Source organism: Drosophila erecta, unplaced genomic scaffold (assembly GCF_003286155.1).
Source record: "Drosophila erecta strain 14021-0224.00,06,07 unplaced genomic scaffold, DereRS2 tig00000380-arrow-arrow-pilon, whole genome shotgun sequence".
Taxonomy (NCBI): Eukaryota; Metazoa; Arthropoda; class Insecta; order Diptera; family Drosophilidae; genus Drosophila; species Drosophila erecta.
In genome coordinates this window covers 4,831-149,009 of record NW_020825234.1, presented here as the reverse complement: position 1 = coordinate 149,009, position 144,179 = coordinate 4,831, and the positions used below count along the sequence as shown (strand labels likewise).

General features: G+C 39.3%; 1 protein-coding gene across 1 annotated transcript; it reads left to right on the top strand.

Moving 5' to 3' along the window:
• Positions 1–93,771: 93,771 nt before the first annotated feature.
• On the top strand, positions 93,772–141,514 carry LOC113564708 (dynein heavy chain 8, axonemal; the record flags this gene model as incomplete). Its single annotated transcript, XM_026983574.1, has 3 exons — positions 93,772–94,092; positions 94,148–94,326; positions 141,208–141,514. Coding segments are annotated over exons 1-3 (781 nt in total), but the record flags the coding sequence as incomplete, so codon positions are not given.
• Positions 141,515–144,179: the final 2,665 nt, after the last annotated feature.

Here is a 144,179-nt window from a genome sequence, read left to right as displayed (position 1 = left end):
ATGCTGATAAGATCATTTTTATCTTGGCAAGCTATGATCAGATCGTTAACATGTACAAGAATAAGCGCAAGATGGCGTCCACCTTTGTTCATGTATAGACATGGCTCGTTTGTACATGGATTAAACCCAATACTACGCAAAACTTCATCCAATTTACGGTTCCATTTTCTGCCAGACTGATTACGACCGTAAATTTCCTTCTTTAGCAAAAGCACGCGGTCCGCATGATCTTCGGCTCGAAGCTTAAGTAAGCCGGGCGGACATACAGGGTGCGTTATGAAAGTAATGCCCATGGTTTCATTGTCACGTAACTACCTGTCGTAGCACGCTCGGACCTGTCTGAAAATTTGGGGTGGAGTCTCTCCTTTCCAACGCGCTCGGTCTCAGTTCGCTCTGAGCAATAGAAGTGGTAGGACGTGTCGTAGAGCGAAGTCATTTTTTCTGTTGTGTCACGGTGCGATGGAGCGTTCGCTGGAACAGCGGTACGCCATAAAGTTTTGTGTGCGACTTGGCAAAAATGCATCGGAAACTTATCAAATGCTTCGAGAGGCCTTTAAGGAGGAGTGCATTTCGAGATCTCAGTGTGGAAGGTGGCACAAGGCCAACAATTCTTCACAGCGCAAAACTCGAACGTTTTTCTGCTCCTCCGACAACACCTTCTGCACAAGCTTCGCACAGACCTTTCGCATTTGCAAATCCTCCGTCACTATTCCATGTACCACAAGTGTTGACAAGTTTAGGATGTCACCGGATGCTTAACCGACGGTCTGAACTCAAAGTTTCTCGCACACGGCGAACGTTTTCATCAATTCGTGCTGTTGTTGGACGTCCGGAACGTGGATCGTCGGTGACCTCCTCTCGACCCTCCTTGAAGGCCTTGTGCCACCTTCCACACTGAGATCTCGAAATGCACTCCTCCTTAAAGGCCTCTCGAAGCATTTGATAAGTTTCCGATGCATTTTTGCCAAGTCGCACACAAAACTTTATGGCGTACCGCTGTTCCAGCGAACGCTCCATCGCACCGTGACACAACAGAAAAAATTACTTCGCTCTACGACACGTCCTACCACTTCTATTGCTCAGAGCGAACTGAGACCGTAAAGATTCCACCAGGCCAGATTGCATTAGCAAAGATCGGGGCATCTCAACTAACGTACGGTTAGTCCTCTCCGCTACTCCATTTTTTGTGGGCACTAAACGGGCCGCATACAAGTTAATGTTTTATTTTGCGAAAGATGACCTTTTATTCCGGATTCAAAATAAGAACTAAACATTGAATTTTAAAGTAAGTCCTGAGCTAGCTGTGGGTGTCTGGCAGCGGCGTCGGCAGAACGTTGGCGTCGAACGATGGCGTGATCGGCAGCTAGGCGAAGAATTGGAGTGGTTTGAACTTGGTTGAACTGGATCGAATTGCAATCTCTGCAATTTCGGCGTTGCGTGGGTTCGTCGCGGCGGATGCTTACAATATTGTTGTTTTCGGATTTTGAACTCTTGTATTCTTAGAATACTTTGTTGCACAATTCTTGCAAGCAAAGTACTAGTAATTTATTGTAATTTATTATCGGTCGAGGGGAGTAACAAGAGTTTCTGTTGTTATTCGATACTTTTAGTGACTGCTGAATAAGAACTAAACATTGAATTTTAAAGTAAGTCCTGAGCTAGCTGTGGGTGTCTGGCAGCGGCGTCGGCAGAACGTTGGCGTCGAACGATGGCGTGATCGGCAGCTAGGCGAAGAATTGGAGTGGTTTGAACTTGGTTGAACTGGATCGAATTGCAATCTCTGCAATTTCGGCGTTGCGTGGGTTCGTCGCGGCGGATGCTTACAATATTGTTGTTTTCGGATTTTGAACTCTTGTATTCTTAGAATACTTTGTTGCACAATTCTTGCAAGCAAAGTACTAGTAATTTATTGTAATTTATTATCGGTCGAGGGGAGTAACAAGAGTTTCTGTTGTTATTCGATACTTTTAGTGACTGCTGAATGTACTATCGATACATATTATGAGATTACAGTGCTATCTGATAGCTTCAACACCTACCACTTCAAAAATAACTCTTTTACTGCGTTTAATAATTCTCAGACCATTCATTTCCCGTTTTAGTTTCTCAACTAAATATTGAATTTGGGGCACATTTGGGAATTTGGGGTCGTTTGCTTTTTCTAATTGGTTCTCGAACATAAGCATTGTCCTTGTTATTTTACCCGTTACACGTAGAGTAAGAGGGTATACTAGGTTCGTTGAAAAGTATGTAACAGTCAGAAGGAAACGTTTCCGACCATATGAAGTGCATACCTTCTTGATCAGGATCAATAGCCCTGTCGATCTGACCATGCCGTCTGTCGGTATAAACGCAACGATCTCAGGAATTACAGAAACTAGAATGTTGAGATTAACCACGCAGCTTCCAGAGACGCAAGTTTTTTTCCAATTGTTGCCAGGCCTACTCTAACACCCACAAACCGCACAAAACTGTCACGGCCACACTTAAAAAATGTTGTGATGTTTTTTCAGTTTTTTATATATATTGTAAATTTCAATATATTTGCCAAAAAAACTTTTTGCTGCGCCCACTCCAACGCTCCAAACTTTTAAACCCACACTTTTGAAAAATGATTTGAAATTTTTTTATTTTATCTTGTAAATTTCTATAGATTTGCCAAAAAATGCTTTGGCACGCCACCACTCTACCGCCCACAATCCGCCCAAAACTGTTACAACCACACCAATTTCTTCTGATATTCCAGAGAATAAAGAAATTTCTCGTTCGCACTTCCACTAGCTGAGTAACATCTGATAGTCAGGGAACTTGACTATAGCATTCTATATTGTTTTTATACTTAAACAATGATATTCGTAGCTTATCGGAATTTCCATTTTTCCTATTTGGAATATAAGGTATCTATGCTTTGCGCTGAGCGGGTTTATTTATATATTACTATTATATATATATATATACTTTAGTATACTACCTTTACTATTACTACCTTTCCGCTTTCATCTCCTATGGTTTTCCTGTCATTTTGTCATAGACCTCTTTGCCTCTAACCAATCTAATAAATTCTAAAGATTCCGATAATATATCAGCATTCAAAAAATTAAAATTTTTAATTGTGTCCGAACCAAAAAAAAAAAAACATTCTCATTAACCACAGATGCAAGCAATGCCGCTCTAGGTGCTGTATTACCACAGGATCATAAACCTGTTTGTTACGCTAGCCGTACTCTCAATTAACATGAACTTAATTATTTATCAATAGAAAAAGAACTTTAAATAAAAAGAACTTTGTCTGGGCCACTAAATACTTAAAGTCCTATCTTTTTGGTCGTAAGTTTCAGATCCTTAGTGATCATTAACCTTTAGTTTGGCTTGATAATATCAAGGAACCACAGATGGAAAATCAGACTAAATGAGTTTGATTACCTTATAAAATATGTACTAGGAAATGAAAACCATATCGCCGCTGTAAAAATAGAAAACTTCTACGGTGAATCTCCCACTTCAGCTGCTACCGTACATAGCAGCCACGAAGATAACCAAAATTACATTTCCTTTACGAAATTACGAAAAAATTACGAAAAGACCAATAAACTACTATAATAGACAAATAGAATTTGTCAAAGACAACAATCAAAATACAGAAATTGGAAAATATTTTCATGATACAAAACATAAAATCCGTTATAAAGTAATGACAAAGAATTAAGAAAAGAATATTTGTGTACAAAATAATTTATTTTCATTATTAAATAGGATTCCTTACATTTCAAAACGCCTAAATAGAAATTGTCAGTCCGAACAACATAACTAAAGTTATGAGAGCAACCAGTAAATTAATAGATATTGAAACATATTCAGAATTTAAAGAAGTAATAATAAAAACCCACAGAGAACTCTTACAGAGAGAACTTATAGAGTCTATATATTGAATTACGAGTTAACTCCAAAAACTTTCAATCCTAGAGAAAAATATGTTATCGATTTTTATTTAATCGATAATAAAACATTCCTGTCATATATTGACGTTTATTCCAAATATGCCGCCTTAACTGAAGTAAGCTCTAGGGATTGGCTCTAAGCAAAAAGAGCTTCACTTAAAATTTTTAATGAAATGGCTGATAAAGATTCAGAATTTATGTGGCTTTATGGCTAAAGTCCGAAAATGTGAAAATTAACGTCACAATTAAAAATGTAATTTCTGACATTGTGAGATTTCATATAACTGTCATCGAAAACTTAAGAATGCTGAATAAATAAATAACAAAATTTGAAACCCTACTCTATGTTTAAAGCCATAAAATTAAACATAATACAACAGGTAAGACATCAGCAGATATATTTATATATGCAGGAACACCTGCATCTGACACCCAGCAAGAGAAAATTAATAAAATTTATAAATTAAATGAAAATAGATATAGTTATAAAGTAGATACTAGATATAGACAAGTACCATTAGTAAAAACTAAGACAACAAAACCATATAAAAAGACAGGAGATATTACCCAGATAGATGAAGAACATTACGATAATTCCAGCACAATCCAAAACGAGCAAGGCAATCCAACATAATTACACATTTTTGATAATCCTTTACTATTTTCTATTATGTTTTATCCAACATGTCCAAGAACAAAGTCTTTAAGTTAAGCCAATTCAAGCCAAAAATGACTACCTTATATTTAATACTGTATCAATAAGTTTACCAATCAATTACGAGTACCACTACTGCGAGTAAATATTACAAAAATAGAACAAACATATGATAACTTAATAAAACAATCAGAAGAATATGAAACTTTACCCAAAGTTCAATATTTAGTAGTGAAATTAAAAAGAGAAATTAATGGCAAAGCGCAGCAAACACGGCTTTAGGTAATTATGGGCACAATTTATAAATACCTTTTTGGAACATTAGATCAAGTAGATAAAGAAGATCTAGAATATAAAATTCATAATTTGTCCGAAAACAGCCTCCAAGCTAATAAACTCAACGAAGTTATAAAAACAGTAAATGAAGGCTTAAAATTAATAAATTTATTAAGTGCAATAAATGAAGGTGATCAAAGATAAAACATATTCTTATTTAATTTACAACAGTTTACTGAGTATGTAGAAGATATTGAACTTGGAATACAGTTAACAAGACTTAACATTTTTAATCCTAAATTACTAAATCATGGTTATCTAAAACATATAAAGTCAGAAAAACTTTTACACATTAAAACTTACACTTGGCTGAAAACAAAAACGAAACGAAATACAAACGAAATTTTAATATTTTCTCATATTCCAAATAAAATAATTAAAACCCCAATTTTTACAATAATCAAGATATTAATCAAAACATTTTAATAGAAAGCGTACAAAATAAATTTTTTGTTCAAAATAATCAAACTTATTTGGCATCTTCAAAAACTTTAATAATAAACAAATGTTTAATGGCATACTTAATGAATTTAATACAGAAAGTAGATATGTAAAAAGTCATAAGGAATTTGAAATCAGTTATGTCGAACCTAATATACCAAAAACCATATTTAACCAAAATTGCATGAATAGAGATATAACAATAGAAGGATACAACGTAATAAAAGCTTTTAGCTAAAGAAGATATATCAAATACTATATTAGATTACACACAAACGATTTATGTCAACAACAATATCTAAATTAGAAGCCCTTTTTTATATACAAGCTAAAGATTTTTTGAAATCCATAAATCCATTAGCAAAAAATAAATTTCAAATAATTACAATTACCATTCTAATAGTTTCACTTATTATATCTACAAATATAAGAATATAGCTAAGAAAATTCAAAAGACAAGTACCCACTCCCATTGAATTAAATATTGTAAACAATGATGTAACAGAAATAGAAAGTAATGTAAATCCTATTTGTATCCTAAATTACACTAATTAAACACAAACACACAGGAGGAGTGTGACGGAAATGTTTGAAGAAGGGTGCATCATGTTGGCGCTCTCGGAAAAAGGGGCTGCGGCCTATATCAGCAACACAGTTCAGAGCACTTACCCGTTGAGGACCGTCCGCTGGACGCTATCTCCAGAGCCATGAGATAGGTCAGGGTGAGATAATTATTCGGAGCTTTCTCTTCTGTTTTCTCTTTAGTCCCCCTTTCTTTTTGTGCAACGCGAGTGCAATGACACGCCAGCTGATCTAAGACAGCTGTTTACCAATGTGTCGGAAAAGGACAGCAGCAACCACTGTCCACAACCACAATCCACAATTAGTTGGAAATCCACCCGTGGAAAACTGCACTCCTCCATTTTGGAGGCCCCAAATCTCACTCTGAACCAACCTGGCGAGGTGGTGGCGAGCTTGGCCGCCTCGACAGTGAAAGCAACAAGCCAAATAGAGAATGAAATGAACATGGCGGGGCTTTCCAAAGTAGCAGGTAAATCTTGCGTTCGCCGATCTTGTCAAGGACACCTGCTCCACTACATACTGGCGGGTCCAACATTGCCGAGACGGTAGATGGGCAGGACACGGCAAAGCGGGCTTGAACCCCGAGCAGCCCCTCTGGCTCGCAAAACACCCCCAAAAAGGACGAAGGCCGATAGGCAGCTCCTGTATGACGATAAGCTTGCGGAAATTGGACTGGTCGTGGACCAATAGTGCCCTTGGCTCCGCAAGCTGCAGACGCGGCTTCAGCAGACGCATCAGAATTGATATTCAAACCGGATGATACCGCCAGTGATATGCCAACGGGAAAAGCCCCAGGGCTAGATGGAATCCCAGACATCGTCATTAAGCTAGGCATGATCGAGCACCCGGAAGCAAATGTTTTTAACCAGTGCCTCACGGAAGGCCTTTTCCCAAAGCGCTGGAAAAGACAGAAGCTGGTACTGCTTCCCAAGCCAAAAAAGCCTCCCGAGAGTCCATATTCATACAGGCCGATACAGGCCTGACCACTTGGGCAAAGCTTTCGAGCGATGCCTTAGCAATAGACTGCACGTATCCATCTCCGCTGCAGGGGACCTATCGCCATTGCAGTTTGGCTTCAGGAAGGCGAGGTCTACCGTGGACGTGATCGCTACGGTGAAGGTCGCCTCGACACTAGACATCCGAAATGCATCCAACTCGGGAAAATGGGACGTCACCATAGGAGCTTTACGGAACCTAGTCGTACCGGATGCATTGGTGGGCATTCTTCTTCTTCGTCCTACTTCAGAGACCGAGTACTAGTCTACGACACAGACAGAGGGACACGTGAGCACAGGGTAACCTGCGGAGTCCCACAAGGCTCAGTACTCGGGCCACTGCTGTGGAATGCAATGTACGGCGGGGTGCTGAGGCTACCACTGCCAGGAAGAACCAAGGTGATCGGCTTCGCGGACGATATTGTTCGAGAAGCCGAGGGCCTTGGTAATGCATTTTTTTGGAAGACCACAAAAAGGAGCGCCACCATCACATCAGCAAGAGCAATCAGGTACTTAGGAGTTATGCTAGGCAACAGGTTGTCGTTTAAAGAATACCTGGCGGTGACAAATCGGAAGGCGGCGACCGTCGCTAGGACTCTAGCACGAATAATGCTCAACTGTAGGGGCCCAAGGCAGGAACGCAGGCTACTGCTACAGTCTGTCTCCAGGGCGACAGCACTTTACGCAAGCGGCATATGGGCCGAAGCTACCAACAAGCAGTCATACACTAGGGGTCTGGAAGCGACGCACAGACTGTGTGCCCTGAGAGTGTGCTCCTGTTTTCGGACAATATCGGACGACGCAGCACAGGTTATAACTGGGACCATACCAAAAGACTTCTTGGCGATAGAGGCGAAAGAGATCTACGACGAGATAAAACAGATCGGAGGAGAGTGCAGCACTGCTCAGGAGAGCCATAATAGCGAAGGCCAGAGCTAATAGCTTGGAAAAGTGGCAGCGACGGTGGCAGCAGTCGACGAAGGGGCGATGGACCCACAGGATAATCCCGGATGTGACCAGATGGACCCTAAGTCGTCATGGCGAAGTAAACTTCTGACTGACCCAGATCCTAAGCGGTCATGGGTGTTTTAGGAGTTACCTAACCAGGTGTGGCCACGATGATGACCGCAACTGCCTAGAATGCGGCGTCGAGGAAACCGCCGAGCACATTATTTTTAATTTCCGGCGATTCGACCGCGACCGGTGTCATTCATAGAGAAACACCCGTCGATCCTAGGGGAGCGTATGATCTCGGACCAGTGTTTCTGGGGCCAGTTCAGCAATTTCGCTGCGGAGTCGATGAAGCGGTTGCGTGCGCACCCTGGCCCTGCGAAGCATAGCCTCGCGCTAGTACCGCAGGGACTCCAGGATCTTTTATATTCCCAAACTAATTGTCTCCGTTTCAGCAATTGTACATTTATTTGAATAAAGAATTTATACTTTTTTTTTCGAAATAAATTACCGTTATCCGTTATTGGCGCAGTCGGTGGTCCTAAACTTATAGTGAACAACAAAGTACCTTCGTGTGTGATTTCACTTCAACTTTCTTGCATATTAACCAAAGACAGTGTGTAGCCGGCAAAACAAAAAGCGTGACCGCTACGAGGAGTGAAAAATAAAATAAAATAAACAACACCAAGAGAAAAAAAAACAACAATGGCACTACCACAACAACAAGTGCAACTACTCTCCGAAAATCACCTGAACCAGGGTGAGATAATTATTCGGAGCTTTCTCTTCTGTTTTCTCTTTAGTCCCCCTTTCTTTTTGTGCAACGCGAGTGCAATGACACGCCAGCTGATCTAAGACAGCTGTTTACCAATATGTCGGAAAAGGACAGCAGCAACCACTGTCCACAACCACAATCCACAATTAGTTGGAAATCCACCCGTGGAAAACTGCACTCCTCCATTTTGGAGGCCCCAAATCTCACTCTGAACCAACCTGGCGAGGTGGTGGCGAGCTTGGCCGCCTCGACAGTGAAAGCAACAAGCCAAATAGAGAATGAAATGAACATGGCGGGGCTTTCCAAAGTAGCAGGAAAATCTTGCGTTCGCCGTTCTTGTCAAGGACACCTGCTCCACTACATACTGGCGGGTCCAACATTGCCGAGACGGTAGATGGGCAGGACACGGCAAAGCGGGCTTGAACCCCGAGCAGCCCCTCTGGCTCGCAAAACACCCCCAAAAAGGACGAAGGCCGATAGGCAGCTCCTGTATGACGATAAGCTTGCGGAAATTGGACTGGTCGTGGACCAATAGTGCCCTTGGCTCCGCAAGCTGCAGACGCGGCTTCAGCAGACGCATCAGAATTGATATTCAAACCGGATGATACCGCCAGTGATATGCCAACGGGAAAAGCCCCAGGGCTAGATGGAATCCCAGACATCGTCATTAAGCTAGGCATGATCGAGCACCCGGAAGCAAATGTTTTTAACCAGTGCCTCACGGAAGGCCTTTTCCCAAAGCGCTGGAAAAGACAGAAGCTGGTACTGCTTCCCAAGCCAAAAAAGCCTCCCGAGAGTCCATATTCATACAGGCCGATACAGGCCTGACCACTTGGGCAAAGCTTTCGAGCGATGCCTTAGCAATAGACTGCACGTATCCATCTCCGCTGCAGGGGACCTATCGCCATTGCAGTTTGGCTTCAGGAAGGCGAGGTCTACCGTGGACGTGATCGCTACGGTGAAGGTCGCCTCGACACTAGACATCCGAAATGCATGCAACTCGGGAAAATGGGACGTCACCATAGGAGCTTTACGGAACCTAGTCGTACCGGATGCATTGGTGGGCAATCTTAAGTCCTACTTCAGAGACCGAGTACTAGTCTACGACACAGACAGAGGGACACGTGAGCACAGGGTAACCTGCGGAGTCCCACAAGGCTCAGTACTCGGGCCACTGCTGTGGAATGCAATGTACGGCGGGGTGCTGAGGCTACCACTGCCAGGAAGAACCAAGGTGATCGGCTTCGCGGACGATATTGTTCGAGAAGCCGAGGGCCTTGGTAATGCATTTTTTTGGAAGACCACAAAAAGGAGCGCCACCATCACATCGGCAAGATCAATCAGGTACTTAGGAGTTATGCTAGGCAACAGGTTGTCGTTTAAAGAATACCTGGCGGTGACAAATCGGAAGGCGGCGACCGTCGCTAGGACTCTAGCACGAATAATGCTCAACTGTAGGGGCCCAAGGCAGGAACGCAGGCTACTGCTACAGTCTGTCTCCAGGGCGACAGCACTTTACGCAAGCGGCATATGGGCCGAAGCTACCAACAAGCAGTCATACACTAGGGGTCTGGAAGCGACGCACAGACTGTGTGCCCTGAGAGTGTGCTCCTGTTTTCGGACAATATCGGACGACGCAGCACAGGCTATAACTGGGACCATACCAAAAGACTTCTTGGCGATAGAGGCGAAAGAGATCTACGACGAGATAAAACAGATCGGAGGAGAGTGCAGCACTGCTCAGGAGAGCCATAATAGCGAAGGCCAGAGCTAATAGCTTGGAAAAGTGGCAGCGACGGTGGCAGCAGTCGACGAAGGGGCGATGGACCCACAGGATAATCCCGGATGTGACCAGATGGACCCTAAGTCGTCATGCCGAAGTAAACTTCTGACTGACCCAGATCCTAAGCGGTCATGGGTGTTTTAGGAGTTACCTAACCAGGTGTGGCCACGATGATGACCGCAACTGCCTAGAATGCGGCGTCGAGGAAACCGCCGAGCACATTATTTTTAATTTCCGGCGATTCGACCGCGACCGGTGTCATTCATAGAGAAACACCCGTCGATCCTAGGGGAGCGTATGATCTCGGACCAGTGTTTCTGGGGCCAGTTCAGCAATTTCGCTGCGGACTCGATGAAGCGGTTGCGTGCGCACCCTGGCCCTGCGAAGCATAGCCTCGCGCTAGTACCGCAGGGACTCCAGGATCTTTTATATTCCCAAACTAATTGTCTCCGTTTCAGCAATTGTACATTTATTTGAATAAAGAATTTATACTTTTTTTTTCTAAATAAATTACCGTTATTCGTTATTGGCGCAGTCGGTGGTCCTAAACTTATAGTGAACAACAAAGTACCTTCGTGTGTGATTTCACTTCAACTTTCTTGCATATTAACCAAAGACAGTGTGTAGCCGGCAAAACAAAAAGCGTGACCGCTACGAGGAGTGAAAAATAAAATAAAATAAACAACACCAAGAGAAAAAAAACAACAATGGCACTACCACAACAACAAGTGCAACTACTCTCCGAAAATCACCTGAACCAGGCTCTTGGTCAGATTCGACAGGTACCAACATTACCGGTACTACACTGGAACTGAGCTCGATCAGTACAGCCCAAACTATAACAACACTTCATATAATCAAAATAGAAATCAAAATTATAATCAAACATCAACTAGCCAAAAAAAAAAGCAATATATGAACAAAAATAATAACAGTCATGACCATCCTTTCGAATACCTATTCCAAGAATTTAAGAAAAAACTCGACCAAACACTGACACAAAATCCTTTAAATTATCAACAAAATTCTTCCAACTATCAACAAAATACAGTTTCTTCATCCGCTCTGGACGTGTCCGAAAATTTTCAACTACATGCCTTGGACGAAGAAGACGACACAATTCCTTCGTAAATATTGTTTTAAAAAATATACCGCTCCGATGTGTTATAGACACTGGGTCTACAATAAACATCATAAGAGAAACATTTTTAATTTCCCAGTTAAAACTACTAATTTACAAGTTCACACCATTAACGGTTCAATAACCATAAAAAAATTCATAATTCTCAAACCAAGTAAGCTTTGCCCCACTAAACAAGTTTTTTAAATTCATAATTTTTCTGAAAATGATGATATGATATTAGGTACAGGCTTCCTTGAAGACCGCAACGCCCAAATATATTTGGGCAAAAGAAGAGTAGATATCAACAACAACAGGTTCTTAATGGACAATGGACAACCTCGACTGTATGAATGATTTACAGTCATCATTACTGATGATGAAGGCACAAATTATGCAATAGGAAACGAAATAAGGGAATCAAATGAATTAAGGCTTAACCATCTAAATAAAAAAAGTCAAATGCTCTTACTAAAATTCTTCACGAATTTAGGGACATACAATGCAGAGAAGGTAAAAATTTGACCTTCACAAGTACTGTAAAGCTTGTCATCAAAACTAAAAATGAAGACCCAATCTATAGGAAACCTTAAAAATACCCCCAAGCCTACGACAACGAAGTCGAGGTACATATCAAAGAAATGATATCAAACTAAACGAAATTACTATTGATGATCAGTACCCTATTACTGTCATGGATGACAGAAGGTCTTAATCATTCACTACCATAGATTTAGCAAAAGGTTTTCATCAGATCCAAATGGATGAAAGCTCGATTCAAAAAACTGTATTACATTTGATGAAAAGGCAGCAATTAGTCTGTTTAGTTTCTTTATTTATGGAGTAGGGAAGGTCCCGTTCCGCTTAAAGTAAATTTGTTAATGTTCTTGGAGTTCTCCATACAAAGGTTTCTGAACCTAATTCGAGGAGCTAATTCTTAACCTAATATTGAATATTGGAAAATACATTGAGATTGACTACGCGGTAGCTTTTGCTAGTTGAAATTCGATGCAATTTGCACAACCGATGATCTTCACGGTGTCGAATTGACAGGATCTTCTGGATCCAGATTTCTTCAAACGAACCTCGACCAGAAAGTGTTTACTTTATTTTTTCTTTTGCAATCGAATTAAGCTAGGCTCATTTCGACTTGTGATGAAATTCGATTGCGTATGTAATTGGGGCTGCACTAATGCGCAGTAGAAGCGGAAGCTTATGTTTATGTTTATGTTCGCTGGTGGTCCAGCTGAAGGCATGGGCAACGACAAAAGTGAAAGCTGTGTGAATTGATTTGAAGGCTAAGGCAAAAGCCAATTGCTCGATACAAAGGCAACAAACGAACGGACTTGTTTTGGACGAAAGTGTTTATGCTTTAAATGCGGGTCACTGTATTAGGGGATATATAACTCTCCCTCTTCTAAAATATATCGTCCCGATTCATTCTGAATTATATGTAGGTGATCCCGTAACTCTGCTGAAAATTCTGTTTGATTCAAGCTGTTTTCGCGATCTGGCCGTGGTTTTTTGGTTACAAATATAATTTTTTTGTATTAGAAAATGATATATATGATTACAAAAATGATGTATAAAACGATTACAATTAATAATATAAGGGAAAGTGATATCTTGGTGTTATTAATTTGTATGAAAGGGTTTAGTATGTTTACATTGTCTAGAGAGATTTCCGAGTTATTTGTTTGGATCCGAGTTTGTAATTTGATATTTCATAACTTGTAAAATGGTTTGTTGTTATCTAAATGAGAATTTTACTTTCTGAATTGGTATATGAAATGTTGTTAGCTGTGGTTGTACTACAGGGGTTTTTCTAATTTATTATACTGTAATTGTTAAAGAGTTCGGTCTTAAATGTAGATATTTCATAATACGTATTGTCGCGTTTTGCGACTTGATTACTTATTATTAATTTTCCATCGCTTTGGGAAATGGCTTTAGCATTGTATATGTCGCACCTGTTATCAATTATAGGGTATTTTATATAAATTATTAGGAGTTCTTTGTGTAGTGCAATTTTGAATACTGATATATCCATTAGGTCTGCAATAATTACAGGTCGTTGTTCGTGGTTTGTATTTATTTTATGTCTTCAAATTTTAGTATTAAAGACATCAATTTTCTATTAATTTTTGCAAATCAAATGTTAAAAGTCTTAGGCGATGTTTTCGTAATGGTAAATCTTAATCGATAAAAACATGTTTAAATTCATCAGAAAAAGATTCTATTTCTTTAAACAATTTGGAGTTGATTATGTTTATTATTATTTTCTATTAGGTCATTGATTTTATTTTGTACTTTGATGGTCTGGAGTTCCAGCTAACCATTTCCACATAGTGCCTAACTCGTTAATTCCCCTTTTAGGTCTAGTTGATATTAACTTCCCATTGTGATCTTTTATTACTATCTTTCTTAATGTTTTGTGATTCAATATTTATTATGTCCTTATAAAAACTTAAATTGGTTACGTGGAATAAATCATTATAGGACTTATAAGTAAGGATATCCTTTTTGTCCTTGAACAAAAAGAACTCATGGTTTGAGTAATCAATCATTTCGGAACTGGCCAGTATAAAAATTCAAAAAAGGTATATATCACTTTGATATTTTTTGATATTCCTTTTCTTTACGATTTTTATTATGAAAGTTTAACATTTTTTCCTAAGCGTCCTGTAGTGTTTGTGGTACGTCCGCGCATGTTCGATTCGGTTATAGAGTATTTCAAATGGTTTTTGTTTAGTCGTGGAGTGAATTGTTTTGTTGTATGCCTGGGCGGCTCTAATTAGTATCTCTGAATGATATACTAATCTCAATTCTTCTTTTATACGAAAATTAAGGTTAATCCATATCTTTGTGCAAAGGATGTGAATTGCGCTGAAGTGAAGCTAGGTTCATTGTCTAGCACAATTATTTTGGAACTGCTGTAGCAATTTGATATTTAATTTGTTTTGAATTTCTCTTACTACCAGAAATTTCGAATACGCATCGATTTATGTCAAGAACGTTAATTTTTGAGCATAGTATATATCGATGTGTAGGTTTTCTCCTTCTTTGGTTGGGATTGGTACTTCCCCTATTGGGATCTGAATCAGATGTCTCTATATTTATTTTCGTTGCAAATTTGGCAATTTTTAATATATTCCTTTAACTTTAAAATTAAAAATTGTATAAATTTAAAATTATAAATTATAAATTTGGTCAATAATACAGTCTGGTTATTTGTTTGTAGTTTTCGTCAAGTCCCCTATGAGGTCTACAATGCGTTTCCTCTATTATTAAAGCCTTGTCTTCGTTTCGTTTTTTCGTTTCGTTTTTTCCAATATCCTGCAAAAATATTTTTGTATAAAGAAATTTGTTATTGAAGTTATTTTTTAGAAATTCCTGAATTTGATATAGGTGCTCTATAGTACAGTGTATTCCTACTGTTATAATAATAGGCTGAATGCTGGGTATTAATATCTAAGTCATCTACGTTTTCTTCGTCGCTTTCAGTGAGATTGTTTAGCTTTAGCCTGGATAATGGATCGGCTACAACGTTTGTTGTGCCTGGTTTATACACTATTTTAGGTGTAAATCCTTGTATGAACGAATACCATCGTTTCATTTCTATATTCGGATTTTTGTCTGATATTGAGGACGATAATGACTGATGGTCAGTCTGTATTTCAATACCAGTTACCCCATATAAATAATTCCTTAGATTTTTTAAGGCCCATACGATCGCTAATAATTCTTTTTTGTTTGTCGCATATAACTGCTCTGTTTTATTTAAGGTTTTGGATATAAAAGAGATTGGTTTATTGTCCTGTGATAAATCTGCGCCTATGGCTATGTCTGGTGCATCTGTGGTCAAAACAAAATTTTTGTTGTAGTCTTGTTGTGCCAGTTCTACTTGAGCTATCAGGCGTTTTGACTGTGTCTGTTATTAAATTCGTTAGTAATGGCTTGGTTCCGTCCATATGTCATAATGGTTTTATTGGTCAGCAAAGTTAGCTTCCTATAAACTTGGTTATAATATTCCATAATGGTCATTTTTCCCTGTGTCAAGATAATTAGTTCCTGCTCTATTATATGCATTGGTCTTCGGTCACTGAACACGAAATCTAGCCTTCCTAAAATGGCATCAAAGTGTAATACAGTGCCATGTATAGTCAATGCGTCGTTCGCTTTTCTGTTATTTCATTTTTGAGGATTGATAGCGCTGCGAAGTATCTTTTACTTTTGATAACATATTGCCCCATCGCGTTTTCCGCGGCCTCTCACCAACTAACGTACTGTTCTATTTGTCCCTTAAATTCTGGTACCGATTTGATTATCTCATATGATTCGTAACATACTAGGGTTCTATCTACTTCTGAGTTTTGTATTCTTCTAATTTTCATTTGCTTGTAATTGAAATTTCAATGATATTATCTGCTTTTTTAAGGAGTCTACTTCGGTCAAAAGGACTTGATGTTGTTATTGGTCATTTGCCTAAATGCTGCCTGATGGATTACTCGTATTCGCCATTTTTAATTGGTTAAATTGCTTTATTAAATCTTCCAGAGTGAATTTACTTCTTAAACCTAATTTCTCTTAATTGCTGATTGATTGCTTACACTTTTTTTTTTTCTTTTCCTTAAAAAAAAATTTTTTTAATTCGCCAAGGGTATTTATTTCTTAAAAATAATTTTATTAGAACTAGTATTTTTTATTTTTGCTCACAGCAGATTCTCCTCGTAATTGTTGATGATTCTCCGGGTGTTTGTTTATTGGTTTCGAGGGATGGCCCTTAGCTCTTCCCTCCTTCTTTTTTGTTTTTTATTTATTGAATGGTGTTTTGGCGAGGGATTACCCTCAGCATTTGCTTCCTGGTAGACGATTTCTTGATTTTTTGTTTTTCACCAATTTTTTGTTTCACTGGTTAAGATGTTTTTTTATCTCACTGTATAGCTTTGTGTTTATCGAAATTTATTCTTTTATAGAAATTGTCTGGTTATAGCACGTTGGGCGGCAATTACGAATTGTCTTACGAATTCATTTAAAAAAATATATTTTTTAGCTTTTGTATTTTTATATTGAATATTTGAAAATACTATTTGGAATTCCATGCAGTTTGCACAACCGTTGATCTTCACGGTGTCGAATTGACTGAATCTTCTGGAGCCAGATTTCTTCCAACGAACCTCGACCAGACTTTATTTACTTTATTTTTTCTTTTGCAATCAAATTGAGCTAGGCAATGAACCTGTGTATATAAAAAAATACCGTAGTCCGCATAGTCAAAGATCCGAAATACAGAAACAGATAGAAAAACTTATAAATGACCAAATAGTTGAGTATAGTTAATATAACAATTTGTAATGTGTTGTATGTATCAGTGTGATCTTTATTTATTTCTTTAGCATGTAGATATGATAATGGTTCTAATTTTGTTACATTGTTATTAATATAAACCGTTCGTGTGTAGTCTAGTGTTGTGCTTGTAATTAATATGTTTTCTATTTAAACATAACAATTAAAAGCTTTTATTATATTATCTCCTATTATAAGGTAAGGTACAATGTTAAAAAGTGCACTTTTTAAAATATCTCTAGTAATATGGGAAATAATAGGTATTTCATTGGCATCTGATTTTAACCACGTAGAAGTTTTTATATTTAACAATTTTACGGATTTTACATGTGATAATGGATCATGTTTTAATAATATGGGATTAAAAATACCAAGTTTTGTTAATTGCATACCAAGTTCTATATCTTCAATGTATTTAGTAAAATGTTGTAAATTAAATATTAAAAGTTCTAATCTTCTGTCACCTTCACTTATTGCGCCTAAATGGTTGACTACTTCAATGCCTCTATTGACTACTTCTATTACTTCATTCAATTCATTAATTTGTATACTATGTTGAGAAATATCGTTAGAGCATCGGCTACATTTTCTTTACCAGGGAGATATTTGATATGGTAATCAAATTCATTTAATTTGATTTTCCATCTCTGAAATTTCATGTTTGGCTCTTTAATTGAATCAAGGCAAACCAATGGCCTGTGATCACTATAGATATCGAATTTTCTACCAAATAAATTTAGTGAAAAGACTTTTTAAAGTCTGGGTGAATTTATATGGGATTGGACACTTTTAAGTTTTCAAAAGCTAGGTAATAGTCTGAGTCTTTGATATTTATTATTGAGCCTTTTTTTTAGTCGTAATGTATTGGTTTTTATATGATTCATATTTAAAATATTTTATATTTTTTATCTAATCTTTACCAGTTGTATTTAGTAATCGGACGAATGCATTTTTGGTTGTTGCAACTGTGTTTGCAACATAAATGCCCTTTGAACTTCCTGGTTAGCTATCTTGATTTGGGGATATTTGCATTGTTCGGACAACCTGGCAACTTGCTGGTATAATTATTGTGTTATTACTAGAACTCTGTCATTGGAAAATAAATTGGGAAATTCAAATTATTTGGTCTTATCTTAAGCATATCTTCTGTTTGATTTAAATCAAACAATTGAACTTTTATATAAAATCAATGCCTAATATTCCATCACAATTTTTGGTTGTTGCAACTGTGTTTGCAACATAAATGCCCTTTTGAACTTCCTGGTTAGCTATCTTGATTTGAGGATATTTGCATTGTTCGGACAACCTGGCAACTTGCTGGTATAATTATTGAGTTATTACTAGAACTGTATGTCATTGGAAAATAAATTGGGAAATTCAAATTATTTGGTCTTATCTTAAGCATATCTTCTGTTTGATTAAAATCAAACAATTGAACTTTTATATAAAATCAATTCCTAATATTCCATCACAATTTTTGGTTGTTGCACCTGTGTTTGCAAACAATTGAACTTTTATATAAAATCAATGCCTAATATTCCATCACATGGGATTAAGAAATATGGATCTACTATATGAAAATCGTGTGGAATTATGTAATCATCTGTCTGTATGTCAATTGAAATTAATCCTTTGGATTGAATCAATTCTTGTCCTATTCCTTGGATATTAATTTGATTATTTTCTTGAATATCATTGAATATATTAGAATTTTCTTTTAGAAGGGAAATGTCTGCACCTGTGTCTATTAGAAAGATAAGTTTTTATTTGTTTCTACATTGACAAAATTAACAAATATGTTTTGGCTTAGATTAATTGTGTGAGCCTTGAGGTTGTTTGGAGTTTCCCGAATTATTTTGGGCTACTCTTACATTTCCTTGATTGTTGCTAATTTGGCCTCTGTGGTATACGCACATAGCGAGCACACACTGTATACACTGTGACACTTTGTTGCAGTTGCTTCCATAACAAAGTCCAAGCACAAGCGGCTGGGCGTGGTACGATCGCTCACATAGCGTGTGAACTGTAAGTCCAGTGTCAGCATAATTATGCATAAACACATGTGCGCGTGTGACTCTCCCGCTTGGTCGCACGTCTCAACGATATGAAAATAAAAATATTAATATTAAAAAAAAAATATATATATACATTTATAAAAATTAAAACTTCAAGATTTAATAACAAAGCCTAAAATATAAAAAACAATTAATTAATATTACAAAAAATATATAATACAAAAAATAAATATATGTTTTTTTTTTAAATTATGCCTAATGAGGTAAAAAATTGTGAGAGAGGTGTGAGAGGCACCAACGCTGGAAAAGATGACAAATTTCTAAGTGTGAGAGGCAGACCGAAGTTTTAGAGGTGTGACCAAACGCTGGACCTCGCCCCCTCACAATAGCTGAGTACCGGGCTCGCCAGCAGCAGAAAATTCAGCCCCCTAAGAAGAAAAGGGGAGGACGACGAGGAAATAACGCCTGATCAAGGACCTTCTAAAAGCGGACAAAGACGAGGAACAAATGAAATACCAAAACCAGCTGTAGGAAATAAATCAAATGCTTCGCAATGGTTCTTAAATATAAGAAATACATAAAACATTCAAGCCGATACGTTTACGCTGCTTGGAGAATAGTAACTACCCCACAAAACCTATTTTTTATACTAAAAAACACGATGAGATCAGGCCACAATTTATGTAACAAGTTTTAATGTAAGGTTTCATCGTGTCCCCTTTTAAATTAAATTCTTTATGAGAGAGGAAACATTCCATTTTCCGTTTTACAAGAGAAAAAAATAAGTTAAAAAAAATAGAAGGAATATATGTAGAAAGTTAGGTACATAAAATATTTAAATACGCTATATGCTACGTATAAATACAAATTAAAATTTGTATATTTCTCAATCTGCTACCATAAAAACAAAACAAAAAATAATATAAAATGGGCTCCAAAGAGTAAAAAGTGGACAGATTGACAGCTAATGTAATAAATCAACTTAAAATAGTTGATCATAGGGAAGAATTAGGGAATATACAAATAATTTTGATAGTATTAGCCAGTAGCCAGTAGTCAGTACAATAAGTTTAATATTAAATCTATATAAAGAACACAATAAAAGAATTAAGAAAAGGTATCAAAATATAAAATGGGCTACAAAGAGTCAAAAGTGGACAGATCGACAGCTAATGTCATAAATCAACTTAAAATAGTTGATCATAGGGAAGAATTAGGGAATATACAAATAATTTTGATAGTATTAGCTTTGGTCAGTACAATAAGTTTAATATTAAATCTATATAAAGAGCGCAATAAAAGAATTATGAAAAGGTATCAGAGTAGAGCCGATGAGCTAGACAAAATATTAAAAGAAAAAAAATAAAAATGTATTAAAGAAAATAATCAAAAGAGAATTTTTTTTATGGATACGTCCATAGGTAGACAAAACCGTAAAGGAGGAGGTTCAAAAAATAAGGAATTCTTAGACAGGATGCCTTGGGCATAGTAGAGACTATTAAAGACCAACACGATGCACTTGCAGTATCCATAGTCAAAACAAAACTAAAAGGATCTGCAAGAAACCTAATAAGTTCTGAAGCATCTCTATACGAGGTATAGACTTAAAAAAGCGGTTAAAGGTGAATCTGTTGAGGTATTATCAGCAAAACTGATGAACATACAGCAGAAATTCCACTCGAATTGGCTACAAAATATTCAACACAGCAAGCCGTAAAGGCTATTACTATGAATTGCTCCCTTGAAAGAGTCAAAGTTATAATGGAAGCAGGTACATTTTAGTCAATGAATATCCAAATTCGTCAACAGCTGTACTGAAGCTAGAGGCGGGATGATATTATAATAGAAGAGGCCGAGGCACCTTTCAAAACAATGGTCAGTACCTAAATCAGAGTAGACAAGGCCAGAACCAGAACGGTGGCAGAAGCAACCATCATGGTGGTCAACGCAGATACATATAACAATGTCCGAGCTGCCCAAGGCAACTCGGAAAACTTACAGCAACCTTCAGATACCCAAAACTAGAAGCACATGTTCATGTCGTAAACTCCGGTCTCAGTAGATTTATTAATTTCAGTAACATAAGTTCAACAAAGAATCTTACATTTTTGTTGGATACAGGAGCGGGCATTTCGCTCATTAAGTCGAATTCTGACATTTTCGATGACATTGAGGAAAACAATGTTATCAATATACAGGGCATAGGAGAAGGAGTAATCAACTCCAAAGGCTTGGCCTTCATATAATTGCAAACTGGAGGATATATAATTCCGCACAGTTTTCACTTGGTTGATTCCAGTTTGCATTACAATGTGATGGAATTGTAGGTTATTTAATAAAAAAACGTAATTGCGTTCTTGACTACAAGCAAGAATAATAATAATAATCTAAAATTTCCGATTAAAATGTCCATTGAAAGCTGTTCGGGTAGTAATTCTATATTTCTAACAGCTAGATCCCAAGTTGTCCGAGAAATCACCTTAGATACTAAGGAAAACAATATTTTAATACCAAATCAGGAAATCCAATTTTCTTGCGAATACAGTTTCAACATCTAAAAACATGTTTGTCCGAGTCTTTAACACAACAAACACAGATAAAATAATATGCATTAAAAATTTATAGTTTGAATCATTGAATAGTTATGACATCACAAAGACAACTACAGAAAGTAGAGAAAAAATTCTACTTAGCCAACTGTCAAAGAATTTTCCACCACAACTCCGAAAGGAACTAAAAGAATTGTGCTTAAAGTGACATGTTCGGCCTAGACACCGAAGCAATAACAAAAAATAATTTCTACAAGCAAAAACTGAGGCTCAGAGACAATGAACCTGTGTATATAAAAAAATACCGTAGTCTGCATAGTCAGAGATCCGAAATACAGAAACAGGTAGGAAAACTTATAAATGACCAAATAGTTGAGTATAGTTATTATAACAATTTGTAATGTGGTGCATGTATCAGTGTGATCTTTATTTATTTCTTTAGTATGTAGATAATGGTTCTAATTTTGTTACATTGTTATTGATATAAACCGTTCCTGTGTAGTCAAATGTTGTGATTGTAATTATTGTGTTTTCTATTAGTTATACAGTTTTGATTTAATATAATATTTGATAATTTCCAAGTTAAAATTATGTTTGGTTTTACATAAGTTATTCCAATATTGCTATGTGTTTTTGAATATCCACATTCTGTTGATTTAATATTCCTGTAATACATTTGTTTATTATTGGTTTACTTGAGTTTTGTTTATAAGCTTGATTTTCTTGAATATAATATTTATCATTTACATTTTCTATAAGTATATTATTATCTTTGTTTGTTGGATTATTGTTATTATTGTTTGTTGGATTTTCACCTGCATCAGCCTGTTTTAACGCGCCTGATGCCACGGCCTATAGCTCTGCGTGTGCCAGTACGCTGCGCATCTGTAGACGCCAAGAATCATAATTCTTTTCTTCCAATTTGTCGATTTGGTATGACGCACTCATATTTTCTGATTAGCTATTCTACTCCGATTCCATCTGCTTGCACTCGTAATGCAAACGCCGGTACTTCTTTAACTTCTCGAAACGCGTGGCCTATACATGTATATGTATGTATATGTGCCCTGGGCCCATAACCTATTAAAGTTTATTCACACTTGAGTAAAAACATGTGCGCTTTTGATCAAAAAGAACTCTTTTACTGCGTTTAATAATTCTCAGACCATTAATTTCCCGTTTTAGTTTCTCAACTAAATATTAAATTTGGGGCACAAAATCGTTTGCTTTTTCTAATTGGGTCTCGAACATAAGCATTGTCCTTGTTATGTTACCCGTTACACGTAGAGTAAAAGGGTATACTAGATTCGTTGAAAAGTATGTAACAGTCAGAAGGAAAAGTTTCCGACCATATAAAGTGTATACCTTCTTGATCAGGATCAATAGCCCTGTCGATCTGACCATGCCGTCTGTCGGTATAAACGCAACGATCTCAGGAATTACAGAAACTAGAATGTTGAGATTAACCACGCAGCTTCGAGAGACGCAAGTTTGTTTCCAATTGTTGCCAGGTCCACTCTAACGCCCACAAATCGCACAAAACTGTCACGGCCACACTTAAAAAATGTTGTGATGTTTTTTCAGTTTTTTATATATATTGTTAATTTCAATAGATTTGCCAAAAAAAACTTTTTGCTGCGCCCACTCCGCCCCAAACTGTTACACCAACACTTTTGAAAAATGATGTGAAATTTTTTTATTTTATCTTGTAAATTTCTATTATAGATTTGCCAAAAAAATGCTTTGGCACGCCACCACTCTACCGCGCACAATCCGCCCAAAACTGTTACAACCATACCAGTTTCTACTGATATTCCAGAGAATAGAGAAATTTCTCGTTCGCACTTCCACTAGCTGAGTATATGACAATTCTCTCTTCTTATTAAGTCTGTTGATTTTGTAATGTTTATTCTGAGTCTGTGCTTCCTGGATGAAAAAAGATATCCGCCGGGGATCTTTTAGTAGTGTAGTGTTTAGTTTTGTGATTATAGACATATAGGATTGTTTCAAATCTTGTACATATATCTTCTCTATTTTGGTCACTACCGATGGTTCTTAATTTCTTGTTTACGGTCTTATGAAAACTCTCTATATCGGACAGACCGTATTTTCTTGTAGTGACTGATACTCCTTCAGATCTTAACCAATTCTCCGAAACTATGCACATGAAGGCTGACTACCTTTCCGCTTTCATCTCCTATGGTTTTCCTATGTCATTAAGTTTTTTGTTATAGACCTCTTTGCCTCTAACCAATCTAATAAACTCTAAAGATACCGATAATATATCAGCATTGAAAAAATTAAAATTTTTAATTGTGTCCGAACCAATAAAAAACATTCTCATTAACCACAGATGCAAGCAATGCCGCTCTAGGTGCTGTATTACCACAGGATCATAAACCTGTTTTTTACGCTAGCCGTACTCTCAATTAACATGAAAAAGAAAAAGAACTTTAAATAAAAAGAACTTTGTCTGGGCCACTATCTTTTTGGTCGTAAGTTTCAGATCCTTAGTGATCATCAACCTTTAGTTTGGCTTGATAATATCAAGGAACCACAGATGGAAAATCAGACTAAATGAGTTTGATTACCTTATAAAATATGTACTAGGAAAAGAAAACCATATCGACGCTGTAAAAATAGAAAACTTCTACGGTGAATCTCCCACTTCAGCTGCTACCGTACATAGCAGCCACGAAGATAATCAAAATTACATTTCCTTTACGGAGAGACCAATAAACTACTATAATAGACAACTAGAACTTGTGAAAGACAACAATAAAAATACAAAAATAGGAAAATATTTTCATGATACAAAACTTAAAATCCATTATAAAGAAATGACAAAGAATTAAGAAAAGAATATTTGTGTACAAAAAATAGCGTAATTTATTTTCATAATGAAATAGGTTTCCTTACATTTCAAAACGCCTAAATAGAAATTGTCAGTCCGAACAACATAACTAAAGCTATGAGAACAACCAGTAAATTAATAGATATTGAAACATATTCAGAATTTAAAGAAGTAATAATAAAAGCCCACAGAGAACTCTTACATCCAGGTATACGAAAACAAACTAAAATTTTTAAAGAAAAATATTACTATATTTGAAATCAGTTATGTCGAACCTAATATACCAAAAACCATATTTAACCAAAATTGCATGAATAGAGATATAACAATAGAAGGATACAACGTAATAAAAGCTTTTAACTGAAGAAGATATATCAAATACTATATTAGATTACACACAAACGATTTATGTCAACAACAATATCTAAATTAGAAGCCCTTTTTTATATACAAGCTAAAGATTTTTTGAAATCCATAAATCCATTAGCAAAAAATAAATTTCAAATAATTACAATTACCATTCTAATAGTTTCAGTTGTCATAATAGTATTTTATTATATCTACAAATATAAGAATATAGCTAAGAAAATTCAAAAGTACCCACTCCCATTATAATAATAAACAATGATGTAACAGAAATAGAAAATAATGTAAATCCTTTTTTGTATCCAAAATTACACTAATTCCACACACACACACAGGAGGAGTGTGGCGGAAATGTTTGAAGATGCATCATGTTGGCGCTCTCGGAAAAACTCGAAAATTTCCGCAAGGGGCTGCGCCCTATATCAGCAACACAATTCAGAGCACTTACCCGTTAAGGACAAGATCTCCGGAGTTCCATGGACCGTCCGACGGCCGCGATCTCGAGAGCCATGAGATAGGTCAGGGAGAGATAATTATTCGGAGCTTTCTCTTCTGTTTTCTCTTTAGTCGACCTTTCTTTTTAACCAGTGCCTCACGAAAGGCCTTTTCCCAAAGCGCTGGAAAAGACAGAAGCTGGTACTGCTTCCCAAGCCAAACAAGCCTCCCGAGAGTCCATCTTCATACAGGCCGATATGCCTGATTGACCACTTGGGCAAAGCTTTCGAGCGATTCCTTAGCAATAGACTGCACAGAGGACCTATCGCCAATGCAGTTTGGCTTCAGGAAGGCGAGATCTACCGTGGACGCGAGGAACACGTGAGCACAGGGTAACCTGCGGAGTCCCACAAGGCTCAGTACTCGGGCCACTGCTGTGGAATGCAATGTACAACGGGGTGCTGAGGTTACCACTGCCAGGAAGAACCAAGGTGATCGGCTTCGCGGACGATATTGTTCGAGAAGCCGAGGGCCTTGGTAATGCATCAATTTGCAGACCACAAAAAGGAGGCCGTGCTGATATCCAGCCGTAAGCAGGTTGAGACAGCCACCATCCAAGTCGGTGGCGCCACCATCACATCGGCAAGAGCAATCTTAGGAGTTATGCTAGGCAACAGATTGTCGTTTAAAGAATACCTGGCGGTGACAAATCGGAAGGCGGCGAGCGTCGCTAGGACTCTAGCACGAATAATGCTCAACTGTAGGGGCCCAAGGCAGGGACGCAGGCTACTGCTACAGTCTGTCTCCAGGGCGACAGCACTTTACTCAAGCGACATATGGGCCGAAGCTACCAACAAGCAGTCATACACTAGGGGTCTGGAAGCGACGCACAGACTGTGCGCCCTGAGAGTGTGCTCCTGTTTTCGGACAATATCGGACGACGCAGCACAGGTTATAACTGGGACCATCCCAATAGACTTGTTGGCGATAGAGGCGAAAGAGATCTACGACGAGATAAAACAGATCGGAGGAGAGTGCAGCACTGCTCAGGAGAGCCATAATAGCGAAGGCCAGAGCTAATAGCTTGGAAAAGTGGCAGCGACGGTGGCAGCAGTCGACGAAGGGGCGATGGACCCACAGGATAATCCCGGATGTGACCAGATGGACCCTAAGTTGTCATGGCGAAGTAAACTTCTGACTGACCCAGATCCTAAGCGGTCATGGGTGTTTTAGGAGTTACCTAACCAGGTGTGGCCACGATGATGACCGCAACTGCCTAGAATGCGGCGTCGAGGAAACCGCCGAGCACATTATTTTTAATTTCCGGCGATTCGACCGCGACCGGTGTCATTCATAGAGAAACACCCGTCGATCCTAGGGGAGCGTATGATCTCGGACCAGTGTTTCTGGGGCCAGTTCAGCAATTTCGCTGCGGAGTCGATGAAGCGGTTGCGTGCAGCTGAGAGGGAAAGAGCCGGAAGGATACGTCCAGCGGAGTAACACAGAGCGCACCCTGGCCCTGCGAAGCATACCTTAGCGGTAGTACCGCAGGGACTCCAGGATCTTTTTTATTCCCAAACCAACTTACCCCCTTATCCAATAATTTTTTTCAAATAAATTACCGTTTTCGTTATTGACGCAGTCGGTGGTCCTAAACTTATAGTGACCAACAAAGTACCTTCGTGTGTGATTTCACTTCAACTTTGTGGCCAATCGGTGCTGCAAGAAGTGACTATCCGCCACTCATATAGTGCTTAATAACCGCTACTAGAAAGGAAAAAATTGCATAAGTGCTGTAAAGACAAAACCACTAAACGGTAACGAAGCCTCAGGTTTTGCATATTAACCAAAGACAGTGTGTAGCCGGCAAAACAAAAAGCGTGACCGCTATGAGGAGTGAAAAATAAAATAAAATAAAATAAGCAACAAGAAAAAAAACACCACAACAACAAGTGCAACTACTCTTCGAAAATCACCTGAACCAACATTACCGGTACTACACTGGAACTGAGCTCGTTCATAAGAAGAATAAAGTGCATACTTCAACTTTATCCATCAACATTACGTCCGTCAGTTACACGTCCTCTTCAGTGCAATTGAAATGCAAATTGGAGGCGACGCCCAACGAGTATCCCAGCTCAGTGCACCTAATACATGGCCGGAATTAAAGGAAGTTCTAATCGCCGAGTTCAAGACCCAGATACCATTTAAAGCGCTTTTGAGACGACTATATAACACACAATTCAATGAATCAGTTCAGAGCTTGAAGTAAATTGCATTGAATTAACAAATAAGCTGGCTTTAGAAAATAATGATCTACATAATCATATTTATACAAATGCAAATGTATTCCTAATACAATCCAGTTTCTTCATCCGCTCTGGACATGTCCGCAAATTTTCAACTACATGCCTCGGACGAAGAAGACACAATTCCTTCGTAAATATTGTTTTAATTTTCCAGTTAAAACTACTAATTTACAAGTTCACACCATTAACGGTGGAATAACCCTAAAAAAATTCATAATTCTCAAACGAAGTAAGCTTTGCCCCACTAAACAAGTTTTTTATATTTAAAATTTTTCTGAAAATTATGATATGATATGATATCCTTGAAGACGCAACTCCCAAATAAATTTGGGCAAACAACAACAGTTTCTTAATGGACAATGGACAACCTCGACTGTTTGAATGATTTACAGCCATTATCCACTGATGATGAAGCCACAAATTATGCAATAGGAAACGAAATAAGGGAATCAAATGAATTAAGGCTTGACCATCTAAATAAAGAAGAGTCAAATGCTCTTAATAAAATTCTTCACGAATTTAGGAACATTCAATGCAGAGATGTTAAAAATTTGACCTTCACAAGTACTGTAAAGCTTGTCATCAAAACTAAACATGAAGACCCAATCTATAGGAAACCTTAAAAAGCTTACGACAACGAAGTCCAGGTACATATCAAATAAATTATTCAACAAGGCATTGTTCGAAAATCGAACTCACCCTACTGTTCACCTATCTGGACAATACTGAAAAAAAGCGATGCTTCCGGTAAAACATAGTTTAGGTTATTATTGTATTTAGTAATCAAAAACTTAAGCAAATATCGGAGACAAATTCACGTCTTACACAATTGAAGTATGAATAAAATCTAAATCTAATTTGCAGGGCGGACGTTTAGCAAACGCTTGGCTGAGCTTATTTACTTGACCCTTTAAGCTGTGTAAGCAGTTTTCACCTTTCTAGTGGAATAACAAATAAGACTGCGGATGTTTATGTTAAATTGCTTACATCGGCCGAATTTGTTATTGTCACCAAGAAGTTGGGATTCTTATGGAATTATATTATTATTATTATATTATCTCCTTCTATTATAATTTCTCTATTAGTTATACAGATTTGATTTAATACAATTTTTGATCATTTCCAAGTTAAAATTATGTTTGGTTCTACATAAGTTATTCCAATATTGCTATGTGTTTTTGAATATCCACATTCTGTTGATTTAATATTCCTCTACAACATTTGTTTATTATTGGTTTTCTTGAGTTTTGTTTATAAACTTGATTTTCTTGAATATAATATTTATCATTTACATTATTATATTATTATATTATATATATTTATATTATTATCTTTGTCAGGATAAGGTACAATGTTAAAAAGTGCAGCTTTTATAATGTCTCTAGGAATATGGGAAATAATAAGTATTTCATTTGCATCTGAATTTAAGACGTATAAGTTTTTATATTTAACAATTTTACGGATTTTCCATGTGATAATGGATCATGTGTTAATAATTTGGGATTAAAAATACCAAGTCTTGTTAATTGCATACCAAGTTCTATATCTTCAATATATTCAGGAAAATGTTGTTAATTAAATATTAAAAGTTCTAATCTTCTGTCACCTTCACTTATTGCGCTTAAATGGTTGAATACTTCATGCCTCTATTGACTACTTCTATTACTTCATTCAATTCATTAATTTAAATACTATGTTGAAAATATCGTTAGAGCATCGACTACATTTTCTTTACCAGGGAGATATTTGATATGGTAATAAAATTCATTTAATTTGATTTTCCATCTCTGAAATTTCATGTTTGGCTCTTTAATTGAATCAAGCCAAACCAATGGCCTGTGATATCGAATTTTCTACCAAATAAATAGGACCTGAAATATTTAGTGGCCCAAACAATATAGCAAGGTGTTCCTTTTCTATTGCGAAATAATTAACTTCATGTTCGTTCAGAGTTCTGCTCGCATAGCAAAATTGCTGGCATCAGTAGTTAGTGAAAAAGACTTTTTAAAGTCTGGGTGAATTTATATGGGATTGGACGTTATTAATGTATTGGTTTTTATATGATTCATATTTAAAATATTTTATATTTTTTATCTAATCTTTACCAGTTGTATTTAGTAATCGGACAAATGCTTTTTTGGTTGTTGCAACTGTGTTTTCAACAAAAATGCTCTTTTGAACTTCCTGGTTAGCTATCTTGATTTGAGGATATTTGCATTGTTCGGACAACCTGGCAACTTGCTGGTATAATTATTGTGTTATTACTAGAACTGTATGTCATTGGAAAATAAATTGGGAAATTCAAATTATTTGGTCTTATCTTAAGCATATCTTCTGTTTGATTAAAATCAAACAATTGAACTTGTATATAAAATCAATGCCTTATATTCCATCACATGGGATTAAGATATATGGATCTACTATATGAAAATAGTGTGGAATTATGTAATCATCTGTCTGTATGTCAATTGAAATTAATCCTTTGGATTGAATTAATTCTTGTCCTATTCCTTGGATATTAATTTGATTATTTTCTTGAATATCATTGAATATATTAGAATTTTCTTTTAGAAGGGAAATGTCTGCACCTGTGTCTATTAGAAAGATAAGTTTTTATTTGTTTCTACATTGACAAAATTAACAAATATGTTTTGGCTTAGATTAATTGTGTGAGCCTTGGGGTTGTTTGGAGTTTCCCGAATTATTTTGGGCTACTCTGTAGTGACCAACTTAACTTTACACTGCAATAACTCTTCAAGATACCCTCGCCCTAAATTATAGCAGCTTTTGTATAAAACAAAAAGCGAGAGAATTGTCTTAGACCAATCAGGACAGAATATGATCGTACGATTGTACAGTTAGGGAAAGAAAAGCTATAACAGCGACCACCAGCATGCAGCTTCCCAGAGCTTGATTCATTATCGAATTAAACTTCGTGGCGAACGCTCACAATTTTTGACGCTGCCCATTTAAAGTGCACATACACGTGGAAATAGAATTAGTTATATTTATATCCAATCTCATAAAACAAGAGTGGGATATTTCAATAAATTTCCGTGTTCGATTCGTGTGAAAGTGGCAACGAGATTCGACCCAAAGGCGTAAGGAAGGCCAGGCCTATATAGGAGCATTTGGTTGCTCTACAGCCGACTACCCCACCCGTCTCGTCGACCCCGCATCAGCTCATGGTTTAAACCCCGTCGCTCCAAGAAGAGGCCACGAGGCGACATAACTTTCAGCCAACAAGTTACGCAAATGGCCACCTGCCGAATAATAACTGGGCAAATATATTGGAAGGCTAGAGCTCATCCCGTTTATTCAGCTATGCAGAAGTTTAGACGACCGGAGCAGATTTAATTATATTTGGACATCATCATCGTCACGCAGTGAAGATCATCTCCTATGACCAACGGAGGTCTAACTTTGTGATTTCGTCTTATCGCAACGCAGCGTAGCAGCCAGCGGTTTCCTAAGGTCTTATCGCTGCAGTACTGCAGTTATATTTCGTGTTTTGTTTTGATTCTTGATTTTCTTTTGTATTGCGATTTGTAATGAATTAAATACTCGCAGATTGACGGAACTTTTGGCATTTGAATAGGAATTTAACTTAGAACCTTTAAAGTTTGACCTACTGCTCGACAATGTCAACGTGAACTTGGGCCCAACTTTACGCACATCATGGAGTGGATATTTAAGGTCGTGAGTACTACAAAACAACAATGATTAAAAAACATTATTATATACCTATATTAAATTATACCTATATTAAAATTCTACAAAATGCCACTCGAACGTCTAAATAAAATAGGATATGCATTTGACTAAAGATTATATAACTATATTTGCTAATTTTATATTCAATTACTTATGACTGTTTGCTTTATACTTTACTTTTATATACTTTATTTTACTCAATGAAGAAAATGAAGAGTTAGAGAATGACTAGGATAATTATGATAATTAAATTTGTTAGTTTGTAAAAGAGATTTAATGGAACCGTTTACTAAACTGAATTTATATAAATGGAATTATGATTGAAGATATATTGAAAAAGAATGAATTGTGAATAAATAGATTTAATGGTTTGTCGAGTACTTATGTTGAACACTTTCTTAAATATGTGGTAGAGTTATTTTGAACTTGGCCAAGGGACAATGTAAATATTTTAAGTAGCGTTGTCATGGTAGGGAGGGTAAAGACTTAGGGAATCATTAACATCCAAAATTCCCAATACTTATCAGAATCTGTAGCTTATCTTCACACGTGTCGGCGTGTATCATTAGCATCAATATTAAGCCATTTCTTTTTTTTTAATCGATAATCCAGTTTTGAATATTGTTTATGAGTAAGACGCACTTATTAAAATGTAGTAGCGTTTCGTACTATCCTAAGCTAAAAGAACCCCGACCTACGGCGAGCTAGACCCGAGCATAGCAAGAGTGCGCATTCCTAGCGAAGGAAGTACAAGGTCCTCTTTATTAGTAATTACCACCCACTATTAAAAGACCAACTAGTTAAAAATCTATCGAACTACGTACAACTACTACGAACATATACAAATACAACTCTTACATTTCCTTGATTGTTGCTATTTTGGCCTCTGTGGTATACGCACATAGCGAGCACACACTGTATACACTGTGACACTTTGTTGCAGTTGCTTGCATAAAAAAGTCCCAAGCATAAGCGGCTGGGCGTGATACGATCGCTCACATAGCGTGTGAACGGTCAAGTCCAGTGTCTAAACATGTGTTTAGACATGATAAGTAGACAATCTATAAATATGTTCTATTTAAGGGCTGCAATAAACATGTCACGGGACAGCATAAGTGGCAACTACAGATAAGTACGGTTGCAGTGGTCTATTGCCGAAGTGTCAAGAGATATGATCACGCGGGAGGTGACTAGCGCGGTCATAGGCTTCAAACATAGATTTGAGATAAACCTCAGCTGCATTGACCAACGCAGACTGCAGCGTCTTACAAGCGCTGCATTATATAATTAGATGATAAGAACCTATGTAAGAATGAATAACAGGCGATGCCCTCGCAGTAGCGAGTCAGTTAGATTGAAACACCCGCATTAGTTTATAGTGTGAACATTTTGGTCCTTCGAGAAATTCTGTTGTTTTCCCCCACCAGTGTTAAGAAACACAGAAGAAAAAAACCAGCGCTTCAAAGTAAAAAGAGCAAGGTTATTCGAGTGATTCTGTTGTTTCCCCCACCAGTGGTAAGAAACACAGAATAAAATACCACGCCTTAAAGTACTAGGACTATAAGGTGAAACATTGTGTTCTTGCTTTTCCTTGGCTGATCAATCAGCTGTGAGTCGAGGCACAGCTAGGTCAACTGGGCGACCAATCAAAAAATCCTCCAACGGATCACGCCAAAGAATACAAGCAGAAAGCACAAAAAAGTCACAGTGATTGTTTTCCCAATATGTCGGAAAGATCTGTGAAATTGATGCAAGACCAAGGAGAGCTGCAGAACAAAATACTGCAAGCAAAGGCATCTATACCAGCAATAGAAGCATTGGTAGTTCGATTTACTACTAACAACAATGCGCTGGTAAAATTGGGAGTTGGCGATCATCAATATTTTAATGATAAAATATTTATTAAAACTTTGGATGCTGTCAAGGCCTACAAGGAGTCGCAATTAAAGGTAGAAACACTTAAAGAAATAAATATACCAAGTGGATCAAAATTATCTGATAGCGCATCAGCTCGGAGCTCCAGTCCAGTTGATAATCTGGTTCAACTGGTGGACAGGGTGAGGCAACAGATGAGCCTAATCTACGAAACCCTGGATAGTTCAAGTGAGATTGAACTAGTCAAGCAGCTGGCAATGATGAAACGTCATGGGTCCAACGTGACGGACACACTGAAACTGCTTGAAAACAAGTATGACAGAACTGTCTTTGATCAAGATGAGGCAGACATTCTGCAAACTGAAGTTGCCGCACTAGAGATGGTACTTCAAATGAAGTTGGAACAGTTCAAAAGTTCCAACTGCGACGTGCCAGAACTCCCAAAAGTGGACCTTCCAACGTTCAATGGAAATGCGAAGGAATGGCCAACATTTTACGAGCTGTTCTCTGAACTAATAGACAGCAGGAAGGAGCTCAGCAACACAAGGAAGCTGGGATATTTAAGAGCCTGCTTAAAAGGAGAAGCTCAAATGGTGGTTAGCCATTTGATAACGGGATCAGCAGCCTTTTGCTCTAAGGATGGCCACGATATGATAAAGTGTCTCAAATTCAGAGCACAATCAATCGAAAAAAGAATTCGTTCAAAAGAACAACATGTGCTTTAGTACTTTGGAAAGCATAATGCTATCGACTGCAGAAAGGAAATTACATGCAATCGATGCTCCAAAAGACACAACAGCCTTCTGCATGAAGACACAAAACGCAGTATCAACAGCAATAGCCTTAAGCAAGGCCAATACACACTATTGGCTACAGCTGTTGTTTTAGTGAAAAACAAAGCTGGAGGTTACAACGAGTTGAGGGCGCTTATTGACGGTGGATCCCAGAAGACGCTGATTTCAGAGGAAGCAGCACAAATATTAAGGATTCCCAGAGTAAGGAGTACTATAGAGGTCGAAGGTATCTCCCAAACTACTCAACTATCAAAAAATAGAGTTTACCTAACGATCAAACCAAAAATTCCAAGCAGCTTCAAAGCATCAACGGAAGCATTGGTTTTACCAACACTCCATAGAGCCCTTCCCAGCAAAAAGTTTGATCAACAAAGAGTGGAAGGGCTACAGGCTAGCAAATCCACGATTCAACGAACCAAGCAGAATTGACATAGTGATAGGTGTGGATCTATTTCCCCTGATTATGATGGAGAAAATAAAAACCGTAAATGGAATCTTGGGACAAAAAACCAAATTTGGATGGATTGTGTCCGGAAATATAACTCGAGCAGCAAAGCAAAAAATTATAAGTGCCACTACAACAATAAATCTAAAGGACCTGGAACGCTTTTGGGAATTGGAAGATGAAACCGATGAGACGATTACAGACAATGCAGAATTCGAAAGAAAATTCCAAAAAACAACTGTCATCAACGAGGAAGGAAGATTTGTGGTTTCAATTCCATTCCACCAAGAGGCAAAGCTTGGGGACTCTCGCAAACAGGCAATGGCAAGGCTTATGCAAATGGAAAAGAAGTTTCAAAGACACCCAAAGAACTGGGCTGCATACAACGAATTCATGAAAGAATACCTTAAGATGGGACATATGGAATCTGTAAAGACAACGGGTCAAGGTAAATACTATTTACCCCATCAAGCAATCATCAGGCCTGGAAGCTTAACTACGAAGTTACGAGTAGTTTTTGACGCATCCGCAAAGACGACAAATGGACTAAGCCTAAATGACGTTATTATAGCTGGCCCTAAGATTCAAAAGGATATATTCGATATTCTAATTAAATGGCGCAAGTGGCAATATGTTATGGTAGCTGACATTGAAAAAATGTATCGCCAAATAAAGGTTGCTGAGAAAGACCAAGAATACCAATATATCCTATGGAGAGATGATCCAAAATTGCCGATCAGTGAGTTTAAGTTAACAACCGTAACATATAGCACCTCGGCAGCACCTTTCTTAGCAGTCCGATGTCTACGAGAGTTGGCAGATCGCTTTTGCCAAGAGGATAGCGTCTTAGCAGAAACAATAAGAGACGACTTTTATATGGATGACCTCATAACTGGTGGAGACACAGTCAACGAGTGCTATGAACTTCAAAGGAAATTGAGACAAGTAATGGAGAAGGCCGGCATGCATCTGCGAAAATGGGTTGCAAATGACGAACTTATTCTAGCCGACATTCAGGACGACGGTGCTACGGAGAAAATCTGCATTGAGGAAAATGAATCGATCAAAACCTTAGGACTCCAATAAGATCCGAAGAAGGATACATTTACGTTTTCGGCAGAAAAACCAATGCTAACACGCATAACAAAGCGGTTAGTGTTATCACAGTTGTCCAGAATTTTCGACCCACTAGGATGGTTGGCACCTGTAACGATTCAAGGCAAAAGTTTCATTCAAGAACTGTGGAAGTTACCGATGACTTGGGACGTTGAATTGGAATCCAACTTAGCAAACTGGTGGATGGAATATGCTAAAGGCCTATCAGATTTAGAAGAAATTAGCATTTCACGCTGGATGCTAGAAAGGTATTATGGAGCTACATGGAATCTGCGATGCATCAGAGAAAGCATATGCAGCGGCTGTGTATACAAAAGTAGGCGGCAGAGTCACCTTACTAGCAGCAAAAAGCAAAGTTAATCCTATAAAAAACAGGAAAACAATTCCAAAGTTGGAATTATGTGCTGCGCATTTACTAGCTAAGTTATTAGCGAAAGTGCAGACTATATGGAGCAACAAGATTACAACGCATGCATGGAGTGATTCGCAAATTACTATTGCTTGGATACAGAACAAGCGCAGCAAAGATAAGTTCGTCAGAACTAGAGTGGAAGAAATCTATAAACTAATTCCCAATGTCAAATGGAATTACGTTAAGTCGGAAGAAAATCCAGCAGACGTGGCTTCAAGAGGGATATCACCGCAAGCTCTTAAAATCTGTGAAATTTGGTGGAGAGGGCCGAATTGGCTATCTATAGATGCACAACACTGGCCCACTCAAAAAGAATCGGAAATTGTTGTGGTATCCATATTGATAAAATCCGAATATCTGCAAAACCATCTTTTATCGAAGTATTCATCGATCGACAAACTTCTTAGCGTAATGGTGTATGTATTACGCTTCATAACAAAGCTGAGAGGAAAATTAAAGAGAGAGGAATTAAAGCTAGCGAAGATTGCTGTGGTAAAGATACAACAACAGCTAGATTTTGGACACGAAGTCAGACTACTCAAGAACAAAAGACCATTAGACCCAAAGAGTAAGTTACAGGCGCTAAATCCTTTTTTGGATAGTGATGGCGTACTTCGAGTTGGTGGACGACTACAAAACGCAATGATACCGTATAATGTAAAACATCCAATTATACTGGATAAGTCACATTTGACTCATAAAGAAACTCTGCATGGCGGAATTAACATTATGAGAACTTATATTCAGAGGGAGTTCTGGATATTTGGCATACAAAAGCAAGAGATGTCCAGTCAACTGATGGGAAATTTACCAGTTTATCGAGTAACGGCTGATTACTCGTTTCAAAATACTGGAATCAACTACGCCGGACCGTTCCAGATTCGCTGCTCAAAGGGAAGAGGTCAAAAAACTTATAAAGGATACATTTGTGTATTTGTTTGTATGGCAACAAAAGCGATACATCTGGAAGCTGTTAGCGACCTTTCATCAGACAAATTCCTGGAGGCTCTTCGACGGTTCTTTACAAGACGAGGCAAGAGTGAGAACATATACTCAGATAATGGAACAAACTTCGTAGGAGCTGCCATTAAAAACAATAATGAGTTAGCACCTACACTAGAAAAAGAAGGCATCAAGTGGCACTTTATTCCCCCGGGAAGCCCCCACATGGGAGGTTTATGGGAAGCCGGTGTAAAATCAGTGAAGCATCACCTTAAACGAGTTATTGGTGAAAACAGCTTTACATATGAAGAATTTGCATCGCTGCTGTGTCAAATCGAAGCAGTGCTAAACTCGCGGCCATTAGTCACTGTAAGGATCGAAAACGATGGTGAGGACATATTAACGCCGGGTCATTTTCTGGTGGGAAGACCTCTAATTGGAGCTCCTGAACATTTTGACGAAAGTAAGACAATCAGCTCTTTGGATAGATGGAAGCTTATTCAACGCATCAGAGGTGATTTTTGGAAGAAATGGAAAGAGGAGTATCTGGTGTCATTGCAACAGCGAACCAAATGGCGGCAAGTAAAGCCAAATCTGAAGGAGGGACAGCTGGTTCTTATAAAACATGAGACTACTCACCCTGCAACGCCATCTATAACGGAGTCAATGCAGCTACGCAAGGACAATAAGCTTAGGCAGCGAGTTCCAAAAGACAAAAGGAATGGCACTGGAAGCATAGCTACTGTGCTATGCTGTTTTTTGATATTGCAAGCTACAACTGCGACAGAAAAATCGGAACCTCAAAAACAGGCCAAAGAACTTGGGAAAATTTACGACATCGACGCAAAAGCTGCAATTATGGTGAACAAAATTGGTAAAATTGAAGTCGCTACATCCAGTTGGCAATTATTGTTTTATTATGACATGCAAGCCTATTTTGATGTCATAAAACAATCAGGACTTCCTGGAAAAATCCCGCTTGGTTTGCAAAAAAATGGGAGACTTCAAGGACTACTGCGATTTCTTCGGCACGACAATACGGACAAAAATTGACAACATAAAAGAAAAAGACAAAATACTTCGGCACCGTACCAACCGAAAGAAAAGGTTTATACTGTTCTTTGATATCGGAAATGCAAATAGAATACAGGAAAATATGCAAACGATCATAAGAAACGAAAAACATCTAATGGAATATGTTGACAATCAGACCTCGGTCATCAATGCCACGGAAGAATTAGTAAGAGCAACTACGATAGAAGCAAACCGGAATTTGGGAAAACTGACCCAACAAGTCAATATTATTGCAGAAACCATGAAGGAGCACTTTATGGTATATAAGGAGTCAATTAAATTCCTTATGTTATCAAATCAAGTGCGTAACTGGATTGAAGAGGCAGAAAGCCTACAAGCAACAGCGATCTCAATGATAACGGACATTAGTGAAGGAAGAATTCATCCTACACTAATTGCGCCTAACAAAATGCTGGAGGAGCTCGAAAAAGTTAAGAAAAAATTAGGACGAAAACAAATGCTACCGGGTGGAAATTCAGTTATACAATCACCACTGATCTATAAACTGATGAAGGCACAAGCTATGTTGAAGGATAATGTCCTATTCATTGAAGCAAAATTGCCGATATACAACAATCAGGAAACGGATCTCTTTGAAGTAATCCAAATACCACTGTGGACAAACGGAAATTTTTTTTTCCGAAATTGAATTCTAAATATTTTGCGTTCAATACAGACATAAACGCATATCACCTAATGTCTGAAATGGAAATTAACCAATGCAGACAAGAGGATTCGACAACATGGCTTTGCGAAAGTAATTGGGCGTGGAAAAACGCGGAAGATCACTCTTGCGAAATATCTCCATTGAAACCAAGCAAGGCACACTCATGCGAAATGATGGAATTCCAAGGCAATTCGTTCATCAAAGAGATAAGTGGATCCAACCGTTGGCTATTTAAACTGTTTCGGAATACAACAGCTAATATAAGATGCAACAAACAGCATCAAGTTATAAGACTGCCCAATCAAGGCATTATACAACTACTTGCAGGATGCACAGCAATATTAGGGGATACAACAATAATTACTCCTCAAAAAGTAATTTCGACAGCGTCTGAAATGTCTATCTTCCCCAGTTTACGAATTATAGATGACAAGGACACATGGAACGTGGTCCCGCTGAAGCACTTGATTGTCAACAACACTAATGAACTGCAAAATCTTCAAATGCGCATCAAGACTCTGAAAAATAACAAAGTACACATTGATGACTTGATTTTCCACACGGCAAGCGGACACTCGGCCCTAGCGTTGACAACGATTATTATAATTATAATGGTCATTTATATCCGGAGGCAACACATAAATGAGAGACAACTACTGGCCGTACATTTTTCACCCCGGAGAATGTCTAAACATGTGTTTAGACATGATAAGTCGACAATCTATAAATATTTTCTATTTAAGGGCTGCAATAAACATGTCACGGGACAGCATAAGTGGCAACTACAGATAAGTACGGTTGCAGTGGTCTATTGCCGAAGTGTCAAGAGATATGATCACGCGGGAGGTGACTAGCGCGGTCATAGGCTTCAAACATAGATTTGAGATAAACCTCAGCTGCATTGACCAACGCAGACTGCAGCGTCTTACAAGCGCTGCATTATATAATTAGATGATAAGAACCTATGTAAGAATGAATAAAAGGCGATGCCCTCGCAGTAGCGAGTCAGTTAGATTCAAACACCCGAATTGAACTCATTAAGTGTACGCATTAGTTTATAGTGTGAACATCCAGTGTCAGCATAATTATGCATAAGCACATGTGCGCGTGTGACTCTCCCGCTTGGTCGCACCTCTCAACGATATAAAAATAAAAATATTAATATTCAAAAAAAAAAAATTTATATACATGTCGCAGTTTCGTTATTATTAGCCATAATGTTAGCGCAGTGAGTTCCGATCGCACTGAAGTCTTACGCACAACTGCCTTGTGTCGCACTCTTCTTCTCCGTGCTTACCATCGAACCACACTCGGCGTCAGCGACAACACGCTGGCGCCGCGCTAAAACGGTTCTTCCCAAAACTACAAAACTACAAGCAACCAATAACTGCGAAAAAAGAGGCTGATGCAATATTTCCATTATGATGAAATACACTACCAGAATACCAATACACTAACACATGCAAAATTATGCTCCGACACGGCCATCCTGACCATTACGCGACCTCGTGAAATATTATCATAATGCTTCCTCTTTAAGACAACAAAACCATTTTCAAATTACACTTACATTAACAAATTAAATTTCACACCTCAATATCATTCCTAGAGCAATACAAAACTTTTTAACATAATTCATTCATCATTTCATTACAATATCTAATGCGCCACACGCCATGATCAAAACAATTGTTTTGCACTTGTGCTTACATTATTATTATAAATTTCATTAGAAGCCCTTCAGGCCTCCGCAGTGTCACTTGCTAAAGCTTATAATCATTTCATTACTGTCTCTTTCAACAGCTTCATTTCATTACTGTCTCTTTCAACAGCTTCATTTTCCATCTCTTCATCACTGTCTCTTTCAACAGTTTCATTTTCCATTTCTTCATTACTGTCTCTTTCAACAGCTTCATTTTCCATTTCTTCATTACTGTCTCTTTCAACAGCTTCATTTTCCATTTCTTCATTACTGTCTCTTTCAACAGCTTCATTTTCCATTTCTTCATTACTGTCTCTTTCAACAGCTTCATTACAATCTTACACTCCAATAGCTCCTTAATTTTTTCACGCACCAACTCTCTTTCATTTGGACTAAGCCTATATGGTCTTCTTTGAACAATTTTATTTGGGTCTACCAATTTAATTTTCATTTCCCCTGAGCTAACCCCAGACAAAGGAATTCCGTTAATAAAAGATTTTGAGTATTTTCCCATTAGACTCTTTAACCTCCTCATATCTTCACCAACGAGATCAGTATTCAACTCGCAAAGTTGTTTATCATTTGAACAATAATTTACAGTTTTTGATCTGATAATTTCAAATTGACCAGGTGATACTATTACATTAAATCCTGAGAACAACACTTCTCGACCAATAATGGTATCATTTCTTAAATGCACATCGTCCAAAACATGAAACAATATCTCAATACAATAGTTGTTAATTTTCACGTTACTAAGTATTTGCAATGTGCTACAAATACTACCATTGCCAATACCTTTCAACAGCACTACATTGTTAATTCTTTTACCAACAAATTTGTTACTTAGCTTTTGTTTAATTAAAGAACATTCCGAACCAGAGTCAAAAGTTATTGGATATGTCTCGCACTAATTAACCATCTCGCCCTTGGGTTCAACAACTTCACAAAGTTCCGCCCTTTTTTTCCTGAAGCGTGCCTTTTTCTTTCTTCGGTTTACTGAAATATGTTGAAATATGGCCACGTTCTCCACAGTTAAAACAGGTTACACCCGATTTTTGATGGTGACCAACTGCGCTTCTATCGTTGCTGTTCTTAGCACGAGATGAAAGATTTTGCTGCTGTTTAATTCTGCATTCGATCATCTTGTGGCCTAGTTTTCCACAGAAATGACATCTTATTTCAGACGGAGGCGCTTCTTCTTGCAGAGTTTTCTTCCTTTTGTTGAAGGTAAATGCTTTAAGCTCCGTTTGCAATTCACTTCTGGTCCGTACATTTGAAGTAAATGTCAATCGCTGCAATCTGCTATCCACATGTGCCATCTTAGCAAGCGTTACTGAAGCTGCAATTTCCTCCACATTAATATCACGCCATTTCGTAATAAGTGACGTCATCATGCGACTAGCATAATTGGAAAGGCATTCACCGTCAGTTGGGCATTGCCAAAAACATAGCCGCTGGAGTTTCCGCACTGGCAAAACGTTGAACGAAAAGTTCTTTCGGCCCAAGTTATGCCAGGATAACAAATTTGAGCAAGCCACTGCGAAGCACTACCTTCCATCGCTGCACTCAAAGCCATCACCAACGCGCTGCCTTTTATGGTGTTTTCTGCGAAAATTATGTCCACTGTAGAGCACCACGCCGTTGCATCGACGCCAGCACCGTCTGCGTTGAATTTGGGTAGCACTACCTAATTTTTATTTGTTGTTTCGGATGTCGTTGTTTGCAGTGTTTTAACAAGTTCAATAAAGTTTCTATTTTGCATTTCCATTAAAATCCGCCATGGTTCACTAGACATATCAGGTAGCGAGCCCGATCCCACTTCTGATGTCGCAGTTTCGTTATTATTAGCCATAATGTTAGCGCAGTGAGTTCCGATCGCACTGAAGTCTTACGCACAACTGCCTTGTGTCGCACTCTTCTTCTCCGTGCTTACCATCGAACCACACTCGGCAACCACACTACAAGCAACCAATAACTGCGAAAAAAGAGGCTGATGCAATATTTCCATTACGATGAAACACACTACCAGAATACCAATACACTAACACATGCAAAATTATGCTCCGACATACATATATAAAAATTTAAACTTCAAGATTTAAAAACAAAGTCTAAAATATAAAAAAACAATTAAGAAATATTACAAAAAAAAAATATAATAAAAAAAATAAATATATGTTTTTTTTTAAATTATGCCTAATAAGGTATTTCTAAGTGTGAGAGGTAGAACACCGCTTGCACCAACGTTGGAAAAGACGAAAAATGTTTAAGTGTGAGAGGCAGACCGCCGCTTGCACCAACGCTGGAAAAGATGACAAATTTCTAAGTGTGAGAGGCAGACCGCCGCTTGCACCGACGCTGTACCTCGCCCCCTCACAATAGCTGAGTACCGGGCTCGCCAGCAGCAGAAAATTCAGCCCCCTAAGAAGAAAAGGGGAGGACGACGAGGAAATGACGCCTGATCAAGGACCTTCTAAAAGCGGCCAAAGAAGACGAGGAACAAATGGAATACCAAAACCAGCTGGAGGAAATAAATCAAATGCTTCGCAATGGTTCTTAAATATAAGAAATACATAAAACATTCAAGCCGATGCGTTTACGCTGCTTGGAGAATAGTAACTACCCCCTTGACTAAGGATTATGTAACTATATTTGCTAATTTTATATTCAATTACTTATGACTATTTGCATTGTACCTTACTTTTATATACTTTATTTTACCACTGAATATTAACAAAAATGAAGAGTTAGAGAATGACTAGGATAATTATGCGTAGATTAAAAATTGTTAGTTTGTAAAAGAGATTTAATGGAACCGTTTATTAAACTGAATTTATATAAATGGAATTATGATTGAAGATATATTGAAAAATAATGAATTGTTAATAAATAGATTTAATGGTTTGTCGAGTACTTATGTTGAACACTTTCTTAAATATGTGGTAGAGTTATTTTGAACTTGGCCAAGGGACAATGTAAATATTTTAAGTAGCATTGTCATGGTAGGGAGGGTAAAGACTTAGGGGAATTATTAACATCCAAAATTCCCAATACTTATCAGAATCTGTAGTTTATCTTCACACGTGTCGGCGTGTATCATTAGTATCAATATAAGGCCATTTCTTTTATTAATCGGTAGTCCAGTTTTGAATATTGTTTATGAGTAAGACGCACTTATTAAAATGTAGTAGCGTTTCGTACTATCCTAAGCTAAAAGAATAATTGTGAACAAAAAAAAGCATAACTGCAGTTATGAGAGCAAACAAACTATCAAAAGTTAATACAGAACATTATCAATGAATGTGAAGTATGTAACATGTACAAAACAGAACATAGAGACATTAAATTAAATTACGAGTTAAAGCCAGAAACTTTTAATCCTAGAGAAAAATATGTTATCGATTTTTATTTAATCGATAATAAAACATTCCTGTCATGTATTGACGTTTATTCCAAATATGCCGCCTTAATTGATGTCAGCTCTAGGGATTGGCTCGAAGCAAATAGAGCTTTACCTAAAATTTTGTATGAAATGGGAAACCGTCCGAAATAAAAGCCGATAAAGATACATTTATGTGTGCTGCATTACATTGATGGCTAAAGTCCGAAAATGTGTACATTAACGTCACAACAAGTAAAAATGAATGAAATGAAATTTCTGACATTGAAAGATTTCATAAAACTGTCGACGAGAATAAATATTGTGTCCGACCCAGAGAATAAAATAACTAAATTTGAAACCCTTCTCTATGTTTATAACCATAAAATTAAACATAATGAAACAGGTAAAATACCAGCAGGGTAATACCAGTTAGGGTATATATGCAGGAACACCTGCATATGATACCCAGCAAGAGAAAATTAATAAATTAAATGAAAATAGACATAGTTATTAAGTAGACACTAGATATAGCCAAGCACCACAAGCGCCGCGATCGGTGTAAGCCGACCAAGGAACCTGCGCATCGGCTCAATCTTTGTTCTTTGTGATTGGTGACCTGTGCCTGTACAGCTGTTACCTGTTACACCACGCCTAACCCTTCAGGAGTTTTCAGCGATCCTAGATGATATGGCTAACGACGCAAGAGGAGAGCGGAACGTGGTCATCGCTGGGGACTTTAACGCCTGGGCTCAGTCCACACGAATGCAAGAGGACGAACCCTCTAGGAAGCTTTCGCGTCGCTGGAAGTAGCTCTCTCAAATACGGGATCGGAGCACACCTTCAGCAGAGCTGGAGCCAGGTCGGTAGTGGACCTCACTTTTGCAGTCACTTTTTCGCTCTTCCAGCGCGCACAATGGTCCCTCAGCGATGTATACCCGGCTAGTGACCACACGGCGATAATCTGCGACATTATCAGCAGAGGACGATCCGCAGCCTCACCAACGCAAAGGCACTTCAACACAAGGACGCTCCAGCGGGACACGAGCAGTTGTGACGGTATGTAGAACCAGCATGAAGATGTCGAGGACAACAACGAGTTCCGGAGCCAAAAATATGCGGAAAACCGACATGCTCTAAAAAGACTCATCAAGCAGTCAAAAAGGAGATGCTTCCTGTAACTATGCGATTCAGCCGAGCAGGACCCATGGGGATCAGCATACAAAATAATCATAAAAAAGATTAGTCAAGCGAAACCCATGAAAGCCGGAGACGCCGCCCACATGACGGCGATCGTGGAACATCTGTTCCCGGTAGTGCCTTTGGCTACGCAAACTGCGGCAAGAGCAATCAGGTACCTAGGAGCTATTCTAGGCAACAGGTTGTCGTTTAAAGAACACCTGGCGGAGACAAATCGGAAGGCAGCGAGCGTCGCTAGGGCTCTAGCATGAATAATGCTCAACTGTAGGGGCCCAAGGCAGGGACGCAGGCTACTGCTACAATCTGTCTGCTGGGCGACAGCACTTTACGCAGCCCCCATATGGGCCGAAGCTACCAACAAGCAGTCTGGAAACGACGCACAGACTGTGTTCCCTGAGAGTGTGCTCCGGTTTTCGGACAATATCGGACGACGCAGCACAGGTTATAGCTGGGACCATCCCAATAGACTTGCTAGCGTTAGAGGCGAAAGAGATCGAGATAAAACAGACCGGAGGAAAGTGCAGCACTGCTCAAAGGGCCAAAGAGCCATAAAAGCCAAGGCCAGAGCTATTAGCTTGGAAAGGTGGCAGCAGTCGACGAAGGGGCTAATCCCGGATGTGACCAGGTGGACCCTAAGACGTCATGGCGAAGTAAACTTCTGGCTGAACCAGATCCTAAGCGGTCGTGGGTGTTTTAGGAGTTACCTAACCACAGGTGTGGCCACGATGATGACCGCAACTGCCCTGTACCTAAAAGACTCATCAAGCAGTCAAAAAGGAGATGCTTCCTGGAACTATTCAGTCGAGCAGGACCCATGGGGTTCAGCATACAAAATAATCATAAAAAAGATTAGTCAAGCGAAACCCCTGAAAGCCGGAGACGCCGCCCACATGACGGCGATCGTGGAACACCTGTTCCCAGTAGTGCCCTTTGCTCAGCAAGCTGCAGACGAGGCTCCTGCGGACGCATCTGAGCTGACATTCACACCGGATGAAATTCGCAAGGTAGCCAGTGTTATGCCTTCGGGAAAAGCACCAGGGCCAGATGACATCCCGGACATCGTCATTAAGCTAGGCATGAACGAGCAGCCGGAAGCATTCGCAAATGTTTTTAACCAGTGCCTCACGGAAGGCCTTTTCCCAAAGCGCTGGAAAAGACAGAAGCTGGTACTGCTTCCCAAGCCAAACAAGCCTCCCGAGAGTCCATCTTCATACAGGCCAATATGCCTGATTGACCACTTGGGCAAAGATTTCGAGCGATGCCTTAGCAATAGACTGCACGTAGCCATCTCCGCTGCAGAGGACCTATCGCCAATGCAGTTTCGCTTCAGGAAGGCGAGATCTACCGTGGACGTGAGGAACACAGGGTAACCTGCGGAGTCCCACAAGGCTCAGTACTCGGGCCACTGCTGTGGAATGCAATGTACAACGGGGTGCTGAGGTTACCACTGCCAGGAAGAACCAAGGTGATCGGCTTCGCGGACGATATTGTTCGAGAAGCCGAGGGCCTTGGTAATGCATCTTTTTGCAGACCACAAAAAGGAGGCCGTGCTGATATCCAGCCGTAAGCAGGTTGAGACAGCCACCATCCAATTCGGTAGCGCCACCATCACATCGGCAAGAGCAATCAGGTACTTAGGAGTTATGCTAGGCAACAGGTTGTCGTTTAAAGAATACCTGGCGGTGACAAATCGGAAGGCGGCGAGCGTCGCTAGGACTCTAGCCCCCATATGGGCCGAAGCTACCAACAAGCAGTCATACACTAGGGGTCTGGAAACGACGCACAGACTGTGTTCCCTGAGAGTGTGCTCCGGTTTTCGGACAATATCGGACGACGCAGCACAGGTTATAGCTGGGACCATCCCAATAGACTTGCTAGCGATAGAGGCGAAAGAGATCGAGATAAAACAGACCGGAGGAAAGTGCAGCACTGCTCAGGAGAGCCATAATAGCGAAGGCCAGAGCTAATAGCTTGGAAAAGTGGCAGCGACGGTGGCAGCAGTCGACGAAGGGGCGATGGACCCACAGGATAATCCCGGATGTGACCAGATGGACCCTAAGTCGTCATGGCGAAGTAAACTTCTGACTGACCCAGATCCTAAGCGGTCATGGGTGTTTTAGGAGTTACCTAACCAGGTGTGGCCACGATGATGACCGCAACTGCCTAGAATGTGGCGTCGAGGAAACCGCCGAGCACATTATTTTTAATTTCCGGCGATTCGACCGCGACCGGTGTCATTCATAGAGAAACACCCGTCGATCCTAGGGGAGAGTATGATCTCGGACCAGTGTTTCTGGGGCCAGTTTAGCAATTTCGCTGCGGAGTCGATGAAGCGGTTGCGTGCAGCTGAGAGGGAAAGAGCCGGAAGGATACGTCCAGCGGAGTAACACAGAGCGCACCCTGGCCCTGCGAAGCATACCTTAGCGGTAGTACCGCAGGGACTCCAGGATCTTTTTTATTCCCAAACCAACTTACCCCCTTATCCAATAATTTTTTTCAAATAAATTACCGTTTTCGTTATTGGCGCAGTCGGTCGTCCTAAACTTATAGTGACCAACAAAGTACCTTCGTGTGTGATTTCACTTCAACTTTGTGGCCAATCGGTGCTGCAAGAAGTGACTATCCGCCACTCATATAGTGCTTAATAACCGCTACTAGAAAGGAAAAAATTGCATAAGTGCTGTAAAGACAAAACCGCTAAACGGTAACGAAGCCTCAGGTTTTGCATATTAACCAAAGACAGTGTGTAGCCGGCAAAACAAAAAGCGTGACCGCTATGAGGAGTGAAAAATAAAATAAAATAAAATAAGCAACAAGAAAAAAAACACCACAACAACAAGTGCAACTACTCTTCGAAAATCACCTGAACCAACATTACCGGTACTACACTGGAACTGAGCTCGTTCATAAGAAGAATAAAGTGCATACTTCAACTTTATCCATCAACATTACGTCCGTCAGTTACACGTCCTCTTCAGTGCAATTGAAATGCAAATTGGAGGCGACGCCCAACGAGTATCCCAGCTCAGTGCACCTAATACATGGCCGGAATTAAAGGAAGTTCTAATCGCCGAGTTCAAGACCCAGATACCATTTAAAGCGCTTTTGAGACGACTATATAACACACAATTCAATGAATCAGTTCAGAGCTTGAAGTAAATTGCATTGAATTAACAAATAAGCTGGCTTTAGAAAATAATGATCTACATAATCATATTTATACAAATGCAAATGTATTCCTAATACAATCCAGTTTCTTCATCCGCTCTGGACATGTCCGCAAATTTTCAACTACATGCCTCGGACGAAGAAGACACAATTCCTTCGTAAATATTGTTTTAATTTTCCAGTTAAAACTACTAATTTACAAGTTCACACCATTAACGGTGGAATAACCCTAAAAAAAATTCATAATTCTCAAACCAAGTAAGCTTTGCCCCACTAAACAAGTTTTTTATATTTAAAATTTTTCTGAAAATTATGATATGATATGATATCCTTGAAGACGCAACTCCCAAATAAATTTGGGCAAACAACAACAGTTTCTTAATGGACAATGGACAACCTCGACTGTTTGAATGATTTACAGCCATTATCCACTGATGATGAAGCCAAAAATTATGCAATAGGAAACGAAATAAGGGAATCAAATGAATTAAGGCTTGACCATCTAAATAAAGAAGAGTTAAATGCTCTTAATAAAATTCTTCACGAATTTAGGAACATTCAATGCAGAGAAGTTAAAAATTTGACCTACACAAGTACTGTAAAGCTTGTCATCAAAACTAAACATGAAGACCCAATCTATAGGAAACCTTAAAAATACCCCCAAGCTTACGACAACGAAGTCCAGGTACATATCAAATAAATTATTCAACAAGGCATTGTTCGAAAATCGAACTCACCCTACTGTTCACCTATCTGGATAATACTGAAAAAAAGCGATGCTTCCGATAAAACATAGTTTAGGTTATTAATCGGTTATTGTATTTAGTAATCAAAAACTTAAGCAAATATCGGAGACAAATTCACGTCTTACACAATTGAAGTATGAATAAAATCTAAATCTAATTTGCAAGGCGGACGCTTAGCAAACGCTTGGCTGAGCTTATTTACTTGACCCTTTAAGCTGTGTAAGCAGTTTCACCCTTCTAGTGGAATAACAAATAAGACTGCGGATGTTTATGTTAAATTGCTTACATCGGCCGAATTTGTTATTGTCACCAAGAAGTTGGGATTCTTGTGGAATTATATTATTATTATTATATTATCTCCTTCTATTATAATTTCTCTATTAGTTATACAGATTTGATTTAATACAATTTTTTATCATTTCCAAGTTAAAATTATGTTTGGTTCTACATAAGTTATATCAATATTGCTATGTGTTTTTGAATATCCACATTTTGTTGATTTAATATTCCTCTAATACATTTGTTTATTATTGGTTTTCTTGAGTTTTGTTTATAAACTTGATTTTCTTGAATATAATATTTATCATTTACATTTTCTATAAGTATATTATTATCTTTGTCTGGATAAGGTACAATGTTAGAAAGTGCAGTATAATGTCTCTAGGAATATGGGAAATAATAAGTATTTCATTTGCATCTGAATTTAAGACGTATAAGTTTTTATATTTAACAATTTTACGGATTTTCCATGTGATAATGGATCATGTGTTAATAATTTGGGATTAAAAATACCAAGTCTTGTTAATTGCATACCAAGTTCTATATCTTCAATATATTCAGGAACATGTTGTAAATTAAATATTAAAAGTTCTAATCTTCTGTCACCTTCACTTATTGCGCTTAAATGGTTGAATACTTCATGCCTCTATTGACTACTTCTATTACTTCATTCAATTCATTAATTTAAATACTATGTTGAGAAATATCGTTAGAGCATCGGCTACATTTTCTTTACCAGGGAGATATTTGATATGGTAATAAAATTCATTTAATTTGATTTTCCATCTCTGAAATTTCATGTTTGGCTCTTTAATTGAATCAAGCCAAACCAATGGCCTGTGATATCGAATTTTCTACCAAATAAATAGGACCTGAAATATTTAGTGGCCCAAACAATATAGCAAGGTGTTCCTTTTCTATTGCGAAATAATTAACTTCATGTTCGTTCAGAGTTCTGCTCGCATAGCAAAATTGCTGGCATCAGTAGTTAGTGAAAAAGACTTTTTAAAGTCTGGGTGAATTTATATGGGATTGGACGTTATTAATGTATTGGTTTTTTTTTTATTCATATTTAAAATCTTTTATATTTTCTATCTGATCTTTACCAGTTGTATTTAGTAATCGGACAAATGCATTTTTGGTTGTTGCAACTGTGTTTGCAACATAAATGCTCTTTTGAACTTCCTGGTTAGCTATCTTGATTTGAGGATATTTGCATTGTTCGGACAACCTGGCAACTTGCTGGTATAATTATTGAGTTATTACTAGAACTGTATGTTATTGGAAAATAAATTGGGAAATTCAAATTATTTGGTCTTATCTTAAGCATATCTTCTGTTTGATTAAAATCAAACAATTGAACTTTTATATAAAATCAATGCCTAATATTCCATCACATGGGATTAAGAAATATGGATCTACTACATGAAAATAGTGTGGAATTATGTAATCATCTGTCTGTATGTCAATTGAAATTTATCCTTTGGATTGAATTAATTCTTGTCCTATTCCTTGGATATTAATTTGATTATCCTAATTCTTGAATATCATTGAAGATATTAGAATTTTCTTTTAGAAGGGAAATGTCTGCACCTGTGTCTATTAGAAAGATAAGTTTTTATTTGTTTCTACATTGACAAAATTAACAAATATGTTTTAGCTAAGATTAATTGTGTGAACCTTGTAATTTATTTATGAGGTTGTTTGGAGTTTCCCAAATTAATTTGGGCTACTCTTACATTTCCTTGATTGTTGCTGTTTTGGCCTCTGTGGTATACGCACATAGCGAGCACACACTGTATACACTGTGACACTTTGTTGCAGTTGTTTGCATAACAAAGTCCCAAGCATAAGCGGCTGAGCGTAATACGATCGCTCACATAGCGTGTGAACGGTACATGTGCAGTGTCAGCATAATTATGCATAAACACATGTGCGCGTGTTACTCTCCCGCTTGGTCGCACCTCTCAACGATATAAAAGTATTAATATTCAAAACAAAATATATATATACATTTATAAAAATTAAAACTTCAAGAATTAGTAACAAAGCCTAAAATATAAAAAAAAAACAATTAATTAATATTACAAAAAAAATATAATACAAAAATAAATATATGTTTTTTTTTTTAATTATGCCTAATAAGGTATTTCTAAGTGTGAGAGGTAGAACACCGCTTGCACCAACGTTGGAAAAGACGAAAAATGTTTAAGTGTGAGAGGCAGACTTCCGCTTGCACCAACGCTGGAAAATATGACAAATTTCTAAGTGTGAGAGGCGGAGCGCCGCTTGCACCGACGCTGGACCGAGATGAAAAATTAAATTATTAACAAATGAACTGGGAAGCCTCTGCTCCTATCGAGCAAAGGGACGCACCAAAACCGGAAGAAGTTTTAGAGGTGTGACCAAACGGTGGACCTCGCCCCCTCACAATAGCTGAGTACCGGGCTCGCCAGCAGCAGAAAATTCAGCCCCCTAAGAAGAAAAGGGGAGGACGACGAGGAAATGACGCCTGATCATGGACCTTCTAAAAGCGGCCAAAGAAGACGAAGACCAAATGAAATACCAAAACCAGCTGGAGGAAATAAATCATGCTTCGCAATGGTTCTTAAATATAAGAAATACATAAAACATTCAAGCCGATGCGTTTACGCTGCTTGGAGAATAGTAACTACCCCACAAAACCTATTTTTTATACTAAAAAACACGATGAGATCAGGCCACAATTTATGTAACAAGTTTTAATGTAAGGTTTCATTGTGTCCCCTTTTAAATTAAATTCTTCATGAGAGAGGAAACATTCCTTTTTTCCGTTTTACAAGAGAAAAAAATAAGTTAAAAAAAATAGAAGGAATATATGTAGAAAGTTAGGTACATGAAATATTTAAATACGCTAAATACGCTTAAATTAAAATTTGTATATTTCTCAATCTGCTACCATAAAAACAAAACAAAAAATAATATAAAATGGGCTCCAAAGAGTAAAAAGTGGACAGATCGACAGCTAATGTCATAAATCAACTTAAAATAGTTGATCATAGGGAAGAATTAGGGAATATACAAATAATTTTGATAGTATTAGCTTTGGTCAGTACAATAAGTTTAATATTAAATCTATATAAAGAGCACAATAAAAGAATTAAGAAAAGGTATCAGAGTAGAGCCGATGGGCTAGACAAAATATAAAAAGAAAAAAAATAAAAATGTATTAAAGAAAATAATCAAAAGAGAATTTTTTTTATGGATACGTCCATAGGTAGACAAAACCGTAAAGGAGGAGGTTCAAAAGAAAAGGAATTTTTAGACAGGATGCCTTGGGCATAGTAGAGACTATTAAAGACCAACACGATGCACTTGCAGTATCCATAGTCAAAACAAAACTAAAAGGATCTGCAAGAAACCTAATACGAGTGTCTATACGAGTGTCGGGAGCAGAACTAGCGATCTATTTAATTTCTCTAAAACATTTATACTTTTGCCAATTTAAACTTTAACGTAAATCACATTTTCAAATAATCTTTCTTGCCCACTGTAATCGGTCACTTCTTGCACATATTAGCTTTCAATTATCTCACTATTTTATTATCGCTTTCTTCTTTAACGAGCTTTTGCGCATGCTCAGCTTCTTACGCTTTCGCTTTGGACTCTTCAAGTCAGTCGTAAGTCGTTCTTCGGTTGTTCTAATCTGTCTCTCGCGACACTTACATTCTAAGCGCACTTAACTAATGCTGTATGTATAATAAACAAAATCGTTAATAAATTAAATAAGAATTATACAATATCGTTTGTACTAATTTGATATTAATTATTAAAAAGGGCTGTCAAACCAGTCAGTCCTCGTAACATTGGTGACCCCGACGTGATCCACCACTAATTTTCGGTTCGGTTAATTATTCAAATATCGTTTTTAATAATTATTAAAAAACGCTTTGTACATATTCGAAAAAAAAAAACTCAAACATTTTTAAAAAATTCTTTTGTACACGTGTTTCAAAAGTTAAATACAAAATTTTGAGAAGTGCATAGTGGATCACGTATGCTTGGTTTACATACCATACAGCTAGTTTCAAGTGCCGCGCTTTCGGTATATATATAACATACATACATACATATATATACATACATATATATACATACAAACACATACATTTTCGTTCTTTTCTATCGCGTGATATTTCGAAGTGACCAAATAACTGTTTCAAAGGTTCACTAACCTTTAAGAGTATATACATTCGGACCTTATATACATTTTGTACAGTTTTTAGACTTTTCGAAAAATTATAAAAATGAATTCGGAGATTACGGGATCTCCTAACCCTACTGTGGCATCAAGGGACATTGATTTTTATAAGGCTAAATCGTCTGCAATATTTCGGGAGATCGCGGCTTTAAACAACTTTTTAACTCAAGAAGAGCTAAATAATTTTGATGAGTCGGATCTTGAGGTGCGCATTGAAATTTCTGCTCGAATGCAATCAGACTTTGACGCATCTCAGACCACTCTAGAGAAGCTCGACTTATTGGAGTTGACTTCTGACGCGCGAACCGAATTTAACCAAGTCTATTGCAGTGTCAGATCAAAATTAAATCGTGAACTCAATCGCTTACAAAAATCCTTAATTGCTAATTCCACGGTAATTCGAAATGTGATCGAGGATCAAAGTACTTTTCGGTGTTCAGCTAGCAGCTCTCGACTCCCTGAATTCAAATTTCCGCGTTTCTCCGGTTCTTACATGGATTGGCCAGATTTTTACTCCATGTTCAAGAACGCAGTTGGAAAACTCGAGGATCTGAGCAAAGTGGAGAAATTTCAGCATCTAAGATCTTGCTTAGATGGCGCTGCGTTGGACACAATACGATCCCTGGAGCTGACAAGTGAAAATTATGATATCGCATTGGATTTATTATTGAAACGTTTTGATAACAAATTATTACACTTTCAGGCACACGTACGGTAAATTTTTGGGTTCAAAGGTGTTGAGAGAGGTTCTGCAAGCAGTCTACGTGAATTGAGCGACAAAATTAATTCACATTTACGGGCCTTGAGCTCAATAGCATCATCGCAGGAAATTGCTGATGGAATGCTGATTCATCTCATCGCTTCAAAATTGGATCCAGCTACACGCGAGAAATGGGAAGAGTCTTTCCCAACGTACAAGCTTCCGAAATGGACCGAGATGTCGACGTTTTTAGAGAAGAGATGCCGAATGATGGAAAATTTGGAAAACGCTGTGGTAACCCAAACATCCAGCGCTCATGTGGGAAAATTAAAACCGTATCGAAATGTCCTCATCTCTTCGTCTGGCCCCTCTTGCCCATTGTGCAACGCCAAAGACCATAATTTGTTTAAGTGCTCTAAATTCTTGAATTTGATTCCAACGATGCGTTACAAGGAGGCAAAGCGTCTTCATCTTTGCCTAAACTGCCTTCATAAAGGCACAGCTTACAACAGTGCAAGTCTGGGCATTGCAAGCATTGCCAATCCAAACACCACTCAATGCTTCACATGGATTTGAGCACCAGCACTGTCGTTAGGCAATCTCCTCTTGATTCTCAGCCCAATTCATCTTCTATTCTTGTATCTAAATCTACATCGATTGCATCACCTAAGCCCAAAAATGAAAATCAGACCGAATACGTGATGCTAGCCACAGCTGTAGTTTATCTCAAAAATCGCTCTGGAGTTTTTGTTCCTTGTCGAGCTTTATTAGATAATGCAGCTCAACTAAATTTAATCACCACTCGCCTCGCCAACCAACTTCGGCTGAAATCCCATCGAACTGGCATACGGATTTCGGGAGTTGGAGAAACTTCTCTCTCATCAAATAGTTTAATCGACGTTGAGCTCAAATCTCGTGATTCATCGTATCACACATCGCTTACTGCTGCCGTACAAAACACAATCACCGGCTATCATCCGCATTTTGACATTAAATCTTCTGATTGGAATATTCCTCTGAACATTCATCTTGCGGATCCACTTTTTAATAAAAGCCAACGAATAGACCTTTTAATTGGAGGTGGTCTATATTATGGATTACTTTGCGCGGGCCAGATTAAAATTGCAGAAAATTTGCCCTATCTTCAAAAGACACGACTCGGTTGGATCGTAGGTGGAATTGTTGCTCCCTCATCAAGAAGCCTTTCAGCATTGGCTGTATCAAACTTAGAAGCATCCCATTCTCCAGAAGTTGAAGATTTACCTAACATTTTGAAAAGATTTTGGGAGATAGATCATTGCGTTGGATCTGCATCTTCCATATCGGACGATGATTTGCTGTGTGAGCAGCTATTTCAAAAGGGATATTCTCGACTCAGCTCTGGACAATATTCAGTTCGTTTGCCAGCTGAATTTCCTTTGAACTCTCTTGGAGACTCTTATGAGCGTGCATTACGCCGTCTTAAGTCTCTCGAAAACAAATTTGCTAAAGACTTGGATTTAAAGTTGCAATACTCAGCCTTTCTTAAGGAATACCTCGATTTGAAACACATGTCGCTTTCTAACAAGCAGTCTACTTTGCCTCAATTCTATTTGCCACATCACTGCGTTCGCAAAACGGATAGTACAACAACAAAATTGCGTGTTGTATTTGATGGGTCAGCAAAATCAACCACAAACCAATCATTGAATGATCTTCTTCTGGCTGGACCATCAATTCAACCCAAGCTATTCACCACGTTACTTCGATTCCGATTTTTCAGGATTGCCTTGTGTGGCGATATTTGCAAGATGTACCGTTGTGTCCGCATGACACATCCTGATCAATATCTGCAGTGCATTTTGTGGCGCGACAATCCTGATGACGAGGTCAAGGTATACACTTTGGATACGGTGACCTACGGAACTAAGCCGGCTGCTTTCTTAGCAATTCGAGCTATGCAGCTATTAGCTCAGGACGAGGAGGCTGATCTACCACTTGCAGCAAATATCATTCGCCGAGACTTTTATGTAGATGACTTAATTTCGGGAGGCGATTCTGTTGAAGAAGTAACGCAAATTCGGATGCAGGTCAAAGAGCTGTTACGACGTGGTCACTTCCCAATAAGAAAATGGTATTCTAATGAAGCTGCCGCTCTCGAAGGCGAATCTGAAGAGGATTTAGAAAAGCTGCTTCAGTTTCACGACGGAACTGACATTACAAAAACTCTTGGTCTTGTTTGGGACCCAAGTCGCGATCATTTGATCTTTAATTTCTCAACAGATGTCGCTGTCGAAAAAGCAACAAAAAGCAACCATCGCTAAATTGTATGATCCTCTTGGATTAATATCTCCCATAGTTACAAAATTCAAAATATTCATGCAGTTGTTGCATAAAGACAAGCTCGATTGGGATGAAAGCTTGCCTTTAAATCTTCATACATCATGGTTGGAGCATAAATCGCAATTCTCAACTGCCAGATATCTCAAATTTCCTCGTTTCGTCTTGCTTCCTTCTGCGTCTTTGGAAATACATGGATTCTGCGATGCCAGCATATCCGCTTATGGTGCCTGTATATATGTTCGTTCAGAAAGTCAAGGATCTATTACTTCGCATTTACTTTGTGCTAAATCAAGAGTTGCTCCTTTAAAAACACTCACAATCCTCAAATTGGAATTGGCTGCAGCACACCTACTTTCTGACCTCATATACAACGCAGATGAACCCAGCCGACATATTATCTCGTGGATGTTCGCCTCTTGAGCTAGTCACATCGAGCCAATGGTGTGAAGGGCCTGCCTTTCTACGCTCAGAGTCAAACAATTGGCCTGCAATCGTGCCACCTATAGCAGAGCTTCCCGAACGTCGTCGTCAAGTTTTAGTTGCAGCTCATCAACTTGATATATCGTTTAGCTGCAAATATCAAAACTCATTTGGCAAACTGCAGCGAGTCTTCGCTTACATTCATCGCTTTTTGGAACTTCGATTCAAAGATCGCCCTCGCTCAAAGGGTGAACTTAGGGTTCAAGACATTCGAAGTGGCACTTATTTACTCATCAAAGGCATACAATTGATTCATTTTGCTGACGAGTTTAAGGCTTTGCACTCGAAAAAGGCTTTGCACTCATCGCTTCAAAATTGGATCCAGCTACACGCGAGAAATGGGAAGAGTCTTTCCCAACGTACAAGCTTCCGAAATGGACCGAGATGTCGACGTTTTTAGAGAAGAGATGCCGAATGATGGAAAATTTGGAAAACGCTGTGGTAACCCAAACATCCAGCGCTCATGTGGGAAAATTAAAACCGTATCGAAATGTCCTCATCTCTTCGTCTGGCCCCTCTTGCCCATTGTGCAACGCCAAAGACCATAATTTGTTTAAGTGCTCTAAATTCTTGAATTTGATTCCAACGATGCGTTACAAGGAGGCAAAGCGTCTTCATCTTTGCCTAAACTGCCTTCATAAAGGCACAGCTTACAACAGTGCAAGTCTGGGCATTGCAAGCATTGCCAATCCAAACACCACTCAATGCTTCACATGGATTTGAGCACCAGCACTGTCGTTAGGCAATCTCCTCTTGATTCTCAGCCCAATTCATCTTCTATTCTTGTATCTAAATCTACATCGATTGCATCACCTAAGCCCAAAAATGAAAATCAGACCGAATACGTGATGCTAGCCACAGCTGTAGTTTATCTCAAAAATCGCTCTGGAGTTTTTGTTCCTTGTCGAGCTTTATTAGATAATGCAGCTCAACTAAATTTAATCACCACTCGCCTCGCCAACCAACTTCGGCTGAAATCCCATCGAACTGGCATACGGATTTCGGGAGTTGGAGAAACTTCTCTCTCATCAAATAGTTTAATCGACGTTGAGCTCAAATCTCGTGATTCATCGTATCACACATCGCTTACTGCTGCCGTACAAAACACAATCACCGGCTATCATCCGCATTTTGACATTAAATCTTCTGATTGGAATATTCCTCTGAACATTCATCTTGCGGATCCACTTTTTAATAAAAGCCAACGAATAGACCTTTTAATTGGAGGTGGTCTATATTATGGATTACTTTGCGCGGGCCAGATTAAAATTGCAGAAAATTTGCCCTATCTTCAAAAGACACGACTCGGTTGGATCGTAGGTGGAATTGTTGCTCCCTCATCAAGAAGCCTTTCAGCATTGGCTGTATCAAACTTAGAAGCATCCCATTCTCCAGAAGTTGAAGATTTACCTAACATTTTGAAAAGATTTTGGGAGATAGATCATTGCGTTGGATCTGCATCTTCCATATCGGACGATGATTTGCTGTGTGAGCAGCTATTTCAAAAGGGATATTCTCGACTCAGCTCTGGACAATATTCAGTTCGTTTGCCAGCTGAATTTCCTTTGAACTCTCTTGGAGACTCTTATGAGCGTGCATTACGCCGTCTTAAGTCTCTCGAAAACAAATTTGCTAAAGACTTGGATTTAAAGTTGCAATACTCAGCCTTTCTTAAGGAATACCTCGATTTGAAACACATGTCGCTTTCTAACAAGCAGTCTACTTTGCCTCAATTCTATTTGCCACATCACTGCGTTCGCAAAACGGATAGTACAACAACAAAATTGCGTGTTGTATTTGATGGGTCAGCAAAATCAACCACAAACCAATCATTGAATGATCTTCTTCTGGCTGGACCATCAATTCAACCCAAGCTATTCACCACGTTACTTCGATTCCGATTTTTCAGGATTGCCTTGTGTGGCGATATTTGCAAGATGTACCGTTGTGTCCGCATGACACATCCTGATCAATATCTGCAGTGCATTTTGTGGCGCGACAATCCTGATGACGAGGTCAAGGTATACACTTTGGATACGGTGACCTACGGAACTAAGCCGGCTGCTTTCTTAGCAATTCGAGCTATGCAGCTATTAGCTCAGGACGAGGAGGCTGATCTACCACTTGCAGCAAATATCATTCGCCGAGACTTTTATGTAGATGACTTAATTTCGGGAGGCGATTCTGTTGAAGAAGTAACGCAAATTCGGATGCAGGTCAAAGAGCTGTTACGACGTGGTCACTTCCCAATAAGAAAATGGTATTCTAATGAAGCTGCCGCTCTCGAAGGCGAATCTGAAGAGGATTTAGAAAAGCTGCTTCAGTTTCACGACGGAACTGACATTACAAAAACTCTTGGTCTTGTTTGGGACCCAAGTCGCGATCATTTGATCTTTAATTTCTCAACAGATGTCGCTGTCGAAAAAGCAACAAAAAGATCCATCCTGTCAACCATCGCTAAATTGTATGATCCTCTTGGATTAATATCTCCCATAGTTACAAAATTCAAAATATTCATGCAGTTGTTGCATAAAGACAAGCTCGATTGGGATGAAAGCTTGCCTTTAAATCTTCATACATCATGGTTGGAGCATAAATCGCAATTCTCAACTGCCAGATATCTCAAATTTCCTCGTTTCGTCTTGCTTCCTTCTGCGTCTTTGGAAATACATGGATTCTGCGATGCCAGCATATCCGCTTATGGTGCCTGTATATATGTTCGTTCAGAAAGTCAAGGATCTATTACTTCGCATTTACTTTGTGCTAAATCAAGAGTTGCTCCTTTAAAAACACTCACAATCCTCAAATTGGAATTGGCTGCAGCACACCTACTTTCTGACCTCATATACAACGCAGATGAACCCAGCCGACATATTATCTCGTGGATGTTCGCCTCTTGAGCTAGTCACATCGAGCCAATGGTGTGAAGGGCCTGCCTTTCTACGCTCAGAGTCAAACAATTGGCCTGCAATCGTGCCACCTATAGCAGAGCTTCCCGAACGTCGTCGTCAAGTTTTAGTTGCAGCTCATCAACTTGATATATCGTTTAGCTGCAAATATCAAAACTCATTTGGCAAACTGCAGCGAGTCTTCGCTTACATTCATCGCTTTTTGGAACTTCGATTCAAAGATCGCCCTCGCTCAAAGGGTGAACTTAGGGTTCAAGACATTCGAAGTGGCACTTATTTACTCATCAAAGGCATACAATTGATTCATTTTGCTGACGAGTTTAAGGCTTTGCACTCGAAAAAGGAACTCTCATCCAAAAGCGATCTACTTTCCTTGCATCCATTTATCGACGAGACTGGATTAATACGAGTTGGCGGTCGACTGCAAAATTCACTTTTGGACTTCAACGCGCGACATCCCATACTGCTTTCAAAACGACATGCCGTGACTTCATCAATGATTTTGTTCTACCATCACAAGTTCCTACACGCTGGACCACAGAGTCTTCTTGCTACGATTCGGCAAAGATTTTGGCCAATCGGTGGACGAAAAACAGTTGCAGCCATTGTCAGCAAGTGCGTACGATGTTTTCGTCTGAAGCCAAAGTTGTGCGAGCATATCATGGCTCCATTGCCAGCCGATCGTGTGCAGCCAAATCGCCCATTTCTCATCACAGGAGTCGATTTTTGTGGCCCATTTTATTGCAAATCTGAAGTGAGAAACAGGCCTGCATCCAAATGCTACATCTCAATTTTTGTTTGCTTCACCACTAAGGCAACACATTTGGAAGTGGTTGAAGACCTCTCTACGTCATCATTCATCGCTGCTCTTAAACGATTCGTTAGTATCAGAGGAAAACCAAATACAATTTGGTCAGACAACGCAACAAACTTTGTTGGTGCAAAGAATGAGCTCAAGGAACTTCGTCAACTCTTCCTCAGTGATCCGCAAACCAAGGATTTCAACAACGCCCTTTCCTCAATCGGTGTAAAATGGCATTTTATCCCACCTCGCTCTCCTCACTTTGGTGGATTATGGGAGGCGGCTGTAAAATCGGCCAAATTTCATTTTTATCGAGTTGTTGGAAAAACGATCCTGACCTTTCATGAACTGCGCACTCTTGTTTGTGAAATCTCTGCTATGCTAAACTCACGACGTCTCTGTCCAATTACAGAAAATCCTAGCGACTTAGATGTTTTGACTCCTGGTCACTTTTTGATTGGGTCAACCTTTGCTACCTTCGATGAGCCTGACGTCACGCATTTGGACCTTAATCGTCTTGGTCGATGGCAACGCAAAACTTCAGCAAAACTTTTGGCGAAAGTGGAGCTCCAATTACCTCTCTCTTCTTCAAGAGCGTGGCAAGTGGTGCAAGGCCGTTCGAAATCTGGAGCCAAACAACATTGTCGTCATCAAAGAAGACAACCTTCCTCCACTTCAATGGCGATTGGGAAGAATTGAAGAAACCATTCCTGGCGAAGATGGAAGCGTGCGTGTTGCCATAATACGCACTTCTACTGGACTAATCAAGAGAGCCGTCAACAAGATTGCTGTTCTGCCCGTCGATACCACTTCGGTTGAAAGGATGCCTCTTCCAACGGGGGGAGCATGTCGGGAGCAGAACTAGCGATCTATTTAATTTCTCTAAAACATTTATACTTTTGCCAATTTAAACTTTAACGTAAATCACATTTTCAAATAATCTTTCTTGCCCACTGTAATCGGTCACTTCTTGCACATATTAGCTTTCAATTATCTCACTATTTTATTATCGCTTTCTTCTTTAACGAGCTTTTGCGCATGCTCAGCTTCTTACGCTTTCGCTTTGGACTCTTCAAGTCGTTCTTCGGTTGTTCTAATCTGTCTCTCGCGACACTTACATTCTAAGCGCACTTAACTAATGCTGTATGTATAATAAACAAAATCGTTAATAAATTAAATAAGAATTATACAATATCGTTTGTACTAATTTGATATTAATTATAAAAAAGGGCTGCCAAACCAGTCAGTCCTCGTAACAACGAGGTATAGACTTAAAAAAACGGTTAAAGGTGAATCTGTTGAGGTATTATCAGCAAAACTGATGAACATACAGCAGAAAGGCAAAACAACCAATCACTGTGCATTAGAAATCGAAAAAAATTATGAAAAACCTAGACTGAGCCTATATAGAAGATGGACTTCCACTCGAATTGGCTACAAAATATTCAACACAGCAAGCCGTAAAGGCTATTACTAGGAATTCCTCCTTATAATGGAAGCAGGTACATTTTAGTCAATGAATATCCAAATTCGTCAACAGCTGTACCGAAGCTAGAGGCGGGATGATACAATTCTTCATTTTAGACACCAAGATAGGAACCTCCAACGTGGAGCATACAGAGGTAGTTTCCGAGGAGGAACTCATTACCAATTAGTAATTACCATGGTGCCTATTATAATAGAAGAGGCCGAGGCACCTTTCAAAACAATGGTCAGTACCTAAATCAGAGTAGACAAGGCCAGAACCAGAACGGTGGCAGAAGCAACCATCAGATACGCAGATACATATAACAATGTCCGAGCTGCCCAAGGCAACTCGGAAAACTTACAACAACCTTCAGATGCCCAAAACTAGAAGCACATGTTCATGTCGTAAGCTCCGGTCTCAGTAGATTTATTAATTTCACTAACATAAGTTCAACAAAGAATCTTACATTTTTGTTGGATACAAGAGCGGACATTTCGCTCATTAAGTCGAATTCTGACATTTTCGATGACATTGAGGAAAACAATGTTATCAATATACAGGGCATAGGAGAAGGAGTAATCAACTCCAAAGGCTTGGCCTTCATATAATTGCAAACTGGAGGATATATAATTGCGCACAGTTTTCACTTGGTTGATTCCAGTTTGCATTACAATGTGATGTACAATTCCATCACATTGTAATGCAAATTATTTAATAAAAAAACGTAATTGCGTTCTTGACTACAAGCAAGATAAAGATTAATTCATAATTAGACCAAATAATCTAAAATTTCCGATTAAAATGTCCATTGAAAGCTGTTTGGGTAGTAATTCTATATTTCTAACAGCTAGATCCCAAGTTGTCCGAGAAATCACCTTAGATACTAAGGAAAACAATATTTTAATACCAAATCAGGAAATCCAACCTGCAATTTTCTTTGCGAATACAGTTTCAACATCTAAAAACATGTTTGTCCGAGTCTTTAACACAACAAACACAGATAAAATAATATGCATTAAAAATTTATAGTTTGAATCATTGAATAGTTATGACATCACAAAGACAACTACAGAAAGTAGAGAAAAAATTCTACTTACCCAACTGTCAAAGAATTTTCCACCACAACTCCGAAAGGAACTAAAAGAATTGTGCTTAAAGTTTAGTGACATGTTCGGCCTAGACACCGAAGCAATAACAAAAAATAATTTCTGCAAGCAAAAACTGTATATAAAAAAATACCGTAGTCCGCATAGTCAGAGATCCGAAATACAGAAACAGGTAGGAAAACTTATAAATGACCAAATAGTTGAGTATAGTTAATATAACAATTTGTAATGTGTTGTATGTATGTGATCTTTATTTATTTCTTTAGCATGTAGATAATGGTTCTAATTTTTTACATTGTTATTGATATAAACCGTTTTTGTGTAGTCTAGTGTTGTGCTTGTAATTAATATGTTTTCTATTTGAACATAACAATTTAAAGCTTTTATTATATTATCTCCTATTATAATTTCTCTATTAGTTATACAGATTTGATGTAATACAATTTTTTATCATTTCCAAGTTAAAATTATGTTTGGTTCTACATAAGTTATTCCAATATTGCTATGTGTTTTTGAATATCCACATTTTGTTGATTTAATATTCCTCTAATACATTTGTTTATTATTGGTTTTCTTGAGTTTTGTTTATAAACTTGATTTTCTTGAATATAATATTTATCATTTACATTTTCTATAAGTATATTATTATCTTTGTCTGGATAAGGTACAATGTTAGAAAGTGCAGTATAATGTCTCTAGGAATATGGGAAATAATAAGTATTTCATTTGCATCTGAATTTAAGACGTATAAGTTTTTATATTTAACAATTTTACGGATTTTACTTGTGTTAATGGATCATGTTTTAATAATTTGGGATTAAAAATACCAAGTCTTGTTAATTGCATACCAAGTTCTATATCTTCAATGTATTCAGTAAAATTTTGTAAATTAAATATTAAAAGTTCTAATCTTCTGTCACCTTCACTTATTGCGTTTGAATGGTTGATTACTTCAGTGCCTCTATTGACTACTTCTATTACTTCATTCAATTCATTAATTTGAAGAAGTTGAGAAATATCGTTAGACCACAGCTACATGATTTTCTTTACCAGGGAGATATTTGATATGGTAATCAAATTCATTTAATTTGATTTTCCATCTCTGAAATTTTAATTGAATCAAGCCAAACCAATGGCCTGTGATCACTATAGATATCGAATTTTCTACCAAATAAATAGGACCTGGCCCAAATAATATAGCAAGGAGTTCATTTTCTATTGCGAAATAATTAACTTCATGTTCGTTCAGAGTTCTGCTCGCATAGCAATATTGCTGGCATCAGTAAATAGTGAAAAAGACTTTTTAAAGTCTGGGTGAATTAATATGGGATTGGACGTTATTAACACTTTTAAGTTTTCTATAGCTAGGTAATATATCTTGATTTGAGGATATTTGCATTGTTCGGACAACCTGGGAACTTGCTGGTATAAATTTTGAGTTATTACTAGAACTGTATGTTATTGGAAAATATTGGGATTAATTATAATAATAATAATTCAATAATAATTCAAATTATTTGGTCTTATCTTAAGCATATCTTCTGTTTGATTAAAATCAAAAAATTGAACAAAAATACAGAAACAAGTAGAAAAACTTATAAATGACCAAATAGTTAAGTCTTCAGTATCTGAATATAATAGCCCAGCTCTTCTTGTCCCCAAGAAAGCCTTACCAGGCTCCGAGGACAGAAAATGGCGATTAGTAATTGACTATCGCCAGATAAATAAAAAATTGCTTTCTGATAAGTTCGCACTTCCTAGAATTGATGATATTCTAGACCAATTGGGTAGAGCTAAATACTTTTCATGTCTTGATCTAATGTCCGGATTTCATTAAATTGAAATTAACGTATTTTTCAACAGACAATGGTTCGTATAGCTTCACGCGATTACCGTTCAGTTTAAAAATAGCGCCTAATTCTTTCCAAGGAATGATGACTATAGCATTCTCAGGACTCCAGCCCTCTCAGGAATTTCTGTACATGGATGACTTAATAGTAATTGGCTGTTCTGAAAAGCATATGTTTAAGAATTTAACAGATGTTTTTAATCTTTGCAGAACTCATAACCTAAAGCTACATCCACAAAAGAGCTAATTCTTCATGCACGAAGTGACCTTTCTCGGTCATAGATGTACAGATAAAGAAATTCTTCCAGATGACAAAAAATATGATGTCATTAAAAATTATTTAGTCCCTCATGACGCAGACAGCGTTAGAAGATTCGTTGCTTTTTGCAATTATTACAGACGATTTATAAAGAACTTCGCCGACTATTCGCCGATTATGTAGAAAGAAAGTTCCTTTTGAATGGACAAGTGAATGTGAAAACGCATTCCAGTACCTTAAAGAAAAGCTCCTTGTTGCAAGATCTAGACTTCAGAAAAGAATTTTGCATAATTACTGATGCAAGTAAGCAAGCTTGTGGCGCCGTTTTAACGCAAAACCATAATGACGTCCAACTCCCTATAGCCTACGCATCGAGATCATTTACAAAGGGAGAAAGTAATAAAAGTGTGACCGAACAGGACCTTATAGCAATCCACTGGGCAATAGTACATTTTCGACTATATATTTATGGCAAACACTTTACAGTGAAAACATATCACAAGCCTTTAACTTATTTATTTTCAATGGTCAACCCAAGTTCGAAACTGACTAGAATGCGTCTAGAATTAGAAGAATATCACTTTACGGTGGAGTATCTGAAGAGCAAAGACAATATCGTGGCAGACGCACTGTCACGAATAACAATAAAATATTTTAAAAATTTGCAAAACCAAGTCCTGAAAGTGACTACCAGGCACCAAAGTAGACAAAAAACCTGCACAGGTAGAAAACAAGAAATTTTGCTTAGAAAAAATCTTGAAATAGCTTCAAAGCCCAACATATACGAAGTCATTAAAAATGACGAGGTACGAAAAGTAGTGGCCTAGCATGTAAATAAAAGCCGATGTTATTTTAAACGAGGTAATAAAATAATTGCAAGAATAAATGTTGGTGATTTGTACACTAATTGAATTCTAGACTTAGGTCAGTTTTTCCAAAGGCTTGAAACGTAAGCCGCTAAATTTGACACCGCATGAAAATATCTTTGAACATGTTTTAATAGAAAATTTCAAATTAATGGGCAATAAATAATTGTATTTATTAAGAGTAGCGCTACTCAAGCCGGTGACCATTATCAAAAATGATAAAGAAAAGAAAGCTATATTGTCTACATAACACGATACTCCTATACTGGCATACTGGCATAACAAAAACTGTGGCCAAAGTAAGAAGACACTACTATTGGAAAAACATGACTCGTGAAATAAAAGAGTATGTTCGTAGATGTCCAAAATGCCAGATGTCGAAAACGACAAAACACACTAGGACCCCATTAACTATAACAGAGACCCCATTACAAGCTTTTGACAGAGTAATAGTGGACACAATAGGTCCAAGGTCTGAAAACGGTAACGAGTATGCTGTCACATTAATATGTGACTTAACAAAAAATCTAGTTGTCTTACCAGTACCGAATGAAAATGCCAATACTGTCGCATAAACGATATTTGAATCCTTTATGTTAAGGTTCGGTCCCATGAAGACGTCCATTTCGGACATGGGAAGAGTATAGAAATTCCATAATTAATGTCTTTTTTTACGCAAATTAATGCAAATTTTATAAAATATACAACATAACGTCTACGGCACACCATCACCAGACAGTTGGAACAGTCGAAAGTCATAGAACATTCAATGAATACATACGTTCATATATATCAGTAGATAAAACTGATTGGGATGTATGGCTTTAGTATTTCGATTACTGTTTCGACACGTCACCTTCTATGGCGAATGATTATTGCCCATACGAACTAGTTTTCGGCAAACAAAGTAACTTGCCGGAACGATTTTGTAAAGCAGATAAAATTTCTCCTCTGTATAATGTCGATGACTATGCAAGAGAATCAAAGTTTAGGTTAGAAAATGCTTATAAAAGAGCAAGAGTAATGTTAGAAAAGATTAAGAATAAGAGTAAAATAAACTATGATAGAAAGGTAATAGATTTTAAAATCGAAATAGGAGATAAAGTTTTCCTTAGAAATGAGGCTGGATATAAGCTAGACGAAGTATATATAGGACCATTATAGAAATAAAAGATAGAGATAACATAAAAATCAAAAGAAATAAAAATAAAATACAGTCAGTTCATAAGATTCAAACGTTAAAGATTTTTGAATCATAGGCAGAGGTTTTAACTTTGTAGGAATAAGCAGGAACCTGTAATGTGGAGAAGGAAAGAAAGAGGAAGTTGAACCGGAAAATAAAAGAAAAAAAAAATTAAAAAATAAAAAAATTGTATTTTTAAAATAAGGTTCTTCTTTTTAAATTAAAAATAATACGTAAAAAAAATAAAGTTTATAAAAATGACTTCATTAAAATTAAGTCATTTTTTTCGAGGAGGGAGATATGCACATAGCGAACACACACTGTATACATTGTGACACTTTGTTGCAGTTGTTTGCGTAACAAAGTGCCAAGCATAAGCTGCTGGGCGTAATACGATCGCACACATAGCGTCTAAACGGTCAAGTGCAGTGTCAGCATAATTATATACTCTCAGCGACCAAGTACATAACTAAAATATATAAGACAGCCGCTCCGGGTCTCCAGGTCTCTCTGGCAGCGAAGTTGTGCAGCTCTAGGCTAACTCAAATAATATATAATATAAGAACTCTTTGTAAGAGCAATATAATAAAGACCACCGAAAAGAATGGATGTATGTTATTTCTGGATTTCAAAGGGGCTTTCTGGGCATTGGTCAACACCTCGGTTTGAGTTGCCACGGCCTCTAGGGTTTCCTCTATATTGGCCTCTTCCAGCATTATTGTGGTAATGGTAATTGTTACGAGAGTTACCTCTGAAGTTTCCACGACCACGGCCTCTACCACGCTGTGAGTAAATGTTACAATAAAAAACAGTGTTTGACTGTCCAGTTGTTTCTGTGCAACTATTTACAAATTTTGATATGGGATCATTCATTGTATGGAAGGTACCAGCTTGCATTATAAGTTTAATCTTATCTATTGCGCAGTTTTAAGTCATTGCTTTAACTGCGTGCTGCGTTGAATAACTTCTGGCTAACTCCATCGGTAAACCATCTCTTATATATGCACCTTCCAAAGTTTTTGTCAGCTGCTCAACCTCTGTTGTGTATTGGTTGGCAGTTTTACTACGTTGCTGTAAGTTCGCCAGTTTGGCTGACAATACTTCACCAGTTTCTCCCTTGACATTGTTCTTTAATCGATAAATAACTTCAGTAATAGAAGTTTCATTTCTAATTAAATTTCTGGCTATATACCCATTGGCTTTGTTTTTATTATTGAAATAGCTTCACCTTTAAAAAACTGGTATAAGCTTAGATGCGGTATTAATAAAGTCAATATTTGTTTGTGCCATTGTGATATTGTTGCTTCGTTATTTCTCTGTTATGATTGTGTCAAGTAAACCTATTAATGAAGTAGATTCGTCTGAATCTAATTCCTCTTCCTGTGTTGGTGGTATTGTTAGAACTGCTGGAATGGTTAGATCGTTTAAATCCTTCTCCTCGATTTCGGTATCTGAATTGTCTTCCGAGTCGGTCTCTTGCTGGTCTATCGATTCAGGTTTTTCGACTGTCTCGATTTTTAAAGAGGTGTTCAATATTATTGGCATATCAAATTTCAAATTGTATTTTCCCCCTATTGAAATTTAGTTTAATCGAAATCTGATTAATACTTTTGATACCAGTGCCCAGTCCTTAGTTTCTCTTATTATCTTGTATTAATATTAGTGCTTCATTAAATCATTCTACTAATACTCTAGCGAGTTTGTTAACAGTCGTTTCTTGAATTGGCCGTTTTTGCGGTAATGACGTATAAGATTTATCGAACCTATTTTTAATATCTAAAAATATGGTAGGGAATTCTTTCCATTCCACAATATCAGTTTTGTATTTATTACATTGGCGGTGGAGTCCGCAATTTTAGAATTATGATCTAACATTATGGGAATATCTGAATGTTCGAAAATCGGTGGATCTAACTTTGGGATCGCGTTGTTAATATTTATATTAAGATTCATATATTCGTTTATTATTTGACTGGTTATATGTTTACTATCATTTATTTTTCAATTCTGTTATCAACTATATAATAGTTAATAATAGTTTAATATTTTTTTTCATGAATTCTTTAATATTTTTTTTTTTTATTTTTAATTAGATTGTTTTTCTTTGGCAATTCACATGTATTTTCTGAATTCTATTTTTTTTAATTTTTAAGGCAATTGTTTGGGATTCTTCTTGTTTTTTGCATTTTATTTAATTTGTTTTTAAAATTTTTGTATTTTTACATTTTTTTGCCTAATTGGTGTATGACTTTACGGGCCATTCTTCTCATCGGGCATAAAAAGTTCCGCTCAATGTTACAATATTTCGTGTAATAGTAATATGCAGCGCAGTGCATCGAGGGTGGTGTGCAATGCAGGGCAACAAAAAAAAATATTTCAGGCTGAAGCTCCTCCTTGCGCCAGCTGGAAGTCGCCGGCCTGGCACGCTGACGCTCCCTCGAATGTTCAGGTAGCGGGGTGCCTCCCGCACTTGTTTTCGGCTGCAGTTGTCCTGGGCCTATGGGCTCAGGCGGTACAGGTGCCGGTCTCGGCACAGGTATAGTTACAATTTATATTCCAAAATGGTCCCTCGCAGACTGGTGGGCATCTCTTCTCAAGTTCGGGCAGCTTCTTGGCTTTGGGTGGTGTTGATTTCTAATTAATTTGATTTAAAATTTTTATATCTGAGTGAGGGTTTGGATTTTTGGGATTTCTTAGCCTAATTCGAGGAGCAGCGCTGTCGGCGTAGTCCTGCAGCGCTGCGACTCTTATATGCATATCTTACTTATATATGAATTGTCACCGAGCGAGGGCGCTTTAGGAGGGGGAGTGCTGTAGGTACACATATGCGGCGATCAGCGTTTGGCCAGCGTGGGAATGCTGACTATGCAATTATGCATGTTGGCCTTCAAGAGGACGCTCGTGTTACGCGTGCACTTGTGCTGGATTGTTTATATACACTTTGTAACAGAGTGCTATAATGTGTTTGTTGTTATTACAGTGGTACATCGCTATATGTGCATACAGTGGTACATCACTATATGTGCATACTACGAAACAGCTTTTTTCACAAAAAATGGACATTACGCTTAAATGCCATTTGGACTGAAGAATGCACTCGCAACATTTACACGTTGTATTAACAATCTATTTAGAAAGATTGTTTAGTTGACATGGACGATATATAGTATTTTCCACTTCATTGAAAGAACACTTCTTATCTCTTCGTAAAGTATTTGCTAAATTACAAGAAGCTGATCTAAAGTTACATCTTGACAAATGTGAATTTGTAACTACTGAAGACTGAAGGCATTGTAAGGCCCAACCCAAATAAAATAGAAGTCATACAAAAATTCCCATTACCTAAAACTAATAAGGAAATAAAATCATTTTTAGGACTTTACGGTTTCTTAAATTATAAAAAAAAAATTTTTAATTGTGTCCGAACCAATATTAATTTACCCAAATTTCGATAAAAAATTCTTATTAACCACGGATGCAAGCAATGCCGCTCTAGGTGCTGTATTATCATAGGATCATAAACCTGTTGTTACGCTAGCCGTACTCTCAATGAACTTGAACTAAATTATTCAGCAATAGAAAAATAACTTTTAGCTATTGTCTGGGGCACTAAATACTTCAGGTCCTATCTTTTTGGTCGTAAATTTCAGATCCTTAGTGATCTTTAGGTTGGCTTGATAATATCAAGGAACCAAACATGAAACTCCAAAGATGGAAAATCAGACTAAATGAGTTTGATCACCTTATAAAATATGTTCCAGGAAAAGCAAACCATGTTGTAAGCCGCCGATGTAAAAATAGAAAACTTCTACGGTGACTTCTGGGAGATTTCCCACTTCAGCTGCTACAGTACATAGTAGCCACGAAGGTAACCAAAATTACATTTCCTTTACGGAAAGACCAATAAACTACTATAATAGACAAATAGAATTTGTCAAAGACGACAATAACAATACAGAAATATAAAAATATTTTCATAAAACAAAACTTAAAATCCATTATAAAGAAATGACAAGTGCATATGCAAAAGAATTAATAAAAGAATAATTGTGAACAAAAAAAAGCATAACTGAAGTTATGAGAGCAAACAAACTATAAGTTAATACAGAACATTATCAATGAATGTGAAGTATGTAACATGTACAAAACAGAACATAGAGACATTAAATTAAATTACGAGTTAAAGCCAGAAACTTTTAATCCTAGAGAAAAATATGTTATCTATAATGTGTGCTGCATTACATTGATGGCTAAAGTCCGAAAATGTGTACATTAACGTCACAACAAGTAAAAATGAATGAAATGAAATTTCTGACATTGAAAGATTTCATAAAACTGTCGACGCGAATAAATATTGTGTCCGACCCAGAGAATAAAATAACTAAATTTGAAACCCTTCTCTATGTTTATAACCATAAAATTAAACATAATGAAACAGGTAAAATACCAGCAGGGTAATACCAGTTAGGGTATATATGCAGGAACACCTGCATATGATACCCAGCAAGAGAAAATTAATAAATTAAATGAAAATAGACATAGTTATTAAGTAGACACTAGATATAGCCAAGCACCACAAGCGCCGCGATCGGTGTAAGCCGACCAAGGAACCTGCGCATCGGCTCAATCTTTGTTCTTTGTCATTGGTGACCTGTGCCTGTACAGCTGTTACCTGTTACACCACGCCTAACCCTTCAGGAGTTTTCAGCGATCCTAGATGATATGGCTAACGACGCAAGAGAAGAGCGGAACGTGGTCATCGCTGGGGACTTTAACGCCTGGGCTCAGTCCACACGAATGCAAGAGGACGAACCCTCTAGGAAGCTTTCGCGTCGCTGGAAGTATCTCTCTCAAAAACGGGATCGGAGCACACCTTCAGCAGAGCTGGAGCCGGTCACTTTTTCGCTCTTCCAGCGCGCACAATGGTCCCTCAGCGATGTATACATGGCTAGTGACCACACGGCGATAATCTGCGACATTATCAGCAGAGGACGATCCGCAGCCTCACCAACGCAAAGGCACTTCAACACAAGGACGCTCCAGCGGGACACGTACCTGAGGGAATTTGGAAATCCTGTCATCAATGGGAACGCAGCGGACAGCGCAGAGTGTCTTACTAGAGCAGTTGTGACGGTATGTAGAACCAGCATGAAGATGTCGAGGACAACAACGAATTCCGGAGCCAAAAATATGCGGAAAACCGACATGCTCTAAAAAGACTCATCAAGCAGTCAAAAAGGAGATGCTTCCTGTAACTATGCGATTCTGCCGGGCAGGACCCATGGGGATCAGCATACAAAATAATCATAAAAAAGATTAGTCAAGCGAAACCCCTAAAAGCCGGAGACGCCGCCCACATGACGGCGATTGTGAAACACCTGTTTCCAGTAGTGGCCTTGGCTCAGCAAGCTGCAGACGAGGCTCCTGCGGACGCATCTGAGCTGACATTCACACCGGATGAAATTCGCAAGGTAGCCAGTGTTATGCCATCGGGAAAAGCACCAGGGCCAGATGTCATCCCGGACATCGTCATTAAGCTAGGCATGAACGAGCACCCGGAAGCATTCGCAAATGTTTTTAACCAGTGCCTCACGGAAGGCCTTTTCCCAAAGCGCTGGAAAAGACAGAAGCTGGTACTGCTTCCCAAGCCAAACAAGCCTTCCGAGAGTCCATCTTCATACAGGCCGATATGCCTGATTGACCACTTGGGGAAAGCTTTCGAGCAATGCCTTAGCAATAGACTGCACGTAGCCATCTCCGCTGCAGGGGACCTTTCGCCAATGCAGTTTGGCTTCAGGAAGGCGAGATCTACCGTGGACGCGATCGCTACGGTGAAGGAGATCGCCTCGAAGGCGGTGCAAGGGACTAGGTGGCAAGGAGGCAGCAAGGAGTACTGCCTAGTGGTACCTGATGCATTAGTGGGCATTGTAAAGTACTACTTCAACGACCGAGTACTAGTCTACGACACAGACGGGGGCGCACTGGAGCACAGGGTAACCTGCGGAGTCCCACAAGGATCAGTACTCGGGACACTGCTGTGGAACGCAATGTACGCCGGGGTGCTGAGGTTACCACTGCCAGGAAGAACCAAGGTGATCGGCTTTGCCGATGATATTGCCATAGTAGTAGTGGCAAAAACAGGGCCTTGGTAATGCATCTATTTGCACCATAGTCGGTCTAAATATCGCAGACCACAAAACGGAGGCCGTGCTGATGTCCAGCCGCAAGCAGGTTGAGACAGCCACCATCCAAGTCGGTGGCGCCACCATCACGTCGGCAAGAGCAATCAGGTACCTAGGAGTTATGCTAGACACCAGGTTGTCGTTTGAAGAACAACTGGCGGAAACTAATCGGAAGGCGGCGAGTGTCGCTAGGGCCCTAGCACGAATAATGCTCAACTGTAGGGGCCCTAGGCAGGGACGCAGGCTACTGCTACAGTCTGTCTGCAGGGCGACAGCACTTTACGCAGCCCCCATATGGGCCGAAGCTACCAACAAGCAGTCATACATCAGGGGTCTGGAAGCGACGCACAGACTGTGTGCCCTGAGAGTGTGCTCCGGTTTCCGGACAATATCGGACGACGCAGCACAAGTTATAGCTGGGACCATCCCAATAGACTTGTTGGCGTTAGAGGCAAAAGAGATCTACGACGAGATAAATCAGATCGGAGGAGAGTGCAGTTCTGCTCAGAGGCGAGCCATAAAAGCCAACGCCAGAGCTAATAGATTGGAAATGTGGCAGCGTCGGTGGTAGCAGTCGACGAAGGTGTTTTAGAAGTTACCTAACCAGGTTCGGCCACGATGATGACCGCACTGCCCAGAATGCGGCGTCGAGGAAACCGCCGAGCACATTATTTTTAATTGCCGGAGACTCGACCGCGACCGGGAAGGCTTAATGGAGAATATAGTGGAGCCGTCGACCCTTGGGGAGCGTATGATCTCGAACCAGTGTTTCTGGGGCCAGTTCACCAATTTCGCTGAGGAGTCGATGAAGCGGTTGCGTGCAGCTGAGAGGGAAAGAGCTGGAAGGATACGTCCAGCGGAGTAACCCAGAGCGCACCCTGGCCCTGCGAAGCATAGCTTAGCGGTGTACCGCAGGGACTCCAGGATCTATCTTGTCTTTTTATTCCCCAACCAACATACCCCCCTAAAAAGGGATGTATGAACAAGCGAGTCATACAAGCTCTTCTATTCAAAAAATAAATTCTTCTGATAAGCCACAAAAATCCTTTAATCACATTACTAATCAGATCAACAATAATACCAGAAGATATCCAACACCTTTCCTACATTATATGTGATTCAAAGTTATCAAACACCACCAACTCATAATCCACCTTATCGTCATCCGAAACCCTATCACCCTAAAGAAACAATGTATTTCAACCAAGCCAGCATGCAAACGAGGCTCTTCAACCAAACCAACGTGTAAACTTTACACCCACAATTTCTAATACCCATCGAAACAATACATTGTCCCATATGACTATTTTTAATATCCAACTTACGACCATTTGGAATATTATCCAGAATATCAGCATCAAACTGAAAACAACCAAAATTCAGGAACAATACAACAGGCACAGCAGATTAATACAGACGAGACAAGCAATGACAACTAAGAACCCAATGTTGAACAGGCCGAAAATTTTCAGCCACAAGCCTTGGAAAACCCCAATATATAACAGATAAATACAAAGAAAATAATTTAAAATTCCTTATTGATACCGGATCAACAGTTAACATGACATCCAAACACATATTTGACTTACAAATCAAATAAATACCTTCCAATAGCAAACGAAAATTTACTGCACCATTTTTCCGAGAATTACGATCTCTTATTTGGAAGAAAACTTTTAGCAGAAGCAAGGGCAATAATAAGTTACCGCGATCAAGAGGTAACTCTTTACAGCAACAAATACAAATTAGTAGAAGGAATAGCATCACAAGAACAAAGTCATTTTCAAAATGTAAATATGATACCTGTCACCATGCTCAGACAACCAGAAAAAATTTCACCCTTTTTTCATAGAATTACGATCTCTTTTTAGGAAGAAAACTTTGAGCAGAAGCAAAGGCAATAATAAGTTACCGCGATCAAGAGGTAACTCTTTACAACAACAAATACAAATTAGTAGAAGGAATAGCAGCACAAGAACAGAGTCTTTTTCAAAATGTAAATATGATACCTGTCACCATGCTCAGACAACCAGAAAAAATTTCACCCCTATTAGAATCAGACCTATACAGATTGGAACATTTTAAAAACGAAGAAAAACAAAGATTGTGTGCAATCTTGCAGCAATACCAAAACATACAGTACCATCAATGTGACAAGTTGACATTTACTAATCAAACCAATACCACCAATACAAAGCATAATCTACCCATTTATTCTAAATTATACAGTTACCCACAGGCTAATTAACAAGAGATCGAAAGCCAAATACAAGATATGCTAAATCAGGGTATTATAACGTACCAGTAACTCACCTTACAATAGTCCCATCTGTTCCAAAAAAACAAGATGCATCAGGCAAACAGAAATTTAGAATTGTAATAGACTACCGAAAATTAAACGAAATAACAGTAGGAGACAGACACCCAATCCCAAACATGGATGAAATTTAAGGAAAGCTAGGCAGATGTAATTATTTCACAACTATAGACCTGGCAAAAGGTTTTCACCAGATCGAGATGGACCCAGAATCATTTTTAAAGACAGCCTTTTCCGCCACGCACTGTCATTACGAATATTTGCGCATGCCATTTGGATTAAAAACGCGCCACCTTTCAACAGTGCATGAATGACATTTTACGACCACTTTTAAATAAACACTGTCTTGTGTACCTGGACGACATAATTGTATTCTCGACATCCCTTGATGGGCACCTACAATCGCTCAGACTAGTTTTCGGAAAACTAGAAAAGGCCAACCTTAAATTACAGCATTTTTAGAACATGTTTTAACACCAGACCAAACTTTGCAGACATAGCCAAACCCATGACTAAATGTTTAAAAAAGTACATGAAAATTGATATTACCAACCAAAGAATATGACTCAGCATTAAATAAATTAAAATATCTACTATCAGAAGACCCAATTCTTAAGGTACCCGACTTAACAAAGAAATTTATTTTAACCACAGACGCAAGTGATGTCGCTTTTGGAGCAGTACTCTCACATAAGGGACACCCACTTAGTTACATAAGCCGAACACTTAATGAACTCTTGGCAATTGGGCACTTTCCGATACCAGCTACTTGGACGACACTTTGAAATATCCAGTGACCATCAACCACTAAGCTGGTTGTACCGTATGAAAGATCCAAATACAAAACTAACCCGATGGAGATAATTTTCCGAATTTGATTTTGACAAAGTATATAAAAAGAGAAGAAAATTGCGTGGCGGACGCACTATCCAGAATTAAAGTCGAGGAGACATACCTGAGGGAACAGACCCAAAATAGCGCAGAAGAAGATAATAGTGACATGATCTTTATTACAGAAAGACCTTTAAACACATTCAACAGACAGGTGATATTTTTGAAGGGACCACCAAACATTAAAATAACCAAGTATTTCAAAAAAACACATAACTCAGATTTATTACGACAATACGACTAGGGAAAAAGCCGAACAATATTTGGTTGACCATTTTTGCGGTAAAAAGAGTGCGTTGTATATTGACAGTGACGCAGATTTCGGGATCATTCAAGCCGCACATAAACAGACTAGAAACACTAAATATACCAGAATCTTGCGTAGCATAATTTTACAAAAAAACATAACCACTTATGCAGAATTGAAAGAATTGATCTTAAGCACTCACGAAAAACTTCAACACCCTGTAATACAGAAAACTACAAAGCTTTTCGGTGAAACGTATTATTTGCCCAATAGTCAACTACTTATCCAAAACATAATAAATTAATGCAATATCTGTAATTTAGCAAAGACAGAGCACCGTAATACAGATATGCCAATGAAAACCACACCCAGACCAGAACATTGCCGCGTCTATCAAATTCATGCTATCATGTTTGCCTTCAGATGAGTAAATGTCTATACATTTACTCACATACATTACGTTAGTTGCATGACAATTTATTCGAAATTTGCCACATTAGAAGAAATAAAAACAAAGAACTGGTTGGAATGCAAAAATGTACTTATACGTATATTCCACCAGCTGGGCAAGCAAAAAATACTAAAAGCAGACAGAGATGGCGCGTTTTCCAGTTTGGCCCTTAAACGATGGCTAGAGAGTGAGGAAGTCGAATTGCAGCTTAACACAACAAAGACCGGTGTGGCGGACATAGAAAGACTACATAAAACAATTAATGAAAAAATTCGCGTAATCAAAACATCCGACGACGACGAAATCAAATTAAGCAAAATAGAAACAATACCTAACATATACAATCACAACAACACGATACCACTGGACAGACCCCTGCAAGTTAACAACTGATAGAGCTACCAAATATTTATGTCAGCAGCTACATAATTTACATATATAAACACCCTAGCAACTAAGTAGCTTCGGATAAACAATGCTGATGCGCCCCAACTGAGCTCAGCGCCCCGCGCTATGAACGGTCAGCAGCGGCAATCGGACACCCAGTATCCGGGGTACCGAACTGTGCTGCATAAATGCTGAGTCGGCTTGCCGACCATAAGCTTATGGCGTGATGCATTGGAGCTTAGGGTAAATTCATATTTTTCCATATTCTTTGTATTTAGTTCTAAGCGAGCACCTTAGAAATAAAGACACAGCTACTCCGGCGACTTGCCGTAAAATATATTTCATATGATTTAATTTATCCACGCTAGCCCGAAGGCCAGTGTCCAGCAAAGGGGGCAAAGTCACGCCCTCCACCGTAATCTACGTAAGAAGACATTCCGCCTGGGTAACACCAGGGGACAAGCCATCTTCGTGGATCCGAACACGGACCAGGGGATCACCTTAGTAAACCTATCTACCGGGACCTCCTTTACGGATGGATAATAGGATTAACATAATTGGCTCCCAACTATTATTAGGAACCCAGAGTATCTCAAACCATGTAAATTTGACTAGTGAATATTCAAGTCGGCAGCCTTTAATAATTGAATTTTAAATAAATAAAAGAGAACAACTCCGTTGCATACTTTTATCGGAATATCATTTCCCGTTGCACACCCAAAGTTACAGTGAGACATTTTACTTTACCTTGCTTTACTTTACTGAAAGTAATTCTACATAATAAATTTCCCGTTGCATACCCCAAGGTACAGTGAAATATTTTACTTTACTTTACCTTACTTTATTGAAAGTAATTCTAGGTTCGCTATGCAGCTTTCGAAGAGCAGCACGCACCTGATCATCGCTCGCGGTTATTAATATTTTCGCCACTAATCACCAGAGACAAGTCCACAATTAGTGGCACAATTAGTGCTTAGTGACATCTTGAGTCACTATCAGTGATAGTAACGTGCCAGTGCAGTGTTCTTAAAACTATCAAATTTAATTAAATTGTGCTCCGCTGTCCAGCGGCCACGTGCCGGCAAGCTTAACACAACATCCGTTGGAAAGCTTAACAAACATCTGTGAGGAGCTTACCATTTGGTTCCAGCAGCAGATAAGTTCTGGCCTATGTATCAGATAGAAGCTTTTAGTTTCTATTCTGCCCCAAGATCAATTGATATTATTGCATACTCTTAGGCGTGCGATGAAATCCGGACAATTTGACAAGCCGCAGTCAACGACTACTAGTGCTACTAATAAGAACAAGGCAATTCTAGGAGAGGAACTTAGAAATGCCGTCAACGCGCCCTCAGATAATGATACTCTACAAGTATCCGATTTTGCCGCCACAGCAGCTTCATTGGCATCTGCTTTTCCGAGCGTCAATGGGTCCACATCAGGAACCAAAGCCCTGCTTCAGGTGAAGCCTCGCAGCGCTTTCAAACAATAAAGCGCAAGTCATGCGCCTCCCCAAAGACTGATGGGAAAAAAGCTAACCTCGGCAAGAACGGTGATAACGTTCCCATACCTCAATCGAACTATAGTGGCAGCTCAAACCGTTTCGAATTGCTAGCGCTTCACCCAGATGACATGGAAGTTGAGAACGCCAACGACGTGCTATGTGAGAGGCCTAGTACAAGTCATCAAGCTGCCATTGCTGCGGCGAAGCGGGCCGCTAACTCTCCTGGCACCTCAGGTTCTCCCAACAAGACGCAGCCCAAACCACCGCCCATAGTGATGGAAGGTATTGAAAACGTCTCTCTGCTCATGCAAGAACTCAGGAAAATAATTGACATAAATAAAGTTGAAGCTAGGGCTTCACTTGGCGGTATGATGAGACTCTATGCAAATGACGCTACCACTTTTCGTAGTATTGTCAGTTGGCTTGAGCACGAAAAATATGAATTTCATTGCTACCAACTGAAGGAAGATAGGCCGTTTAAAGTCTGCATAAAAGGCTTACACCACAGCACGCTTCATAGCCAGATTAAGGAGGATCTGGAAAAATTCGGACACAAGGTGCTTGACGTCCATCTGCCCCAGAGGCGCAGTGAGCCAGGCACCCCTGTAGCCAAGCCGGTAAATATGTTCTTCGTGAATATTGCCGCCGCGGCCAATAATAAGGAGATCCTGCTAGTCAAGGCACTTTGCCATATGCGGGTTATCGTTGAGCCCCTCCGAAAGCGCAATGCTGTTGTGCAATGCCATCGATGCCAACAGTTTGGCCATACGGCTAAATACTGCCGTAAAGCGCATATTTGCGTCAAATGTGCTGGCGAGCACGCTGCCAGCAACTGTACTAGGCCGCGCAGTGAACCGTGCACGTGCTACAATTGCGGACAACAGCACCCTGCAAGCTATTCAGGGTGCCCCAAATACCAGGCGTTCCTGCAACGATCTCGGCCCAAGCGTGGAGTTGGAGCTCGGCCTACTGTGAATACCCAAAACGAGACAAATGATCAAACTAGGAGCAGACCAAGAGTAGCCACTCGTCAAGGTGTCTCCTATGCAGATGCAGCTAGGGGAGGCGTACATGTCTCTCAACATGAACAGCAGAACAACCCAAACATAAACCAACGAACCAACAGCCGCAACCGCTCGACATCGAGATCTCGAGTTGCAGCTCAACGAGACAACAACCGCAACCGTTCAGCATCGAGATCCCGAAATACGGCATATCACTCATCTCTTGAAAATAACATTGAAAACATGATGCGAACCCTCAATGGAAATATCGATTCACTCCGCTCGTTACAGGATAAACAGACGGAGATGATGATGATGATGCTCAAACAGCAGCAACAGCAGACACAGCAGCAGGGGCAAATTCTTAATTTGCTTGCTGCCCTCCAAGCGCAACGATCAACAATATGATGCCGCTGCGCATTCTAATGTGGAACGCCGATGGCGTTTCCACGAAGCTGCCAGAGCTTGAGTGCTTTGCGCGACAAAATAAGATCGATGTCATACTAATTAGTGAGACTCACTGCCGAGGAAACTTTGTGCCAAAAATATATGGTTTTGATGCATATCCAGCTAATGATCCAAGTGTTGGCAATGCTAGAGGAGGAGCTGCGATCTTTATAAAATCTAGCTTGGTGCATTATCCTCTGAGCCCTGTTACCAGCGAAAAAGTACAAATAGCGTCTGCAGGAATAAACACAGCGCTTGGTGTGATCGACTTTGGTGCGATTTACTGTCCTCCTCGTTTCACATGGACAACAAATGAATTTGCTGACATACTACCGCTAAATCATCGAAAATTTATAATTGCAGGAGACTGGAATGCATCTCACTGGCTCTGGGGCTCAGGAAGATGCAATCAAAGAGGTCGCGCTCTCGCGGATCTTATTCTTAGTACGGAAGTCAACACGCTGGCTACAGGCAGTCCTACTCGGTATCCGTACGGTAGGAGAGGAACTCCAAGCTGCATTGATTTTGCAGTAACGAAAGGCGTTCTCGATATTCATGCTTCCATAACATCGGCTCCTGATCTCAGCTCTGATCACCTGCCTCTTATCATAACGCTGGATGTCACAGCATTGGCATATCCTGCAGCAGATCGATTGATAACCAGACACACCAACTTAGAAATGTTCTGCGGTCTTCTAGAGCAATCTCTGTATCTTGATATAGAAATCAACTCAGAAGAAGATATTGAGGACGCAATCAACCTATTTGCTGTAAAGGTGAAATCGGCAGCCATAACAGCTACACGAACGTTGACACAGAGACCCGTAGCAGCAGGTATACCCCTCACACGGGAAATTCTTATTTTAATTGCTGAAAAGAGACGACTTCGGACAAGATGGATGAGGTCCCGCCACCCTCTAGACAAATTAGAGTGGAACAGAGCTCAACATATCCTCCGTAAGAAACTGGTGGACCATAAAGCTGCATGGTTCGACGAGAGGCTTACCAACACTGGTACTGGAAGCGAAGCGAGGCATTCTCTATGGAAAGCGACGCGTAGTATAAAAAGGAGGTGCCCCAGGAAGGCACCACTAGCTAATGAGAACGGAACATGGTGTCGTTCTGACAAGGAACAAGCGGAAGTGTTTGCTAGGCACTTAGCTGAACGGTTCAAGCCCTTTAACCTTGCCAGCCAACAGGAAAAACAAGAAACGCAGGAAGTCCTTGAGCAAGCGCTGCAAATGGATGCACCGATTCTCCCGTTCGACCAATGTGAGATATCAGCGATCATAAACCGCCAATCCTCTAAAAGAGCACCAGGCCACGACATCATCTGCAACGCTACTCTGAAGGCGCTGCCTACTCACGCGATCTCTTACATAACGTTGATCTTCAACGCTATGTTGAGGTTGCATTACTTCCCTGCCCAGTGGAAATTTGGCTTAGTGAGTATGATCCACAAGCCCGGAAAGCCAGAGAGTGACCCAGCATCCTACCGGCCAATCAGTCTCCTCCATCAATATTGCAAGCCTACGATGAGAAAGAATACTGCAATGCGCTCTTTTTGGACATTAAGGAAGCATTCGACCGAGTCTGGCATATTGGCCTATTGGCCAAAATAAAAATGACACTACCAGCACCGTATTACTTGCTAATGCGGTCCTACTTGGCGAATAGGCAGTTCGCAGTACGTTTCCACTCCGCAACCTCAGGGATACATGAGGTCAGTGCAGGAGTGCCTCAAGGAAGTGTACTGGGTCCATTATTGTACTGTCTGTATACCAACGATATGCCGCAGCCAAATGCTAGTATGGACGCCAACCCTGACAGGATGACTCTAGCCACTTTCGCCGATGACGTCTGTGTTACTTACAGATCATCCTGCGAATATGAAGCAGCAGACGGCCTACAAGAGTACGCTGACAGGTACGAGCAATGGGCAAGAAGATGGAATATTGGCATAAATGGTCAAAAGTCAGCTAACGTGTGCTTCTCACTAAGGAGGAAAACACCACCTGCTGTTCAACTAGGTGAGGAGATGGTACAGCAGTGTAGTACGGCCAAATATCTTGGCATAACATTAGATCGCCGGCTCACATTTGCTCCCCACATAGCAGCCATCAAAACAAGGATGAGAGCAGCTGTGACAAAGCACTGGTGGCTCCTAAGAAGCAACAGTAAACTCTCCACCCGAAATAAGCTCACCCTATACAAGCAGGTCATTGCTCCCATCTGGCAATATGGTTGCCAAATCTGGGGGATAGCAAGAGATAGCCAAATCAAAAAAATTCAGGTGGCCCAGAACAAAATAGCGAGACAAATTACAGGCTGTGAGTGGTACATTCGAAATAGCGTGCTACATAGGGACCTAAAACTAGTTACGGTACTACAACAAATCAACTTCCACTCCAGTCGGTACAACTCAAGACTGATGAACCACAGGAATCGTCTCGCTAATGATCTCACCATTACTCGACCGAGGCAGAGGATCAAAAGACGTCAACCAAGAGACTTAGTGCTAAGATAACAATAGCTTAATAGCTAAATATTAATTATAAAACAACATGAGAGTATTAGACCAAACTAGAAAAAGCTATATTAAATATTCCCTATAGCCGGAGCGCCAATTGGCAGAAACAATAGAAAATAAGGTAATAAAAGGGTTCATAGCTATCCTGTATATCTTAATAAACTACAATAAAAAAAAAAAAAAAAAAAAAAAAAAAGTAATTCTACATAAGAAATAAAATTATTATTTCTATTCTAGCGACGCCTCTAGGAAACCGAAACTGTGCTTAGAGAAAATACATGTGCGAAGTGCCAACCATCGGTAAATGAGTTGGGCAGGCGAATACAGAGAAGTGAAGGTAGAATACGATAGTGACGACGGGTGGGATTTTGAACAGCAAGGTTTTCGCTCGACAACTAACAATAATACAGACAGGGACGCTGCGCAGTTGCAGGCGATCATACAAGGAGCCGTTAACCAGGCCGTAGCTCAGCAGGAGACTAGGCTGATGGAGTCATTTCAGACCCAACTAGATCAGGTTAGAGAACAAATGCAGAACCTACGCGTGAAAACGCAGCAGGTAGAAGCGTATAAGAGAATTGGCTATAAGCCATACGTTAAATGTTAAATGTGTTGATGGGGACCAAGACGATTATGTGGCGTGGCGGCAATCAGCCGTGGACGCCTATGAAATTTTCAGGTCGTACAATGAGAGCGAGACACATTACCAGGCTGTCACAATCATAAGAAACAAAATCAGGGGGGTAGCGAGAGCGCTACTGGTGTTCCATAACATGGTACTAAATTTCGATGCTATTATTGCTCGAATGGATTGCACATACGCTGACAAAACGTGCCTGCGTATCCTTAGGCAGGGTCTTGAAACGGTTAGGCAAGGTGAGCCTACCTTAATGCAATATTACGACGAGGTAGAAAAGCGACGAACACTGGTGACGAACAAAATCGTTATGACACATGAACCGGATAGCGCTGCGTTGTTCAATAATGAGGTTAGAAATGATGCCCTCCACGCGTTCGTTTCGGGGCTCAGGAAACCCTTGAGGGCCGTAGTGTTGCCAGCTCAGCCCAAAGATTTACCCTCAGCCTTGGCTTTGGCTACGGAATCCGAAGCAAGCATGGAGCGCACCGCCTTCGCGGCCACGTATGCAAGGGCTGTGGAAGAAAAGACATACACTTATTGGCAGTGAAAAAACCAGAACCGTTCGCACGGAGGTCAAGGAAGAAATAGCAGGACGGAGGATGGGCAAGGAAGAAACCTCCATTATTATAAAAAACAAAATAAGTTCCCACAAAGTAATGCGGCCCATAACAATAACAATGGCCTTAACCAGTCCCCAGAACCCATGGAGTTAGGCTCCACTATGACACAGCACAGGCAAGCCACCGCCTTCGGAAGCGGTCAGTCTGCAAATGCTAGGGGAGAGAATGTTCGAGGCCAGAAAAGACATGGACCTACACGAGCGACGGACCAAACAGATCTAAGGCATTTTCAGCATCTAACGAGGCACTGCCGTTTAATACTTCTGTTGTTTCCACAATTCGCACAAGCGACGATAAGCCGGTATATTCCAAATTATACCCGCACCCCATGGGTGTATCTGAGTTTGTTAAGCGAGAGATCGCAGACTTACTGCAGAAAGGCATTATTAGAACCTCAAGGTCACCGTACAATAATCCAACATGGGTTGTTGACAAAAAAGGCCATGATGAACTGGGGAACAAAAATAAGCGTTTGGTTATAGACTTTAGGAAACTTAACGAAAAAACCATCGCTGATAAGTACCCAATGCCAAACATCCCCATGATACTGGCAAACTTAGGAAAAGCCAAGTACTTCACAACGTTAGATTTGAAGTCCGGCTACCACCAGATATACTTGGCCGAACATGACCGTGAAAAGTCTTCCTTTTCGTTAAACGGCGGAAAGTATGAATTTTGTCGGTTACCGTTCGGGTTGAAGAATGCGGGAAGCATCTTCCAAAGAGCGATCGACGACGTATTACGGGAACAGATGGCAAATCATGCTATGTTTACGTAGATTATGTCATTATTTTTTTCTGAAAATGAAAACGACCATGTTAAGCACATAGATTGGGTCTTAAAAAGCCTATTTAATGCCAACATGAAGGTATCCAACGAGAAAACACACTTTTTTAAGCAAAGCGTTGAGTATCTTGGATTTATTGTCACCAATGGAGGTGCAAAAACCAACCCAGAAAAGGTAAAGGCCATAAAGGAATACCCAGAGCCTACAAATTTGTATGAGCTAAGGTCATTCTTGGGTCTAGCAAGTTATTACCGTTGCTTCGATCGCGAGGCCGTTGACAAGCTTGATGAAAGGAGAAAATGGCTCCATCAGCAAGCACATGTCCAGGACGACTCCTATCGAGTTCGGTGATTTGCAGAGAGATGCATTCGAGAGGCTGAGAAATGTCTTGGCTTCTGAGGATGTAATTCTCAGATACACTGATTTCAGGAAGCCATTCGATCTAGCGACGGATGCTTCCGCGAACGGTATCGGTGCAGTCCTATCGCAAGATAAAAGACCCATCCCTATGATCTCTAGGACCCTTAAAGAAAGTGAGTCACACTACGCCATGAACAAAAGAGAATTGTTGGCCATAGTGTGGGCCTTGGGCAAGTTACAACACTACCTGTATGGCACTCGCGATACTAACATTTATACGGACCATCAACCGTTGACATCAGCGGTATCAGATCGGAATCCAAATCCGAAAATAAAAAGATGGAAAGCGTATATTGATGATCATAACGCAAAAATCCACTACAAACCGGGAAAAGACAACCATGTGGCGGACGCTCTTTCCAGGCAGAACGGTCATGCCTTACAAAGTGTGCCTCCTTCAGACGCTGCGACTATTCACAGCGAAGTGTCACTGACCTACACGATCGAAGCGACAGACCAACCAGTGAACTGCTTCAGAAATCAAATTGTTGTAGAAGAAGTACGTTTCCGACTAAAGCGAAGCTTGGTGTTGTTTCGTAGTAGAACTCGGCACTTAATCAATTTCGCCGACAAAAGCACCATTTTGGAAATGCTAAAGGAGGTCCTGAACCCCGATGTCGTGAATGCGATACACTGCGATTTACCCACCCTGGCAAGCTTTCAACACGACTTAATTGCCCATTTCCCGGCTACGCAGTTCCGATACTGTAAAAATATTGTAATAGATGTTACCAATCGTAATGAGCAACTGGAAATTGTCACGACAGAACACAATCGTGCACACAGGGCAGCTCAGGAGAATACCAAGAAAATTCTCCGCGATTACTATTTCCCCAAAATGAGCAGCCTAGCAAAAGAAGTGGTTGCAAATTGCAAAATATGCACCAAGGCCAAATATGACAGGCACCCTAAAAAACAAGAGCTCGGGGAAACACCTATTCTTACCTATACCGGCGAAATGTTGCACATTGATATCTTCTCAACCGATAAGAAGCAATTCTTAACGTGCGTTGACAAGTTCTCAAAGTTTGCAATAGTGCAACCAGTGTTGTCCAGAACAATAGTGGACGTCACAGGGCCCCTGGTTCAACTCGTAAATTTGTTCCCTAAAATCAAGACAATATATAGCGACAACGAAGCCGCCTTCAATTCAGAGACTATTACCTCGTTACTTAAGAACAGCTACCACATTGACATTGTCAACGCGGCCCCGCTGCATAGCTCATCAAACGGTCAGGTGGAACGATTCCATAGCACCTTGTCAGAAATCGCCAGGTGTCTTAAACTAGAAAAGAAAATCAACGATACAACATAATTAATCTTGAGGACAATGATAGAATATAATAAGACCCTACATTCTGTCACTCAGGAGAAACCGGTCGAGATTCTCCACTCGGGTTCCGGTGATCGCTGCCTAGGCATTAAAGACAAGCTGATAAAGGCCCAGAAAAATAACATCGAAAGATGCAGATTGAGGTAGGAGATGAGGTTTTTGTCAAGAACAATAAAAGTCTTGGAAACAAGCTTACCCCATTATGCACATAACAAACAGTGCAGGCAAATACATTCCCGTCATAGATGGTGATGTACTGGTGTTTGAGCAACGTGACTGCTTAAGGCACTCGAGTAACATATCGAGTACCATATTTATTAGCATGGTAGATGAGACAGAGAAATTGTCCGAATCCTTCCCACAGTCGCATATGCGCAAATTGTTAGATGTTGATATAGATCATCTCAGAAATTTGTTGTCCGTTCTAAAAATACACCACCGTATTGCGAGAAGTTTAGACTTCTTGGGTACAGCTCTAAAGGTAGTCGCAGGAACCCCGGACGCCTCGGACTTCCTAAAAGTCAAAATGACAGAAGCCCAGCTAGTGGACTCAAACTCCAGGCAAATTAACATTAATTCCGAAACTCAGAAGCAGATAAGCAAACTGACCGACACTATTAATAAAATTATAAAAGCCCGAAAAAACGATTTGGTTGACACCCCGCACCTGTACGAGGCGCTATTAGCGAGAAATAGAATGCTAACAACAGAAATACAAAATTTAATTCTCACCGTAACCTTGGCTAAGGCCAACATAATAAATCCCACTATCCTTGATCATGCCGATCTGAAATCACTAATTGAACAAGACACCCAAATAGTTAGTTTACTAGAGGCCTTTAAAATTAGGGTCCTTCAGTCCGATAATATTATCCATATACTAATTGCCTATCCTAGAGTCAGGGTCAGATGTAAGAAAGTCCTCGTATACCCAGTATCACATCATCAAGTAATCCTACGACTCGACGAAGACACCGTGGCAGAATGTGAAGAGGACACCTTTTCGGTCACCGAGTGCATGGAGACCACGCACAACACCTTCTGCGAACGATCGCGACGCGAAACTTGCGCTCGCTCACTCCATGCGGGAAACACAGCCCAGTGCCACACTCAACCCAGCCACCTGAGGGTAGTAATGCCTATAGATGATGGCATCGTTATCAATAACGAGGCAACAGCACCCATCAGCACAGACGGCGGCCCAGAGGTGCTCGTAAAAGGAACGCACCTGATAACCTTCGAACTATCAGCTACCATCAACGGAACGGGGTTCGTAAATCTCCGAAAAACAATAGACAAGCAGCCTGGTGTAGCGAGATCACCACTACTTAACATTGTCGGCCACGACCCGGTACTGAGCTTGCCCTTGCTACACCGCATGAACAACGACAATCTGCGCTTTATCCAAGGGTTCAAGGACGAGGTTGACGCCGAGGGCTCCCCTAAGCTTTGGGGAGTGGCTGGAGTAATCCTGAACGTTGGTCTGATTGGTTCACTCATCCTTTTTTGGCATTAAGGAAAAGGCGAGCCTCCGTCGAAATACAACAAAGCATCGATAAGCATCATATAACCGAGGACGGTCAAAATTTGAGGGAGAGAGTAGTTAACAACTGATAGAGCTACCAAATATTTATGTCAGCAGCTACATAATTTACATTTACATCTACATCTACGTAAGACATTCAGCCTGGGTAACACCAGGACCAGGGGACAAGCCATCTTCGTGGATCCGAACACGGACCAGGGGATCATCTTTGTAAATCTATCTACCGGGACCATCCGTAAAGGAGGAACACTGGATAATAGGATTAACATAATTTGCACACATATTTCGCTACCCTGGACAACCAATATTAGACACCCAACAAAACAAAGAAAACAAAATAAACAGTGACAGAATGGTATATGAAGTCGACACGAGATACAGAAAAGGCCCACTGCAGAAAGGGAAATTAAAAAATTCATTTAAGCCAACCAAAAGTGTGGAGCAAATGGACTCCGACCATTACAAAATCACTAAAGCAAATAGAGTTACTCACTACTACAAAATACAATTCAAAAAACGAATGAAAAAAATCAAATTTTAATACCACAATTGCCTTGATGACATTTTTGAGAATGTAAACAGCCAAAATATTTTGAACATCCACTTGGATCAATTACAATGGTAACCAATTATTAATCATATCCCACGTACCGATTAAGTTTTCATTTATAACTACAATCAAAATAATCTCTTACCCAGATTCTAACGGCTATCATTAAACATTTAAAACCAATTTGTAATTTTGAGTTAGTTCACACAGATCAAATAATAAAATACATAGAACCAAACACAATTATAACCAAAATCAAATTATTATCATTTATTTACTTATTATTTATTTATTTATTATTTATATTATTATATATTATTATTTATTTGACAAAATTTCGGTTACAGCGTTGGTCTTAGTTAGTACAGCGGTCCATTTAATAGACTCAAAAGTAAATAATAACGTAACTATATAACTATATATTATAACGTAATATATATTGTAAATTTCTATAGATCTGGCAAACTACTTTTTTTAAGTTATTTTTCATTTTATTTTTTCCCAATTTTTACCGATATTCCAGAGAAGAAACGGGTATCTGATCTGAGTAAATAATAGGTTGGCAAATATCTCCCTTTTTTGATCTTTATTCAATGCTTTATAAAAAGTGTTACAGTGATCGGATTTAGTTCAAATATGCGCCGTTTTGTTCCATAATCTGTTTCCATCTAGACGGCAACTTCATAATACCTCCCTCGTAGAAGCCCCCCTCCTTATTTGCGAAGAACTCGGACAGCCACTTTTCACAAGCCTCTTTTGAGTTCAACTTTACACCACCAAGGGCATTCGCCATGGACAGGAACAGGTGGTAATCACTTGGCGCTATGTCCGGGCTATATGGTGCATGCGATAAAACCTCCCATCCGAGCTCCAGTAGCTTCTGACGAGTCATCAACGAAGTGTGTGGTCTGGCGTTGTCCTGGTGGAACACTACACCCTTCCTGTTGGCCAATTCTGGACGCTTCTGGTCGATCGCCTGCTTCAAGCGGTCGAGTTGTTCGCAGTAGATGGTAGAATTAAGCGTCTGGCCATATGGGAGCAGCTCATAGTGGATGATTTCCTTCCAATCCCACCAAACACACAGCAAAACCTTCCTGGCCGTCAATCCCGGCTTGGCCACTGTTTGGGACGATTCACCGGCCTTCGACCACGACCGTTTCCGCTTGATATTGTCGTATGTGATCGTCGCCAGTCACCATCCGCTTCAAGAATGGGTCGAGTTCGTTCCGTTTTAGCATGCGGCACCCAAACATCAAGCTTTTTTTTGTATCCAGCCTTCTGCAGATGGTTTAAATTGGTTTGGTGACTAACTCCCATATCCTGGACGATGTCACGAGATGCCACATGCCGGTCTAACTCGATGTATTCCATGATTTGATCGGTATTTGTCGTCACAGGTCTTCCGCCGGCTGGCCTATCCATGGTGTCGTTTTCACCGGCTCTGAATCGTCGAAACCATTCCTCCGCGGTTCGAAGTGATAGAGTACCATCCCCCAAAACACCATTAATCTCACGGAACGTTGAGAATCTGGCGGATTTGCCTTTAACGAAGGAAAACTTTAAAATAGCGCGAATTTCGGCGTTAGTGAACTCCATGCTTACACGTTTATAACTGTTGAAGGCAATATCCAAACTAATCATGCATAGCGTCGTTTTGTAGGTTATGTCAAGACCTTTCAAATTATGTATAGTATTGCCAGATACGAGCTCTGTAGCGCTTTGTACATAGCCGAAAAATTCAAAAAGGCGGAATGGAGATATTTGCCAAACAATATATCCTACTTTCTAAAAATTTGCCTAAAAACGCTAAAAAAAAAAGGTTTTAAAAAGTGTTATATTTGTGTGATATGTGTGATATTTTTTAAATCTTAAATATATATTTTAAATTTATATATATTTGCCAACACACTTTTTGCCACGCCCACTCCAACGCCCACAAATCGCCCAAAACTGTCACGCGCTCACACTTTTGAAAAATGTGATATTTTTTCACTTTTGTATATATATTGTAAATTTCTATAGATTTGCAAAATACTTTTTGCCACTCTAACGCCCACAAACCACACAAAACTGTCAGGCCCACATTTTAAACAAATTTTTAATTTTTTTTTCATTTTATTTTTTTCCCCCATTTCTACCGTTTTTCCGGAATATGTTAAAATTTGTCTGTATTTTATTAGTTTTATATCTTATTTAAATTTTTTTTACAGACAATACACATTTGAGGCAGCAAAGGTGGCTTGTGGAAATGTAGCTGGACTGTTATCTTGGACAATGGCTATGTCTAAGTACTTTGAAGTAAATAAGGAAGTCCTCCCTTTGAAGGCAAATCTTGCTGTGCAAGAGGCTAAATATCAAAAAGCATCAAGTGACCTACAAGAAGCTGAGGAACTACTGCAACAAAAAGAAAACGAATTGGCTGAGGTTCAACAAACCCTGGAAGATGCCGTATCAAAAAAAGACGCCGTATTAGACGAGGCCAAAAAGTGTCAAGACAAAATGGATGCGGCAACCGCTCTTATTGGTGGCTTAGCTGGTGAAAAAATCCGATGGACCGAACAAATAGCTTCATTTAAAAGTGAGACCGAACGATTAGTTGGAGATGTTATACTCCTGACAGCATTTTTATCTTATACGGGACCATTTAATCAAGAATTTCGAAGTGACCTTCAAAGTGTTTGGACTAAACAAATAATAGAAAAAATGATACCCATGTCAGCCAATGTTAATATCATTGAAAGTTTAACAGATCGTTCACAAATTGGTGAGTGGAACATTCAGGGGCTACCAACAGACGAACTGTCAATCCAAAATGGAATAATATCTACAAAAGCAATGAGATTTCCTCTTCTGATAGATCCTCAATCGCAGGGAAAAGTGTGGATTAAAAACAAAGAAAAACAAAACAAAGTGATTGTAACCACACTAAATCACAAGTATTTTAGAAATCATTTGGAAGATTCAGTAAGCATGGGAATTCCGATTATAATCGAAGATGTTGCAGAGGAGTTAGATCCTTGCTTGGACAACCTTTTGGACCGCAACCTTTTAAAAGTTGGTACCCAATATAAAATAAAAATTGGTGATAAGGAAGTGGATTGGAATCCCGCATTCAGGTGCTATATTACAACAAAACTACCCAATCCAGCCTATACACCTGAAATATTTGCACGTACTTCTATAATTGACTTTACAGTGACAATGCGTGGTTTAGAAGACCAATTATTGGGTAGAGTTATTCTTGCGGAAAGAAAAGAACTTGAAGACGAACGGGTTCAATTGGTTGAGACTGTGACTGGTAACATGAAAAAAATGAAAGAACTTGAAGCTAACTTGCTTCATAAGTTGTCCACAACTCAAGGAAGTTTGTTAGACGATGTTACAGTGATTGAAGTTTTAAATACAAGTAAGAATACTGCAATAGAAGTTAAAGAAAAAATTGAAATCGCTAAAATAACGGAAGCAAAAATAAACGCTGCCCGTGAAGAATATCGCGTTGTTGCTACTAGAGGTAGTGTATTATATTTCCTAGTTTGTAGTATGGCAAGAGTTAACAATATGTATCAAACTTCATTAGTGCAGTTCCTTGAACGATTTGATGCGTCTATGTTTAATTCATCAAAAACGCATATAACCCAAAAACGCATAAAACGAATTATAAATTATTTAACATTTGAAATATATCGCTACAAATCTAGAGGGTTATATGAAAAGGACAAGTTTTTATTTGTGCTTTTGATGGCGCTCAGTATTGATCGACAGCTAGAATTAATTACATTTGATGAGTTTCAGGTATTTATAAAAGGTGGTGCTGCTTTAAATCTTAATGACTGTCCTCCTGTTCCGTTCCGGTGGACCACGGATGAAACGTGGTTGAATTTAGTACAGCTGACAAATTTAACTCCATTTGTCAACATATTAAGCAAAGTTAGTGGCAATGAACGATCTTGGTTTACGTGGTATAAAAAAGATGCCCCTGAAAATGAAATTATTCCGGATGGATATAATTCATTAGATCCATTTCGAAAAATGTTGCTTATTCGTTCGTGGTGTATGGATCGAACTATTTCACAGTGCCGAAAATATATTGCTAATTCATTGGGAGATCGGTTTGCAGAACCAGTAGTCCTAAACTTTGAAGAGTTATTGTTGGAAAGCCGTGAACTTATGCCAATGATTTGTTTCTTATCTCTTGGCTCTGATCCATCATCAAATATTGAACTACTCGCAAAAAAAAATGAACTTAAGTGTCATCCTATTTCTATGGGCCAAGGTCAAGAAATTCATGCTCGAAAGCTGATATTATCTTGCCTAGAAGACGGAGGATGGGTGTTATTACAAAATTGTCACCTAGGATTAGAATACATGGTAGAGCTTACAATTCAAATATTAGAGCTTGAGCGTCAGGGAAAAGAAGCATCCGTTAATCCAAATTTTCGAATATGGATCACAACAGAGCCGCACCCTAAGTTTCCAATAACTTTGCTTCAAATGTGTTTAAAATATACTAATGAACCACCTGCTGGAATACGTGCTGGACTAAAAAGAACTTATACCAATTTATCCCAAGATTTCTTGGACTACTCGCAATCTCCTTTTTACTTGCCTTTGGTTTATTCAATATCATTCCTTCATACAGTAGTGCAAGAAAGGCGAAAGTTTGGACCCTTAGGTTGGAATATACCTTATGAATTCAATTCCTCTGACTGGTATGCAAGTTGTTTATTTGTACAAAATCATTTAGATGACATAGAGCAAGGAAAGGGGATAAGCTGGGTGACTGTGCGATACATGCTTGGGGAAGTCCAATATGGTGGCCGCGTTACTGATGATTATGACAAACGTTTACTTAATACATTTACAAGAGTATGGTTTCACGATGCCATTTTCGAAGAGAGTTTTCAATTCTTTAAAGGATATAAAGTCTACAGCTACAAGGAGCAGGAAGCTTATTTGACAGCCATTGATGACATGGTAAATGTAGACCCCCCTCAAGTGTATGGATTCCATTCTAATGCCGAAATTACTTATCAAACAAATACCATGAGAAATATTTTGGATGAAATTATGGGCATTCAACCTAAAGGTACGTATATTTATTTAACCATACTAATTAATATTTACTATTCTTATATATGAAGAATCGTCCTCCGGGACTGGGGAATCGCGAGAGGACCGAGTTGCCCGCCAAGTAAAGGAAATGCTAAGCAAAACACCTTTGGCTTTTGATTTATTCGATGTAAAACAGCATCTTATTGCAATGGGAGCCACAAGCTCGATGAATATTTTTCTTCGACAAGAAATTGACAGAATGCAGAGAGTAAGTAAAAATAAATCCAAATAAAAATCCAACCAGAAACACCAATGGGGGTAAAAAACGCATATTTGAAAATAAACCTACATTATTGAAAAGTTATTCGGAAGTTGATAAAGTGAATAATAATAATAATCAGCTAGAATTTGTCATATTCTAAGGATGACCTTTTCTCGAAGTTTTCTAGACACTAAAAAAAATTGTATAAAAGTTCATCAATCAAATTTGATTATTTATTCTGAACGGGTAAAGTGCAATGAAACCAAATATGCAGCTTCACTATGCAAGCTCATCTTCTGCATTATTTTTAGCTCCCGGCGAGCTCCAAGAATTGGATACACCGCAGCCGACATATAAACAGGGACACTTTAGTTGCTAATTGGATTTAGATTTAATTCAATAAAACTGTTGCCCTTTTTATTTTTATACCCATTACTCGTAGAGTAAAAGGTTATACTAGGTTCGTTGAAAAGTATGTAACAAGCCTTCTTTCTGCTTGTTTCCGATCATATTATATAAAGTATATATACTTACGCAGTTACTATTTTCTTGAGTCAAATAAATGATCCGTCTGTAACGAAGACAAAGATCAACGCTGAAGCCAAGTATAAATTAAAACACGAACGATTTCGGTGAGCGTCTTTATTTCAAAACTGTCAGCTTAAGACTGAATGTACAGAGTTTTGATCGGGTCGAAGTGAGTCGCGAGAAACGGAAATGTGTTTGTCAGCATTTTTATTTATTTGTGTTTAAGTGCATGCAAAAAGAATGATGAAGTTATACAACAATCATGCGCTTTACTTTTTTGTGGATTCAAGTTTCGTTACGTTATGTTGTGTATTTATGCACGCGCAAGATTGTATGCGCGTTGTTTTTGTTAGGTTTAAGTTTATGTAAGCGTAATATGAAAAGCATATTATGCTACTTCCCTCCCCTTAAAAGGAAGCTTATGCTTCTATTGGGGTTGACGCATATAATCTTGGTAATGCAGTTGGGTTTGTATCCTGTGTTTCCATAATTGTTTTTGTTGTTTTTAGTTTTAAGTAGATACAAACTATACAAAATGTGAGGCTAATGAGTGATATAATAATAGAGACTGTAATATTATTATTTGATATTAGTTTTACAATGTCCTTATGTTCTATTGGTTTTATTTTTATTAGTTCAATGGGTGTGTACAATGGGGTTAGATTTATTTCGGGATTTAGCTGGTTTTCGTTTAATGTTATCTTTCCTATTTTAATTTTACATTGTTTTATTGTTATTATTTTATTGCCGTTAATTGTTACATTTTTATTTATTTCTTGGCAATCTTGTTCTATAATAGTATTCTTTATGTTCCAAGTAAGGATATTGTTTGGTTCAACGTATTTAATTATCTGGTTAACTGTTGTGGGGACAAAATTGCAAATTGGTTTAGTTTTTTTTTTATAATGTTCTTAATACATTCGTTACTTATTTCCTTTACTATTTTGATTATAAATTTTGCCATGTTCTTCAAAATAAGTATCTTTTTCGTTGTGATCGAGTTGGAACCCGTTATTATCTGGGTAAGGTATTATGTTAATTGTGTGGACAGTTTTTTGCTTAATGGGTTTATGTGCTATGATAAGTATTTGGTTAGTACTAATCCAGGTTGATGTTTTAATTTGTAAGATGTTACTGTTGTCAACGCACTCTAGTCTGTCGTAATTGAGTAATTTGGGATTAAATAGTCCTAGTCGTGAAAGTTGCATTCCCATTGCAATGTCTTCTATATACTCGGTAAATTGGATAAGTTCGTATATTAACTGTTCTCTGTTACTATGTTCGTCTAAGAATTCTTTTGTTCTTTGTATGTTTCTGTTAATGAGTTGAATTATGTCATTTATTTCATGTAGATTTATTGAACTTGTTGCTACTGATTCTAATTGTTTTTCAATCTTTGTTCGGTCATTGTTATCTAATGTTCCAAATAAATATTTAAACGCTGATCCTACTATGTTGATTAGTCCTCGTTTCTGTCTATTTGTCTGGTGTAAAGTTATTCCGCTAAGTTCTCTTCGCATTTTATTGTACAAAAGGTCAATTTGGGGAATATTAGTGTAGTTAGTTATCTTATTGTTAAAATAGTGGGTTGGGTTAGGTTATCTATATCGGAAAGGTTTACGCGAAGACAATGATTTTCGTATTCTGAAGGGATTTGAATCGATTTATCGGAAAATAGGAGGTATCCGTGGTTAGTGTCAATGTTGTTGATTTGAAGTTGTTGGGTTTGGCATAATTTTGTAGGCGTGAGGAGGAGTATTATGATGAATATGAAGTTATGAAGTTCATTAATTTTTTTCTGTTTTTTAAATTGAGTTTTGTAGTAATGTGTCTCTCTATTCCTATTGGTGATTTTATAATGGTCTTCGTCAGTTTGTTCGACGTTTTTTGTTAATTTAAAAGGGTTTTCTAATTTTCCTTTTTGTAATGGTCCCTTTCTGTATCTAGTGTCAACATTGTATTCGGTTCTGTTTTTGTTTATTTCGTTAATTCTAACTTCCTTATCGTGTTGTGTATCTAGAATTGGTTGTCCGGCATAAATGAATATGTGAGCGGGGGTTTGTCCAGTAGTGTCGTGTTTGGTATTGTGATTGTAGATGTAAAGGATTGTTTCTATTTTACTTAACTTGGTCTCGTTGTCGTCAGAATTTTTTATGATGCGAATTTTTTCATTTATAGTCTTGTGCAGCCTCTCTATGTCAGCGACACCTGTTTTCGTAGTGTTAAGTTGTAATTCTACGTCTTCGGTTTCGAGCCAACGTTTAAGGGCTAGGCTGGAGAATGCGCCGTCTCTGTCTGCTTTAAGAAGTCTAGGTTTCCCCAACTGATTAAATATACGCATTAAGGCGTTTTTACATTCTATCCAGTCCTTTGTCTTTATCTGTTCGAGAGTGGCGAATTTGGAGTAAACATCGATACAGCTCAAATAGTGATTCCCTTCAGAAGAATAGATATCTATTACAAACTTATCGCGGCAATGTTCGGGTTTAGGGGTAATTTTCATTGGCATTTTTGTATTGCGGTGTTCTGTCTTGGCTAAGTTACAAACTTGACATTCATTGATTATATTTTGAATAAGGAGTTGGCTATTAGGAAAGTAGTAAGTTTCGCTAAAGAGTTTTACAGTTTTTTGAATTCCTGGGTGTAATAACTTTTCGTGTGTGTTTAGGATTAATTCTTTGAATTTTGCATAAGTAGGAATGTTTTTTAATAAGACGAGACTTCGGAAAATCTTTGTACACTTTGGATTCATGGTTTCTGTGTACGCGCTTTGAATCACTTCAAAGTCTGCATCGCTTTCGATGTAAAGGGCGCTATTCTTCGAACAAAAGTGGTTGAGTAAGTATTGTTTGGCTGTTTCGAAGGTCATTTCTGCATAGGAGATACGTACTATTTGTTTCTTGAAATAGGTTTCATATTCTGTATTATTATTGGGACCTTTCGAAAAAATGATTTGTCTTTTATGGTAGTTTATTGCTTTTTCAGATAGGCCTATTAGTCCGCTACTATCTTCTTCCGCGCTATGTTGCGTGGATTCTCCGAAAAATGTCTGTTCTATTTTGGTTCTAGACAGTGCGTCCGCGACATGGTTTTCTTTCCCTTTGATGTACCTTATGTCGAAGTCGTACTCCGATAGTCTAATCTTCCATCTAGTCAACTTGGAGTTAGGCTCTTTTAGTTTGTGTAGCCAGCACAATGGTTGATGGTCAGAAGCTACTTCGAAGTGTCGCCCTAATAGATAATGTCTGAAAGTTTTGGTTGCCCAAACTATTGCTAATAATTCCTTTTCTATAGCGCTGTAATTGATTTCATGTTCATTTAGTGTTCTGCTGATGTAACTAATAGGGTGTCCGTCTTGTGATAAAACAGCTCCTAAAGCTACATTGCTGGCATCTGTTGTCAATGTAAATTTCCTCTCGAAATTCGGTATTTTTAGGATCGGATCTTCAGAGATTAATAATTTTAACTTTTGGAATGCTTCTAAGTATTCTAAACTGTTTATATCTATTGTTGCTCCTTTCTTTAGGCACTTGGTCAGGGGTTTGGCAATGTCTGAAAAGTTAGGTATAAATTTCCTAAAATATCCTGTAAGTCCTAAAAAGGCTTTAATTTCTTTAGTTTTTCTTGGTAACGGATATTTAACTATAGCTTTGATTTTATCCGGGTTTGGTTTAATCCCGTCTTTAGTAATAACATGTCCTAAGAAAGTTGTCTCTTGTTTTAAGAACTCGCATTTATCTAGTTGTAATTTTAAGTTTGCCTGTGATAATTTTTCGAAAACAGCTTGTAAGGCTTGAAGATGTTCTTCTAAAGATGTGGAGAAAACTATGATGTCGTCTAAGTATACTAGACAGCATTTATTTAAAAGTGGACGGAGTAAATTGTTCATGCATCTTTGAAATGTAGCGGGGGCATTTTTAAGCCCAAATGGCATTCGTGTGTGTCCATATTTTGTAGAGAAGGCAGTTTTGGCTATTGACTCTGAGTCCATTTCTATTTGATGAAAGCCCTTTGCAAGATCTATTGTTGTGAAATAATTTGACTTCCCTAGTTTCCCTAATATTTCATCTATGTTTGGTATGGGGTATCTGTCGTTTATTGTTATTTCGTTCAATTTCCTATAATCTATTACGATACGAAGCTTCTGCTGTCCAGAAGCATCTAGTTTTTTAGGTACGACCCAAATGGGGCTACAGTATGGTGAATTACTTTCTCGGATAATGTCCTGTTCTAACATATCCTGGATCTGTTTTTCTACTTCCTTTTCATATGTCTGTTGGTAACTATAAACTTTAGAGTAGACGGGGATATTGTGTGTGGTGTTAATAATATGTTTTTCTTGGTTTGTGAACGTGAGCTTGTCACCTTCGCGAAATTGGATGTCTTGGTATTTTGTCAGTAGATTGGTTAGTTTCAGTTTTTCTTCTACGTTAAGGTGTTCTAATCGGAACAAGTTCTCCTGAAGTGTGGAGGTTTCTAAGTAAGTGGGGTCTTGTGGAAATGAAGTGTCCATTTGAATATGGTTCTGTTCTGTAATGTTGTTACCGTCTTTTATCTTGTATATTTTGTTAAATAGAGTGGCAGTTTTCTTTTTATAGTCGATTATTGCTTTGGCTTCGGACAACAATTTGCGTCCAATCAGCATGTCATAATGATCTGAGAACTGGTGGATCAAGAACTCTTGGGCAATAGGGAAGTAGTTGTTAGGTGGTATATTCGTAAGTTCATTAATTATTAACGGGCCATTACTGGTGTGGATTAGGTAATTGGTTTCTTGTGTTGGTGTTTGAAAAATATTTCGCGTGAGCATATTTATCGTAGATCCTGTATCAATTAGACATTTCAATTCGGTATTATTATGTTTGATCGTTATATATTGGCTTGATCCGGGGCTACTAGCCGAAAATTTTCTGCTTGTTCGGGGTCGTCTGGTTCGTTGTCATTTGTTGTCGGTGTCTCCTTTTCTGTTGTTTCTGAATTGTCATAGTTCTGTTCAGGGGGACATTGAATTAATTCTGGGGGATAGTTCGATTGATAGGGATAAGGCTGAGGTTGAAAATATTCTGGATAGTAGGGATAATAGTAATTATAGTTATAAGGATATTCGGGTTGATTAGACGATACTTCTTGGTATCTTATCTCTTCTGTGCTCATTTTAGACTGTCCGCTGTCTGATGGTCTCTGTCTTTTTATTGGGTTATTAGTCCGTACGTTTCCGGTTTGTGGATATGTTGTAGGCATGTGAGTGTGGCTAGGTTCGATTTTGGTCAAAAATATTTTGTCGGTTAAAAGCTGTGTTTGGTCTGGGTGCTTGTGTCAGAGGTATGTTAGGTTGTGGGTAGATAGATCTATTTTGATATTGAGGTATCGGATTTGTGTTAAACCTGGGTACATGAGAATATGCTTGGTGATAGGGTTGATAGACGTTGTTATAGAATGGTTGGAAGGGTGCAAGGGGTCTGGTTTGATTGCTCATTTGCCTGTTTTGGGGAGTGTTTGTTACTTTGTTTGGAATTGAAGTTGGCTTTATATTATCTTTACTTGAGGTTGGTGCCTCGTAAAGACCTTTTTCTTGTAATATGTTTATTAATGATCTCAGGTTTGGAATATTACAGTTAATTATTCTGAGATAAATGTGGCTTGGAAGTTTTTGAATTAGATTTTCGATGCTGGTTTGTATTAATCTAGTATATAGAGTGGTTTCAGTAATATTGTTTTCTAGTTCTAATTTACTTATAAGTATCTGCCGTTTTCTTTCGACTTCTTCAAGGAAATGACGAATGTTACCTCGATATTGTGTGTTCCTGAATTCCTCTAGAGTTGGTGGTTCGGTGCTTGGGGCTTGTAGTTAAGTATAAGTTGAGTCCTGAGTTCACTCCAGTTGCTGAGGTTGGTCACTCCGAGGGCGCGGAATACATCGCCACTGATGTTCCGTTCGATGTGTCCAAAGATTTTTAACTTCTGCCTTTCATCTGTAGTCTGATAAAGAGCCAAGATGAAGTCGATGCGACTGATGAAAGTGTACAAGGTGTTAGGATCTCCGTTGAAAACCTCGATTGCGTGTATTTGTCTTTCGACTTGAATCATATTCGAGTCAGACAGTTCTATTTGTGTTGGCGCTGCTACTGCCATTGTGGTTTGTTGGCTTTGAATTTTGATTAATGTTTGTGTATTTGCTGTTGGTTTATTTGTCGGTTCGTAACTTGGGTAGGGTTTCTTGTGGTTCGCTCACTTATTATTATAATATTTCACTTAGTTGCACTGTTATCGTTATAATTCGTTTTAGTTGTAATTGAGTTTATTTAGTCTTCATTTAATTTAGCTGTTATTATTTGTTGCACACTTTGCTATTTCGCTTTGTTTTGAGTAACCTTTTGTGGATTTACTACTCAGGGAATTCAAAGGCGTCTTCTTAAAATTTTTATAATTTTAAGTTGTTTCACGTTCACAATCACTTTGTGGGATTAGGTAGACCGTTGGTTGGCACTTTTTGTTGTGAACCGATTGTACCGATATTACCGACGCGATTTGCGAAAGTTCTTTAGCGGATGATGATTGAAGAATTGAATAGGGTTTCTATCGCATCAACAATGTTTCATCCTACCGACTGCGCCACTTACGTAGTTACTATTTTCTTGAGTCAAATAAATGATCCGTCTGTAACGAAGACAAAGATCAACGCTGAAGCCAAGTATAAATTAAAACACGAACGATTTCGGTGAGCGTCTTTATTTTAAAACTGTCAGCTTAAGACTGAATGTACAGAGTTTTGATCGGCTCGAAGTGAGTCGCGAGAAACGGAAATGTGTTTGTCAGCATTTTTATTTATTTGTGTTTAAGTGCATGCAAAAAGAATGATGAAGTTATACAACAATCATGCGCTTTACTTTTTTGTGGATTCAAGTTTCGTTACGTTATGTTGTGTATTTATGCACGCGCAAGATTGTATGCGCGTTGTTTTTGTTAGGTTTAAGTTTATGTAAGCGTAATATGAGAAGCATATTATGCTACTATATACGTCGGGATCTCAGGAACTATAAGAGCTAGTTGAGAAAACGCATCAAGATTCCAGAGACATAAACACAGTGCACGTTTGTTAAATGATGTTGCTACGCTCACTCTACCACCCACAAACCGCCACACTATTACAATGGATATAAAAATGTGAAAAAATATCACTACATTTTTTAAAGGTGTGGCCGGGGCAGTTTTTGTGCTGTTTGTGAGCGTTGAGTGGGCGTGGCAACATTTGGAAACAAACTTGCGCTGCTGAACTTCTGGAAGCTGAATGCTTAATCTCAGCATTATAGCTTTTGTAGTTCCGGCGATTTGTAGTTCCGGCGTTCATACGGACAGAGGAACAGTTAGACAGACGGACAGACGGACATGGCCAGTTCGACTCGGCTATTGATTCTGGTCAAGAATATATATACTTTATATTGTCGGAAACGCTTTTTTCTGCCTGTTATATACTGTTCAACTTATCTAGTAAACCCTTATAATCTAAGTGTAACCGGTAAACGTGTAAGAATGTTAGACATTGTATTAGAATTCTACAATATTGGTTACGCGAGTAAGCATCAACAGCTTAGAATACCAAATGACAATGCTTATACAAAAATTCCATCAGAAAGAAAAGCAGAACTATTAATGATTAAAATGTACAGAGATAGGGCTCTAGATACCAATTTGATATCAATTAGGACAGCAACCATTGACCGCTTTACCATGACCAAATTCTAATAACTTCGGTTGCCAGCTTGAAGACCCTGGAGCTGCACCTCGACTTTATTAATATAGGCAATTTCAGCTACAACATTCTGCACCTCCTAGGCCACATGCCCAAAAACCACTGCCACGTCCAGGGCCTTTGGATATGGACCATAAGGACTTCGTTTTTAACCAGGCAAAAGACCACTGTTGTAATACCAGACATATAGACTACAAATGAAGAAAACGAAACTCTCTCGAAATGAAGAAAACTCTACGCTCATAATACCAGTCATATAGACTACAAATGAAGAAAACGAAACTCTCTCGAAATGAAGAAAACTCTACGCTCATAGAAAGAACTAAGTTTAAAACTAAGGACGAATTTCTATATAAAGCAAAAACAAGTTAGAATGATATAGTCGAGTTCCCCGAATATCAGATACCCGTTACTCAGCTATTAGAAGTGCAAGCGAAAATTCCAACATATTCTGGAATTTTCTGGTAGGAATTGGGGCAAAAATAATTAAATGACGAAAAACGTACAATTTTTAAATATATTATTAGGGCGTGAGAGTTTTGTGCGATTTGTGGGCGTTAGAGTGGAAGTGGCAAAAAGTTTTTTTGCAATTCTATAGAAATTTACAAGATATATATAGTAACATAATATATCTATTCTACACCCACAACTTCCCATAACATAATTATAAAAAACATACACTAGTATAGTATAAAACACATATACACACATTAATGTCTAAAAACAAAATATTAAGGTCTAAGCACAAAATGTAATCAAAGAACGAGATCCCTTCGATTATCCTTTTTGTTTTTGTTGTTTTTTACACCCAGAGTCATGTTCCAAAGTCACCCTTTCTCACAGATTCATTAACTCACGTCAATTCTATTAAAATTATTAATATCAAAACTTCAGCTTGGCTTAAATCTGATACAATCGAAAATCTAATACCACAATACCTGCATTCCGAGAGAAATAATTAAAACACCAGTTTTTGAAATAATACCATACCCAGACGAAAATAGTAACATACTAACTGAAACAATACATAACAAATATTTTTTGCACAATAATCAAAGTTACACAGCAAGTTCCCAAAGCTTGGTCATAAATAAATGTATAACAGGCATACTAAAGCAGGTCTCAACACAATGTAGATACAGTAAAAACACATTCTGATTTTGAAATAAAATATGTAGAGCCTAATATAATTACAGCTTGGAACCTTTCCAAGACTATCTTAAACCAAAATTGTATTAATAGAGATATTATAATAGAAGGTAACAACATGATAAAAACATTTAATTGTTCCGTTCAATTAGAAAATAATAGGTTGGCAAATATCTCCCTTCCGCTTTTTTGCTCTTTATTCAATGCTTTTTAAAAAGTGTTACAGTGATCGGATTTAGTTTAAATATGCGCCGTTTTGTTCGATAATCTGTTTCCATCTAGACGGCAACTTCATAATACCTCCCTCGTAGAAGCCCCCCTCCTTATTTGCGAAGAACTCGGTCAGCTACTTTTCACAAGCCTCTTTTGAGTTCAACTTTACACCACCAAGGGCATTCGCCATCGACAGGAACAGGTGGTAATCACTTGGCGCTATGTCCGGGCTATATGGTGCATGCGATAAAACCTCCCATCCGAGCTCCAGTAGCTTCTGACGAGTCATCAACGAAGTGTGTGGTCTGGCGTTTTCCTGGGGAATCACTACACCCTTCCTGTTGGCCAATTCTGGACGCTTCTGGTCGATCGCCTGCTTCAAGCGGTCCAGTTGTTCGCAGTAGATGGTAGAATTAGGCGTCTGGCCATATGGGAGCAGATCATAGTGGATGATTCCCTTCCAATCCCACCAAACACACAGCAAAACCTTCCTGGCCGTCAATCCCGGCTTGGCCACTGTTTGGGACGATTCACCGGCCTTCGACAACGACCGTTTTCGCTTGATATTGTCGTATGTGATCCATTTTTCGTCGCCAGTCACCATCCGCTTCAAGAATGGGTCGAGTTCGTTCCGTTTCAGCAGCATATCGCAGGCGTTGATTCGGTCCAGAAGGTTTTTTTGCGTCAAATCATGCGGCACCCAAACATCAAGCTTTTTTTTTGTATCCAGCCTTCTGCAGAAGGTTTAAAATGGTTTGGTAACTAACTCCCATCTCCTGGGCGATGTCACGAGATGCCACATGCCGGTATAACTCGATGTATTCCATGATTTGATCGGTATTTGTCGTCACAGGTCTTCCGCCGGCTGGCTTATCCATGGTGTCGTTTTCACCGGCTCTGAATCGTCGAAACCATTCCTCCGCGGTTCGAAGTGATAGAGTACCATCCCCCAAAACACTATTAATCTCACGGAACGTTTCTCTAGCGGATTTGCCTTTAACGAAGGAAAACTTTAAAATAGCGCGAATATCGGCGTTAGTGAACTCCATGCTTACACGTCTATAACTGTTGAACGCAATATCCAAACTAATAGCGTCGTTTTGTAGGTTATGTCAACCCCTTTCAAATTATGTATAGTATTGCCAGATACGAGCTCTGTAGCGCTTTGTACATAGCCGCGAAATTCAAAAGACATAAAGGCGGAAGGGAGATATTTGCCAAACTAATTATTACATATTAATTACCATCACAATTGGATTACACTCACACTATCTATGTAAGCAATAACGTAACAAAATTTGAACCACTCGAATAAATTCACACAAAAGAAATAATCTTAAACTTCGCTCTTTGACCACTCAAAATTGCCTATAAAACAGTAAGCATATCTCCATGCAGCAGTTCAGCACTGAGTTATCAACCGCGTTAACTCCGCTAAGCCAACTTCAATTTCGAAGTCCATTATCCAACTTAGTGATAATTCAATGGTTCTTGTTCTTCCTTAATCGGAAATAAATAAAAAGGTTTAATAATACAGAAAAACTCAATCGTTTTTTTTTATTAAACCCTCGGTCTGAATTCGTAAATATATAAAAGTGAAAAAATATCAAAAAATATGAAAAAATTTGGGCGTGGCAAAAAGTTTTTTGGCAATTATACGATTTTTTTCATTTGCACCTAATCTAAAATCAAAGCGAATTGCCCTGCATTTGATCCTATCATTTTCTAAGTCGACGGGAAATATGCTAAAACTAAGCATATTCGGATATAAATAAAAGAAAAGAAAACAAGACAGACTATCAGATACCCGTTACTCAGATAGTGGAAGTGCGAACGAGAAATTTCTTCATTTTCTGGAATATCAGTAGACTGTGAGACTGGTTAGTGTTAGTGTTAGTGTTTTGATTTGTTGCAGGGTAATAAATACCATAGTTATAATGTCTGTTATCATAGTATCTTTGATTATTGCTTTGAATCATATTTCCCCTGTTCTTTGGATTATGCCCTTAATTTATTAAAATACTGTTTTTCGGGACTAGCATCATAGAGACCTAGCTCCATTGTAGCTTGTTTTAATTTGCAAAAAGAATTAATATCCTTTCGCGCTATTGACATATTCATTCTATCTGGAAATTTTCGATGTATTGTGGCTGTAATTGTTTTTTTTTTACATTTCTCTATAGTTCGACTTATCAATAGGATCACTTTCCAATTCGAGTTTATCCAAAATATTCCAGTACTGTTCTTTCAATTTTACAGTAAACATACATTTTTTGACGCACAGTTTATAATCTGTTTTGTGTTGGATTTGTAAGCCCACGGAATTTTTCAGTTAATTTGCTGAGTTTATCTGACCACATCCACGTAAATTGTTTTGCGGAACAATTTTAACTAGTAATTACTTTTTTAATTCGCTGGTCAGGATAGCTAGTTGTAAAGCATATACTGTAAATGACCAGTACAGTACTAATCCGTATCTGGCAATACTATACATCATTTGAAATGTCTTGACGTAACCTACAAAACGACGCTATGCATGATTAGTTTGGATATTGCGTTCAACAGTTATTCGAACCGCGGAGGAATGGTTTCGACGATTCAGAGCCGGTGAAAACGACACCATGGATAAGCCAGCCGGCGGAAGACCTGTGACAACAAATACCGATAAAATCATGGAATACATCGAGTTAGACCGGCATGTGGCATCTCGTGACATCGCCCAGAAGATGGGAGTTCGTCACCAAACCATTTTAAACCATCTGCAGCAAGCTGGATACAAAAAAAGCTTGATGTTTGGGTGCCGCATGATTTGACGCAAAAAAACCTTCTGGACCGAATCAACGCCTGCGATATGCTGCTGAAACGGAACGAACTCGACCCATTCTTGAAGCGGATGGTGACTGGCGACGAAAAATGGATCACATACGACAATATCAAGCGAAAACGGTCGTGGTCGAAGGCCGGTGAATCGTCCCAAACAGTGGCCAAGCCGGGATTGACGGCCAGGAAGGTTTTGCTGTGTGTTTGGTGGGATTAAAAGGGAATCATCCACTATGAGCTGCTCCCATATGGCCAGACGCTTAATTCTACCATCTACTGCGAACAACTGGACCGCTTGAAGCAGGCGATCGACCAGAAGCGTCCAGAATTGGCCAACAGGAAGGGTGTAGAGTTCCACCAGGACAACGCCAGACCACACACTTCGTTGATGACTCGGATGGGAGGTTTTATCGCGTGCACCATATAGCCTGGACATAGCGCCAAGTGATTACCACCTGTTCCTGTCCATGGCGAATGCCCTTGGTGGTGTAAAGTTGAACTCAAAAGAGGCTGAGGTGAAAAGTAGCTGTCCGAGTTCTTCGCAAATAAGGAGGGGGGCTTCTACGAGGGAGGTATTATGAGGTTGCCGTCTAGATGGAAACAGATTATCGAACAAAACGGCGCATATTTGAACTAAATCCGATCACTGTAACACTTTTTATAATGCATTGAATAAAGAGCAAAAAAGCGAAAGGGAGATATTTTCCAACCTATTATTATGATATATTTACTATTTAATAATAATTAGAATACTCTAACATATTTCTTAAGCACATCGGCTTCTCCTCAATATCAGTTACATTTAATTTCCAGTCTTAAGTTGAACACTGAAGAATAAGGATCATAATTCAATTCGATTTGCAATTTCTTTTATTTAACTACTACAACGGTCCATTTAATAGGCTCAAAAGCAAATAATAATGTAACTGGCGCAGTCGGTCTAAATCGCTTTCTAAAAACACCACGCTTTTAGACACCCATGCGACGGTCAAGTTTTGATTGGAGCCTCGACAATAGCGCGAAACCGTGTAACGCAGTGTCAACAACAAACCTAAGTTTAATATCAGGAAGACTATTGAATTTGTGAGAGGCTGTAAATCCAATTGGTTACCTCAGAACCCCTCGAAAAAGCAATAGTGCAACCCATATGAAAATAAAAATCGATCTTAAGAGCAAAAACTAAAAATAAAATAAATTAGTGAAGAGACAAAATAAAACGCCAACAGCAGATCCTATTTGGGCATGTCGAGCGCATCACCAGCGGAGATTTCCAGCGGAAAGGAAGGAGGAAGCAGAAAACCGCAGACAAACACTTACCAGTAAGCTTGATTTAGAACAAAATGCTGAAGAAAAAACTTTATATATAAGATTAATAACATCCAGTATTGAATCCCTTATTGAAAAATTACCTACACACATTTATTTAAGAATAAATAACCACAATATACCAGATCTGAGTTCACTAATAAACATTTTAAAAGAAAAAGGATTGTATGAACAAGCGAATCGTACAAGCTTTTCTATTCAAGAACAAAATTCTTCTGAAAAGCCACAAAAATCCTATAATCACATTATTAATCAGACTAACACTACCAACTCATAATCCACCTAATCGTCATCCGATACACCCTATCACCCTAATCCGAACAATGTATTTCAAACAAGCCAACATGCATACAAGGCTTTTCAACCAAACCAAAGTGTAAACTTTAAACCTCGACCAATTTCTAATACCCATCGAAACAATGCATTCGATCAGAATAGGTTCAGAGAACAACACCAATATCAAAATCCCCAATCAACATAAAACTCAAGTTTCAAACAATAAAGCGATTAAGACCAGCTGATAGTGGACAGACTAGGATGAGTATTGACGAATCATTGTACCAAGAAGACGCTTTCTATCAGCTATTTTTACTATATCACTATTTTTACTATCCAACTTACGACCATTTGGAATATTATCCAGAATATCAGCATCAAACTGGAAACAACCAAAATTCAGAAACAACACAACTGCCACAGCAGATTAATACAGACGAAACAAGCAATGACAACTAAGAACCCAATGTTGAACAGGCCGAAAATTTTCAGCCACAAGCCTTGGAAAACCCCAATATCGAACAATTAAATGCAAAGAAAATAATTTGAAATGCCTTATTGATACCGGATCAACAGTTAGTTAACATGATATCCTAAAACATATTTGACCTACCAATCCAGAATACTAATATTCTTATTCGTACCAGCAACGGAACGCTCATTATCAGCAAAAGTATAAATATACCTATATATATAAATATATATTTGTTCCCAACAACAAACGAATTTTTACTTCACCCTTTTTCAGAGAATTACGATCTCTTTTTAGGAAGAAAAAAAAAAAAAGCAGAAGCAAAGGCAATAATAAGTTACCGCGATGAAGAGGTAACTCTTTACAACAACAAATACAAATTAGTAGAAGGAATAGCAGCACAAGAACAGAGTCATTTTCAAAATGTAAATATGACACCTGTCAAAATTTCACCCCTATTAGAATCAGACCTATACAGATTGGAACATTTAAATAACGAAGAAAAACAAAGATTGTGTGCGCTCTTGCAGCAATACCATGACATACGGTACCATGAAAGTGACAAGTTGACATTTACTAATCAAACCAAACATACCATCAATACAAAGCATAATCTACCCATTTATTCTAAATTATACAGTTACCCACAGGCTTATGAACAAGAGGTCGAAAGCCAAATACAAGATATGCTAAATCAGGGTATTATAGGTACCACTAACTCACCTTACAATAGTCCCATCTGGGTGGTTCCAAAAAAACAAGATGCATCAGGCAAACAGAAATTTAGAATTGTAATAGACTACCGAAAATTAAACGAAATAACAGTAGGAGACAGACATCCAATCACAAACATGGACGAAACTTTAGGAAATATGTTATTATTTCACAACTATATTCCTGGCAAAAGGTTTTCACCAGATCGAGATGGACCCAGATGGAATCAGTTTCGAAGACAGCATTTTCACAAAGCACGGTCATTACGAATATTGGCGCATGCCATTTGGGTTAAAAAACGCACCAGTCACCTTTCAACGGTGCATGAATGAAATTTTACGACCACTTAAATAAACACTGTCTTGTGTACCTGTACGACATAATTGTATTTTCGACATCCTTTGATGAGCACCTACAATCGCTCAGACTAGTTTTCGAAAAACTAGCAAAAGCCAACCTTAAGTTACAGCTTGACAAGTGTGACAGGATACTAACGTAAGTTCATTCAAAACTGTGCAGACATAGCCAAACCCATGACTAAATGTTTAAAAAAGGACATGAAAATTGATATTACCAACCCAGAATATGACTCAGCATTTAAAAAATTAAAATATCTAATATCAGAAGACCCAATTCTTAAATTACCCGACTTTACAAAGAAATTTATTTTAACCACAGACGCAAGTGATGTCGCTTTGGGAGCGGTACTCTCACAAGAGGGACACCCACATAGTTACATAAGCCGAACACTTAACGAACACGAGGTCAATTACAGCGCAATTGAGAAAGAACTCTTGGCAATTGTATGGGCGACAAAGACTTTCCGACACTACCTACTTGGACGACACTTTGAAATATCCAGTGACCATCAACCACTAAGCTGGTTGTACCGTATGAAAGATCCAAATTCAAAACTAACCCGATGGAGAGTAAAATTATCCGAATTTGATTTTGACAAAGTATATAAAAAGAGAAGAAAATAGCGTGGCGGACGCACTATCCAGAATAAAAGTCGAGGAGACATACCTGAGGGAACAGACCCAAAATAGCGCAGAATAAGATAATAGTGACTTGATCTTTATTACAGAAAGACCTTTAAACACATTCAACAGACAGGTGATATTTTTGAAGGAACCACCAAACATTAAAATAACCAAGTATTTCAAAAAAACACATAACTCAGATTTATTACGACAATATGACTAGGGAAAAAGCCGAACAATATTTGGTTGACCATTTTTGCGGTAAAAAGAGTGCGTTGTATATTGACAGTGACGCAGATTTCGGGATCATTCAAGCCGCACATAAACAGACTACAAACACTAAATATACCAGAATCTTGCGTAGCATAATTTTACTAAAAAACATAACCACTTATGCAGAATTTAAAAAATTCATCTTAAGCACTCACGAAAAACTTCAACACTCTGTAATACAGAAAACTACAAAGCTTTTCGGTGAAACGTATTATTTCCCCAATAGTCAACTACTTATCCAAAACATAATAAATTAATGCAATATCTGTAATTTAGCAAAGACAGAGCACCGTAATACAGATATGCCAATGAAAACCACACCCAGACCAGAACATTGCCGCGTCTATCAAATTCATGCTATCATGTTTGCCTTCAGATGAGTAAATGTCTATACATTAGAAGAAATAAAAACAAAGAACTGGTTGGAATGCAAAAATGTACTTATGCGTATATTCCACCAGCTGGGCAAGCAAAAAATACTAAAAGCAGACAGAGATGGCGCGTTTTCCAGTTTGGCCCTTAAACGATGGCTAGAGAGTGAGGAAGTCGATTTGCAGCTTAACACAACAAAGGCCGGTGTGGCGGACATAGAAAGACTACATAAAGCAATTAATGAAAAAATTCGCATAATCAAAACATCCGACGACGACGAAATTAAATTAAACAAAATAGAAACAATACCTAACATATACATATACCAAACAAGATACCAGTATACAGACCCCTGCACACATATTTCTCTACGCTGGACAACCAATATTAGACACACAACAAAACAAAGAAAACAAAATAAACAAAAACAGTGATAGAATGGTATACGAAGTCGACACGAGATACAGAATAGGCCCACTACAGAAAGGCAAATTAGAAAATCCATTTAAGCCAACCAAAAATGTGGAACAAAAGGACTCCGACCATTACAAAATCGCTAACAGAAATAGAGTTACTCACTACTACAAAACACAATTCAAAAAACGAAAGAAAAATAATAAAATTTCAATTCCACAACTTGATGACATTTTTGCTTATGCTGATCACAACAGTTCATGGACAGCAAACTCAAATTAATAATATTGACACCAACCACGGCTATCTCCTTTTTTCTGATAAACCAGTCCAAATACCATCCTCCTCTGAACATCATTGTTTAAGTATCAACTTAACCGTAATAGACACTGTAGCTGATTATTTTGAACAAAAGCTGCGTACCGACTATCATGCACCCCAAATCAAATTTTTGTACAATAAGATGAAAAGAGAATTAACTAGAATAACCCTGCAACATAGAAATAAACGTGGACTTATTAACATAGTGGGCTCAGCATTTAAATACCTATTTGGAACACTTAATGATTGATAAACGACGGAATGTAGAAGATAACACATCGGGAAGAACATCGTTAACACCCTTTTATACGAACTTATGCAGTTTACAGAATACTTAGAGGACTTGGAAATGGGAATACAGCTTTCCAGACTCGGACTGTTTAACCATAAATCACTAAACTTCGACATACTTGAGAGGGTAAACAGCCAAAATATTTTGTACATTGAAACATCCATTTGGATCAATTACAATGATAACCAATTATTAATCATATCTCACATACCAATTAACTCTTTATTAATAAACACTATCAAAATAATCCCTTCCCCAGATTCTAACGGCTATCAGCTAGAATACACAGACACACAATCACATTTTGAAAAAGAAAATAAAGTTTACAATAACGAAAATAAAGAAATAAACAATGAATGAGTCACCAGTATCATTAAACATTTAAAACCAATTTGTAATTTTGAGTTTGTTCATACAGATGAAATAATAAAATACATAGAACCAAACACAATTATAACCTGGAATTTAACCCAAACAAGTCTCGCCAAAATTCAATTAATAATAAAAAAATAAAAGGAAATAAAATGATAAGAGTGACTCAATGTAAAATAGAAATCAATAGTATAATTTTAAGTGAAAATCTCTAAAACTAGAAATAGATTTGACCCATTGGGGGGTATAATGATACACACCACTTACCATAACAAAAATAAAAACTGTAAGACATAACGACATTGATGAAATGATTTCACAAAACAATGACTATTATCATCATTACACTTATTTTATTGTACTTATATTTAAAATACGTATTGTTTAACCCATTCATGATCTTGTACGCAGAATTACAATTAAGAAAAAATCAAAATCAAAACACACCACAACAAATAGAAATGGAAGAAGCTCCATTACCCGTACTATATCCATCATTCCCAGCCCAAGTATAGGATTCTCTTTAAGGGAAGGGTAGTGACGTATTTGCGCCACCCAAACCGGCCAATTTCATTAATTCCATTAACCATAAAGCACTTCCTGTACTGTGTGCCTTCTGCTCAGTATGCGTTTTTATAAACAAATCCTTTGGCAACGATAAACAAATTCTTGGGCAGCGGCACTTAGCCATTTATGTAAACAAATCCCTAAGCCAAACCTAAGCAGTATTGCCTGCTCTTTCTGAGGCTTTTCCTCAACTTAAGAATCTAAGAGCAATGCTCTCCCTAATTATTTAAGAGCAATGCTCTCCCAAAATACACTAACATATTTCTTAAGCACAGAGGCTTCTTCTCAATATCACTTACATTTAAGTTGAGATTACGCATGCAGATTCCATTCTGCAGACTGGAGTGTTTACGTCTGCTCCAATGATTAGATCAATACGACCAGGTTAACGGTTTTCCATTTTTTTCTGATCAACATTAATTGCCTTGATTGAAAGTACTTTCATAAGTTTTATCGAAATAATGCACAAAGTTGTGCTTGGAAATGAACGTTACATGCCTGTTCTGCTATTGCAGCGTTGACACTCGTTTTCTGTGATATACCATTGAATACATATTTTATCAGGGATTTATTTAGGGACTGGGTGCTCTTTAGACCTACCTTTAATTTTCTCATGCAGGTTGTTTTCCAGGAATAATTTAAGCACAACCCTATAGTTTGTAATCGATAGCTATGATAGCTGGCATGATGATCGATACCGATAAGAAGAAGAGGAAGAGATTGAGAAGGCACGCGTACGGAAGCGCACGAAAAGTTTTGTAAAAGCGAATGTGAATTTAGTGAATGTTACCCTCTCAGCCAACAATAAACACTCCACCAATGGAGAAGCCAGCCATCCTGTCATCTTTCTACAGTTCAGAAGTGGGATAACTTGAGTTGGTAATGTGTAAGAGGCAGTACCAGTGTGAGAGACACGAAAAAGCAGAGGCAGCAGAAGAGTCGTCGGCATGGGAAGTTTGTAATGGGATAGGTGTTGCCAAGGCATCCTTTCCTACGTGGCTGATGGATTCAAATGAAATTTACGAGAATTGTGGTGAAATCGCGATCACCCTTGCAGACGGGCATACAGCGGTGCACATGGTTGCAAGATTGTGCGTGCAAACGATTGTCAATAATATGCCAAAAGCTAATCAGCAGAAGCGGCAGCAATGAGAAGATGGAATTGACATAGATGATTTTATTAACCGTAACCCTGGAGATCAAGCGGCGATCAGCCATGGTAGCAAGTGTTGGGTAAGGAAATTGCGAATACCTTACCAGATTATGACCCCGGAGATGACCATTCGATCTCCGTGAATCAGTATATTGATGAAGTCAACAAAGTGGTAGATGCGTATCAATGGGACGAAAAATTTTTAATTCTTTGTATAAGTTAACAACTAACAATTTATTGCTTCGTAGCAACTAAGTAGCTTCGTATAAACAATGCTGACGCGCCAGAATTGGGTTCAGCGCTCCACGCGAAGAACGCCTGGCAGCGGAAAGCTGACACTTCCTATCGGGAGTGTTGCTTCACGCTGCAAGAAATGCTGAGTCGGCTTGCCGACTTGTGGTGGCGCGATGCATTGCTCGAGGGTAAACTTAGTTTCAATATTGTCTTCTACTCAGTTCAAATCTTGTGACCAAATAAACCACAGCTTGCTCCGGCTCATTGCCGTTAAACACAATTGTTCTTATTTACAATCAAATCGCTATCGCCACAAGGCTAGTGATAATAACTAAGGGGGCGAAGTCAAGCCCTCCAACATAATCTCCATAAACAGTGTCTAAGACGAACCTCAGCTAAAGAAGGAAGATCTCTGGACCTACTGGAAATAACATTACACTGGACCTAACAGGAACTTATATAATTGGCGCCCAACCAACAATCTGAACCCACCAATCTAATTTAACACACTTTGTCAGGCGACAAACAGGGTAGTTAAGTTAGAAAAGCATGTAAGTTTTACAAGATACTTCTTTGACGCAATCAAGAAATTTACTAGCGAAAAAAAAGTTGTGTATCTGGCCACGTAATAAGTGTGCGTTGAATTTAATCGCAAAAACTTTGCATATTTTCGGCAGAGTAAAAATTTGTTGCATACCTTATCAAAAAATAAGTGCTGCATACTTTTTAGAGAAACCAAATAATTTTTCATTGCATACCTGTTTTTAATAAAATACATTGCATACCCTCTTTTAATAAAAAATATTGCATACTTTGACGAAACAAATTTTCGTTGCATACCCAATAAAAGATTATTATATTGCATACCTTTTCCTGTCATACATAATAAGCCGATCATTTTTGCTCGGCGAAAATACATATTTGTGTTGTGTCAACCAACCGATGAGTTGGGCAGGTACTTATAGAGACATAAAGGTTGAATACGATAGTGAGGACAGTTGGGGGGAGGAACAAGCAAGCCCGATAGTAGATCAGCCGTTAGCTAGCAACCCTATAAACAACACCATGGATCCAGCTCAGATCCAAGCACTTGTCGACAATGCCGTCAGACAGGCATTGGCACAGCAACAGACCCAGTTTCAATCACAAATAAACACCTTAGCTGAGCGGGTACAGAGTTTGCAGGTGGAAGCACCGCAAATCATCACGTACGAGAAGGTTACTGTGAATCCTGAGGTTAGGTGTGACTTACCACTAGACATAATCAAGTCCGTGCCAGAGTTCTCTGGCACCCAAGACGAGTATGTGGCCTGGAGACAGTCGGCCATATACGCTTATGACCTATTCAAGCCTTATAATGGCAGTAGTGCGCATTACCAAGCTGTAGCTATCTTACGAAACAAAATCAGAGGCGCAGCTGGGGCCTTGCTCGTGTCTCACAACACTGTGCTAAATTTCGATGCCATTTTGGCCAGGTTAGACTGCACGTATTGCCTACTGAGGCAGGGACTGGAGATGGTTAGGCAAGGGGACCTGCCATTGATGCAGTACTATGACGAAGTCGAGAAGAAGCTAACGCTCGTCACCAATAAGATTGTGATGTCACACGAACAAGAGGGCGCTGACTTGCTCAACGCGGAGGTTAGGGCCGATGCCCTCCATGCTTTCATCTCGGGCCTCAAAAAGTCCCTCAGAGCTGTGGTTTTCCCGGCTCAACCTAAAGACTTGCCATCTGCCCTGGCTCTGGCCAGAGAAGCAGAAGCAAGCATTGAAAGGAGCATGTTCGCCACTTCCTACGCCAAGGCCGTAGAGGAACGTGCGCAGACGTCTGGAAACGGCAAAGGCCGCTTCCAGAATAGACAGGGAAAAGACAACAAAGAGGAACAGGGCCAGGACAGAAACCCACACTTTGTCAGGCGACAAAAGGGTAATGGTAATGGTCAGACCAACAATGACAACCAGGCGCAGGCACCTCAACCTATGGAGTTCGACTCGTCCTCCAAGTTCAGGCAGCGCACTGAGTATAATACGAATAAACCCAATGAGTCCAATGCCTCTAAGAGGAGAAATTCTTCGGACCGTTCCACAGGGCCGAGACGTCAACGCTTGAACAACGTTGTCCAAGAGACCCCCAAAACCAATGACTCGAAGACAAAAGACCCCAAGCAGGAGTATGAGAAGGCAGCAAAGGCTGCCGTTGACGAAATTGATAGTGACAATGAGTACGCTCCAAGCGATGACTCATTGAATTTTTTAGGGGGCGCTCCCGGTTGCCGTTCATTGAACGACGGTTGGCTGGGAGGACTTTAAAGATGTTAATTGACACCGGCGCGGCAAAAAATTACATTAAGCCCGTAAAGGAGCTAAAAAATGTAAGGCCGGTCGCCAGTCCGTTCTCGGTGAGCTCTATACATGGCTCCACCGAAATCAAACAAAAGTGCTTTTTGAAGGTCTTCAAGCACAACTCTCCATTCTTCCTATTGAATTCCATTAACTCGTTCGACGCTATTATAGGCTTAGACCTGTTAACACAGGCCGGAGTCAAGTTGAACCTAGCTGAGGAGTCTTTAGAGTACCAGGGCATTTGTGAAAAACTTCATTTTTTCAGCTGCCCTAGTGTGAACTTCACGGATGTGAATGACATTGTGGTGCCTGCCTCCATTAAAAAGGAGTTCAAGGACACAATTCTGAGAAGGAAAAAGGCCTTCTCTACTTCACACGAAGCTCTCCCTTTCAACATCGCTGTCACTGCCACAATTCGGACAGTAGACAACGAACCGGTGTACTCGAGAGCCTACCCAAACCTCATGGGTGTTTCTGACTTCGTGAATAACGAAGTCAAACAATTGCTAAAGGATGGCATTATCAGGCCATCAAGGTCCCCATATAACAGCCCGACGTGGGTTGTTGACAAAAAGGGCACTGACGCGTTCGGTAACCCGAACAAGAGGTTGGTAATAGACTTCAGGAAGCTCAATGAGCGCACTATCCCGGACCGTTACCCTATGCCCAGCATTCCCATGATTCTAGCGAATCTGGGAAAGGCAAAATTCTTCACTACCCTTGATCTTAAATCAGGGTATCACCAAATTTACCTCGCGGAACATGACCGTGAGAAGACGTCGTTCTCGGTAAACGGCGGTAAATACGAGTTTTGCCGTTTACCGTTCGGCTTGAGGAATGCAAGCAGCATTTTTCAAAGAGCCTTAGACGATGTGCTAAGAGAGCAAATTGGGAAAATATGTTACGTCTATGTAGATGACGTAATAATTTTCTCAGAAAATGAGGCCGACCATGTCCGCCACATCGATACGGTGTTAAAATGCCTAATCGATGCCAACATGAGAGTAAGCCAGGAGAAAACTAGATTCTTTAAAGAGAGTGTATAATACCTCGGCTTTATTGTCAGTAAGGACGGAACTAAATTCGATCCAGAGAAGGTGAAGGCCATTCAGGAGTACCCTGAACCAGATAGCGTTTACAAGGTTAGGTCCTTCCTTGGTTTAGCCAGCTACTACAGAGTCTTCATCAAAGACTTTGCTGCCATAGCCCGCCCGATCACTGATATCCTAAAAGGGGAAAATGGTTCGGTGAGCAAACACATGTCTAAAAAAATTCCTGTTGAGTTTAATGAAACTCAACGCAACGCATTCCAAAGGCTGCGAAACATACTAGCATCCGAGGATGTCATACTCAAATACCCCGACTTTAAAAAGCCTTTTGACCTTACTACAGATGCTTCGGCAAGTGGTATCGGTGCAGTCCTATCCCAGGAGGGCAGGCCAATCACCATGATATCGCGTACCCTTAAACAGCCCGAGCAGAACTACGCCACAAACGAAAGGGAGTTGCTGGCGATTGTATGGGCTCTAGGTAAGTTGCAGAACTTCCTGTATGGCTCTAGGGAAATTAATATTTTTACCGACCATCAACCCCTCACGTTCGCTGTTGCCGACAGGAACACGAATGCCAAAATAAAGAGGTGGAAATCGTACATAGACCAGCATAATGCCAAGGTTTTCTACAAACCTGGCAAAGAAAATTTCGTGGCAGACGCCCTCTCTAGGCAGAATCTGAATGCCTTACAAAACGAACCCCAATCGGACGCTGCGACCATTCACAGTGAGCTCTCCCTGACCTACACGGTCGAGACAACGGACAAACCGTTAAATTGCTTCAGGAACCAGATCATTCTGGAGGCAGCACGTTTTCCGCTAAAACGGAACCTGGTGCTCTTTCGAAGCAAATCTCGTCACTTGATCAGCTTTACTGATAAAAGTTGGCTATTAAAAATACTTAAGGAGGTGGTAAACCCTGACGTCGTGAACGCTATTCACTGCGACCTGCCCACTCTGGCAAGCTTCCAACACGACCTCATTTCCCACTTTCCAGCCGCCCAATTTCGTCACTGTAAGAATGTCGTGTTAGACATAACCGACAAAAACGAACAGATCGAAATCGTCACTGCTGAGCACAACCGTGCTCACAGAGCCGCACAGGAAAACATTAAACAAGTCCTTCGGGATTATTACTTTCCCAAAATGGGCAGTTTAGCTAAAGAAGTAGTAGCTAATTGTAGGGTCTGCACCCAAGCAAAGTACGACAGGCACCCGAAAAAGCAAGAGCTCGGGGAAACGCCCATACCCAGCTATACAGGTGAGATGGTGCATATTGACATATTCTCAACCGACAGGAAGCTATTCCTGACGTGCATTGACAAATTTTCTAAATATGCAATAGTGCAACCATTGGTGTCTAGAACAATAGTGGACATCACAGCACCCCTGTTGCAGATTATTAACCTGTTCCCCAATATCAAAACGGTCTATTGTGACAATGAGCCCGCATTTAACTCAGAAACTGTCACCTCAATGCTCAAGAACAGCTTCGGCATTGACATAGTAAATGCGCCCCCGCTCCACAGCTCGTCCAATGGCCAAGTTGAACGGTTCCACAGCACATTGGCAGAAATCGCCAGGTGCCTGAAGTTGGACAAAAAAACGAATGACACAGTAGAACTAATCTTGAGGGCAACGATAGAATATAACAAAACCGTGCACTCAGTTACTCGTGAGAGACCAATTGAGGTGGTTCACCCAGGGGCCCTCGAGCGCTGCCTAGAAATCAAGGCAAGATTAGTAAAGGCTCAGCAAGACAGCATCGGAAGAAGCAACCCTTCCCGGCAAAACCGCGTGTTTGAGGTGGGAGAACACGTGTTTGTAAAAAACAACAAGAGGTTAGGAAATAAGCTAACTCCACTATGCACCGAGCAAAAAGTGCAGGCAGACCTGGGAACGTCTGTTCTTATTAAGGGGAGGGTGGTCCACAAGGACAACCTCAAGTAGGCATTCCCTCTACAGTTAGGTAGTAAGTTATGTTAAGGAAAAACCCGAGCACTGTAGTATCACCTTGTCTTTAATTTCTAGGTTCACCCTCATGATGTTCATGTCCTTGGTAGTAGCGAATGCTCGGATCACCGACTTTTCGCATGCCAACTACATTCCTGTGTTAGATGGGGATGTGCTGGTGTTTGAACAGCGTGACCTCTTGAAACATTCGAGTAACCTTTCCGAGTACGTTAGTATGATAGATGAAACACAGAAACTGTCCGAGTCCTTTCCCCATTCACATATGCGTAAGTTGCTAGAGGTCGATACTGACCATCTTAGAACCTTGTTGTCCGTTCTCAAAGTCCACCATAGGATAGCTAGGAGTCTTGATTTCTTAGGTACAGCCTTAAAAGTGGTGGCGGGTACTCCCGATGCCACGGACCTCTTAAAAATTAAGATCACAGAGGCCCAACTAGTAGAATCTAATTCCAGGCAGGTAGCTATAAACTCCGAAACCCAGAAACAGATAAATAAGTTAACTGACACCATCAATAAGGTGATCAATGCCCGTAAAGGCGACTTGGTTGACACTCCACACTTATATGAAGCACTACTGGCAAGAAATAGGATGCTGTCTACAGAAATTCAAAATTTAATTCTCACTATTACTTTGGCCAAATCAAACATTATAAATCCCACAATTCTTGATCATGCCGACTTGAAGTCTCTTGTAGAACAGGATACCCCAATTGTCAGCTTAATAGAAGCATCTAAGATCAGGGTCCTCCAGTCCGAGAATAGCATTCATATTTTAATTGCCTATCCTAGAGTCAAGTTCAGTTGCAAGAAAGTCGCCGTCTACCCTGTATCTCACCAACACACCATCTTGCGCCTCGACGAAGACACACTGGCCGAATGCGAACATGACACCTTTGCTGTCACCGGATGCACAGATACCACACACTTCACGTTCTGCGAGCGGTCTCGGCGCGAAACTTGCGTGCGCTCACTCCATGCTGGAAACGCCGCTCAATGCCACACTCAACCCAGCCACTTGCGAGAAGTAAACCCCGTAGATGACGGCGTTGTGATTATCAACGAGGCCGTAGCTCACGTTAGCACTGATGGCAGCCCCGAAACACTGATAGAGGGAACCTACCTGGTAACCTTCGAGCGGACGGCAACCATCAACGGCTCCGAATTCGTAAATCTACGGAAAACACTAAGCAAGCAGCCAGGCATTGTGCGTTCACCACTACTTAGCATCGTCGGCCACGACCCTGTGCTCAGCATCCCCCTGTTACACAGGATGAGTAACGAAAACCTACATTCCATCCAAAACCTTATGAATGATGTGGAATCTGAAGGCTCACCCAGACTCTGGTTCGTGGCTGGTGTGGTCCTAAACTTCGGCTTGATTGGCTCTCTCGTCCTTTATCTGGCATTAAGGAGAAGACGAGCCTCCAGGGAGATACAGCGCACCATCGACACTTTCAACATGACCGAGGACGGTCATAAACTTGAGGGGGGAGTAGTTAACAACTAACAATGTATTGCTTCGTAGCAACTAAGTAGCTTTGTATAAACAATGCTGACGCGCCAGAATTGGGTTCAGCGCTCCACGCGAAGAACGCCTGGCAGCGGAAAGCTGACACTTCCTATCGTGAGTGTTGCTTCACGCTGCAAGAAATGCTGAGTCGGCTTGCCGACTTGTGGTGGCGCGATGCATTGCTCGAGGGTAAACTTAGTTTCAATATTGTCTTCTACTCAGTTCAAATCTTGTGACCAAATAAACCACAGCTTGCTCCGGCTCATTGCCGTTAAACACAATTGTTCTTATTTACAATCAAATCGCTATCGCCACAAGGCTAGTGATAATAACTAAGGGGGCGAAGTCAAGCCCTCCAACATAATCTCCATAAACCTCAGCTAAAGAAGGAAGATCTCTGGACCTACTGGAAATAACATTACACTGGACCTAACAGGAACTTATATAATTTATATACACAAAGCTGAAGTGTCCCGCCAAAATGTAGCTCGATTCCTCGCAGATTTTACACACAACATGGAACAGTTTTGCAGCAGCAATACGAGAGGAATTCGGATCACAGCCGGACGAGGCAGAAATTCATTTCAACATGGCAAATGCAACCAGATGATCGAAGGAAACCGTAGAGTAGTATTGTTTCCGTATGTCAGCACTTGGCGTGCGATTAAAGCTGAGTGAAACGGCAGTCATCCGATACGTTAGAGCACAGAGAGTTGCAAAACAGTATTGCAATTGCAACATCCATTAATTTTTCGTCGATGAAGGAGTTTCGGGACGCTAATACAAATAAGAAGAGTTCTTTACCCAAATTCAGTACATTTGAGATATGGCTGGAAACTGAGATGAAGCAATCAAAGCCAAGAGAAGCGTGAGAATGCTTCAATTGCGGAGATGTCGGGCATTTTGCTAATTCATGCCCAAAGGAGAGGGCAAAGACGCTTTGCTCCAAATGCAATAAGTTTCATTCCACTGATGTAATTTGCCAAGCCGCACAGGTGATGCGTTTGGGCGCTTTTATTGATACTGGAAGCCAAGCCAGTATAATTCGCAAATCAATTGCGGAGGAGATCGACGCAGATCGACAGTGCTTCATGAAAATTGTGGGCATATGCGGAGGGTCACGTATCCTTACCGAAGATATGGTAGTGGATATCGAAATCGCTGGAAAAATGCTGACAGCCAAAGTTTACATCGCCGACGACCATCTGATGCAGGAGGATTTCTTGTTGGGACAAGGATTTTTGTGGAAATTCGAGCCAAGCGAGATAGAAGTCAAGAGAGCAGTTCATCAGTCGGTAACACGTTCAACCGTTTTTAAAAACCTTTTTGTTAATTTTCAGAAAGAAGAACGGAATAAAGTATGCAGTTGCTCGAGAAGTTTGCAGACGTTTTCTCCCAGGTTTGGAAGGCATAGGCAAAGCAGAAGTCGTCCAGGAACAAATTGATATTGAGGGTGGCCAAGAAGTTTCTCAATCACCATACCGAGTCTCCGAGCCGAATAAGGAAGTTGTTGTCAACATGGTCGACGAACTATTAGAGCGAGAGCTAGAGAGAGATTTACAAGTATTGCAAGACTGCGGATTGACGTTGAATCTAGACAAGTGTCAGCCGGTGGTGTTCATCAAGAAGCCGAATGGTAGTGATCGACTTTGTATCGATTACCGTCGCCTGAACAAGCTGAACAGAAAGGAAAATCCTTACCGAATATTGAGGTGAGGTTGCAGGAAGCGAAGTGTTTCGCATATTTTTCACTACTAGACCTGAATAGCGGATATTATCAGATTGAAATGGAACCAGAGAGCAAACGTCTTTCTTTTGGGCTAAAGAAGGCACCTGCTGCATTGAACAGACTCATGGCAGAGTTACAGAAGAGTGTGAAGAAAGGCGACATGATGCATTACATGGACGATATCCTTAGCCAAACTTTTTATGAGATGTACGAAAAACTAGAGAGAGTTTAACAAGTATTGCGAGATTGCGGATTGACGTTGAGTCTAGACAAGTGTGAGCTTAATAAGCAGTCAATCACATTTCTAGGTCATAAAATACACCCTGATGGAGTCAGCCCCGGAGAAGTCAAAACTAATGCCATTGGAGACTTTGAAAAGACAAACAAAATTTTTGGGTCTCACTGGATATTTCCGAAAATTCCTACCAGGATATGCAATAATATCAGAGCCGTTGCGAATCCTTTTACGCAAAGACCAACGGCAAGTGCCGTTTGATTAGCCGGAATTTTGATGCAAAAAGATGACGATCAACTAAATCCAATCGCATATTATAGCCGAGCCACATCCAAGTCAGAGAAAAATTAGCTCGTACTTACGAGCTAGAAGACTTAGCCGTCGTCGAGTCGTTCGACGGATTTAAATACTACATTTATGGAAAAATGGTAAAGGTTATTACTGACTGGAATGGTTTAATTGAAAAACGAGAGCTGATACCGCGAATTGCAAGATGGTGGATGGGAATAGAAGAGTTTGACATCGATATTGTTCACTGTCAACTGTGCCACGTTGACGCGTTAAGTAGAGCGCTAGTTGAAGAATCACATGAGATGGACACAGCATCCCTGAAGATCTCAAACAATCATAGATGGAGCTGACTGGTTGTTTGCCATATAACTACAAGACGAGAAAATCCAGAAAATAGTTGCTGATATGAAAGCCGAAAAGAAATTTGAAAATGACGAGTATGTGATCAAGCAAGATCGCCTGTTTCGCAAATATGACAACAAGATGCTTTGGGTTGTATAAAATACCAGGTGGACGCCAGCAAGGTCAAGCAGATTGCATTTTCCACCGTTCACCTGGTGGATAACCTGGGACCCTTTCTGAAAAGTTTAAAGCGAAATGATCATATTTTTGTCCTCGTCGACGATTTCAGCAAGTTCACCATAGGTCGAGCAGTAAAAAGTACAGCCACAAAACACTTCCAACAAGAAATCACCATCTACGTTGGAATGCCAGAAGCATTCTCAACGCCGTGAGAACAGCAAGAGCCAACGGTCATGCAGAAACGACAAATCGTATTATTTTGTCAATGCTTTTGCCTTCAGAAGGCCTTTTTGGCCTTTTGCCCAACGAGAAACATTGGGACGAAATACTGCGATCACTCCAGTGGAGCATTAATACCATGGTAAATAGCACTATTAAATGCTCCCCATTCCAGCTTCTATATGGTTATGAGCCTACTCCAGAATCAAGACCAAGGCATAATGACTGATGCCGAAGAGCGCACGAAAAGTTTTGTAAGATCTAATGTGATTTTAGTGAATGTAACCCTCTTAGCCTCCATCAATCGAGAAGACATATTTTACACATGTTTTATTTCATCACATCATACTGCTTTGAGTTAAAATATTCATGATCGACAATGCCGATCTTTAACAAAATGCTATGATTAGCAATGAAATATTTTTGAAGCTCCTCTAACTTAAAAAAATCCTCTTCACTTAAGGTTGGTTTTGCTTCCAACTTTCTTATTTCGAAAATAATTTCGGTCTGCTTTTTAAGGAGCTCCATGCATTTTACGGAAATCATAATGAATGTATAAACCTTTTTTTATAATAATAATTTATGTCGTTTTTGAGTCTTTTTGATGATGGTGGCGATGCGTCCTTAGCTATGCGTTGTTTCACAGGCTCCTGGGGATATTTCTTCCTTCTCTCCATGTTTAGTTAGATCAGTTACTCTTGGCACTCTTTATACACTTTAATTTAAGGCGTTATAGTAGTTTATTTAATTAAAAGGGTATACTAGATTCTTTGGAAATATGTAACAGGCAGAAGGAAGATGTTCCGACCATATATATAGTATATATATTCTTGATCAGAATCAATAGCCGATTCGAAATGATCATGTCCGATTGTTCGCCCGACTGTCTGTCAGTCCGTATGAACGCTTCGATCTCAGGAACTATAAAAGCTAGAAAAATGAGAATAGGCAGACTCCAGAGACATAGACGCAGCGCTTTACTCCCAAAACTGCCACGCCCACACTTTTGACAATTTTTTTTTTAATTAATTATATTGTATAATATATTATTTTTTTTATTTTTATTATATTAAATTTTTATTTTAATTTTATTTTTGATATTAGTTTTGTAAATTTCTACCGATTTGCCAAAAATCTGTTTACCGCATGCATTCCACACTTTTAAAAAAAGTTTTTTTTCATTTTTTTATTTTTTTCCTTAATGTCTAACGATATTCCAGATAATGTTTAAATTTCTCGTTCGCACTAGACAATATCATTCCCTCTTGTTTTATTTTTGCACTTACTAATATTTGACCTCAAACACTTACCATAAGTTATAATAGTAACCAAGGAGTCCCTTATCATAAATGTGCAGGCTACAGGCAGGATTGAAAAAAATTTCAAACTGAATTTTATTTCTTTAAGTCCTAGCTTAGGTGGATAAAAAAAATTCACATATTATAATCTTATATCTAACCAGACCCACGCACTGGTCTGTTCCCCAGACATTGAAAAAGAAATAAAGTGCTTTAAGGGTTAAACACACGCAGGAGTTCGTGGAATCTTCCCAGATATATATATCAAGCGCTCAATAATTGTTTATTTTTAGTTATAGGCAGACAAATATTTGACAATACATTGCTGCAGCGGTTCAATCGAATTACATACACTTCTATACATCCATGTACATGTGTAAATCCTCAGAATATACTCGAAACGTTTCTTACTACCTTTTACATATTGTTTACACAATATGGTAAAAATGAAAATGACCTAATTATTGCCGACTTAAAATCGAAATATTTAGTTTAAAATTGAATAACATCATTAGATGGCAGAAGCTACGTTAAAAAGGTGTCAAAAATGGAAAGCAAATAACGTCATACATATGTGAAGGCAACTGGCCTTGGAGTAGCGTGAGTGACAACACTTTCGAAATTTCTCGTGTTATAAGAAAATGGCTCACACAAATTCTTACTGGCTTGAGATGCAAAAGAAAGGTAGTTGGCTATTCAAGATTCCAGAAATAATGAAGGCTGCAATGCATTAACTTACCACAACAATTAATTTATCTTTGTAAGCAAGGAATTCTTAATATTGCAAAAATATTAATAGCTCATCATAGTATTCAAACAAAAGGTTATGAGTCAATTTCAATTTCTTATGTAAGTAATAAAAGTAAGATTCCAATAATTGTTTGGGATCCAATAAATTGATCTGTCATTGACCATAATGAAGAAATACATTAATTAAGGAAGGAATTAAAAAAAATAAGAGTAAATCAATTTGAAATAAAATGGCTTAATTTTCACCATATTTCAGGCCATGTTGGAATAATTGTAGGATTACTTATCATGTTCAAGGCGCATTCAAGCTGTAATTCTTCCTGGCCCCTGCAGAATGTTCACACATGAAGATGACATTGTATACAAGATAATATGGTTTTCCCCACACCGTATATTATCTGTACACTTGAAAATACTCAATACGTAATTGAACCTCCTGTAAGCGGTTGTAGCATATTTTTAGAGAAGTGATCCCCGGGACGAGTCAGTCTGTAGATAAGTACTTTTACGAATTTCATATTAGCAACCTAGGACTTATACAAAATAAAGGCAGTTTGAAATTATAACTCAACAAAAGTAGACGTCTTTTATTTAGATACTCTAAGAAGTCTCTTAATTGATTTGTGCTTAACTTTATTCTCAAAAAATAAAGAGAACACAGAGAGAGCAATAGAGATTTTTCTAAAAACTTTTTGCCACGCCCACTCTAACGCCCACAAACCACGCAAAACAGCGTTGAGCTAATAAACTTTCTTATTAGCTATTTTTCGAATTATGATTTGTTTGTTTGCTCGAACGAGATTCTGCAGATCGCTTGGCCAGAGGTTCAAGCCCGAGAGTACAAGATAGAGAGAGCACAAGAGATAAGGAAAGATAATCTCACAGCTAAGATGCCTTCTCTAATATTGACAATAAACAAAAACATAAATTTAGTAACTGCTCTAGCGGCTGCGAAACCCGACATTACTTCCTCCGTTGGAAGCGTGGTTTACAACAGAATCCCTAAGGGCAGCAGACGCTGGTCATTTACTGCTTGCTTAATCAATACTGCTGTTGTATAATCCTTCGGTACGATGATTGGGTTTTGGCCACTGAACCCAACAAAGACTTCTTCAGCTGATACTCGTATAAAGGCCATATACTTGCCATCTTGGTCATCGAAGGGTGAAAGCGAGGCACGTGAGCTAGATGACTGTAATAATACTTTATTGTTCAGAGATTTTCCAAGAAAGACTCTTTGACGAAATTCCAATAGTGGTTTCTTTATTAATGCCGTAGGCGGCCAATCAGTTATGGGGTCCGTGCCTTTCGTAGAAGGGACTGCCGCCAATCAGTAGATCTATGCGTGGAGAACGATGAAAATCTTGGTCCGGGAGCGTAATATTTTGAGTTATTTTCCAGCTGCAAATGTCAATGTTTAAGCAGTGCTAATTTTCGATAATATTGAAGGCAAGATCTAGAGTCGAGCATAGCATGGCAAGCTCACTTCACTAATACGCTGACAGTGGCTAGGAACACAACATCTTTACTAAGATCCTTTGCAAGATGCGCAGCAGACGTTCTATGTAATGCAAATTGTTCTACAGCATGAATGTGTCTTTTAACTCATTTAGCGAGCTAGAAAACTTGTCAAACCTGCTTGCCCCGGATAACTGTTTTAGAGATTAGAAGGATCTATTGTTTGGAGCGGCGCAGGAGGACGGCCCCTGAGAGTGGAAACAAGGCGCGATCAGAAGGGTCAGTGGAGTCATGGTTGGTCAAGGTGGTCCGGACTCACGGGCGATACACCTCCCCACCATAACATCCTAAGTCCCAGGCCTAACCACGGGACCACAGTCGAGGACACCGCAGGACGACGAAGGGTCATTGGAGTCATTGGTCGGTCAAGATGGTCCGAACTCACGGACGATACAGCTCCCCACCATAACATCCTAAGCCTAAATACTGGACCCCGGTCGAGGACACCGCAGGACAACGAAGGTCGCCGGCAGCGCGCAGGAACCTAGGGCGATCAGAAGGGTCAGTGGAGTCATTGGTCGGTCAAGGTGGTCTGGACTCACGGACGATACACCTTCCCACCATAACATCCTAAGCCCCATTCGAGCCGACACGGTTACGAAGCAGAGGAAGGACAACGAGAGAGCGCAGAAGAACGGCGAGAACCAGGAATCTGTTATTAAGGAAGTCTGGGACGAACACACAAATTCTCTGAGCTAGCCGTTGCAATTCGTAGCGAGATAAACTGAAGAAAAACAGTTCGTTACATTAAAAACGAGGTCCTGCCGTTTAACACATCTGTTGTTGCCACGATTCGCACAACTGATGACGAGCCTATGTGTTCAAAACCATGGATGTTTCTGAATTTATAAAACAAGAAATAGAGTTTCAAGGTCGCCTTACAAAAACCCGACATGGGTTTTTGACAAAAAGGGTCACGATCATCTAGGGAATAAGAATAAGCGCTTGGTTAAAGACTTGGGGAAACTTAAAGAAAAAACCAATGCCGAACATCCCCATGATATTGGCGAATTTAGGTAAAGCCAGGTATGGATTTGCGTTATGAAAGTAATGCGCATGGTTTCATTGTCACGTAACTACCTGTCGTAGCACGCTCGGACCTGTCTGAAAATTTGGGGCGGAGTCTCTCCTTTCCATTGCGCTCGGTCTCAGTTCGAGGGTCGAGAGGAGGTCACCGACGATCCACGTTCCGGACGTCCAACAACAGCACGAATTGATGAAAACGTTCGCCGTGTGCGAGAAACTTTGAGTTCAGACCGTCGGTTAAGCATCCGGGCAATCGCTGACATCCTAAACTTGTCAACATTTGCGGTACATGGAATAGTGACGGAGGATTTGCAAATGCGAAAGGTCTGTGCGAAGCTTGTGCCGAAGGTGTTGACGGAGGAGCAGAAAAACGTTCGAGTTTTGCGCTGTGAAGAATTGTTGGCCTTGTGCCACCTTCCACACTGAGATCTCGAAATGCACTCCTCCTTAAAGGCCTCTCAAAGCATTTGATAAGTTTCCGATGCATTTTTGCCAAGTCGCACACAAAACTTTATGGCGTACCGCTGTTCCAGCGAACGCTCCATCGCACCGTTACACAACAGAAAAAATGACTTCGCTCTACGACACGTCCTACCACTTCTATTGCTCAGAGCGAACTGAGACCGAGCGCGTTGGAAAGGAGAGACTCCGCCCCAAATTTTCAGACAGGTCCGAGCGTGCTACGACAGGTAGTTACGTGACAATGAAACCATGCGCATTACTTTCATAACGCAACCTGTAAATTCCGGCTACCACTTGGCCAAACATGACCGCGAGAAAACCGCCTTCTCGGGGAATAGCAGAAATTATGAGTTTAGGCGACTACCGATCGGAAAGAAGACCATGTTAGGCACATAGATTGGGTTTTAAAAAGCCTATGTGAAGGTGTCCAATGAAAAGACGCATTTCTTTAAACAAAGTGTGGAATATCTTGGATTAATTGTAACCAATGGTGGTGCAAAAACCGACCCAGAAAAAGTAAAAGCGATAAAATATACCCAATACCGACGAATCTGTATGAGCTTAGGTCATTTTTAGGCCTAGCCAGTTACTACCGATGTTTCGTTAAAGACTTCGCGGCAATCACGAGGACTTTGATAGACCTGCTGAAAGGAGAAAATGGCTCTATCAGCAAACACATGTCTAGGAAGACTCCTATCGACATCGGTAGCATGTAGAGGGATGAGAGGCTGAGAAATGTCTTGGCTTCCGAAGGTGATCCTCAGATACTTTGATTTCAGATAACCATTCGACCTAACAACGATGCTTCCGCAAAAGGTATTTTCCGCGAAATAATTTTGGTATTGCTAAAATGTTGTGATATACGTAACAAATAGAAGCGAGCAATTGGAAATTATCACTGCAGAACACAATAGGGCACGCAGGGCAGCTCAGGAAAGCGTCAAGCAAATCCTCCGTGACTATTACTTCCCGAAAATTAGCAGCTTAACGGAAGAGGTGGTGCAGGCACCCAAAAAAGCAAGAGCCCGGGGAAATATACCTATATACCTCACCTATCATCTAGTTACACAGGCGAGATGTTGCACGTTGACATTTTTGACCGATAAGAAGAAATTTCTAACGTGTTTCGACAAATTCTCGAAATTCGCAGTGGTATTACCAGTGCAATCCAGGACGATAGTGGATATCTTAGGCCCTCGAACGATGTAACCCGGCTTGACGAAACCGTGTTTTTGAGGTAGGAGCAGAAAGAAGAAATAAGGAATAAGTTAACCCCACTATGCACTGAACAAGAAGTGCAAGCAGACCTAGGAACGTCTGTTCTTATAAAGGGGAGGGTGGAACTGCTGTCCTAGTTGCCCGAGCATTTTCCGCAGTCCCATATGCGCAAATTAATAGATGATGATATGTCAACATGGGGCATCTGAAAACTTTATTGTCCGTTATCAAAGTACACCATAGAATTGCGAGAAGTTTTGTATTTTTGGTAACAGCACTTAAAGTGGTCGCGGGCACTTCCGACGCCTCAGAGTTTTAGAACTTAGGATGACAGAAGCTGAGCTGGTAGAATCGAATTCAAGGCTAATCACAATTAACTCAGAAACAAATAAATAAATGTTGACAACAGAGATTAAAAATGTTATCCTCACTGTAACTTTGGCGAAAGCCAGCATAATGAATCCTAAAATACTGGACCATGCCGATTTGAAACCAATTATTAAACAAGATATTCCACTAGTTAGTTTACTATTACTATTATTATTATTATTATTATTATTATTATTATTATTATTATTATTATTATTATTATTATTATTATTATTATTATTATATTATTATTATTATTATTATTATTATTATTATTATTATTATTATTATTATTATTATTATTATTATTATTATTATTATTATTATTATTATTATTATTATTCTTATTTATTATTATTATCATTATTATTATTATTATTATTATTCTTATTATTATTATTCTTATTATTATTCTTCTTATTATTATTATTATTATTATTATTATTATTATTATTATTATTATTATTATTATTATTATTATTATTATTATTATTATTATTATTATTATTATTATTATTATTATTATTATTATTATTATTATAATTATTACACCCGATACTCGTAGAGTAAAAGCCATGTAAGAATAATAAGATGCGAAACGGCCCTACATTGGTTTTGTCACTATGCAGCCACTTTTTCGGTGTCGGCAATAATTGCTCTCTTCACTTTTGAATTCACTTGTTCATGTGTGCGTAGTTGTGCTAGAAGACGATTTTCGTTCCGAAATCAATTTTGATCTAAGAAACGAATTTGATTATTGTTTTGGTCAATTTCGTTGTAATATGACCTAATAAAATATTATTTAAAAATTGAGGCTGTGATTATTATTTTTTAATAAGTTCTTTTAATATTCGTTAGTGAAAATCGCCGCTCGAATTAGCTACCGTTTACAACTGAACTTCACATATAAACTTTTATTGGAAATAAATACGGATACAATATTAAAAAAGGAAAAACAGTAGCAAACGATGAGCTCTATGTATTTGTCAGCTTTAAGCAAACGGATTTAGAGGAACTAAAAGAAGAAAAAATAAATTTTCGAGCCTTTTTACACACCCAAAATTGCGAGGTATTTAAAAATATCAAATTAGAATGTAATAAAAACATTCAACAAATAATATTTGCATTTGCAAAATACTGAAAATTGACATTATACATAAGTATGCAAATTTTTACTTGTATATTAGTATATCATTATTGTAATAGGTTGGAAAATATCTCCCTTCCGCTTTTTTGCTCTTTATTCAATGCCTTATAAAAAGTGTTACAGTGATCGGATTTAGTTCAAATATGCGCCGTTTTGTTCGATAATCTGTTTCCATCTAGATGGCAACTTCATAATACCTCCCTCGTAGAAGCCCCCCTCCTTATTTGCGAAGAACTCGGACAGCCACTTTTCACAAGCCTCTTTTGAGTTCAACTTTACACCACCAAGGGCATTCGCCATGGACAGGAACAGGTGGTAATCACTTGGCGCTATGTCCGGGCTATATGGTGGATGCGATAAAACCTCCCATCCGAGCTCCCTTAGCTTCTGACGAGTCATCAACGAAGTGTGTGGTCTGGCGTTGTCCTGGTGGAACACTACACCCTTCCTGTTGGCCAATTCTGGACGCTTCTGGTCGATCGCCTGCTTCAAGCGGTCCAGTTGTTCGCAGTAGATGGTAGAATTAAGCGTCTGGCCATATGGGAGCAGCTCATAGTGGATGATTTCCTTCCAATCCCACCAAACACACAGCAAAACCTTCCTGGCCGTCAATCCCGGCCTGGCCACTGTTTGGGACGATTCACCGGCCTTCGACCACGACCGTTTTCGCTTGATATTCTCGTATGTGTTCCATTTTTCGTCGCCAGTCACCATCCGCTTCAAGAATGGGTCGAGTTCGTTCCGTTTCAGCAGCATATCGCAGGCGTTGATTCGGTCCAGAAGGTTTTTTTGCGTCAAATCATGCGGCACCCAAACATCAAGCTTTTTTTTGTATCCAGCCTTCTGCAGATGGTTTAAAATGGTTTGGTGACGAACTCTCATCTGCTGGGCGATGTCACGAGATGCCACATGCCGGTCTAACTCGATGTATTCCATGATTTGATCGGTATTTGTCGTCACAGGTCTTCCGCCGGCTGGCTTATCCATGGTGTCGTTTTCACCGGCTCTGAATCGTCGAAACCATTCCTCCGCGGTTCGAAGTGATAGAGTACCATCCCCCAAAACACCATTAATCTCACGGAACGTTTCTCTGGCGGATTTGCCTTTAACGAAGGAAAACTTTAAAATAGCGCGAATTTCGGCGTTAGTGAACTCCATGTTTACACGTCTATAACTGTTAAACGCAATATCCAATCTAATCATGCATAGCGTAGGTTATGTCAAGACCTTTCAAATTATGTATAGTATTGCCAGATACGAGCTCTGTAGCGCTTTGTACATAGCCGCGAAATTCAAAAGACAAAAAGGCGGACGGGAGATATTTGCCAAACTAATATATTATATTATATATATTATTTTAACTATACTAAATAGTTAAAAAACTTTATATGCTAACTGTCTACTTCAAAATTGAATTCTTGGTGGCAATCCAGTACAAAAAATATAGATTGAAAGTCCACAAACTTCTGTGAAGGGCATATTTTGTTAAAATTTACAATGTGCAAGTTAACAACTGTTAATGTATTTCTTGCAACTAAGTAGCTTCGCGTAAACAATGCTGACACGCCAGAATTGGGTTCAGCGCTCCGCGCAAGAACGTCAGGCAGCGGAAAGCTGACACTTCTGATTCGGAGTGTTGCTTCACGCTGCAAGGAATGCTGAGTCGGCTTGCCGACTTGTCGTGGTGGCGCGATGCATTGCTGTGAGGGTAAACTTCGTCTCGATAATTGTCAACTCTTCAGTCTTAGTTTTGAGTTATAATAAACCACTACTTGCTCCGGCATACAGCCGTAAACCCAATTGAAATTATTATCAATTACATTGCTACGCCACAAGGCTAGTAAATCCCATCAAGGGGGCGAAGTCAAGCCCTCCAACATAATCTTCATAAGAAGACCCAAACAGACGTGATCGTCTAATCACCGCCGTCCGAGGACAGAAGACTCTGGATCGTCGCGGGACAACATTCATTTTATATCTGGCGCCCAACTGCATCTTGAACTCAACACTCTGATTTAACAGGGTAGTTATGTTAGAAATCATTTAAGTTTTGCAATTGACTTCTTCGACACGACTCAAGAAATCTTATTAAAGAAAGAATTAAAAGTTGCGGATTGAGCTTTCGAAGGTGCCAGTGCAGTGTTCTTAAAATTATCAAATTTAATTAAATTGTGCTCTGCTGTTCAGCGGCCACGTGCCGGCAAGCTTAACACAACATCCGTTGGAATGCTTAACAAACATCTCTGAGGAGCTTACCATTTGGTTCCAGCAGCAGATAAGTTCCGGCTTATGTATCAGATAGAAGCTTTTAGTTTCTATTCTGCCCCAAGATCAATTGATATTATTGCATACTTTTAGGCGTGCGATGAAATCCGGACAATTTGACAAGCCGCAGTCAACGACTACTAGTGCTACCAATAAGAACAAGGCAATTCTAGGAGAGGAACTTAGAAATGCCGTCAACGCGCCCTCAGATAATGATACTCTACGTGTATCCGATTTTGCCGCCACAGCAGCTTCATTGGCATCTGCTTTTTCGAGCGTCAATGGGTCCACATCAGGAACCGCCTCGCGCTACCAAAGCCCTGCTTCAGGTGAAGCCTCACAGCGCTTTCAAACAATAAAGCGCAAGTCATGCGCCTCCCCAAAGACTGATGGGAAAAAAGCTAACCTCGGCAAGAACGGTGATAACGTTCCCCTACCTCAATCGAACTATAGTGGCAGCTCAAACCGTTTCGAATTGCTAGCGCTTCACCCAGATGACATGGAAGTTGAGAACGCCAACGACGTGCTATGTGAGAGGCCTAGTACAAGTCATCAAGCTGCCATTGCTGCGGCGAAGCGGGCCGCAAACTCTCCTGGCACCTCAGGTTCTCCCAACAAGACGCAGCCCAAACCACCGCCCATAGTGATGGAAGGTATTAAAAACGTCTCTCTGCTCATGCAAGAACTCAGGAAAATAATTGACATAAATAAAGTTGAAGCTAGGGCTTCACTTGGCGGTATGATGAGACTCTATGCAAATGACGCTACCACTTTTCGCAGTATTGTCAGATGGCTTGAGCACGAAAAATATGAATTCCATTGCTACCAACTAAAGGAAGATAGGCCGTTTAAAGTCTGCATAAAAGGCTTACACCACAGCACGCTTCATAGCCAGATTAAGGAGGATCTGGAAAAATTCGGACACAAGGTGCTTGACGTCCATCTGCCCCAGAGGCGCAGTGAGCCAGGCACCCCTGTAGCCAAGCCGGTAAATATGTTCTTCGTGAATATTGCCGCCGCGGCCAATAATAAGGAGATCCTGCTAGTCAAGGCACTTTGCCATATGCGGGTTATCGTTGAGCCCCTCCGAAAGCGCAATGCTGTTGTGCAATGGCATCGATGCCAACAGTTTGGCCATACGGCTAAATACTGTCGTAAACCGCATATTTGCGTCAAATGTGCTGGCGAGCACGCTGCCAGCAACTGTACTAGGCCGCGCAGTGAACCGTGCACGTGCTACAATTGCGGACAACAGCACCCTGCAAGCTATTCAGGGTGCTCCAAATACCAGGCGTTCCTGCAACGATCTCGGCCCAAGCGTGGAGTTGGAGCTCGGCCTACTGTGAATACCCAAACCGAGACAAACGATCAAACTAGGAGCAGACCAAGAGTAGCCACTCGTCAAGGTGTCTCCTATGCAGATGCAGCTAGGGGAGGCGTACATGTCACTCAACATGAACAGCAGAACAACCCAAACATAAACCAACGAACCAACAGCCGCAACCGCTCGTCATCGAGATCTCGAGTTGCAGCTCAACGAGACAACAACCGCAACCGTTCAGCATCGAGATCCCGAAATACGGCATATCACTCATCTCTTGAAAATAACATTGAAAACATGATGCGAACCCTCAATGGAAATATCGATTCACTCCGCTCGTTACAGGAAAAACAGACGGAGATGATGATGATGATGCTCAAACAGCAGCAACAGCAGATACAGCAGCAGGGGCAAATTCTTAATTTGCTTGTTGCCCTCCAAGCGCAACGATCAACAATATGATGCCGCTGCGCATTCTAATGTGGAACGCCGATGGCGTTTCCACGAAGCTGCCAGAGCTTGAGTGCTTTGCGCGAGAAAATAAGATCGATGTCATACTAATTAGTGAGACTCACTGCCGAGGAAACTTTGTGCCAAAAATATATGGTTTTGATGCATATCCAGCTAATGATCCAAGTGTTGGCAATGCTAGAGGAGGAGCTGCGATCTTTATAAAATCTAGCTTGGTGCATTTTCCTCTGAGCCCTGTTACCAGCGAAAAAGTACAAATAGCGTCTGCAGAAATAAACACAGCCCTTGGTGTGATCAACTTTGGTGCGATTTACTGTCCTCCTCGTTTCACATGGACAACAAATGAATTTGCTGACATACTACCGCTAAATCATCGAAAATTTATAATTGCAGGAGACTGGAATGCATCTCACTGGCTCTGGGGCTCAGGAAGATGCAATCAAAGAGGTCGCGCTCTCGCGGATCTTATTCTTAGTACGGAAGTCAACACGCTGGCTACAGGCAGTCCTACTCGGTATCCGTACGGTAGGAGAGGAACTCCAAGCTGCATTGATTTTGCAGTAACGAAAGGCATTCTCGATATTCATGCTTCCATAACATCGGCTCCTGATCTCAGCTCTGATCACCTGCCTCTCATCATAACGCTGGATGTCACAGCATTGACATATCCTGCAGCAGATCGATTGATAACCAGGCACACCAAGAACTAAGAACTAAGTCCGATCCAGAGAAGGTAAAGGCCATTCTGGAATACCCTGAACCCAAAAGCGTCTACAGTGTTAGATCTTTCCTTGGTCTAGCCAGCTACTACAGAGTCTTCATCAAAGACTTTGCAGCCATAGCTCGTCCGATAACGGACATCCTGAAAGGGGAAAAAGGTTCTGTGAGTAGGCATATGTCTAAGAAGATTGGTGTTGAGTTTAATGAAACTCAACGCAGCGCATTTCAAAGACTTCGTAACATTCTGGCATCAGAGGATGTCATACTCAAGTACCCCGACTTCCAAAAGCCCTTTGACCTCATCACAGAAGCGTCAGCAAATGGCATTGGTGCAGTCATATCACAAGAGGGTAGGCCAATCACCATGATTTCCCGTACCCTGAAACAGGCTGAGCAAAATTATGCCACAAATGAGAGGGAATTGCTAGCCATTGTATGGGCCCCAGGTAAACTACAGAATTTTCTGTACGGCTCCAGGGAAATCAATATTTTCACCGACCACCAGCCTCTCACGTTCGCTGTTACCGACAGGAACACGAACGCTAAGATTAAGAAGTGGAAATCCTATATAGACCAACACAACGCCAAGGAAAATTTCGTGGCAGATGCCCTTTCCAGGCAAAATCTTAATGCCTTACAAAATGAGCCCCAGTCAGACGCTGCAACTATACACAGCGAGCTCTCCCTGACCTACACGGTCGAGACCACAGACAAACCTTTAAATTGCTTCAGAAACCAGATCATTCTGGAGGCAGCACGTTTCCCGCTCAAGCGGAACCTAGTGCTGTTCCGAAGCAAATCTCGCCACCTGATCAGTTTTACTGACAAGAGTTGCCTGCTAAAAACCCTCAAAGAAGTTGTTAATCCCGACGTCGTGAACGCTATTCATTGCGACTTGCCTACACTAGCAAGCTTCCAACACGACCTCATTACGCACTTTCCAGCCACTCAATTCCGTCACTGCAAGAATGTCGTGTTAGATATAACCGACAAAAACGAACAACTTGAAATCGTCACTGCTGAGCACAACCGTGCGCACAGAGCCGCGCAGGAAAATATTAAACAAGTCCTTCGAGACTACTATTTTCCAAAAATGGGCAGCCTGACGAAGGAAGTGGTAGCTAATTGCAGGGTATGCACCCAAGCAAAGTACGACAGACACCCGAAGAAGCAAGAGCTCGGGGAAACGCCCATACCCAGTTATACTGGCGAAATGGTGCACATCGACATATTTTCAACCGACAGGAAGCTGTTCCTGACGTGGGTCGACAAATTCTCTAAGTTTGCAATAGTGAAACCTGTTACATCAAGAACAATAGTGGACATCACAGGCCCCTATTGCAGATCATTAACCTTTTCCCAAACATCAAAACTATCTATTGCGACAACGAACCCGCATTCAGCTCAGAGACAATCACATCTTTGCTCAAGAACAACTACGGCATCGACATCGTGAATGCGCCTCCGCTTCACAGCGTGTCTAATGGCCAAGTTGAACGGTTCCATTGCACCTTGGCAGAAATAGCCAGATGCCTGAAGTTAGACAAAAAAACTAACGACACAATAGAGCTAATCTTGAGGGCCACGGTGGAATATAACAAAACCGTGCACTCAGTTACTCGTGAGAGACCAATTGAGGTTGTTCACTCAGGGGCCCACGAGCGCTGCCTAGAAATCAAGGCAAGATTAGTAAAGGCACAACAAGACAGCATCGGAAGATGCAATCTATCCCGACAAAACCGTGTGTTTGAGGTAGGAGAACGCGTGTTTGTAAAGAACAACAAGAGGTTAGGAAATAAACTGACCCCACTATGCACGGAACAAAAAGTGCAAGCAGACCTGGGAACGTCTGTTCTTATTAAGGGGAGGGTGGTCCACAAGGACAACCTTAAGTAGGCATTCCCCTTGCAGTTAGTTAGTAGTTTACTTTAAGAAAGCACAAGCGCTGGAGTCTCACCCTATATCTAAATTCCAGGTTTGCCCTCATGATGTTCATTACCCTGGCAACAGCGAATGCCCGGATCACCGACTTTTCGCATGCCAACTACATCCCTGTCGTAGATGGTGATGTGCTGGTTTTTGAACAGCGTGGCACTCGAGCAACCTGTCCGAATTCGCCTTTATGATAGACGAAACAGAAAAATTGTCCGAGTCTTTTCCCCAATCGCATATGCGTAAGTTACTAGAGGTCGATACTGACCATCTTAGAACTTTGTTGTCCGTCCTCAAAGTCCATCATAGGATTGCTAGGAGTTTAGATTTCCTAGGAACAGCCTTAAAGGTAGTGGCGGGTACTCCCGATGCCACGGACCTTTTAAAGATTAAGATCACAGAGGCTCAACTAGTAGAGTCTAATTCCAGGCAGATAACTATAAATTCCGAAACCCAGAAACAAATAAACAAGTTAACTGACACCATCAATAAGGTGATCAATGCCCGTAAGAATGACTTGGTTGACACTCCACACTTATACGAAGCTCTACTGGCAAGAAATAGGATGCTTTTTACAGAAATTCAAAATTTAATTCTCACTATCACTTTGGCCAAATAAAACATCGTAAATCCCACAATTCTTGACCATGTCGACTTGAAGTCTCTTGTAGAACAGGACACCCCAATTGTCAGCTTAATAGAAGCATCCAAGATCAGGGTCCTCCAGTCCGAAAATAGCATTCACATTTGAATTGCCTATCCCACAGTCAAGTTCAGTTGCAAGAAGGTCGCCGTCTACCCTGTATCTCACCAACACATCATCTTACGCCTCGACGAGGACACGCTGGCCGAATGCGAGCATGACACCTTTGCGGTCACCGGATGCACAGATACCACGCACTACACGTTCTGCGAGCGGTCGTTGTGATTATCAACGAAGCATCAGCTCGCGTCAGCACCGATGGAAGCCCAGAAATACTGATAGAGGGAACCCACCTGGTGACCTTTGAGCGAACGGCAACCATCAACGGCTCAGAGTTCGTCAACCTACGGAAGGCCTTCAGCAAGCAGCCAAGCATTGTGCGCTCACCTTTACTTAACATCATCGGCCACGACCCAGTTCACAGCATCCCCCTGCTACACCGGATGAATAACGAGAACCTACGCTCCATCCAAGACTTTAAAGATGACATGGAATCTGAAGGTTCACCAAGACTCTGGTTCGTAGCTGGTGTGGCCTTAAACGTTGGCTTAATTGGCTCTTTCGCCCTTTATCTGGTACTAAGGAGAAGACGAGCTTCCAGGGAGATACAGCGAACCATCGACACATTCAACATGACCGAGGGCGGTCATACTCTTGAGGGGGGAGTAGTTAACAACTGTTAATGTATTTCTTGCAACTAAGTAGCTTCGCGTAAATAATGCTGACACGCCAGAATTGGGTTTAGCGCTCCGCGCAAGAACGTCAGGCAGCGGAAAGCTGACACTTCTGATTCGGAGTGTTGCTTCACGCTGCAAGGAATGCTGAGTCGGCTTGCCGACTTGTCGTGGTGGCGCGATGCATTGCTGTGAGGGTAAACTTAGTCTCGATAATTGTCAACTCTTCAGTCTTAGTTTTGAGTTATAATAAACCACTACTTGCTCCGGCAATTGAAATTATTAGCAATTACATTGCTACGCCACAAGGCTAGTAAATCCCATCAAGAGGGCGAAGTCAAGCCCTCCAACATAATCTTCATAAGAAGACCCAAACAGACGTGATCGTGTAATCACCGCCGTCCGAGGACAGAAGACTCTGGATCGTCGCGGGACAACATTCATTTTATATCCTGCACACATACAGAGATCGGCTGTCGTAAAAGAGAGCTGCTGGCTCTAGGGCGCTCTCTCTCTGGCTCTTGAACAAAAATTCGAATGAGCCTGGAGGGAGCTCTAGAGTCAGCACGAAAAAATCGTGTGCAAAAAAATCGTATGGCGTTACGCATCTTATTATTCTGGTCTTTTTGGTTATTTACTGTGATCTTATTTAGTTTCCTGTAGTTGAATAAGATACGAAATTTCTGTTGTCCGGAAGCATCCAACTTTTTGGGTACGACCAGTCGGGGAACTCGAATATAGCGTTCTCTCTTGTTTTAAGTAAGCAATGGCTTATGCTGGGAAGTTATAACGAACTAGCGCTACTTAGCTACTTGGTGAGAAAAAGGTTCACAAATTTTTATTTATAAATATAATTATATCCTAATTATATAGTTACCTCCCATTTTTCTCCATTTTTTTCTGTTTTAGATTATAATTTTAGTACGGAGTATTTTCAAAGACCTACTACTAGCTGTTGAAGGTACTATAATCATGAGCGAGAATCTACGAGATGCTTTGGACAATATATTTAATGCCCGTGTGCCGACTGTGTTTAAACGCGGAAGTTGGGTGTCCTCCAGCTTAGGCTTTTGGTTCACTGAACTCCTGGAACGGCACACTCAATTTTACAATTGGTGTTTTGGAGCTCGTCCTGTTGTCTTTTGGATGTCTGGATTTTTTAATCCCCAAGGATTTCTGACTGCAATGCGTCAAGAGGTTGCTCGTGCTCATCAAGGTTGGGCACTAGACCAAGTGACAATGCACAACGACGTTCTTAAAGTTGGACCTGAAGAATGTAAAAAGCCACCAAAAGAGGGTGTCTTTGTATATGGTTTATTTGTAGATGGCGCCGGTTGGGATAAGCGAACATCTCGATTGGTAGAGGCAACAAATAAGGTTCTTTTTACTTTAATGCCCGTAATTCATATTTATGCCATATTCTCAACGGCTGCAAAAAATTCAAAATTATACACCTGTCCTGTTTATAAGAAAATTAATAGAACGGATTTAAATTACATATGTGCTCTATGGCTGCAGTCAAATAAGCATCCTGACCACTGGACCTTAAGGGGCGTTGCACTTTTATGTGATGTTAAATAAGATTTTAATTAAATTTTGAGGGGTTTCCTCCTGGACAAATCATTACCTTTGTTTTGATATATTTATTACATGTAATTATTAATTACATTTAATTATTTCTTTTTATTTTGCTTCCACATAAATAAAAAATTATAATTATAATTATAATTACATAAATAATTATAATAATTAATATATTAATTTTAGAATTTAATAAAAAAAAGAATATAAGTTAATGTTTTATTTTGCGAAAGATGACCTTTTATTACGGATTCCAAATAAGAACTGAACATTGAATTTTAAAGTAAGTCCTGAGCTAGCTGTGGGTGTCTGGCAGCGGCGTCGGCAGAACGTTGGCGTCGACTCTGATGGCGTGATCGGCGGCTAGGCGAAGAATTGGAGTGGTTTGAACTTGATTGAACTGGATCGAATTGCAATCTCTGCAATTTCGGCGTTGCGTGGGTTCGTCCCACGGATCCTTCAATATTGTTGTTTTAGGATTTTGAACTCTTGTTTTTCTTAGAATACTTTGTTGTACAATTCTTGCAAGCAAATTACTAGTAATTTATTGAATCGGTCGAGGGGAGTAACAAGAGTTTCTGTTGTTAACTCTCCCCCCTCAGAATCCTACTTGTCCTCAAGTGGGTGTTAGAAATATGGAATATTGTTGAACTCGGGTTGTATCGGCGTTGGCTTTAAATTATTTATTTTAAGTTTGTTATTGAGCGTGGGAAGCTCTTGTTGAATTTGAAGGGTTACTTTGTCTCTGGATTTAAAACAAATTTTGGAGATTATTGAAAAAAGTATAATAGTGGCCAGTAAGCACAAGATTGCGATGGGGTTTATGGTAGAATGTGTTATGTTGTTTATGTGCTTTGTGTTCTTGATGTTGAGGGCCTCCAGTGATTCTAATGATAATTTTTAATCTTTCCACTTCTATGGGTGACATTTGGATTATTGGTGTTCCGGGTTTTAGTATAGTTTTTCCTTTATTATTAAATTGTTTGTTTTTTATTTGGACGGTATCGTTCCAGAAATGGACCAGATATGTCCCTTTTAGCTTGTAGGTTATGTTGTTGTGTATTAAATTGCCGGTGTAGTTAAGTAATATTAATCTGCCATCGATCTCCTCTATTTCCTGAATATGTTCTGCATTACTGAAGTCACACAGCGCTTCCTTTCCCTCAACTAACTTAGCAATACATTCTGTTTGTTTAAGATTAACAGTGTTTTCTTTTTTACATATTTTTAAGTAATATGATATTTTACAATTTTTGGGTACAAAATAATAATTTCGTTTTGTGTTACAAATATTTCGTTCGTTTCTAAGTGTACAATGGAGTTATTTTTAATAACGGGTTTTATTAACATATCTTTATAAGTAGTGGGGTCTAGTTCTGGTATTTTGATGATATAGATAATTGCTGTTTTATTGTGTAATACTGAAACATCAAAAAATTTTAGCATTGCCTCGATTGATAAAGAGGTTATGTTGTTTTTTTGAAAAATTTTATTTACTTCATTTAATTCAAATTCATTTAAAATGAGTGTGTTAATTACGTTAATTTTAGCCCATTGAATTGCATATTTAATATTTACAATTTCTTCTTCTATCAATCTGACCTGATTTTGCAGACTTGTTGCTATTTCGTTATTAAAATTGTTATCTTTTTTTATTGAATTCGTGAGCATATTTGTTGTTAAATTTTTGATTCTATTTTGCAGTTGTTTATTTACTATTACTTGATCGTTATTGTTAGTTATAAGGTTATTTAAATTATTCTCGATCATAATTAAATCGTCATGATCTGGGTTTCCTGCCACATATTTCCAGGCTGAACCAATCCAATTGATTGATCGAACTTTGCGATATTTTGAGGTCAGAGTACTTAGTGCGGAAAATGCTTGAACTATTTCGTGTGTTAGTGTATGGTAGAGATAGCTTTCCTTTGTCATTAATTGTGTGTTCTCGTATTTTATACAATTCTGTTTTTAGCTGTTCTAGGTCTATTATATGGATTAGTTTAGTTGATGATATATGTAGTGATGATTGATGTAGTTTTCCTAATCCTTTGTACACTGAGATGGTTTGAGCGTCGGTGTAATTAGTGATTTCCATATTTGCCAATGCTAATGGCAGAAGCATTAAATATAAAAAAATCCTGTAATGGGGAAAGGGAGGAGAGGAAGAAAAAACCATCATTTATTCGGTGAACGAACTAGTTTTTTTGAGGGTATGGGCCGATCCCTCACGATCGGATCGATACCCGCAAGCGGAAAACAATTGTGAGTTAGAGGAAAGTTTGTATAAAATTTTCATT